This window comes from Patagioenas fasciata, chromosome 5 (assembly GCF_037038585.1).
Source record: "Patagioenas fasciata isolate bPatFas1 chromosome 5, bPatFas1.hap1, whole genome shotgun sequence".
NCBI lineage: Eukaryota > Metazoa > Chordata > Aves > Columbiformes > Columbidae > Patagioenas > Patagioenas fasciata.
Genome location: NC_092524.1, coordinates 26,239,866 through 26,361,761, shown reverse-complemented (window position 1 = coordinate 26,361,761; position 121,896 = coordinate 26,239,866). Strand labels below are relative to the sequence as shown.

Here is a 121,896-nt window from a genome sequence, read left to right as displayed (position 1 = left end):
CGCCTGAAAGAGCCCTGGTTTCCAGACGGTGTGGGCGGCGGGGAAGGTTCCCCTCAGCCCCCCGAGGAGCCACAGCCGCCGCCGGGGCCGTTCGTCGGGCGGGGAGGCGGGGGCGAGGAGGTAGGTTTCCCCGCAGCCAGAGCTGGCACCGGAGACGGGTTTTTCCAGCCTGGTTGCGGGGCCACGGCTCGCCCCGCCGCGCTCCTCGTCCATCCCTGCCCGGCCCGGCGGCGGGGAGCGCCGGGCAGCCCCGCTACCCTACCGGAGGGGAGCGGCGCGCCCCGGGCAGTGGGGCCTCTGGGCTTTGCACCTTGAGTAGCTCACGCAGGGACCCTCGGATCTGAGGGAGCAGCTAATGCGGCTCAACCTGACACACAGCTGCTCCTGGAGGGGGGCGAAATGCAGGCAGCGTGCATCCCCGCGCGGGGTGGGTCTCAGGAACACCATGGCAAAGCCTGTTTTTCTCACAGCGGTGCCACGAACTCTTCCATCACCGAAAGAGCCTACAGCGCACCGGACATAACCCCTCTGTGCAACGGACGCCGACGTGTAAAGGGGTGAACCTGGGCTGAGGTGGGCACCCCACGGGTGGCCGCACCTCGGTCACGGATGGGAGCAGGGGTGGCCCACCCCGGACCCCCGTCGAGGGCAGCCTTCTCTCAGCTCCGTGTTGGGCCGGCCGGCCGCAGTGGTGACGGTGGGGCCCATACATGCGTGCCCCACGCGTGGCACAGATGGCGGCCGTGGTGACCTAGCCTGTCACCGGCCCTGGAGGCTGCGGAGATTTCGCATCCTTTAAGGACTCACTAGCCAAATTTCGGGAAAACACTCGGTGCGGGGCGGCTGAGCACGGCAGAAGGGCGAACCGACGGGAGCCGGGCTACAAGCAGCGGCGGCAGCGCGGAGGCGGACACCTCTCCCCCGGCAGCTCGGGGGGACGGGGGTCTCGGAGTCCCCGGGCGGGCCCGGTAGCGAGGGCACGACGGCGCGGGCGGGCCGGTCCCTGCCCAGTGAGGTCGCTGCCCCGCCCGGCCCGGCTCCGCACGCCGGGCTGCGGCTGCCACCTGCAGGCCTCCGGGGGGAAGGCGCCTCCCGCCGCTCCCGAGCCTGTCCCGGGCTCCCTCCGCCGCCGGGGCCGCCGAGCTGGGCAGGAGCAGCTTTCGTCTGCCGGTGAAAGGTACCGGTGACTCCACTCCCGCCAGTGCCCCCGGATCTCCCCCTCGGACGGGGGGAAGACGGAGCACCCCTTTCTCCTTCCCCCGAGCATGAAAGGGTTTGACTGTACCCTGGAGCTGGGGGTACTGGGGAGTCGTCGTGACCGTCACTGCGTTGTCCCAGCGGCAAAGCCCGGCGAAGAAAGAAATACAGGAGAAAGACAGAAAGCTGCCACAAATCAGCAGTGAGGGGGGTCAACTCAGGGACCCCCTGGATGAGCCAGGAGGGGATTGTGTGGGCTCCAGTGCTGCAGGTGTGTAGGCATAAAACAGCACTACTGGGGAGTCACAGGGGCAAAGCTGGCATGCAGAGACAGGCAGGGCAAAAACTGGGCGCTGACAAACAGAAGTCAATGGAGACCAAGCCTGCAGCAGCAGAGGAGAGGGGGCCAGGCAGCACGACTGCAGCTCAGGAAACCTGATGCTCCCAGACTGGCACAGAGCTGTGAGGACCTTGCATCTCACGGATTCCCCAGGGAAGATACGGGAACAGTCTGTGGGATAGGACAGGTGTACTGGGATGGGACAATTCTTACCTGCTCCTAGTTGGATGGACCATTAATCCAAGTCCAAATATGCCTGGAGAGGAGTCAATAAGAATTTTGTCCTTGGCCACTTCTCATCTTTGCCTCAGCTGACCATTCATTAACTTACAGATACAGGGAATAAGGCACTGACAGGGCTGGAGTGGTTCAGGGTCAGTAACGGCTCTTTTCCTGGCACAGAGGAAGGCAGAAACACAGAAAGGGTGAGGAAGGTGGGAAGGATTGCCCCACAACCTGCTGCTCGCACCACTACCTGCTCCTCAGTCCCTTTGGCTACTAGCTGGGTGACAAGAGCACAGCTGTGAAAGGCAGCAGACAGCGAGGCTGGCTCTCAGCCCCCAGGTGCTCTTCCCTCTTCTTCCTCCCACGCCTCCCACCTTCCTCCAGCTGCTGGTGCTGCTCTTTTCTCCCACACAGCAGCCCTAAGACGCTGGAGGAGACAGTAAGGAACAGGGGAAGCACTCAGAGGCTGACAGCTGCCACTGCCTGGTTTCTTTCCAGAGCCCTATCTTCCTTCGACCTTCCCTGTCTCCTCCATTTGCTCAGAGCTCGCAGCAGTGCTCTGGCTGCACACTGTGGACAAGTGGGACGCAAAGAAATGTGGGTGCCTGGGAGTTAAAGCTGGTGACCACAGCCCTGAGAAACCACTCTGCTGTAAGGAAGGATCCTAGGAGGATTTAAAAAAAGAGTAAATCACATTGCTAGTCCCCCCAAAACCAAGCTGTACCAGCCAGGATCAATTTTGCTGGAGACCTTGGGAACAGTGCACAAAGCAAGGGTATGACATGGTAATCAAGGGTTGCTGGTGGCACTTCGAAGTGAAAAAGTCACAGAAACGAATTCATTTCCATCTTATCTGCCGTGCCCTGGTTGTTCATTCTACTAAACATCAACTTTTAAACTGATATTATGAATTCATCCACACTTCTCATTCCCCTCACAAACTTCCTAGTGCCACGCTGACAATATTAGAAAGTCTTGTTCTTCTTTTTCACTAGCTTGAAGGGTTGTATGTTGAACAGACAAATCACAGTAATCTCATACAGTAGGACATTCTATCCAGACTGAAAGAACTACAACTGCCACCCAGCCACTTCTCCCACCCCCCCCCCAAAAAAAGGGGGGCAGAAAAAAGTGCACTCAGGGCTAAGGCAATAAACAAAATGATGGAAAGAAAGCTCTGTCCCTGGATTTATGTAATGAGCAGGCTCTACTCCTCCACCTGGCACTGAGAAACAGTAAAACTACAGTCAGCACAGAAGTGGTTTGTCCTGGCTTCTTTTCTGAAGAGTTTCTAAGGAAAATCCCACCCAGGTGTTTTTTGATGTTTTTACTTTCTTCTTTTGCAGGTCCTCCAGTTGAAGAAAAAAGCTTTGCTTACACTAAAACATGCCCAATTGTTTGTTCCTCTGGTCAAAATGTCTTTGAAACATTTTAGGGGAAAGTGGTTCATAAGAAACACTCCATGTTTCAGAAACAGGATAAATATCCTGTTTATGAACAAGGACATGGGGCTCTTTGTCAGGATGCCAGCTCCAGTGCTGCATCGATCTGATCTGCTCCTGAGGAAATGCTGTTCTTCCCGACTCAGCTGCAGAAGCTGGAGAGGACTTCAGTCAGGTTGTAACCACCCAATTGTTTAAGAGCTCTTAGTGATGCTCCTGCTGAGGATGACTATTGCATACAGGTACGAGGGGTGTGTTGCTATAGAAATTTAAAGGAAGGCCCATGTAAACCTACAGCGATAAGAACACTTGCAGAGCTTTTGCAACCTGACGTGCTGACCAAGCTGCTCTAAAGAATTAAAATTGCCCTATGATGACAGTCAGGAATTAATTAATTAGGGCTTGGAAGATCATTCAATTTACCTCTCTCAGTTCACTGAAAAGGACCACAAGACACTATTGTAATCAACAGATAATGCACAAATTACGAAGGTTTTAGTTCCAGTTTTTATGATGGCAGTCTAATAGTTAATAGAATTGGCTCAGTGAATGAATTGGTGATTTACTTTATACCTGGCGGTCACAATTAACCACAGGTTTGCTTCTTATAGAGGTACATCCATGCGTTCATATGCTGGTATGCAAAGACACTGATGTGGTAGGGCAGGCAATGCCACCCAGTACAAAGTCTTTCAGAAAGCATTTGCTTGCGACCCCACTGAGTTTTCTTATGGCCAGATGCATGATCATCAAATGATCAGCAAACAAGTGTCCTGTTTCTGTAACCTGATAAGCTAGGGCATGTGTCATGTACCTTTTGTTATGTGAACGTGTGTGTCTCTCCACACTTAGAGACGTGCCATCTACTTGTGTAGAAAACTCTCAGATGGCTCCACATGACAAAACACAGATCCTGCTGCACCTGCAAGGCCCTGAGAAAGAGATCAAGAGTGCATGGGCCAGAAGATGAATCTGGTGTGTGGGTTGTAGACTGGTCACCCTGGTGTCAACACCTTAGTTACCTTAAAAACATCCTGATCTTTCTTTTCCAGCAGTATTTGCAATCCAGGTGGAGAAGTCAGAAAAAAAAGCAGATTGCAGATGCTGTACAGTCTCTTTATGAAAAAAAAATCACTTCTGAGTAAGTGTTCTATCTTCCCAACCAAATTAGTAGGTTAAAAGCCAAACTAAGTCTAGTCAGGCCTTGGTTTAGTCAAAAAGAGATGTCTTAGATAAGGGAGAACAACTGTTCACAGTCTCTTCTAATACAAGAGGTAGGAAACATCACATGAAACTAGCACGTTCAAAACAAACTGATACTCCTTCACCAGAAACTAAATTGAACTCTGGAACTCCCTGCCATGGGTGACTATGGGTGCTAGAATGTCTAGAATTTAGTAAATGGACTGCCAAAGCCATGGGAGGAAACTCCGCATTATTTCACAGCCGCATTCTGAGGAGGGACACTGGTGCAGCAGGGGTTGGTGGGGCAGGGCAGGACGCTCTCAGGCACCCTGCCCCAGGCTGTGGGACCTCGCTCCGCACTGGGACCTCTAGTCCCATCAACTGGGGGATATTTCTGTGGTTCTGCTTGTCTCCCAGCACCCGCACCTGCACTGTCTGGGGAGGCTGAGCAGCTCTCATCCTCCAAAGACAACGAGGACACACGGCAGGCACACCCCAACGTGCTACGTGTCAACAGCAGGTGCCCACTGTTCCGCAGTGTTTTTGCAGCATCAACTCGCAGCTTCTCAGATGCCCTTCTCCTCCTCCAATTTCTGTGGACCACCAGAAGAAACCATACACCCAAGCCACCTCTTTGTCCTTCTTACCTTGTCTGCTCCTGCAGCCAGAAACAACCTCATATGCTAGAAAAGCAGGACCCTCGGCTTCCTTGCTTTTGCTTCGTTCCTGATGCTTTTGCTCCCTCCTCTGAGGTCTCACCACTAAAGTCTGTTTCTTTTCCCAGTTTCTGGAGAACATGGTTTACTACCTTAGCTCCTAGCATGGCAGTTGGATAAAACTGACTTTCTCTAACCATTTATTTTGTTTGCGTTGCATCTGCCCACATGTTAGTGTCTCTTAGTGGTTTCTAAATACTACTGCTTCTTTACTCCTCAGCATGGGGACGACAAGATAGGGTGCAGCAAAAGGCATTCATAAGACAGTGGTAACTCATGCTATCATACTGTAATCTGTAACTCCTGTAGCTCTGGGAAATAATTTATTAAAAAAAAACCAAAACAAAACAGGAGAATTAGACAATTACAGAGAGAAGACAAGATTGGATCTATATCAAAAAACAAAACAGTCAAAAATTCAGGTTGAAAGTTTTGCGTTAAATTGTACTAGAACAATGACCACTGGATTTGGCAGAGTACCATCTTCTCCTCAGAGGAATGTGGATTGCTTGGATTTTTAAACAGTGGTGTTACTGTGGGAGGAGAGCAGCCAGAATGTTTGACTGAACAGCCACCTGATCCTTCACCATGGAATGAGCTCCACAGACAAAGCCTGTAAGCACCTAAAGTCTGCTCTGGGCTGATGTCCGGGGCTGTACACCCTTCATAGCAGGCTGGCTCTTTTGTGCAACACCTGGTATGCCATGGGTACAAATAAATAGAAATAGCACAACTCCGTTAGACTAGTAATAACCTGATTCTGAAGGACTGAACATGGAAGGAGCAGCCTGAAATTAGATTAAAGAGAAAAAACACAACAAATCGAAACACCTGTCTTAAGCCAATTCGTCTGAATTGAAAATACCACAAAGCTAACTCATGCTCACTGGTATTTGAAACTGTTCCTTCTGTGGCACTGTCATTGCACCTCCTCTGGGACCACTGAACTCAGTTACTGTTATTTTTGCTCTGGAACCCAGAAACAGATCATTAGGTTTAAAAGGTTAAAAAAAATCAAATACTTGCAGAAGTTTGAGGGACTGCTTTTTTTTAAGCAGTCAGCCATGTCAAAACACTGTTCCGAACCAGTCCTGAGCTTTTCAGTACTTAAAAATACGAAAAGCTTAAAGTACTCTACTTACAGAATACAGATTGTGTCACTCTTGTGCAGATTCCCTAAAATGAATTATAAAAATAAATTGCCTTTAAGCTCACTGCCTGTCCTTTCCTTGTAGTCATTTTTAGGATAACCTTCTGTTGGCTCTCACAGGTGACCAGCCATCAGACTTCAGCAAGACCACAAATTGATATGAAAACTTCATAAGCCTCAGTGTTCATAGACACTTTTTTTTTGTTTGAACCAATACTGGCACACTTGAGTACATTCAGCAAATTAAGAGAAAAAATAGTCAGCAAAAGCAACCCCACAAGTGACAAATCTTACTCTTTGAGGACATTTCTTTCAAGAGAGACTTGTTGACCCAAACATGGCCAGCTGGTCCTCTAAGAAATCAAGGCAACCTGCAGCACTCCAGAAGGACACCTCTAAGTGATGCTTGAGACAGAAGGAGCACCCTGATCCTGCCACACAACATCCAGTAGCTCTGGAGTAGAGCTCACATTTTTCTGAATGTCAAGGGAAGTTCTTCTAAAGCACTTTCACTCTTTCAGTGTTGATACAGAGACTATTAAGCTCTTTCTATTCCTCACTTCATAGGTCTCCACACAGTTGTTTTTAATTGGTGTTGCTACTATTTGTATTCTTTGGCACCACAACTGTTTCTCATACAAAGACATAAACAGCAATGATTTCAGATCCAAAAAACCCCATATGTTCTAAAAAGACATCAGACAATGTGTGGGAGGAAGAGACGTACAGCAAGGAGGGAAAATGCCTTGCCTAAAGTCATACAGGAGGACAACAATGAGGATCTGCTCATGAAGCAGATCTAAATGCAGGAGGTCCTAAATTGCTAGCCAGACAAGTTCATGGCAGCTACTGAAAATCACAGGAAGCAAAAATATCACATCACGATACTGCAACAGAGCTACTACAGCATCTTTGGCTATATCATACAGTTGCTAGGGAGAGGCTTTGGGGTTTTTGTTTGTTTTTAATCTTTTTCCTGTAAGAGGGAAGGAGGAAGGTTTAGAGTGCAGAAAGAAGGTTGTAAGCTCCATCAAAAGCTTTTCTGATTAATATTTTTAAGAAAAAGAAAACAACAATGCCCATCATAGGTGATACAAGGTGTCCACAGGTGGACATTAAGAACCTAGCCTACATTGTATTGTAAAAATGTGTTGCTTGAATGTGATGCTATGGTCACATTGGGTGCCGACACAGTATTCTTGGGTTTTCTTCTTTGTATGGCATCAGTGCAGTCCTGATCAGTACAAATATGCCATCAACAAGGAATCAAAACTCCCACTCCATAGATAGAAGTATCTGATTCTCTTCCTGCAGCTTTTCCCCTCAAAAGCCGCTCGTTGCCAGAAGCATGGTGCTACATGCAAACAAATGGAGACTTTGGCCCCCGCTCCCCATGCCTCTAGCCCCTATACTTCATTTCTGAGCATGCTCTGAAAACAGCTGACAAAACCCCCTTTTTTTGAGAGGATTTTGCCATTTGCCTATGGTGGTGTCATCCTTAAATCAGACTACTTTGGTGGTATGCCTAGCAGAGCCAGTCAATACGAAATGAATTACTAAGTCTCATCATTAGAAATCATATTGAAGTTCAGTTGGTCAAGAGTACCTCAAAAGTCAATGGAAAGAAACAGGCAGTTTAAAGAGGCAATTTGTCACGCTCTACAACAGGGAGGGTGGATCACCCTCTCAAGATAATAATCTTTTCCATTTACTGAAGATAGAGCCTAGTCAACTACCTTAGCTTATTTTAAAACAGCTCAAATGGAAGGAGATGGATGTTATCCTTCAATACCTAGCTCATCCTGCAGAGTCACACCTTTTCTCTGTAAAAATCAAAGGCTTCCCTTTCAACATACTGCCTAACTTATCTTCTGTTCCTAGGATCAGTATAATTACTTCTTCCACTAATATTTGAACACAACCAAACCACTCAAAACAACAATTCTTTGCATTTATACGAGCGGGCTGAAGGCACAGAGATAAGAGAGTCTTCCATTCAGCTCTTCCAAGGGCAGGAGCCAGCATTCCCCAGTAGATTCATCAATGGGTGAAATCTTCGAGACACACTATTGCTAGCATTAGGTCATGTTTATGCTCTCAAGCAGATCTTTTTGCTTCCCTCCTTCAGCTTATGCAGTATGCTTGGAGGAATCACCTAAAATTTCTAAAAATACAGTTAAGAGGGAAGCATGGGCTATTTTAAAATTATTTGTATGGCAGATACTGGATACAGCAGCCAAGTAGCAAATGAACAGCTGTACATACAAATTTTATGAGAGTAAGGCAGTACACATTCCCTTAAAGTACTTAACCAAGATTCAGAAAAAAATTACATTAAGTCAGACTACTGCAGTTTTCAAGAACCATTTACAAGTTGCAAGTTCTCTGGAAATGCAAATAGAGCAAGCAGAGCAATAGCCTGCTATCTCCTTGGTGGCAATATCACTTTATAGTATGGTCATGCAGACAAAAACTTAGTGTTCCTGCCTTTTGTATGATGTCTGCATACAGCGCACCTTGCTGTGATTCTTAAAAAAAATAAAGAAGTACTGCAGTAAGCAAGATGTAAACTGACATGAGTATTAATGGCTTTTTTAAAGTGCCCATCAGTGCTATCAATGAGCATAATCCTTGGTGATCCAGAAAAGGTCTATTTTAATTCCATAGTTTGTCAAAGCCAAAGATGACCATCTGTGCTCCACATATTGCTGCTTCAGATGCTTAAGGACCAGCCTTACTCTCCAGCATCTCCCATCATCAGAGACAGATGCAGTAGGAAAGACTTCAGCATGTGGCAATTACTTGATTTGACCATATGATAAATTAGGAAAGCTAGTAAGGTGGATCCTCTGTACCAAGACAAGTTTTTGCATATTACATTTTAAAACTAGCAAATGAAATGGAAGATTTACCAAATATATTTGACTCCCAAGTATTTATCAACAACTATAAAAGTAAAGCAGATCAATTAATGAAACTGAATAAAAGCAGCCTCTCTGTTCAATGCTTTTGTTCAAGGAAAAGCCTTTCCTCTTTTTAATAGCTCAAATGAAGCTTCTTTCCATTTACTTGTACGTGCCTTTCTGGGTTCCCCTCCTATACCCGTGTGAGGAATCTCTTCAATTCATTATCCCAGTCCATGATCCTAGTGGTAGTGTATCAGACCTTCTGGAAAGTGATCTTCCTCTTGGAGCCGATACAGATACAGCTACACCTGCCTCCAGTCAACAATATCCAGCCCTCAGGTACCTTGGGAAGGGAATAAAATTTGACATGCCCTTGATTCCGTTGACAAAAATTTAACGCATTCACCCATTTTCAATAAAAATGTACCCAACAGTAGCACTTGCTCATACCTCTGCCAGTCTTTCTAGATGAACAAAAATAACTTGCAATAAAACAGAGGTAAAATTTGCATTAGAACTGCTCATCATCAATTATACGTAAAAATATTCAGGGATCCTTTTATGAAGTAAAAAGTTACAGTACCAAAAAAATTACTTTGACATCAGTTTCCGCCACTGCCACACTTACTCTTAATTTGCATCACTGAAAGAGGAAAAAGATGGAAGAAAAAAAAAAGTAAGTTCATAAACAGTGCTAGTTCTTTAAAAAGAATCACTAAGCAGTGTGTTTAACACTAAAAGATGGAGGGTAGGTTACATGACAGACAGCTGATTTAGTTAACTTTCTCTTATTTCCTTCTGCCATGGAAAAGGAGTCAGGCACAGAGATGAAGGGAATTTTCCATGGATACACAGAAAATCGTTGTCTGATCAGGAGTGATAAAGGCTTTCCTGCCTCCCAGCTCCGTTTGCTCCTGAGGAAAGGCTGTAGCTCCCCAAGGCAACACTCTTGCAAACGGCGCATAACACACACACACACGTTAGAAGTTGTGGTTTGTTCATAATCAATTTATTTCAAATATGTGCCCTTGTTGATTCAACAATGATGTCTGGAGAATCATGCCCTCCACCAACCAAAGAGAGAACTGATTTGGAAATTTTCCACCTGACTTATTTGCTGATGATACCTTGACACTGCCTCTCTCGTCCTCCTCAGTAGCTGAAAGTATGGCTCAGAGTGAGCGCAAACTTGCACCTTATTCTGAAATGGCTACAAATACAGTGAACAAAGAATTAGTAAATCAACCATCCAGGGAGGTAGAGGGCTGTGAATTTACAGACAAGTATAAAACATCTTATTGGGATTTTTACCATTTATTTTTTCCACAAGTAAGATTAAAAACCACTTTGACTTTAGTGACCTGCGGTTCCCTTCTCCTTATCCCCCAACAGAAATAAACAATTCCAAAAATGCTTGATGTTCCTAATATTTTTAATAAACATTTAAAATCCTGTCCTTCCCTTCTAAAAAAGCAGGTGGTATGGTATGGAATGAACAAGACCGGACAAAGCATGAATTTTACATGGATGAATTTCTGATTATCTCTTCTTAGTATTTGATATGAATGTGTGCTTGGCATTTCTATTGACGGAGATTATAAGGCAGGAAGCAAGTTATTTTGGATGCTGATGCCAATCTGAGGATTAGGGAAAAACTAACAGTGCCGGGGTCCTGGTACAGGTGGTCATGGACTCATGGAAGTTTCTTGGTTTAATATTTACACAGATGTTTTAAAATTATGGTCTGTGACATATATTTTCCAAAGATGCTTCTGTATCTGAGGAAAAAAAAAAAGAACCCTTGGTCCAAATCCCATCTCTTCTTAAAAGTCTTGTTAAAAATTTTGATTCATCAATTTATCTTAGCACACTTAAAAGCAGAATAGAGAATAATGAGATTTAAAAAAAAAAGAGAAAGATGCTGATCTCTAAGGAGATCGTCGCTCTTTTTTCATAAGTAAATGACACTGAATGGTGCGGATTCGATTCTTTGCTGGGGCAAACTCCGGCTGAAGTTTTAGTGTTGACTCGTACCATTTCATTGCTTTTTCAAACTCTTCCTGTAAAGAAAGAAAGAAGATTGCAAATAATCAGATTCTAAAAACACTAAACACACTTTCTATGTCATTCCTGTCCTAAGCAGTTGAGGCGTATGGTATGCACTAAAGCTGAGGGGTTTTTTCCCCCCCTCTCTTCCCAAATAACTCTGATGCTTTCATGGGCTAATGACACAATTCTCTATAATCCATGGAAGGGAGTCAAATCACTGCTGAGCATTAATGACCAATGTTCTTGCCTTTTCCTTTAAATAGCAGATGTCAGCATTATTGCTGTAGAAGTAACTTTAAAAAGAGATTTCAGTCAGAATTTACATAGATCAAAGCTTTAAAATGTTGGACAATGCAAAACCATCAACTTCGCTGAAAAGTTAATCTTTTTAGAAACAACTTGAAACTATTTTAAAAAGATTACTCCAAGTAAAGAAAGCAAACCAAAACCAAACCAAACCAAACCCAAAACTTAAAGAGTATATAGTAGATAGACAATTTCAATTGACAAACTGGACTCCTGAATGGTAGCAAGAAGCATTCACGCTGAAATAACATCTACTTTTATACAGCTGAAATCCAATTACCTGTGCCACACTGCTTTTTTATTAACTAGGAATGTATGCCAACAACCAATAGTGTATTAGAAGAAAGACAAGAGGGGGAAAGACCCCAAACAGTCTAGGTTTTTCAGTCATTTTCACCACTCTTTTTGTTCTCTTAGGTTCATTTTCTCAGTAACTATTTGCACAACAGAGAGAATATTAATTTCTAGCCACATTATGAACACCAACTAGATCAATGTGAGTTGTAAAGTCTCGGTTTAAAAAAAAGGTGTATTTTAAATAAAATGCCATAATAGTTTGTTGGAGCACCGACAAAGAGCAATTAAAACAAGAATTAACTTTTTTCCATCTTTAGATGTAATCTTTTACATTTTCTGTGATCTGATATTATTTTGATGCTCCTTTAGATTCCTACATGAATAGCTTCTATAGCATCCATCCAAAGTTCTCAGTCCTTAACATGGCCAACTGCTTCCCTTTTGTAAGGCAACTTACTGAAAAGTGTTGCAAATAGTGGAATGTTGCCCTCTATAAAGCTATACTATTAATTAGCATGTTAGCTTCTACAACCTGCTGGTCAGAGTCGGCTCTCAAATACAGCAGGTTAAGGATGATGTAAATAAACTAACTTGTCTTTATGTTAGTATAATTTGATCCAGAAGATAGATTTTGTCCTGTTACTACAGGCATTTCTTGTAATAAATATAGGGTTTCATTGAGAAACCGCTCAGATCCAGGGAGAATGAAGTTATGCTGAAGCACTGTGCTACTTTAAAAAGATATTGGCGACCCAAGCATCGAACTTTTACTTAATTTCTTTCAAACAATTGTCCAAAATAATACCTTAACAGAACAAAGTTATGGCCTTCTTAAGTTTGTTTCTATTGTGCATTTCAACTCTTCTCAGCCCTGACAGCCATAATACATGATTATCTGCTCAACTTGTCTTGTTACCTCCATAATCCCCTCAACCACAGGAGCAAAACATTAAGGGCAAATCTATGACTAGTGAAGAAAACTGACAAGGATACAGAGTAACAAGTAATTGAAGATACTTTTGACACAGACATGTGATGTATCAACTATGTCTCATTTTAATGGTGCCTCTTTTACCTTTGAAATACGATGGCCCTGTTAAAGTTATGGAGGGAAGCCACAGGAACCAAACTGGGATTAATAAAAGCAATGAACACTTTGTGTTCAGAGTAAGCACCAAAAGCTAAATTGCAGATTGGACTATATAGACAGTATGAAGAACTGTGAGTTCAATCTGGGTGTTGATAATCCAGATACTGAGGTTAAACTTCCCTTGTGTTTGTTCACCACAACTGTGAACGGGTTTTAATTATTATGCTAAGCTTGGGTATTCAGCATAGAGACCCAATTTATAATTAAATTTCCCATATTATAAAAATATCCTGGATTTAGACAGGCAGCCAATCCAAATTATCAACTGTTTGCTATTGTCTTAACAAAGCTTTGCAGACAGCATTCTGAAGCCAGCTTATAAAAATGTTTGCCTTCAAGTACTTAATGAGTAATAGGAGTAAAATGAGTAATAAGAGCTTTGGCATTCAAATATATTATTTCTTGTTGATCCTACCCCAAATTCTTGAATTCTGCTCCTTCAAAATTCTATGTGAGAATTCTATTTTTATATACATATAAATACTGTACCAAAGACAGACATAACTGGGTGGCAGCATACTCACCATTGCTACGTAGACATTTGCCAGTGTGAAATGATTAACCACAAAGTGTGGTGCTATTTCCACTGCCATGGTAGCCACAATGATGGCATCATTCCAGAGTTTTGCGTTGTGGAAGATGTTTGCTAGGCTTATTAGTGGTACATCCTGGAAGAGAAGAGCAAGCAATAAACAGCAAGGTTTTTTCCATTGAAACTGTCTCAGGATCAGGAAACTAAACAGAAGACTCCACCACCTGGCCACTCTCACTTGGTTACTATTCACTTCACTATCTGTTGACTTTGAAAGTGATGAGCCGGACCTGTTTTACTATTACAGGGTACTTGGACTTGAGTTATAAACACCCCCCTCCTCCCCCCCATGCATCTGCTCACAGAAGTCACAAACACTACTGTTGCATAGACAAACAACTCAAAAATTAACTCACTTAAGTGTCTTAGTATGTACATTTATTTTTTAAATGCTCTTACACTAGTCTTCTCCCCAGAGATGCATTCTCAGACAAGACAAGCTGTTTTGTTTGACCACCCTTCTTGAGCTTTTGCATAAAAAGAGAAGGAATATGAACAAAAGGGGGCAGCAGGGAACTGAAAAAAGGATCTAACAATTAGTGCAACTGATACACTGTTTTTTACCCTGACTCTGCCACAAAATTCCTATATGATGCTGCCTAGCAGCTATAAATAAGATTTTCTCAGCTAGTCACTAATAGTATGATTTTATTCCCTGGATTTCCTTGTCTGACTGAGAAAACTGTTGAGCCCTGACAATCATAAGAGACTCTATGGGAGCTGGGCTTCACACCTTCAATGGACAAAATACTGTTTAGTAGCAAGTCTTAGGTGCCCCCAACAGGCCAAAAAAAATTCTGGATGTATTTGATCCCTGCCTCCTTGACCTCCACAAGGCAAGGAAGACCTTTGGTGGATAAGTCATTCATGTCTGCAGAGCAGATACTATCAAGTCAGAATCACAAAAGAAGCCCACAGGAAAATTAAGTTACCTTTTATTTACGTGAGAAAAGGCAAAAGAAAGCAGACAGAGTGCATAAGTGGAGGATAAAACAAAATACTATAAGTAGCCATTAATTCAGTGCTAACTCTGAGTTCAAGTTGCAGCTGTATCTTTACAAACAAGACTCACAGTTTTCTCTGGAGGCAGCTTCAGTATGGAAGACAAAAATAAGGCCCAAATCTGGAGTTAGCCAGTCCCAAGCAACATTATACCACATTTCTAGAAAACAGCACTACTACAACATACTCTTGCCAAATTGTAGTTTCCAATTCATACTCTGACCCTTATAAGTCACACAGCAAAAGGCTCAATTTCTGAGGAACCACTCCCAGTTACATAGAAAGACAGGAAAATAAGCAAGAGCCGTTTGTGTCAGATCCTGGTTCCAAGTTTGTTTTAAAAGGGTAAGTACAAAGAGGTGGAATTATAGGATACATAGGATGCGCAGTGGGGATGTGCCTTGTTTTGGAGTAAAGCAAACTGCATGGAGTCAGGCACTAGTGTCCAGCTGAGATTCACAGCCCAAACACTTCAGATTTAATCATTTAAGTTATTCCTTTAGATATCACCTCCTCCTCTCTTTAAAAGCACAACCGGAAGATATAATCCCCTCTTTAAAGCACAACCAGAAAATATACTCCCCACATCTTTCGTTAGAAGACTTGTCCAGCCAAAGGCTGATGAAGATTCAAAGTCCTACATAACAGGGGAAGTTAAGCCCACATTGCCCAGAGAGGTGATAAACCCACTGAAATGCAGGAAATTGCACTGAACCTCCTTTGCAGTTGTCTTTTTTTTTTTTTAGTTATTATTTTTTTTAAAAAGAGACAGTCCACACTAAAAGGTTTCACAGCTAGCTATTACAGATATTTGATACACTGTGCTGGCCTTAACAATAGACTGTGAAAGCTCTATTGTAACAAGCAAAACATTATTTCAGCTGAGTGGTGGGCACATGTGTGCACACCTTCATGTGATGGGGTGCATAGTGCAATGCTTGCCGTAAGCAGTCAATTGCCTTCTTTCCTTGGCCTTTCACCCTCCAGTACAGAGCTGCCATGCTAGAGAGGACCCATGAAGTCTGATTCTGGCAAAAGAAGAACACAAAAAACCGGTCATGTAAACACCTGTAGTGAACAGTCTTCTTGTCTTTCACTCTTGCAATTTACATGATATACTGAGGTAGAAGGTGTTACACTTAAAAATAGCATTAAACTATTTCAAAGCAGAAAAATAGTTTCTTATCTAACGCAATATATATATAATAGCCAGGTAAATGAGATTGCCAAATAAAACAAATTATAAATGCAACATAATTTTCTTAAGAAAGGAAAACCAGCTAAACAGCTTTAAACAGCAACAACAGTTTCAGCAGCCACAACAGCTTCTATAACCAGCTGTCTGATGCTGAGCATCTAGATGTGTATACACATTACACAACATACAGCAAATAATTTAGCTGTGTTAGCTGATTGGACTCATAGGCTCTCTGAAGTCACTGGAAAGAAAAAGGATGGTGTGGGATGCAGCTTTGAGCTGAAGCCTCACAAGCCTAGCTGATTAAGTTTGTTGCCTCTAGCCGGCTGACTCCCATGTCACGTGTTAGAATGGAAAATACTACGTGCTTGAATTCTGTGGACTCAGATACAGTAAATTAATGTTTACACTCACATAAGCAATTAGATAAGTAGCCATCTTGATTTGTTTGACTAGCTCTTGTGAATACTGAATGAGACTGGTAGATGGAAGAACTGCATTTTATTTCCGGCACAGCTAGCTTTACTGAGAATTCTGTTTCTGGTTTCATCACTACATTTTCAGTTTATTTGGATAAAGCCTTATGTCTGCATGGGGAGCTTAGTGTTTCAGAGAAAAAAAAAAAGTATACATTTAAAGTGAAAACAAACTAAGTCTTGTAACCTAAGTAACATCTTTCCGGGAATGACAAAAGTATATTCGTTTTAGTTTCAAAGCAAGTAAGTTCCTCAGACGGCCTTCTGTAGAAGGGACTATGGGCACCAAATTGTTTTGACTGAGCCCTCTTTTCTGTAGTAGTTTAGGATATCCTCCCCACTAATTGTAAACATACAACAACAATTCCTGCATCTTTACCTACTCTGTAGATCCTGGGAAAACTATGTCTCTAATAATTTCCTCCTAAGGCCCTCAGCTGAGGACCTTTGCAGTCTTACTCTAGTTAGGAAGCCTGGTTTTCCTGGGGGAGAACAGAAGTGCCGCCTTGCACATGGTACTGTACGCCTGCCTGAATGCATCCCACACTCCATCCCAACACTGCAGAAGACAAAAGGAAGCTCGTGCCTGTCAGCTGTCTGACTGCCGCATGCCAAAAGCGTGACTGGGTGTTGAGCCATGGCTTAACTCAACCTTCCGTTAGCTCCAAGTCAGTGTAGCACAAAAACAAAGAAGAGGGCTGAGAACTGCTGAAATAGTTCAATATATATATCAACAACCAGCAATACTCATCAGCTCACCACAGGGCTAGAAATATTGGGAAATTTGACAAGCTTGTTTTAGCAGAGAGATATGCAAGACACTTGATAGTGTAAACACAGGATATAGCTCAAAAAATACCTGTGAGGGCATTACAGATGGTGAATAGACACAAATTCCTAGTCCAAGTAGTGATCTGTTCCCTGACTGGGATTTCGGACAAATGTTTCGAGACCGGATTGACCACTACATTAGTCATGAACGGCAAGCCCAGACTTCTCATTTACACATACCTTTTCCAAAGCTTTGGCTATCCGAGTACCAACTTGTTCTAATGACTGTGGTGAGTACTGGTCTTTGCCAAGATTCTGTAGCACCTATGGAAGAAGAAGAACAAGTGCTTAGATGCTGGACCCTGGTAAGAGGTGTCCCTCTCTTGTTGGCTGATTTTTTTCCCCAGCCTTTTACAAATGCTGTAACCTGTTCCAACCTAAACATCACTGTCTATCTTGAGTTAATACTATCTGTATCATCATACAGTTTTATAACTCCATGGCACTGAACACTAAGAATGCTAGAATTTTATGTACACTTAGTTGGACTTTTCTTTCACTAATTAATCCATCAAGAGCTTTGTATGTATTACGAACACAAAGTGTTTTAGGATTTCCCTCAGGCCAGATCACAGATGGCTGGGAAAACAGTCTGATACAAAGTATCACTTTCAGCTTGCATTGTTCTTAAAGTTTCATCCAGGCATTTGCTCCCTGAAGGTCACTGCTGGAGGCAGGGCACTGAGCTAGATGTGCCTTGAATCTGTCATGGTATGCCCATTTTCATGCGACAGTCTTCAGCTCTGGCATACCTCTTTCAGTTGACTTTCTCCACTGTAATGCAAGCTGGCCCGACTAGAGACACCTTGCAGGTGGTCCAAAGTGTGCATGCTGGCTGGTAGATTTGGGTTACAAAGGGGCTCCATGGCTGGTTCTTGCAGCTGTGTGGCAAAGTCAATGTGTTCTGTAATGCTATAAAAGTCATAAAACCAAGTTGAATCAGTCAGGAGAAGAAAACAGAAGACATTACAAAGTTCTCTAGTGAGTGTAAACTGCCCAGAACATGGCAGAATCTCACTTCAGTAGCTCAAGAAGCAAGAGAAACCTGATCATCCATCTACACTTGCACTTTTCTTTGTAATTCTATTGATGAAATACCACATAATGTTTTCAAACTTCTTTGAAATCCTGGGCAGTTCTTTTATGCTTCAAAGAATGCTAAAATCTTCAGTTTATGCACACTGAAGGCCACGTAACTGTCTTGCTTTGTGTGAGTAGCTTCAAGTTCATACACAAGATACTTACTCAATGTTTTTAGCAGAAACAGCAAGCCACGTGCTGGCTACAGTCGCAAGCTCTACCCTACGGAGTTTCAGACATTCATCAGGACTTGGCCAGCCCAGGCTACGATAGTCACGCCTCTTTCCTTGATAAAGGGAAAAAAAAATAGAAGAGACTGTCTGAAAGCAGAAAGACATTGTACTTCAGTACAATGATTCACAGCATACTTTATACCAGTAGATAAATTCCTTACATTAGAAAAGTCACAGTCCTGCAGATTTCTTTAAGAACATTCCTGAGCCTAAATGGACTGAAGGGAACTTATGGGACACAACTGGATCCTATGCAAGGCAGATTAGGAAGTGGAGTGTTAAAACCTGCTTCATTACACCTTTTCAACAGCTACAGATGCAGAACCGTCACCACTCTTGTTTACAGCTAACATCTCTACTTAAATGTCCTTAAAGAAAGTTCATAAGTGAGTCATCATTTACATTCTACAGCTACAGTAAAAACTAACAAAAGTTGATTGCTCCAGCTTCTGACAATCCCAGGTGCAAAATACTGACATTTCTTTTCAATTAATATTGTTTAAGACAGACAGTAGCTTTTACTGCACTCTTACACTCAAGACAGCAACATTTCTGAAACTGTTATGTCTTTCCATTTTTCAGAGGAGTTAACTGAGGCAGGGAACTTGCTTTATGTTAACAAATAGATCACTGGGAGAAACAAGAACCTGATCTTCACATTTGAACCAAAGCCTACTAAAATCTTTCTGTTACATTTGGTGAATAATGCACCAAGACCTGGGAATCCAGCTTGTGTTAACTGTTAGAAAACATTTTCCTCTTCTACCAGAAACATCTGAACTCTTTGGAACATAAAAAAAATTCATTGCAGATGAAAACTTGCACAGTGGGTTGCCAAGCTGAACAACGTGCCAGTCTATCGCACCAGCTATGTAGGCAGTATCTCAGTATTTATTTCTAGTTACCTGAAATTTTGTCCATTTGGATGCAAACCCTGTTTGCCACCCAAGTTCTAGTAAAACACTTTACCATCATTTGGCAAAATAACAATGAAGTCTGCAACACCAGGCCTTTTGGAAAATACTCTGATTAAAGAAAAATTAACTTCGAGAAAAACTGGGAAATTTGATAGGGGAATGAACAGTTCTTATCACCACCGTGAGCAATCTGATTTTGAGTTATTTCCACGAATGGCAAAAATAGTGAGAGGTATGGAAACATGACACAGAGACTGTTCAGTAGGCACAGAGCTAGTTAAACACAGGACAGCTCATGTCATTTCCCAGTTCTACTCGCCAGTGACCTCCAATATGTTACTCAAACTTTTGGTGATTTAGTTCTTGCAAAATGGATGTCAGTAGACCCTGCCTCACAGGAGCCTTAGGAAGACAACTACTTCACAATTGAGGGACGCTATGTAATAAAGCCACAAAAATAGCCTGGGGTGAGAGAAGATACATTGAGGAAAGGAGGGGTGCGCGCTCACAAAAGACAATCTATTTTCGTGTAATCCCTCCCCTCTACTTAAATATTTCATTAAATAACTTATACTTGTCAGTTGCTAAAAAGAAGCTTGTTCGAGATTTAATGTAAAAGCCTTCAAAATCTGAAATCACTTTCTAGGTCACCCTATTGTCAAGGACTAAATGTGTTGGAGAACACATCTTTGCTTACACGTCAGCCCTATGACATTAAGATTTTAGCTCCAATGAAATCAAAGTAAGATAAAAAGTATGGGGGTCAGCTACTTTGGTTCTCTTCTTTGGTATCACTAGGTTCCAGCAGCTCTAAATTTACATCCTAAGTAGTCATGTGCTGATGATTTCTGTCCACCTGGATGCAGCAGTGGAATCAGCTTGCACCAAATTAATAGACCACTCTCCAGTTCCTGTTACTCAACTAGCAAAAACTCCACCTCTCTCTCCAAACCTCCTTATTTATCTTGGTGCAAAACTCTATTCTTCCATAGCTACAGTCTTCTGGAAGACAGTCTCTAAGTTTTCTCTTACAGTATCACCAAACCAATTACAACAGAACACTTAAATCTTTTTATTGATTTTATTTTTACTAGACTAATCTGTCTCCTTTTTGAGTTGTGTCTCTCATGTTTAGCCAGTAAGCAGTTAAAGCTCTCATTGTGCATTTGTGTCAGAAGGGGTGTCTCTCATCTGATAAACTACTCTGCCCATCCAGTTTTTAAGAAAAAGACCACTAAAACCCCCTCTCTCTTTTACTACTTCTACTCACAATATCTACACCTCTTCCATTCTCCACTCTTACCACTTCATTCCCAGAAGTTCTGGGAATTGAACAGAAAGTTTTCACTCAGCAGATAAATTTATGCTGCACTTCATGAAGATGATGCAGATAGAAGAGATTTCTAATTTTTCCACGTACTCATCTAGAAAGCATATTTCACTATGCAGTCTATAACACATATTTATGGTAATAAACCAATGTCTTATAAAAGCTGCAAAGGAAATAAACTGTAGTAACACAAAAGCTGCAAACAACTTGCTTTCTCTAGAAGCAGCAGGTTACCTGTTGGTCCAGGAGAAGGTATCTTTGGTCCACTGATCTCTAGAGCTGTTTGGTAAAAGTTTTCGTGTTCTCCTGTAGTCCCTTCTTCTCCATTTCTCCCAACTGGCTCCTGGAGATCCAAGCTTTCGGCTTTTGGTTTCTTTAAACGTTTGACCTGAAAAGTGATCTACCAAAAGAACAGCATTAACAAGGTTAACAGTAAGAAACACCCTGAATGTTATCAGCTCCAGTACACTACTTGTTTTAGCCCAAAGATTCAAAGACATTACAAATGAGATCTTTTTCTCTCTCCCTCCCTCCTCATCTCAACCCATTCTCTAAGCCTGCTCACTTTCACTGTATCACACCATGCAAACAAAGTACACAACTTCAACCTTCAACCTAGGAGAAAACTAATCCAACTGTTGGAGAACTGAAAATACTTACGTATTTTGTTTGTAACATGATGACAACAGATATTTCATTGTTTTCATGCTAACCAGAACTTTTGGTTAGAAACTTTTATCCTTTTTAACTGTAAGAAGTTTGAAGTCACTCAGCATCATTCAACACCTAAGCTCTTGCTGCTGATAGTCAAAACTTAGGATATCAGTTTTAGTGACACGGAGGCCTTTCCTTTAGAAGATGGATTGGAACTACTTGTTCATTTCACATAAGCCATGAACCAGCTCTTTTAAGGCCCACAGGGGGAAGTTCCTGTCTATATTCCAGTGTTAAAACCCCTGAATTGTCCTCAACTTTCCTCCACCATAGTAAGTTGGTACAAGACTTACGTAAACTCATCCAAACTTACCCATTCAGCTTCATCATCATCACCACAGTCCCCAAAACAGGAGTTGGCCAGTCCATCCTGAGATCCCTTCTTCAGGACCCGGATTCCCTGCAAGTCCATCCGACGACCTTTTACCTCCAGTGCCCCTTCAAAAGCTTCCTGAGGCCAAGAGTTTTCAAACTCATCCACCAAAGCCAGCATCTCTTCAGACAACTGATCATCTTCTAAGCTCTCCATTCCCTCTGAACCATTGCCTTCTGCAGTGACTGCATCTAAAAGGGAATACCATAAAAACTTTAAAAATGTTTTTCCTAGTGCTTCTGCAAATCATAATAAAAATATCTTTTTTTCTGTGACCTGACTTTTCTGCTTGCTTAAACCAAGTATCACTGACTAATCACTGTGTGCTGCAAATGGAGAGGGGGACTAGAGAATGCAGACTTCCACACTGCAAATAAGCATCAACTGTTGCTTCAAAAATCAACAATTCTAGACCACTTTCATCAGTTTCCTTTCCAAAACAGAATTCTGCCTGCTTGAGAGAGTAAACAGGTGGTGTCTTTTTCTACATATGTGCAATAAACATGGAATAAAGCTCTCTGTACCTTAACCATAGACACTGTTTTTCTTCCCTTCTGTCTGGCACAGCTGATACAGAATTTACTGAATCATAGAATGTCCTGAGTTGGAAGGCACCCACAAGGATCATTGAGTCCAACTCCTGTCCCTGCATGTGACAACCTCACAGTTCGCACCATGTGTCTGAGGGTGTTGTCCAGTCTCTTCTTGAACACTGTCAGGCTTGGGGCTGTGACACCTCCCTGCGGAGCCTGTTCCAGTGCTCCACCACCCTCTGGGGGAAGAATCTTTTCCTAATGTCCAACCTAAGCCTCCCCTGGCACATCTTCCTGACATTCCCTTGGGTTCTGTTGTTGGTCACCAGAGAGAAGAGATCAGCACCTGCCCCTCCGCCTCCCCTTATGCGGAAGCTGTAGACCACAATGAGGTCTCCATCAAGGTTCCTCTTCTACAAGCTGAGGTACAACCAACACATGCTTGTAGACTCTTGCAAGAATCTACATTCCTCAGCTTGGAAAATGTCTAAACTTCAATCTCTCTTTTTTGTTGTTTTCTTTTTGAAAGCATTTTGATGTTACACTTGGAGAAAAAGAACAGTGAACTGAATGAAACCGGTTTTAAGGGTTACTTGTCACTTTATAGACAGAGCAGGGGAAAACATGGCTTCTGGGAGGAAGCAAAACCTGAAAAATTTCTAAAGCAATTCATTTGCCAGCATTGATTTTGTAAGGTTGACTTACTGCCCAGTCTCAACGAGGAGGGATCCCTTGCTGAACTCTGAGCAGGGGCTTTTGGATCTTCTGCACCTCCCTCAGAATGTCGTTCTGTCATGGCTGCAACTGACTCATGGTGGTCATCGAAGTATTTCTCCTTATCATGACTGCCATCTGGATTTTTCTCATGACAGTGGCCTGAAAGAGAGGAATTTACTGATATACCATGTAAGACTGCTCTTCCTAGACACAAGTGCAGAAGCTGTAGTGTGGAAGCTACAGTCTTCTACTTTTCTACACACAGATTAACAGAATAATCCTATAAGATACTGAAGACTTCACTCAACGATTAAAAAACTGGTCTGCCCCTTGCCAAAGCAGATCACCTAAAATAGTTACAGTAAACTATGTTATTTGGTATAAACTGGGAACTACTAATGAAAGAAAATTCAGCTATCTTTTGAGGGAAGGTTGCACAGTACATAGGAAATGGCTGTGTGCTGGTAGCCACTCCAATCACCATTCCCAAGACATATTTTTAGTGACAATGCACCATATGTGGGGGTTGCCTGCCACATGAACTTCACTGAGACACCATAATGCTCACCACACTTATGTGCAAGAGAAAAAGGGCCAAGGCAGACTGACACAGGATTGCCAGGCTCTGACCTTCCATGCCAGCAACAGACAGTACGTAGGTTAAACCAGGTTATCAAACAGACAGACAAAAGCTGTGAGTATTAATCCGTGCTAAAAATCAGAAATTTATTCAGTTAAAAACATCCATAATTCTGTGGTCAGGTTTAGAGGTTCACATTCCATCAAATGCAGAGATTTAGGAATAACACTGGAAAAATCCAAATGCAGAGCTAGTAATGTGCAGATGAAAAAAAAAAAAAAGTGAAAATCAGCAACACTAGCCTTCGGGATCAGTCAGTGAGACACTGTTAAGCTTTCAGAAAGTTTAATGGGTAGCCACATGCAGCTTTGTAGCAATATTTTTGAGCTCAAATAATTTTAACTAAAGATGTGGGATTTTCTAACAATAATTACTTGCCAGTCTTTCAGGGCAAGAGGTGTTCGCAACAGTTGTTCCCTTGGCCAAACCCCCTGAGCTGCACAGGTAGAGACAGGGTTCTCCAGGCGTGCGAGAGGCTGGGAGCCGCGCTGAACCCCACTGCCCTGCCCTGGGCTGAGACATGGAGTGGGGCAGCGGCCGCTCATCGCAGGGGAACCCTGTCACCAGGGAGAAAAACACGTCTGTGTACCAAGCTACTGCTCTCAAAGTTCTCTCCTTCCTGTGCTTAAATGAAATGCAAGATTTGCAAGTATGTTCCCCATTCTACCCTCATGAATGCAAATTGTATTGCTCCATGCATACAGAAAGCATTATTTTTTTCAACCGGCAGCATAAAATATGAATAATGTGATTAAAGTAAATCAGTGACTCCTTTCTTCTCCACACAATGATCCTGTGTTACAAAGGAATTTTTTTAGGTCTCACTCTTTTATCAGGCCTGCCGGATGAGAGGATGGTTGTAACTCTCATATAAGGGTAACCACCACTTCTCAGCAAAGTGAAACTATAGCTATTTGCCACACGCTCTCAACTTCTGCATCTGTGAACATTCAGGCGGTATTTCTGGAGGAGAAACAGACCAGTATTTTCCAGGGGGTGGGGGCTGTCACCAAAATAAAATAAAACTATATTCATAAACTCCCTGTGAAAAGTATTTCTTACCCTACCTTTTCTGCTGTATAGAAAAGAAGTCAAGCAATGCTATTTTATGAGTAAATATATAAAACAGAAGCAGTTAGCTTCATAAACTCTTCTAACATGTCATACAGTTATACTATGCCTTTCCTACTTCTATCAGTCATTGACTCTTTCTCTAATCCCCTCCTCACCTCTCCCATGCTGCCAATAAAAAAAAAAAAAATTTGGCTTCATTAAAACAGAAATAATACAATCACTTCAATATATGGGGATCCTCATGTTTAATCTACGAGAAATGGTGTGCACAGAACCCTAAAGCTGAAACTAGTCCCTCTGCTTGACATCAAACCAGCTTGATTTTGATGCAAGTCAGGTGCTTCTCAGTAATGCAATGACCACAATTTCCTTTCCTGAAGTTCTGCTTATCATTACTATAAAGAGAAAAGGCAAAGTGGCTGTAAAACAGATGACTGTTTTAAATTGAAATAAAAATGCCAAAAAGAGAAAAAAAGTTGGAAATAGCAACCAGAAAGAAAAACAACATCAAATTCTTAAAATTCTGCTTAAGACCGACTCTGTTAATATTAATTTACAAACACTGACAGCTAAAAATAGACTGAATAAGAGTACTGGTTTTCTTGGGATCTGAGAACTGCTATATATAGAAACCTGAGTGGCCTAAATTTTTCAGATTGCTGCTTTCAGTTTTCTGACATCACAGAAGAAAAAAAGTGCTGGTTGAAAAACCAACTGAAGTTCAAGATCTCTGATGAGTGTAATATGAAGCTGATGGTACTGAAAGTCTGCAAGTCAGACCTCTACAGCTCGTATCAGCGGGATGCCTGAAGCCCGGCGGGGAAGAGCGTGAGCCCAGCAAGTCAACAACAGAACATGCAGAACATGAGTTGTACCACTGCAATACGTACAACACCCTCGTTGTGTGATGGACAAGAGCCACCCTACAAATGCTCGGCTATGTATTATTTATTAACATTTCATATATATTCTTGTCTAAATATGCACGTGAATTTCAGGTGTAAAGTCCTGACACAGCTACAAAACTTGGAAGTCTAAGACTACTTTGTAGTACTTTATCAATTCAGCTTACTCCATCCTGAGAACTTACTAGAAAAGTATCGCTTTCTTGCTCATTTATTTTGAGAGCAGCTGTTGCCACTTTTCCTATTGATTCTTCAGAACTAAGAAAGCAGAGAAGAAAGCAGATCAGAATCTGTCATACCTTATGTGTTATGAGACCTGGTTACCATGCTCTAGCAGTGAAACAAAAATGCTATAGAGATGACACAAAATAAGTGTCTGGGCCTTTATTTAGGCGATGGAAATAATACAAATAAAGAATCTGATTGTGCCAGGTTAATGTAGAAACTGGGAGGAAATAAAAAGGGAATAGTTCCTAAATTATAAAACAAATTAATTTGCTAAAAAAAGCAAAAACAAACTCTAAACTGAAGCATGGAAACCTTGGAGATTAAAAGCAGCACATGGTATTACATATTAAAGGTCTCTTTCTCATATAGTTCTAGTCTGTAAATTTTTGGGGCTAACATGAATGCACTTGTAGAGAGCTAGAACAGCACACATTTTAAATACAGAAAAGATTTGCTAGATCATCCATCCTATTGAATATTAACCACCTTTTTGATTTTCAGGACCCCTCTTGAATGCCCACCAAAGCTGTGGCACCTACTACAGTCAGTAGGGCTAAAAAAACCCCAATCCAAAAGTCAGACTTAAGTTCTTGGTTAGGAATTAGATGATTCCAAACTCTTAAGTTGAAAACCACTTAGTAGAAGGAATAAAAACCTTGACATCCAGAGTATTGACATTTGTAGCAAGGAAGGAGAAATAGTAGGACGGAGAAGTGACACAGTAACTGACATTGAAAACCTGCCCTACCTATAAAGGGATAGCAAATACTTATTCTGAAACATATTTCATATTGCCCCATCTCTCAGAAAAGTCACACTTGGAAACAATTATGAACTTCCCTTATTACATATAAGCCTTTCTGGTACTATGTGGGGTTTTTTGTTTAAAAGCAAACTTCTGTCAATTTAGGTGACTCCAGACCCTCAGAGTGGAAGCCACTGAGCATAAAGAGCAAGGAAAGAAATGTGGAAAGTAGGGAAAATAGGAAAGAAAAACAAACAATGCCAGCAGCGTATCACATGGAAGTGCTGTACCTTGAGAAAGGTCTTGAAAGTAATCAAACTTCGCCATTAAAGAGCACACTGATTTTTGTTAAAATCTAAATTAATTGCTACTGTAGCTGTTCATGTCTTGTGGTACATCTGGCAGAGCGAACAGGGCCTCATTAAATAGTTGCACCATCTCAAGACATTATTTGGTGCCATCAACAGCATTGGAAATAAAAAGTAAAATTATCTCCAGGCATCCTTGGTCAACACAGAGTTTTTACTGACTGTTTATTTTTTGTTTGATTGTCAGTGTAGAGTTTGTTAAATATAGTGTTCTTAAACTCCACCATCTATGTTCCAGACTAGGTTTAAAAAATTATTGGGTCCTAACTTCACATGACAAATTCATTTCCTTAAATTTCTGGTCCATATTTAGAAGATATGATGGCAGAATAATGATTCAAATCTAAAAGGCATTTAAAATTTTAGGTATTGATTTTTTTCCCTGCTTCCTTGCAACAAGCAGAGCTGGATTATCTCTTGAACTATTACTAGAGTCAAGTGACTATTGCTGTAGTCAGTGACTTACATTAGATTACACATAATGCAAGTTATCTGGAGATAAGTGTCACTTAAATGATGTGCCCCTTCATGGTTAAACAGTGCAAAGAGAGAATTGAACCTAATAATGATGTAAGTCAGCCTAATACTTGAGCTATCGAGTACAGAACAAACTGAAACCACACTAACAGGACTCAACAACTCCATACTTGCTTTTTGATGCATGCTCAAAACTAGTACTTCTCCCATTGAAATTTAGTAAACATAGTTCTCTTCTTCATATAACAGGAATGACATCTCACTGAGCTTAGTGGCAACAGGTTTTAATCTCTGTACATAGATGAATAGTTTCACCTGCAGACATTTCAGGAGCAGTGCATCAATACGCAGCCGCCTTTTTACTTTCGCTAGTCACTGCTTACACAGATGCAGAGAGACACGAGTCAGAGGGGGTGGTACGTTACCACTTTACACATGACAATGTGTAACAATGCTGCTCTTAGGTCATGTGAAAACTTTAGGGGTGGTCACTGCTTGGAGGACACTGCATATTAGACTGATATATATCCATTACAGAAATTAAACTGAAAACCAGCCTGTTGTCACCTATCGCTTTTACAGAACAAGTCATGTTCAGTGCTTCATGTCACAGGCACTATAATTTACCTGAGTTTGCAAAAATAATCTGCAATGAATGAACTCACCTAACAGAACCCTTTAGCACATCTAAAACTACTGGATCTCAGTCATCAAGATTTGGGATAAACTAGCCCCTGAAGAGCTGTCTTTCTGTATCCATGACTTCACTGCAATATTACTTTAACAAGCCAGGGCAGTATTATGTGGAAGCTCTGTTTGAGAGACCATCCTTCAGACAACACATAATATAGGAGCTTTGACTTTCACAGATGATGAACACACAGCACACCCAAATTACCTTTATGTTTCAAGGTGAACATGATTATTTCCTAAAGATCCTGTGAGCTATTAACAGCAACCATGTTATTGCAAATGTATATGAACAGATATTTGACTGCAGAACATTTGTTAAGGGAAAAAAAAATCCATGCTAGTTTTTTTGAGCTGAATTTTAAAAGCAATAGGATGAGCAATAACTAAAAAAGATATCTATCTTTAGCAGCTATTGCTCACCTTCTAATTAACATGGTTCTATTAAGTTGCTCTAAAATTAATGCATTCCTTTTCTTACTGTTTTCCTGAAAAAAATACATATTTACACTTCAAAATAAATCCCATGATTGAGCTTTGAAAGCAAAAACTGCAAACCACTTATGACTAAACAGGATTGTCATTAAAAACATTATAAAAAGGTCACAAGCCACAGTTGCAAGACAGTACTGTGCTCCAGAAGCAATACCAAGGAAAATTTGGTGCTTTCTACACACGTAAGCTTTAAAAAAAAATGAAACAAAACCAAAGAATTCTCAGTTCATTTTTAGTGAAAAATGACTGAAGTGACAAGTGGAGCAGGGAAGTGAAGGAAAAAGAAAAGTAAAAGTTCTTAATTACAATTACCTGGCTATGCCATACTGACTTGTGAATGTTTAATAGGTCTATACGTAACTGAAGAGAAATACACAAGTCTGCTATGTATTCACTGCACACCGTGGGACCCAGGAAAGAGACACAGGCAACCTACATCTGCAGGAGCACGAAACTGTGGGAATCCTTGTTGCAAACTGGAAAGTGGCAGCACAACAGTACCACCAGCCTCCGTCCAGCACCTGTCAGAGCTGTAACACACTGCAAAAAATCACTAAAAGCAATACATCTACTACCCACACATCCTCATAGCTATTATTTTGGAATAACCAAGAACAGATTGTATAAATTCCCTCTCTGGTCAAGTATTTCAAGTTAAGTATCAATACGGGTACTGGTAGAGAATGAGGACTGCAGCATCCAAAATCTAGACAAAGCTTTCCCTGTGTTGTCTCCGGACACAGAAACACTGTTTCTTTTTAGCTTTTTCCTTGAATAGAAACCCTCCTTCGCAAAACTGAAGTTACAGGACTAAAATAAACATTTTCAAAGGACAGGACATACTGTTAACTGAAAAATAAAAGCTAAGTATAGAGAACAAATAATGAAAAGCAAAATGAAGTATGTTAAAAGTTAATTTTCATAAATTCCTATCTCGTCTCTAAATTTATCTTTTAGACAAGCAGTCAGTGGCCCTTCAAAAGATGATAAAACGCATGTTCAAAAATTGAGTAGCCAAGAGGAGTGCGCTAAGTAACAAGCTTTGGTTTGATGCATAGCCAGCAACAGGATGATGATGATTCACGTGGTCAAAACTTAGACTCAAGCCCAAAAAATGAAGCATACCAAAGTTCTTTTTTATTATTTATTCCAACAACAGGGTTTTGATTAAGAGGATTATATAGTTAAACAACTGTTCTCAGTCACAGGGAGATAGTTTTAAAATCTGATTTGTAGCCAAAAGATGCCTCTAAATGGGCTTAGCTATAGATTTAAAGATTACCTATTTGTCTCATTACAGCAGTTCTGATTCAACCTTCCAAAACATACAAATGCCAACAACACATAATCAGATTTCTTGTTCATATCAAATGAGAGAAATACCTCACCATTGCATAACAGACCAGTTCCTGGTGAAAAGACACACAAATTCTCCTTGTGAAATATAAAGAAGTGATAAAGCATGGAAAAAAAAATAAAAGAGGAAGACAAGCCTATATAAATTAGAACACGATGCAGTTTAGTAAGGTACATACATGCAAAACATCTTGAAGAATTCAGTAGGCTACTTTATATCAGAGTAGAAAACATCAGCCCTCTGCCCCAACCCCCAAACAGTTCTTACATAGTTAAAAACAGGTAGGGGAAAATCAAAAAGGTTGACTACATAAAGCCTTCACTCTCCTCCTTCCTCACCACCTGCTACAACAGGAACTTTTTTTTTTTTTTTTATAACCCACGTCTAGAAGCAATAACTTGCTCTATGACACCTGAGAACAGGGCCCAAAACATAGAAACACCTAAACATCTACATTTAAACTCTCCAGTCCTGTCAGTGGATAAACGAGCAGCTCTGCAGAGAAGGATCTGGGAGTTCTGGTTGATGGCAATTTGAACATGAGTCAACAGTGCCCTGACAGCCAGGAGCACCAACTGTGTCCTGAGGTGCATCAAGCACACACTGCCAGCTGGGCGAGGGAGGTCCCACTCTGCTCTGCACTGGTGCGGTCTCACCTGGAGCTCTGTGTGCAGTTCTGGGCGCCACAGGATAAAAAGGGTATAAAGCTACTGGAAAGTATCCATAAGAGGGCTATGGAGCTCGTGAAGGGTTTGGAGGAGAAGCTGTATAAGGAGCATCTAAAGTCACTTGGTTTGTTCAACCTGGAGGAGACTGAGAGGAGACCTCATCACAGTCCACAGCTTTCTCACAAGGGGAGGAGGAGGGGCAGGTGTTGAACTCTTTAGTAACCAATAACAGAACCCGAGGGAATGTCAGGAAGATGTGCCAGGGGAGGTTCAGGCTGGACATTAGGAAAAGGTTCTTCACCCAGAGCGTGGTGGAGCACTGGAACAGGCTCCGCAGGGAGGTGTCACAGCCCCAGGCCTGACAGTGTTCAAGAAGAGACTGGACAACACCCTCAGACACATGGTGTGAACTGTGGGGTTGTCACATGCAGGGACAGGAGTTGGACTCGATGATCCTTGTGGGCCTTTCCCAACTCAGGATAAGACTAGAAAATGTATCTTTCAGGGGGTCGTGGTCCTACATACAGAGTAGAAAGGTAAGCAGCACTCCAGGCTGAATTTCAGCCTGTGCCTCAAGAACAGGTTGTTTTTTTTTTTTTTTAAAAAAAAAAACAGAAGGCAAGAAAAACAAGCACATATAAGTTCTGAAGACAAAGGCTTGTCCTTAGTGACTTCTCCTATGTACCACAGTTTTTAACTCTCAGATATAAAAATAGTTCCTTATTAATTCCTTAACAATATACACTCACCCACATTAGATCACAGTATAATGCATGCTATGAACATTGAGTGACTAACATTTAGTTCACTGCATACAACACATTTCTGAAATCTGTTTCTAATTAAGCCACAGAAATTCTTAGTTTAAGGATCACTAGCATAAACAAAGGTAACAGTGGCCTCCATTTGTTTTGCTCTCTTTCCAATCTTTCCTTCATCATAAGCCACATACCTCTTCTGATGCTAAACACTAAATATTTCGTGCCTACGAACTCAAGTTTAAAAGGGACTGTAAGTATAAGAGAAGTAGCGTAATGTAGTCAAAGTCTATAACAGCTAACTGACCCCATGATGAGTTACTGTTAGCTCTCCACTTCTCTCAACATATGGAGTGGACACTATAAAGCCAGGTAATGGTCTTATGTGTGTATCTTTTGACTACCACCCCGTCTGTAAGGTTTACACCATATGTTAGAGTCATGCAATATTCCACAGGGACCTGATTTCACATTTTTTATTTCAAGAAAATATTTTTGCTAGGCTGTATTTATGTTTACCTGTGTATCTCTTCACTAGGTTATACTACCCAACAAGAACAGATTAATAGTCAGACTTGATTCATGACAATTTATAGGTTTTTGTTTGGGACAGATATCCATGCAATCTTGCTCCTAACTGGAGATCAAAGCAGAGACGCTGACCCACTCATATAGTAAAACAATGTGTTAACTGGTTAGGTAGGAGTATGCTCGCTATTAATCTAAGATAGCTTTTAAGTGTTTAGCACTCTGAGAGGCCACATTCTACACAATTCCATGAAGAAGCACAGTTGCTGCTCTAAATAAAATTTAAAAATAATAAGAATAATAAAAAAATAGTATTCCTCCTAAAACGGTTGTTGAACATATGAAGTTGCTGGACCTTTATAAAAGGTCCAGCTCTAAGCAGTCCATATTATCCAGGTTCAGTAAGAACTTTTAGCAGCTATGTTTAAGAAAACACCACTGGCAAAAGCAGCTTCCTAAAAGAAGATGAAGACAGCAGCAGTATGCCTCATTTTCTCCACATTCCTATCACAAAAATTAATCAAAACCATTATAGATAAATGTTAATACGTCTGATAAATGAAGGTATCAGATTTTGAAAAATTTAGTTGGAAAGAGAACCTTTTCCCTGCCACTCTAACCCCTGAAAATCCTCCTCCTACATGAGTACGTAGTTAAGACGAAGTAACTGAAGGATCTAGATGAAGTATCAGGAATAATCACTTTCACTATAAACACAGACAAAAATGGAAAATGTCATATTATATTTAGTTTAATACTGTACTGCTTTTCCTTCATATTAAGTTTTGCATCAGTAAATTCTCACTGAACTTTCCTACAATTCTGGTCAAATATCTTCCAGATCATAGCACTAAAATTCTAGGAATGCCATAATTATTGCAGCAAAGGTGCATGATAGGAACTCCCTCTTCCCTTGCTGGACTATTGTTGCAGAAACAACAGCACAAAACTATTACATTCTCACATAAGATTCTCCACTATCTCCCAGTCAGAGGCCTGTCTGACATTTCCTGACACCCCCATCCCTTTGGGATGTCTGGCTCTAACAGGACAAAAAGCAGTCCTCATTCTCCCTATCTCCCACCTGCCTGCATTCAGGAAGAGGTTTTCATTCTACCCCAAGTACAATTTAACCTCCTCTTACTCCTTTAGCACTGCAGAGCCCAAATGCGGTGACCTAGATTCCACTTGTGCAGCACCAACAGATCTTTCAGCTGGACTGACACTGTATGATCTCCGTTGTCAGAGATGCTGAAGGGAAAAAGAATCCATATTGATTTTCAGATCCCAGGTGGAACTTGCAGGGTGAACAGTAGGCACGTGGGTGCATACGTGTGCATGTAGGGGCTAGAAATAAGCAACTGAGTATTTAACTTCAACTGATAACATTGATTCTAGAGTGGCTGTTTAAGACAGAACCCACTTTCTCTATGTTAGTAATAAGTGACAATGCAAACATTTGCAAAGATGTGTTTTGATTACTCTGATAAGCTGCTCATGTGCTTCACAGAATTCTGCTTGTTTAAAAATCCTACCTGAAATTGCTACAGGGAACTCAAACTGATTGCAGTTGTTAAGTTAGAGTCAGCTGCTTGAATAGTAATGTTCATTTAAGCAACTTATTCAATCTGTCCATAAACTTACTATCAGAGTTTCAAGCAGAGTTTCTCCTTTCAGGCCAACCGCCCCTCTTCAGGTCAATCTGCATAAATGTCTAAGCTTATTAACTTTGTAAGAACTTATCTGTTGGTGGACAAAGGAAAAATCTGTACACTTAAAAGATCAAATACCTTTTCCCCATGTTTTACTCTAAGAAGTAGATAAAATAAACTTTCTGTTTCACTTGCTACACGGTATTTGTACCACAAGAGGGCACAAAAGCCATACTTAAAAGCAGATCACTAAGCTACTGCTACATACCTTGCAGAACTAAGTCATAGAGAAGTATGCATTGCTTTCACAAACATACTCACTACATAAAAGCATTCTGTCGATGGCATGCATGCACATTTGTAATGTACTCACACTGCCTCTACTGCCAACAGAGCAGCACAAAGCTTTTTGTAAAAGTGCTATCCTGCCAAGTAATAAAAGACAGTGAGACTATAGAAACTTGAAGCTTGAAACAAGTTGAGCTTCATGTTTTGGATACCATCAGTTCATTACTAAATTTTGAATTTTGATGTTGTCTAAAAGAATGTGAAGGGCATGAGCTCATAATGAATTAGAACTGTCAGCCAGAGGCAGATGCTTACAGTCAGATAAAAATATTTTGGGTACAAATGACTTCTGTTTGTCCAAGCACCAATTCTGTTTTACACACATGATGAAAAGTCCTATGCAACAGCAATTAACAAACTAGCATGTTTCAGTGGCCACCTGATCATCACACTGAAAATACACTTCTAATATACTGTAACCTTTTTCATAAGGTTTGACAACATCTGAATGTTCACATCAGCCAATAAAGTGCCACATGAACAATTCCTTAGGTGTTAGTTGGATATTCCTCTATAGACCTTATCACATGACAAAAGCTACTTGCAATTTTATAAGTCATAAAGGTGTGTGAAACAAATCTTGGCAATGCACCACTTTAATGTCAAGGCAAAAATAATGCTGGCTTTCTCTACTGGCTTAATGAGCAGCATAAAGCCTAAGTATCTTATTTCTGTAGCTCTGAGAGTTGACCAGGTTTTCCACATTAAGTTCTTTTTACACTTGTTATGCAAGTCTCTTGGTCCTGTTATTTATGTGCTGGATATGGGCTGCTTAGGTATCTGTCAAGTAACATAAAGTTTCTGTTACTTAATATGTTTCAGGAGCCAAATTTGCCAGTAGCAGACCAGTTGATCATTCAGTAGCAACACCCTTAACACTAACAAGTCTCCTCTGAAAGGACCACAACAGAATTCTCCCACAACAATGAAATCTTCCAGCCATTTTCTCAGTTATTTGGGAACAGGGCAGTATGTGAGCTGTTGGTCTGTGGGAACAGCAGTTCCAGCTAAAGGGCCTTGGACAGATTATACAGAACTGTGTTTTTTATGAGTGTAAGAAGCGATAGCCCAGGCCAGTGAGAATGATATCTCAGGTCAGAAAACCACCCCCATATGTATGATGTGTGAATGTTGGGCCTGGGTGTGGGAATGAGTGGGTCAGAATGCTGCCCACAAGATATGCATGGGAACGTGACTGAAAAGAGTCACAACATGAGTGTGGTGTGTTTAGAATAACATTTTTTGAAAAAACTGTTCTAGCCTCTTGGTCCAGCCCTGTATCTGTAAACATATACATTGAGAACTGTTAATAAAAGAGAGCTCAGCTCTGCCTGACTCTGCTCTTGCTGCTAACAAGAACTCTGTGCCTGTGTGTCTCTGTGTCCTAGTGTGCGTCGTTTCTAGTCGCCGCATTGGTCCAAGTAATTAAGGCATATACAGCTCTGCAGGACTGTTGCTGTATAGTATCCGTATTAGTTGCAACTGACTGAACACCTGCAGTTGTGTAAAATACACGTCATACATGATACAGTTGTACCATATTTTGGACACTTCATATACCCCACTCCGTAACAAAAAACCCACCATAAACCTTTGCAGATTTAGAAATCCTTTTACAATGAAAACAAACATTTATGTGAACGACAATATAGGAGGTAAAGGTTAAATAGAAAAGTGTTGGTCTGAGGTTTTTAATTCCTCTTCTCACATGCATGAAGTGACCTGGGCTTGAAATATAATCTTCTATCTAGAACAGAGGTAAGTTAGAAAAAAAAAAAAGTACCATGCAGCAGTACAGACAGGAGCATTCAAACAAGCATTCAAGTCAGCATGAGTGTTTCACACTTGCAAAGTCCTGTGCTAACAGCAAATGGCCCAACATGCTTGAGAAAATTCCCATTTTACCTACTTGAAATATACACCAGACACATACTGTCATCAAAAGTCAGAGTACAAATTCAGATTTTTGATCCCATATTCCATCACATGTTAGCATATAACTCTCACTGGTCATTTGCTGGATTCTGCTGATGGCTCACAGCAGCAGAGCAAGGAACAATGTGTCCCAGTAGTTAGTTCAGATCTCATGAACAGAAGCTTTTGGCAGGTGAAGCAAAACCACAGCTATCACATGGACATCCCACCCAAAGCACAGGCAGTCCTACTGCTGTTACTTTCAGTAATACTGAATGAATGCTTACAAAAACAAGCTATTAAACCAGAGACAACATATGACATCCCAACTTCTTGCTAAGTTATTCAGCATAACGTACCCATCTCAAAGGAGATGGATATAAATAGTTATGACATGCCAACAAGTGCACAATAACAAGAGGACAAACTACATTTTAGTATCAGATGTCCCCAAGCAGCAACACATGATTTGAAAAGCTGTGAAAATCTCCTGAAGTAACAATTCAGTGATACTGGGATTGTCAAGCATACGTTTGATTCATGTATTTACAAATGTGTTGCATTAGCTCTGTACTTAAAGTCTCATTCAGAAAGGTGTGTGAAAGCATTGTTCCCTTTGCATCTTGTCATCAAAATGTTCTTTCCAGGCTGTCATGGAGCCAAACATGAGCAGCTTATGTTGCTCTATGAGTCCTGTAAGTCTACATGATAATAACGTTTTAACAAATGCTGTAGGTGCAGCAAGTAATGTTAAATATTAGCATCTAAATACAGTTTGCATTTTTTAGGTTCTACGTAGTGGTTGAATATTTGTATATCCTACTGCATTACATATGTAAGGTCAAAATTCAAACTTACAATCTCTTTTCAATCGTTTTCTTTGGACTGAAGGATGAACAGAAGACTCCCAAAAATTCAGGATACTTGTAAGTTCGAAGTGTGATTTCTGGGCATGCATTCTTGAAATAATTCTGGTTTTGGAGACTTAACGTCACTTTCATACAGCCTGTCAAGGTTCCTCTTGAGTTGTCAGTTGAAGTTTACAGTGGGAAAAAATATTTCCCCAAACCTTATGAAAATAAATTAGGCAAATCTATCTTCCCATTTTTGAACCCTAAGTTTTGAGTCAAACCACAAATCATTATCAAGGTTGAATTAACCAGTATGTTTATTTTACACTCTGCACAAGAACGTACAAGGAACATTTACACTATCTGTAAGGTTTATATTTCCATGTTTCTTGCGCTCAGAAAAAAGATGACCTAAAGGATATTATAAATAGAAATGAAAAAGAAAGAAATATTAAGACAGGAAGAGTCCCAGAAAAAGGCAAAAATGTAAATATAGAGTTAAATACTGAAATACTGAAATTTAATGAGCAAATTAACATGCTAAGGCATATTCATCTCTCTCTTAATTCAGCAGCTTCACAGATTCCTTAACAAACAAAACCAACCCAAATGTACCAGATAAACATATTGATGCTCACTTCATTAACCTGTGGCCAAGCTAGCAAAATAGGAAAAATAACACTCTTCTCATAAGCACTTTTGGCATGGGTTTCTCCTCATATCGAAGAAACACAAACTTCCTGAACAGCATATGCAGTAATAGCTGACCTCAAAATGAACATCCTAGATCAGGAATCAATGCAAACAGCAGCCAAGAATTAGACAATCTAGAGGAGTATATTTTTATGTATCATGACAAGTTTAAGAAAAAGCAAACAAAAAGAAAGATGTAAATGATCACTTTGGGGTTCAAATACAGCCATTGCTCGTTACCATCTCAGTTCTGTGAATATACTTTTAAATTACCTTCTGCTTAACTTCAAAATTGAGTGGTAATCAGTAAGGTATGACTGGAGCAACTTTAACCGTGTTAGTTACAGCCATTTTTAAAGATCTTAAAAAAACAAAAAACAAACATTGAATTTTTTTTCCAGAACAGTGAAAGTGTCTCTTGTGATGAAATGTGCAAGTCCCACTACTGTTTACAGTATCTGTAGGGATTTTTAAGAGAAAGGCAATCTGATGTTAAGAGATTCAACGAAAGGTACCAGACTTAATGGTATAGAAGTCAGTAAGAGACCCACGAGCTGGGCCACAGTACCACTTACCACATCACATTTGGCCAAACAGCATTCATTTCTCTGCACAACTGATGTACTGTCACTCAGAGTAAAAACACATATGGCCATAAAAGATAGTATTATTCTAATGGCAGAGTCCTGGAATTTCACCTACAACTGCATCATTCACATTGTGACAGGAGATATGGCGGCCTCTAGTCTATGTCTACACAGGGTAATTCTAGATGCTAAATCAGAGGAAGTTTCTCCATCTTTTTCCACTGGAGAGGGAATTAAAAAAAACAATTCAGATGAAGTCCTACCAATACTAAACATCAAAAGCATTTCTCTTATGTGAAGTTTTCATTTAAAACAAAGGAAATATTAGATGGAAAGATATCTTAGTAACAATGTGAAAGAGAAGGGATCACGAAGTATTCCATACGCAGTGTATTGGCCATATGTGAGTACAGACCAAATATCTGAAATATTCCAGTGTAATCCACTGAAATGAAATAATCCACCTTCAAAAGCTATTACTGTTTTTCAGACAAGTAGCCAACAAGGCAAAAAAATCATCCTGTCTCAAATTTTTTAAGTATTTTTTTGCGAGAGATTGGGTTAAAAGTCATGCTTCTCAAAGACTTTTGGAGGGTTAAAAGCAGTGACCACAGATCCACATAAACAAAATAACACGATATAGTCTGTTCTGTAAAGACTGAACAAGAGAAAAAGACATCCAAAGTACTGAGCCCACTGAAAAGATATGTATTAGAGCCAAACCGCTTTTCACCAAATTATTCAGCTTTAAGAAAACATATCCATCTGACTGTAAAATTTGAAGGGACGTAAAAAGGGGCTGTTGAGTAGTCTAGCAGTAGTAGCTTGCACGTCCATAAATACTGAATCCAGCATTCCTCATTTACCCGTAAGAGATATTGGTGAAGTTGTTAAGGTATTACTGACACACTCAGGAAGTATTTTGCACTCAGTGGCAGACCTCTTGGTATTTACGAAGTCACCCTCAAGTGCTTCTTAATGGACTATAACTTTTCCATTAAAAGCAGTGCCTCAACCTTGGTCCTTATAGGGAGAAAGTACTACAAAGCAAAAGGGACCATCCTTGGAAAAAAAGTAATCACGAATTTCAGGTGCAACACTCAAGGCAAACAGACACTATTTCACTTGTGGTCCATCTTTCAGCAGCTGCTTACCACTGCACACAGAAGAGGTGATGTTGTACAGAAAAGGATAAAATTGCAAACAGCGGATCATCTTCAGGCTGCTTTCACACTCCAAGCACTTGGTCGTCAAATCCAGTGCATGTCTGAAGGCCTGCAGGGCTCCACTGATGTTGTTCAGAGCCAGATATGCATTTCCAAGGCTCAAAAACGTCAGGGGCTGCAAAAAGAAAAACCACATACCCCAACATAAGCGTGTTCAGTGTTTAAAACTGATGCCAACTATGAAAAACTCCTGTCAATCCACACCCTCCCAATTTCGGCTGTAAAGAATTTAGAAAACTTCTTAAATAGGGACTGTCTATTCTTAGAATGGAGAACTAACAGCTTGATGCGTTGATGCTAAACAAAAGCTGTTTTGACGTAAGGTTGTGTTCAGGATTCCATCTTCCTATGATGAAAAACAGCTGCTAAATACACACAAGCGGATATGAAGCATTAAGTACTTACAACACATCATAAATGTAATGCTTACTGCAGAGTAGCAAAGAACCACACTGAAATGCTTGAAGGCATTTTAGAATGATTAGAAATCAGCAAAAACGTAAAAATATCCCTAGAGTTCTAGCAGGACAGATGCATTTCATTTGTCAGTACTCGAGTACAACTAGTTTACTGAAAACACTGATGTCACACTAGCTTAAGGGTATCCATTTAGGTTTACTTTCAATTATTTATAAAACTTAATATTTTTGTCCACTGCTTTTGGCTAACATCCTTGAAATATGCTTTTTTTTTTTTTTTTTTAAGTACAAATTATAAACACCTTTTTCACTGGGCAAAATTTAATTAGCATTTTAATACAGGCACAAAGTAAAGCACTGCATTTTGTTTGTTGACTGAAAAGTCTTTCACTTATGCCAAGTAATTTGCTGCAATTAACAGTATAACCCTAGGATAATGACTATAATATTGTAACTTAGCAGTCATTTCTCCACTGAAATAATTTTACATTCATTATCTGAAAATGTGGAGACTGATCAGTAGCTTAAGAGTTTTCAAGCTCATCTTAGCTTGTGTTATTAAACACCACTCAGAAAAAGGTGCAAGCTGAGCAACAGGAATTTTTTTAAAAGCTTTTGCTAATATAGCACATCCTTCACTCCCTGTAGCTATGGTTAATTTCAATTCCAGGAAGTATTATTCAAGTACAAATTCTCCTGCCAGATTTTTTGATACAATAGGTATTACAGGACTGAGAATGCCTGAAAAAATAGGAATAGGTAGGTCTCACTGATGTTTATGAAGAAAAGCTGTACTCACACAGCATGGTTCTAAGGATCCCTATGCTTCTCCCTGCTCCAAGGCTGTGCCTTCATGTGTTCTTCTTAAGGCACATCATTCTGTCACAGTTCTGTCTATAGTTCCTTTTTGCACTTTTATCTGCCAACCAAATGGGCTAAATTCCTTTCCAACGATTGCAAAATTGCTCCCAGATGCTATATTGAAAAAGTTTATTCTGTTTTTAGCTTTTTTACATGCTAAATGACTGGTGGCCTAGCAGGCTTAAGCTCTCTGTTTATCTAACTACAGAGGTAGAAGCACAGGAAAAAGTCACTTGAACTTCTCATTTAAGCATCTAGAATTTAAAATTACTTGCTGCACCAATCCCTCTGCCCCCTGCTTCCTTTTTAAATTGTTCTGGCCAGTCCAGTAGTTTAAGCAGCTTATACAGTAATTTTTTACCTTACGTAAGTGGCCACTTACAAAATATTTATACTGTTACTATTCAGAAATACAATATACTGTTTTCAATCTATGACTGGCAGTCATCAAAACAACTTGAACACAGCTTTCCCTCTAGGTATATAGATGAAATCTAGGGACAAATAAAACACTATAAAAAGTCAAGTGGCACAGAAAGATGTCTTAACAGCCAAAGATCTTAGTGACACATGTTCTACTTTAAGGGTTTTAAAAATCAAGATACAATGCTGACAGCATTATGGATCTCTATTTTAATTAAAATACTGCCAAAACACCAGTATTAGATTCCTTGGAGCCACTGCTGATAAGATAGGTTCCAGGAGGCAAAAATGCCTATCACCTATTTTAGAAGAATTTCTGCTTTAAATGTTTATATTCTCAGCAACCAGCATCAACTCCCAGTGCCATCAAGAATTTAAATGGAAATTAACATCTGTTGCAAATCACAAGCTGGAAGTTAAACTGCATGAACAGGTAAGTAATGACAAGTCAGTCATATGTAGTTAGAAAATAATGAAGGACATTCACCACTGAAGGAAAAAACATCTTACCTCAGAGGCATTGATGGCCAAAGCCTTCAGCAGGAGCCTGCTGGCATCCAAATGAAGACCATAATGAATCAGGAGGTTAGCAAGATTGACCAGAGGGATGTCCTGATATTCATGTGGAGCCAAATTAAATGCTTTTTGTAAACAGGTGATAGCAAAGGTGCTATTTCCAACTGCACGCCAGTACAATCCCGCTTCATTAAGCACAAGCCATAGAGGATCTTCCAGCTATGGAAGAGTCAGGGAAAAGGATGAAAACACCCACAAAGGGGTGTCTCAGGAAGACAGAATTACCTGCTCTTTCGTAAGAAAACAAACAAACCAACCCCACCCTTGCATATTACACTTTGTTAAGCAGATACAAATCACACTTTGCTGTGACTCCTCGTAGATCACTCAGTCTGCTCTACCTCACTCAAACTGATGTGACTTAACAGTCTGAACTGCAATTTAGTAGCAGCTGATGCTCGCACTCTACTCATATGACTCTGTTATATCATGACCACAAAATCCCTTAAAATACACAAGTGATAATCGATAACTTGCTTCAGGAAGCAACACTTTTGAGCCACTTCAGAGGCTTAAATTACATTAATACAGATCTATGTAGAAATGTTAGAATTTGAAGGTCAGGAAGCTTCTACATCGTAGTTAGATGTGCTTCCAGGTCCTGTATCCAACATCAAGATTTCCTGTCAATTGGAGGTTTCGGAATTTTTTTTCTTAGAATTAATTATCCACGTGTCTTATGAAAGTTGACAAGTGACATGCATTAGATACAGTTTAAGGATTATAAACCAGCAAGCAACAACTGAGGGCAGGTGGAAGAATGGAGGAAGCATCAAATACACTTTGAATGTTCCTTCCTTCTACTTCACCTATAATGGAAAAAACAAAACACTCATCCTAGAGGAGAAGTAACAAAATTTTGACAGGCAGACAGGGCTACGTACAACATCCACTTTCAGATGGAGAAGTTTGAAATGGTTTAGAAACACTTAAATTCTGTTTTTTAATATTTTCAGCATTCTATGTTACCCAATTCTACAAAGAGTTTAAAGTATAAAAGCAACAACTGAAATTAATGCCAAATCCAACCTACATGTCTGAAGCCCGAACACACGCACGAGTAGAAAACATGCAGCTAGGATGAGAGAAACAAAACAGACAAGGATCTTTACAGTAGTGCTGTATTAACCCAATACAACTGGCATTACAGTAATACTGTGTTGAAGAAGTTAATCAGTCCATAGATTTTCTTCCAGATTTTAGAAACAGCCTCACACAGGTTCTATCTATGGTTCAAGATGAACTGGAAGATATCAATAGGATATATTGCCTCTTGGTTTGGAGTACCTTACTCTCAACAATTACAGATTATGTATTTATCATCCCTGTTTTGCAATGCACATACATAATGTTACTTGCATGTTATTCATGCCAAACTCCTCACTGAGTTAAACTCCATACCCAGGTCTCAACCATCTTTGTCTAACTAAATCCTCAGCAACTTACTGGCACTTTTTCCCAGAACAAAGATACCAACTGTGGCACTTCTGCTCTAGAAAGTTTACCATTAACTGAACAGGCATGACATGAAAGTGTTTTTACATCAGCATCTAAATGACCGAAAAGTTCAGACTTTTAGCATGAACCCAACAGAATACTACAGTTAAAAACAAAATACCCCTGCACTGCAACAGTTGAGACGTTAGCCGTATATAGGACTGTTCTGAACACCACTGTAACAGGAATCAACTCCTACTGTTATTTTTTCTTTCTTCCGGGTAAGACAGATGCGCATATTAAATGCAGTGATTTTAGACTAAAAACAATACAGACATACATTGCCTTGACAAAACTTGTACATGAGAGTTAATTTGAGAAATATCAGCTTGACACGTCAAAAAGAGTCAACCCTATCTCAATGCTTTCTGCTATTCGACTCGTGATGACTCTCAAAGGTCCCATGCAAGACAGAGGTGGCATTCCACAGGGTATTATACAAATGTACATTCTTTGCCCCAGAGTGTTAATAGTCCCAACATAAGATTGAGAGGGGGTTGATTTCTTTGGAGGGGAATGCGGGGTAGTGGGGAGGAGAAGAAAGAGCAAAAGGCGAGCATGTAGATAGGTGTTGAAGATGGAGCAGTTCCAAGCTACTTCTCTTAGCTAAGAAAACAGCTGCCAGGATTAGCTATGTATTGCTCCAGGTCCCGCAGTCACAACAGGGAACTACAGGGCAGTTTGGTCCACACTAAGCTAAATTCAATGAATGTTTCTCTACATGTTTGTGCTTTATTTGTAAACATGGATTTTTAAGTTAGTTTCATCTCAGTTATGGGCAGCAAAAAAGCTTATTTCTTGCACATCACTTACTTATGTTTTTAGAATTATAGAAACAAGCCTCAAATAAGAATTCTGCATTTATCTCGTGCTACAGTTTTTAACATACCTTTTTTATGGCATGATCTAGAAATTCTCCTATCTTCGCCTGTGTAATAGTTTGATTGTTGATACGAGAATGCAAGACCTGGACAACAAAGATTTTAATTTTTTTTTTAAACAACTGAAAAAAAGTTACAGTATATATCTATATGGATCATTCAAGCCTCACTTCCCTAAATCTGCCCTTTACTAAAACGAGAGGAAAAAAAGAAGAAAAAAAGGAGAAAAATTGTTCTAAACAGGTGATGTGAACATGTAATGATTAAAGCAGCCAATCTCCAGAAAGCAACATGAAGGACTAATCTCAGCCCAAAGTTACCAACTTAGTAAAATACAGTAGTTATTGGAAACCCCAAGAAGATTAACCATGTCAAGTGACTTTTTTAAAACAAAGCAGTAATTTTAAATAGTAAATTAAATTTCCTATTCTGTGTGCTTCTGGTCAGCATTTGAAAGAAGTCAGACAACAAGTCTTATGCTGAATGACAAGTTTTCCCTTTCTCCAGCCCTATTAGAAAGCAATTGCTCCCTTTTTTAGTAATACTGATTGGCTTGTGATATTAAGTAATCTTTTAAATATCAGAACCTTTCCTGTTCTGAGTAAGATTTTTAAGGTAATAAAGAGTGAAACTTTAAGGCAAAAGAGAACCAATGAGAAAATGTCTCTTACTTGTCTTGCTTGATCATCTGGCATCTTGAATTTCAAATCTAGATTACTGTCTAGTTCCTTGACCAGTCTGTTTAGAGATTCGTTGTTACGAGCATCAGTAATGGAAGAACAGTCTGGTGCCTGGGTTTCTCCATGCCCGATCATATCTCTTGGGATACTCACTATTGGCTGTATTCTAGCAATAAGGAGAATCAAGACAAATTATTAGCATATGCTGCATGCCACTGATATATAAACATAAGATCAGCTACATATCAACCAACAAGTCTCATACTGTAGACTGACATAAGCTGCAAACCAGGAGCATCCAAGGACCATCCTTCCCTTGAAAAGGTATTAATAAATATGGTCTTTACTTTCCATTTTTAAGCATAGACTTTCTGTTAATAACAGACAATGCAGTAGAGATAAGACACAGAAGGCTCTCATATTATACTAATAAGGATTGTTCAGGACTAAATAGATAAGTGAAAAAGAAAATGCTGAAGTTTTTTAAACAAAAATTTCGTTTCAAAAACATCAAGAGGTAGCAAACTAATTTGAGAAGAACATTCTACACTGAACACTGTTTTTTTCAAAGGAAGTTTCAGAACATTTGTGTATGGGAACTTTGCTTTAACACATGCTCAGTACTAGCATTATACTGATTGGTAGAAGAAAGTTTTCTTACCATCACTATTACAATGTTAAGTGAGTATGATATTATGAAATTGCATTGATCTATGTAATGTAGCTATCGCAGCACAGACACATTTATTTTATGCTACGTAAGAACAGATATTACTGACTATTCCACAACTAAGCTGTTTTTTTACCTTTGTCCCAAAGGAATGAGCCAGGGCTTTCCATTTCTAATCCTTTTTTAGTATTTTCTGGTCTTCACAATTTTCTGTTACCGTAACTAAAGCTAATGGGATGCATGCAATGTACAACAGTTAATTGTAGTTATTAAATACCTACTCACCTCATTCTCGGTCCTTTTTTTTTTTTTAAACGATACTCTAAAGTCATTCAGACTTGTGCTTTAATTCTCATTCTCTTAGTATTACTGTAGATATTTCATGTGTTCACCTTGCACTAACAGTCAGGGAAGAATCACCATGAAATTCGATCTGACTGTTACAGTTACAGCAAAGATGACACTAAAGGAAAACACCTTCCTTCTGTGGAGCTGCCAGAGAAAGACGTCCGAACACATCTGTGCTGTTGATTACTAATTGCATCCATCCTCTCCAGAAAGAAAATGCTCATTAATACATTAGTGTGAAAATGTACAAATATAATTTTCATAAATCATCACTTGCCTGAACCCCCTATTTTCTGGAGGCAGGAAATAAGTTGGCAGTTCTTCTGGATCAGGAATTTTGGGGAAAGATTTCATGCACTCTGATCGCTGAGGCCAAAGAATATGCTGTTTGTCCTAAGAGGAAAAGTAAGTATTTTTTATTATTTTCTCAACATTTTAAATATTCTAATTAAGAAGCTGACAAGAGCATAAGGAGTAGCCTGGAGGAAAAAAAGAGCAGAGATCTTTAGAACTATTATTTTCCCATATTTTTTTGGATAACAGCAATTTCGTTTTCTATTTTTACTCATCTCTACTGCTTTATTTGCAGCAGATGTTTGCAAAAGTAGCTAAGAACAACCCCCCTCTGTGCTGTAGTAGAGTTTCAAATGATGGGAAACATCAGAGAAACAGAGATGTTTATATGTTGAAGAAATTCAGAATGCTACACTCTCCAGTGCTGCCATACATCAAAACTGAAGCCCAAATGCTAAAAAGTTTCCCATAAACAAGAACAAGATTCACTCTTCCACAATTCCTCTTTGAAAGGACAAAGCTTATCCTCTTCACTTACTTTGTTGGATTCTACGCTCCACACTGAAACGATAGAACGAGCAACAGGGGAAGACTGCAAAGACTGGCTGTAGTCACTTTGGTTTGCATGAAGATTCAAATTCACAGATGTCATACTAGAGGTTGAAGAGTCTTCACCAAACTAGAACCAACAGAAAATAAATATTTAATAAGGAAAAGAGATGGTATATTATTGGCTGAATTTCTTTACATTATTTTTTTCCCAACCATTTATGTGGTTAAGCCTCACTGATGAGCTGAAATTTGGGTAGCAGAAAAAAAAAAAGGAAATTTAAGCCTCTTGATCCACCCACACCATGGAAAAGTAATATTCAAGCTGTAAATAAGTCAGCAGTGAAAACGCAAGTGCAAATCACCAAAAAATGCTAAAAGGTACCAAGCAAACATTTCTAATAGACCACAAGCAAAGCCTACACATCTAGACCATGTAATCTAGTTCAAGTCAGATTCACTAAGACTCATGGCTTGCAAAATTATCTCGATAACCTGAATTTATAATTATTATAACAGTAAGAACATCCAAGAAAAAAACCCAGCATAATTAAAAATAATGATTCTTGTTTCTTGAACTAGTTAAGGGGATACTCCAGAACACATTCCACATTGCAAAATAAAAGGAACTGTAATCTTTATCTGTAGTTCTAACACAGCAGTGCTGTTGCTAGGTTATTTCGTTCTGGGTTTTCAGTATTAGCATATACCCTGCTTCCACGACTTCTCAATACTGCTGCATCGGATTTCCTTGGTGCAATAACTCACAATATACAATCCACAAATACCCACAAAACCAGGCTAACACCTTATTTTGGGCTGTAAAAGCACTCTCTAGATTCAACAACACTGAGCTCTGGGTTTCCATTTTCTAATTGCTTATAGCAGTTTTGTGCTGCTTCTGGTAAGAAAGAAGATTAAATCAGAAGGAGCATGCAAAAATTGTATAGCTCGAATCATATGACAGTGTAACAAACAAGAAGTTACGACTGACTTTAAGGCTGTAGAGATGACTGATACAATATTATTTTAAATGCACTTTTAAGCTGTTATATTAGAATATTCTTTCCACTAAAGAATAATTCTTATTCCATATACCACATGTACATTAGAAAACTAACTCCTTAAAAAACCTTTGTCTCTTCATTAACATTAGCCATCTAATGCTTTTTCTTGTCTTCTCTGAAGGAAACTAAATTGGAAAATTAGACATGTTATGCTCCTGTTAGCACACCTGAAATGTAGTACATTTATGCAAGAGAAAACTGTAATTCCTCAAGTGAGGATTTTTGTACTTCCTAGAAATACTTGGCTGCTCTATGCAAGTTGAAAAAGCAAAGGAGTCAATATAGAAGTGGCTGGTATCTCATAGGAAACAGAGACTTTGGAATAATATAATTTTAAAAAATTTGAATAATTCTAATAGTTCTCTTTGCCAAATTAAATTAAGTCTTATCCAATAAACCCTCTAAAGTTCTATAATCCACAGTCGATCACAGCTTGTATTACCAGAAAAAGAAACTAGCATTAAATATGCAGAGAGTAGCAGTCAATGGCACAGCATCTAGATGGACACCAGTAACAAGTGGTATCCCTCAGGGGTCTTTACCAGGACCAGTACTGTTTAATATCTTAATCAATTACATAGACAGTAGGATCGAGACTGGTGCAGCTGACACACCTGAGGGATGGAAGGCCATCCAGAGAGACCTCGACAAGCTTCAGAAGTGGACCCATATGAACCTCATCAGGTTCAACAAGGCCAAGTGCAACATCCTGCACCTGGGTTGGGGCAACCCCTGAAGTCAATACAGGCTGGGGTATGAAGGGATTGAGAGCAGCCCTGTGGAGAAGGTCTTGGGGATACTGGTGGATGAAAGATTGGACATGAGCCAGGAATGTACACCTGCAGCCCAGAGGCCAATTGTATCTTGGGCTGCATCAAAAGGAGTGTGGCCAGCAGGTTGGGGGAGGTGATTCTGCCCCTCTGCTCCACTCTGGTGAGACCCCACCTGGAGTTCTGTGTCCAGCTCCGGAGCCCTCAGTATAGGAAAGACACGGACCTGTTGGAGAGGGGCCAGAGGAGGCCACCAAAATGATCAGAGAGATGTAACACCTCTCCTATGGGGACAGGCTGAGAGAGTTGGGGTTGTTCAGCCTGGAGAAGAGAAAGCTCAGGGGAGACCTTATTGCAGCCTTTCAGTACTTAAAATGAGCCTTTAAGAAGGATAGGGACAGACTTTTTAGAAGGGTGTCGTACAAGACTTGAAACTAAAGGAAGGGAGATTCAGGCTAGACATGAGGAAAACATTTTTACAATGAGGGCAGCAGAACACTGGCACAGGTTGTCCAGTGATGTGGTAGATGCCTCATCCCTGGAGATGTTCAAGGCCAGGCTGGATGGGGCTCTGAGCAACCAGATCTAGTTGAAGATGTCCCTGCTCATTGCTGGGGGTTGGACTAGATGACTTTAAAATGTCCCTTCCAATCCAAGCTATTCTAGGATTTTATGATTCTACTTCACACTCTGGAAAACAGACCAAACGATTTCTCACTAAAAATGCCATACCTAAAATGTACCCCCTTTGTCAAGACTCAAAAAAATTGAACTGTTTTGCTAATAAGGCAAACGGGATGCAACTTAAAGCATTAATATGAATTCACAGACAAACCTGAACATATTCCACGTTTTCAAAAATGTCTCCACGGTGGTAACGAACAGGCTGGTCCCACTGGCAGTGCAAGCTATGCTGCTGGTTGCCCAGTCTACAAATCTGATGGTTCCCTGCAGAGCACAAACCGTTTTTTTCTACTATATAAGTGAGGTTTCTGAGGAAACTATGACAGCATACACTCAACACCTCCACCCCCAATCTGGTCAATCCTTCCTATTTATTTCATCAGATCAGAGGAAACTCTGTCTTTGAAAGACTCAAAAAACCCACCCCTCTTCAAGACTATATTGCAAATGCTTGTTTTAATAAGCAAAACACAATAGCCACTCAGGGCCATTTTAATATATAAAGAAGTTATGTACTGACTTTAATCTGAATATATGTAATGGCTATAATGAACATGAACTCTAAAAAGCTGTACCTAGTTGAGCTTCTTTTGCCATCTGTGTCTCGTGAATGATGTTCCTCAAGATTTGTTCCTCCTGGATGAGCTTGTACTTGTCTAAGACATCTTGTTGCCTAAGGTAATGGTCATGCTGCTTCTGATATTCCTTCAATTCATTTAATGTTCGCTGAAGTGATCTTGAAAATTCAACAGTAGGAAAGATTGACTTCAAATCAACTTTTCCTACAGTGATGCACATTTTCAACTTTGAGTTTCTCAAGGCATTCTTATGAATAATGTTAAGTATAAGAAGTATAGAAAGTTGAAAATCATTATTCTATTTGAAACGTAAATAATTGCTGAAACAGAACAACAGAAGTCAGATTGTATGAACTGCCACTAGAATGCTTCTTTAGTTACCTGTGCTGGGCTTCCAATTTTTGCTCAAGTTTTTGCTGACACAGGACAGCATGCTTCCTTTTTACAGCTTGCTCAAACCCTGGTTTGGCCTGTAGAGCATGATCATAACACAGAACTGAGTGGTTGTACTCTCCAAGCATCTGAAGAATGACCGAGATAGAGAATTAGCCATTGTTTGGTAATATTTAATATTAAAATTATACTATTTTAAAAGAAGTCATTAACTCAGATTTTAATCTGTGGTAACAAGCAGTCTGCTGTTTCTGAAACTCAAGCCACTATATCTGCTAAAGAGAGGCTGCCGGAGAATTTCCCTAGGATTTATTTCCAAGCGCAGATAAAAATATTTTCTGAAAGACAGACTTTTAATGTTTAAGATTGTCAAGATGTTTTCATCCAAGTGTGAAATGCACATGCAACACAAGATACATTGTAAAAAAGCATTACAAGTCAAGCCAGAAAGATTAAATATTTGGTTTTCTACAAGCCTTCAAAAATAAAGACAGTATTTACTGCGTATATATTTCCCAAAGTGTAATAGCTGGTAAAGAAGTCACTGTAATCCAGAGCTGCATGGACTACAATAGCTGCATCTGCGGAGAAGTGCGCCCGGTGCAGAATATTTGCCAAATTTACGAGTGCAATATCTTTATTTTGCCTGAAAGACAAAAATGAAAATAAAATTTAAAAAAAAGAAAATAAAAGAAAAAACAGACATTAGAATAATAGAATCATTTTGGAAAAGACCCTTAAGATCATTGAGTCCAACCATTAACGTAACTCTGGCACTAAATCGTGTCCCTAAGAACCTCATCTATAAGTCTTTTAAACACCTCCAGGGATGGTGACTCAACCACTTCCCTGGGCAGCCTGTTCCACTGTTTCACAACCCCTTCTGTGAAGAAATTTTTCCTAATATCCAACGTGAACCTTCCCAGATGCAACTTGAGGCTGTTCCCTCTTGTCCTATCATGTGCTACTTGGGAGAAGAGACCAACACCCTCCATGCTACAACCTCCTTTCAGGTAGTTGTAGAGAGTGAAAAGGAGGTCAGACTGTGTAAGAATATGTAAGCATACATCTATCCTTCAGTCACATATTAAATATGCAATATAGTAGGAAAATGTCTAAATGATATATATGCCTAGTAGAGCACGTAAAGAACAAGTGGATTATTCCCTATTATACAATCTTAAAAACTAAAACCTGTTTACTAATTAGGATAACTAGAAAAGCAATCTGAAAAGAAATCTTTATTAGCAATTCTTACCTTGAAGAAAAATGAAGGGCACGCATGGCACATTCTACTACTTGGTATGGCTCATTCTTTATTCGCCAGTAAAAAGAAGCCATATTATAGAGTACCCAGGAAGAAGAGTTCTGCAGTAGAAACAAATTAACTGTACTAAATACTAAGACATGTACTAAAAGGTTAATTAGGTTTTAATTACTATAGGATGGAAAGCTGAGCACCAAAGCTGCTCTAAGTTATCCTCTTTCTCTGGAAGGCTGCCATTTGGCAATAGCTGTGAATGTTCAGGAAGAATGAACTAGCATATGCATGTATTAAAGACACAGAACTTCTGCCCTTCAGACAGGTAAAAATTCAAAATGAGATGAAATTAAAAATCATAGCAGTTTAAGCATCAGCAGCATAGCTGGAGTTCAATGAGAGTTCCTATATTTTGCAAGAAGGCATTTAACAAAAGCATACACTTTTCAGTCTTACTGTTTCTTCTTTGTTCTCTAAGTACCTGCATTTTTGTTTAAAAGTTCTTATTGCCTTGACAGAGCAATGAATGTGGCTTGCCAGACCACACAAATATGAGTCATTAAAGATGACAGTATCCATTTACTGGCTTTGCTGATGCTCTCTCCTACCTCTGCTTGCCTAGCGGAAAATGTCTTTAGTCTGTCTTTTGTAAATGAAATGTAAACCAAATTGTACGTGCAAAACTAGTACTGAATCTGATTGCATGTAGCAGGCGTATCCAGTCTTGTGAGACCTTTCTAGCACTCTTTTTCTGTGTGCAGTAAGATTACAGTTTCATACCTTCATTAGCCCTTCATAAATACGATGACCTATTTCCTCTATACTTCTTCCCAGCCTCCGTGATAAGTATGTGAAGATTGGATCTTCTTTAGGTAACAAGGGTGCGGAAAGATTAATTCTTTCTTGGACACCCTAAAATGAAAAGTGAATATAGGTATTTGCTGACACTTTGAACTAAAAGCAAAGAAATATACACAAGAGCATGACTCCCGGGAAAATTTAGAGCTTGGTTACTTTACATTCCTACCATCCTTTTGTATCGAGATCTTAGGGACTTGACAGCATAATTTCACCTTTGGCACATGAATAATATATATATTATTATAGCTAGGCAAACACTAGAAGCAGCCAAAAGCTGCTTCTGCTTGGGAAAGCTACAGGAGAAATGTTCTTTTCTGGTAGCACTGTATATCTGGCAGATACTGATTTCACCAATGACCACTGAAGCGCTTACCTCATGTTTGTCAGGCTACATGCACACTATGAAAGTACCCTTACATCTATTCTTCTCTGCCTTCCTTCCCCAATAACAAACCTCCCAGTTTCAAAAGTACATCCAGATTCAGGAACAAAGCTAGAAAACTTGAGTTTTTGTTTTGTTTGTAAGAAAATCCTTATTTGTAGATGAAAAGTTATTTTAAAGACTTGTAATAAAATAAATGTCAAGATACAAGCACTAAAGCTGCATCAGCATTAGAAAATTTGGTCATATAATACTGTTGGCAAAACCAATTTTTGCACCACACTTCCACTGTAACCTTTCTAAAGCAGATGAATTTTGTACTAGTAAAGAATGGTTACCTTATCCTCTGGGTTGGGGCATGGCATTCAGATACCAATGAGACAGTCAAGTATGTTAGAAGTTATCGACAAGCCTGCAAACAATTTTCTGAACCTGAATCTTCACACAGTTTAATGATCCTGTTCAGCACTCTCTAATTTTCAACTGCAACAATTCACAAATTATAAGCATTTCCAATGAAAGCTACAATCTTACTAACGAAGAGCATGTTATGAAAACAAAACACACTATTTTCCTAAAACAAGGCAAACAATATGAAAAGAGAAACAGGATTTGTGTAACTGATGGAACCATCCTCCAATAAGCATGTACTTTAATCAGGGACCAACTGTGGTTTAAAAAAATAAGTCTGAAACAGTCTTGAAAGATTAAAACACCTTTCATCCTTGACTGAGAACTGCCAGTAAGTTTTCTATTCCTCCTCCTGATGGGAAAAAAACATACATGCATTTGCTCACTCACCCGCAAGTGCTGAAAAGCGTGAATGCTGTACGGAAGATCTAGAACTTTTGTACAGTCTGGCTGCTGCAGATCTGGAGGCACTGGTGACTTTGTGTCTATATAGTCTTCAGGGCTGAGGATATAACAACATAATACAGCAGACACCAGATTAAAATACTGTTAAAGTTCATAAGAGACAGTATTGTAGTTAATAGACACAGTATTCTGATTTGACTGTTAGAAAAATCCTCTGTTCGAGCACATTAGACCATTTCTGACATCTTACCAGATTTCAGTTGTATAAGGATGCACTGTAGGATAAAGTAAATAAATTTCTGTCTGCTTTAGAGAAAACATTAATATTTGGATAGCCTCCAAAATGTATCAGTGTCAACCTAGTGTACCTCTACAATGATTAATGATCTATCTGCCAGGCAAATGGCAACGCATGCAGATTAGAAGTCTCTTCAACTGAAACAAACAAACAAATCCCAAATATTAGGGAGAAGACCAAATGAAGGTACCTGAGGATAAAAATTGATCTTTTCCCACTTCAAATATTCATCTGATTAGGTTAAAAAAAATAAAACTGGAAAAACAAAACAGTCAGCCCTCGAGATGAATTACCAATGAAGCTGAATGTCAAGCAGACTGTCCACACATTCTTTATTTGCTAAACACAGCAATATGCCTATGTCCAGAAGGTTCAACAGCTTGGTAATCAACAGAATTTCATTCAAATTCAAGACAGTTTCTACTACAAGAAGTGTATCTAGCTCAAAATACCCAAAGCACACTCAAGTAAATTCGACCCCCTGCTACATGATGCACTTCAGTTTAATTCATGTCTGTTCATATCAGAACTGACTTACAATGGTAGAACTGACCGGGAGGCTGGGAACAGAATGGAGAAGTTTCAGGGTGGGGCTAACACAGACAGTTTGGGGAAGGCGGTAATTCTGTGCTGTACCCTTTCATAATTAGTGGCAGAGGTTGTTTCAATTTTCTTTCACACTAACACAAAATAAAACAATTGTCACATAAAGAACAGTTAGCGATAGTATTTTCCTTTTCAATTTCATTTAGAAGTTTTGTTGATTTTTTCCATTCTGTAAAAATCTTAAAATATAAAACATCTTATTACCGGATATCTTTGCTCTCTAAGGTGATGTATGTGCCATCGTATAGATCTAGGTCCCCCAAGGGCACCTTTGCTTTAATGCAGTCCGGATCCTCTTTATTATGCCTTTGTTCCAGCCCTGTGTCTCTGTCCTCATTTTCCTCTATATGAATCTTTTGAGCAACTAACTGTTTCTGTAGGAACAAAAAAAAAAGGAAACAGAAGAAGGTACACTGATGAAAGCAAATTCTATGGTTGCTAAGAGTTGAATAGTCCAACCTTCTCTTTAAAACAAAGTCAATTTCAAGAAAATCTAAACCACTTTCTTCGCATTTTGAGAACACTTCCCTATATAACATTTGTAGGACATTTTTAACTTACATGGAATACAAATAATTTCATTAGAGATACTATGACTTGAACAGGCCCTTATTTCTCCTGCTGTACCTAAAAAGAGTGCTAATAGCATTTCAAATTCATGGTAGGCCATTCAGGAAAAGAACAAATAGTTGTGAACAGTATGTCAGCTTTTCTATATTTGGACTCTTTTCTTCCACTTTAAGATCTCATAGAAATATCAGAGATTGCAAATAAAATGGTCACCTGATCCATACAGAGTGCTAAGTACAACTGAGGTGGCAGGCTAATGCAAGAATCAAGACTAATTTTTATAGATCAGCTTACAATGTGCTTTCATACTATAAAGCTCATAGGTATCGATTACTAACGATCTGTTCCAGCAAAGAAAACTGTAGTTATTTTTCATCTAGATCTGCAATTGAAAACCCATTAAATGTCATAAAGATTTGTATATGTGAATTGAGAAGAAAGTGTGCATTTTTAATTAAAACCACACACATTTGATAACACACTACTATGCAATTGTAGAGATACATACAGTGGTAGTAACTTGTACAAGATCTTACAATAGGTAACTTCAGCTTGAAGCCATTTGTATGCCACAAATTGTACATTAGTAATTTCTAAACCCAGAACCTGTGTTCTGAAAAGCTTACAACTGTTGTTCCATCCATAGCTAAAATGTCCATTACCATAAAAATGAGTATATCTTGATGAGAAAGGCTGTCTGAAAACAGTCGCATAAGGGTCTGTCCTTTTTTTACTCCCTACCACTTCTCCCATTCACCTAAAGCTACCTCTGATGCTCACCTAACTTCTCAGTTAACTAGTTATGCAAATCTGACAAAACCAAAGCTGGCACAAGAGAAAGAAGTGCCTAGCCAGAAGAAAGGCTGTGAACTGTTAGCTTGATCAGCCCACATCATATTTAAACTTTAGCTTAAGTTATCCATTCAAAATACATTAAAGCCCTTTTCATAAGGATGTTTTCAGACCCTTGTTCAATAATAAACGGGACTGAAGAAAAACAGAGGTGACTTGCTCCCTGATGTGTCCTAGAAAGAGCAATGGAAAGAACGGCCTGACAAACCCAGAGAGGAGTACAGGCAAAGTCATTGCCTACAGGGTGTACTCTAAATAGCAGCTATAACAAATTTAAGACAACACTTCCACAAAGTGTTCTGGAATATACAGGGTGTTTCAAAAAGATGGACCCAATTTGAAATCACTGTATCTCTGCAACCATGAACTACTCAGGAATATAACTCTGAAAAGCCATACAGCAGGTGGAAGGAACAAAGAGCATTTATAAAGAGCTTACTAAAACTTGATAACTCATTGAACAGTTAGGAAATTTTTGCCTAATTGTAGCCTGTTTGGTCCATCTTTTTGAAACACTCTGCAGTAGCCAGCTACAGAATCCAGTACCTAAATGACTTTCCTTAAAAATGTTAGGATTTATGGATAAAAATGGAATAAGGCAGCTGGAGACAAAATTATTGAGGTCCTTCATCCTTTCAGTGAAGCATAAATATGACAATAATGACTTTTCCCAAGCTAAATCTATCACTAAAAAGCTTCTAAAAAGAAAAAGTCTTTGTTTTCAGAAATTAGTTAGTACTTAATGCTATGCTTTACCTCCAGTTCTTTGAGGTAGTTAACTGTTGTTTCTTGTCTCATTAGTACTACCAAATCATGTGGGTTCCTCAAGTTCATTGGTGAATCCACCTGCAAGACATTTCAACAGTCCATAAGGTAAGAAATTCTCCTAATTAAAGCAATTTTAACAGGTAAGAAGTTATGTTTATTCAACTACAGTTTGTCTGTTCAGAGGTTTTCTGTCCACTTTTTAAATCTACTTCAAACAACACTGTGATTTGAGAATCCAATTCAAACCTTGCTTTAACTTTAAACCTATTTTAGTTTATTCAGGCACACAAATTCTAAGCACAATAGGCAAATAAATTTCTCACAAAAAAAATTACTAAGAGTACCTACTGCCGAAATACAAGATACCTTAAATTGCAATAGCAAAACCTATTTTCTTTTATGGCTTTATAATTCCCCCATCATGTCCCTCAATAGGCATAAAACACCTCAGCTTCAACTCGACTTCTCCATGCAATCAATTTAACATAACAGCCTAGCATTAAGATCTATTACTTTCTGGATTAAGTAAATGAACAAAATCAAGAGGTAAGCAGACAAAGACTGAAAACTGTTACAGAAGACTGTGCTACAGCTTCCACAGCCTATGCACAGGAGCTGGCAGCTCAGTGAAGAGTGACATTATGGCTAAGTCACAGGCAAGAGCAGTTAGACACCAGGCCTTTACTGGTTGCTAACTGGGCCCAGTAAACTATGGCACTTCACAGCTGAAGTACCCCAGTCTTGTCCTCATGCCAAATCAATTCTGCTGCCTGACTGGGTGGCAGAAAGTCACTACAGTCAAGAAGGTGGCATACGAGCAGCTGAGCTGACCCCAAGGCTCACCTGCAGGATTCGAGCCCTATTGCCTCCACCCTGTCGGTGCAATACTAGTTGGTTCTGCACGCCAGCTCTGGTGCACACCAGGCTCTCTTGTGAGCTGGCCCAAACTCAATACTTGAACAGGACATTAACCCCTATCAGTTGCTTTATCTGAAATAGTAAATTGGATTAGGTCACGGAGGATTCAATGAGTGTGAGAAAAGAAGCAAAGAAATAGACAGGAGTATGTGATGACAGGACAAGAGGAAGAGGAGTTACAAAGACAGCAAGATCTCCCATTTTTAATGTAACGATTGTTATGGTAGACAATCTACACCAAAATATTTCTGGATCTGCTCAGTTTGCATTGAATCTTTCAGGGTATGGAACTAGCTACTGCATACGGATGTAAGCAGTACCTGCGTGTTAGCTCTGGTACTTCTACGTGGACTGTGTACCCCCTGAAATCTGTCCAAACTGGGTGACTCTATAATTTACTGGAAAAGTCTGCAATATATACAAGTGCAGGAGAATCTCCTGAACTCCAGCTCTTCACTTTTAGTCAACTTGCCAAACAACCTGGACATGCTTCTGGAACTCTCTCTTAGTGCATGGAACTGCATCTCCAGTAGGACAAAAGCAATTTTCCTGGTCATTTTAATGTGTTCTGTCAACAGTTTAAGCCATGGGCCATGTTCTCCTAGCTGTGAGTCAGATAAGAAGCTCAAATCTACTTTCTTTGGACTACTGACTGTAAAGTCTAGAATCCTGGCAAGCCTCCTTACTGAGTAAGAATCCTATCCTCTAAGATGAAAACATTTGTTCCTTTTATTCCCCTCAAAAAAACCAAACCAAAACACAAATAAAAACAAATTAACAGTGTTTTGGGCTAAATTTGGCTAAGTATTCTTCTCAAAGTCAAAAGCTGATCTGCTTCTTTTAGAATGGAGCCACTTTGGTAAAAGGTTACCTACACAGTCCAAATGCTTAACACATAACTAATTTTCTGCCTTCCCAAATTAATTCTCTTACATCACCAGATGAATAGAAAATAGGTGCTTACATCTGTTAATTTTTACACTATGAATTTGGAGATGATGGATGTAATTGTTGCCATTAAATGATGACCAAGTATCCACAATGATCCAGAGAACCACAGGAAATACTGTACCAAAAAAACCCCACAATGTTAGTTGAAGTATTAAAAGTCTACAGCATTTTACTTACAGTCATATTTCTTATTTCCTCCTACGGGCCCCACCTCACTTTGAACTATCATAGTTGCACGCAAAATTAGTTACATAGTGAAGGTAGCACTTCATGCCTCGCTTGCTAAAGAAACTACCGTGGTATGTGCGAATGAGAGAATTATTTGCAAAGAAAATAAGGGAAAGTTTTACTGTGTTTAAAGCCCGTTCCAAAATAGCACTGTTCCTCTGACAACTAAAGGTTGCTTGCATGATACTACATTGTTACTAAGAGCAAAGTCAACTATCAGCTCCACTTTAAATGACAAACTGCATCTAGAGAGTGATTTTTTTGCAGAAAATTATGCAGTCACAACCATTTAGAAAGTCTTATTCTGAAAGATGAAGGATCTTGGCTTATAATTCATTCAGAAACAGAATGATGTTCAGGGACAGCTTCTGGTTTTAATTTTTGATAAAACAGACTCATGAGAGTTAGGCCTGAATTTAGTGTTCGGGAATGTGCAGTGGTATGTTACCAATGCAGTGCACGGGCTGACAGAAAAGCAAGGCAACAAGCACCAAATTCCTATAAACTATTATCCAGCAGCAGAAATGAAAATGACAACAACAATCCAACAGTAATGTTGCTGAATTAATTAATAAAGTTATGTCAATCTATCAGGAAATAATCTCAAGTTAAGTAGCATGCATGATATTTTTCTTTAGTCTTCAGATTTTCACTTCCAGATCTGACCTCAGTTCGTCATCAGCAAACAAAAAACTTTCAATAATAGCAAAACCCTTCAACCTAGTAGAAAGTGAGTATTATTTAATAACCTTAGCAGTCATTATATCTTTAAGACCAATGCAGCGCATTAAAAAAAAAAACTCTAAAACCCAAACTTTAGTAGTAAGTCCAACCTTATATTTATTTACATCTGATAATTTCTGACTCTGAAAGCTCAAGACTTCTGCTACAAGAAATTATGAGAGTAACAACTATCATTAGCTCTCAAAAATAAAAATCCAATTTAGGTGAATTAACTTCTGAAAAAGAATCTGAATGGAAAAATTAAGCAGCTACACTGGGCAATCATGCAAGGTTTGCAGAGGAAACTTGAAACAGCACATCCAATGTGTTCAGAGCACTTTTGGCAGCTTGTAAAAGTGAGCTGAATATACCATATCAGTTCTTATACTCTTCAGTTTATACATTTACAGCATAAAGGCATTATGAGGAAATAAAAAAGCATTCAGATCTACAAAAATCTGTCACAAAGGAAAACAGACTCTTAATTGAGAACCACAGGAGATAGTGTGATATCATGTTTGCAAATGAGGAAAATAATGCCAACCTGGCATTCAACAGGCATCAGTTTGGAGGATGACGGTGCTCAAACTTAAGAATTTCATAGAATTTGAAGTGCAATTTCCTGATCTGCTTAGACTGATCCTAAAAATCACCCTGTTGCCAAGTAGAAGAATCCTTCATTTACTTGCTACCTGTAATCTTACAGCTCCACTGAGAAACAGGCCAGCCAATTCAGCTGAAAAATAACACGAAATTAAACAATCAGTTTTCAGCCATATCAGTAGGCTAGTCTGAACTGGCCTCAGGCGAGCACTTCATCTTTCCCCTCTCCATAGCAACAGCCACATGTCTCTTGAACTACAACCTGTTCCTTTCAGATCCAGCCACCAATACTGTCAAGACTTCTGGTTCATTATCCACCTTTTTACAACATCCCTCCCCAGATCAAACACATTCTCTTTTACAGTGCCAGAGGTTTCTACAGCTGGAGAAAGACAAAACTGATCTCTTCAGGTGTGAAGAGCACCAATACTGCATTTGCCATCAAGGGCAGTAATGCCACCTCATGAAGAATTTTGCACAGTGAGAAGGTAGCAAAGACAGATATAAATTCTGCATAATCTACACAGCAGAGGTAACAGTAGCAGGAGCACGTGCTGAAATCGAGAACGCACACTTGGAGTCCTGCAGGGCTCGCCATCCGGGTGCTCATGCTTTGCCCCATCCTTGCTGCAGGTGCTGCCCATGCTTGACTGCCACTGAGCATCTTTCAGCTTTCCAGTGCAGGTACATCCCCAAAACCAGGAAATTATAACCTGAATAAAAACATCAGACATCCCAGAACCTTCCTGTGTGCTGCTGCCTAGAAAAATTTGAAGAGAACAACACATCTCAAAGATTTGGAAAAACCCTCAGAGCTTCATTCACCTGTCAAATAATTCTTTAGTCAGAATACAATAGTTAAAATGAAATGTATTTTACGGCTACCTGGAGACTGTCCTGGATTAAACCCCTTTCTTGCCACAAGAAAAATACTCTCAAGTATTAGAAGATGCTGGTTTCATTCAGTGTCACATCATGCTTGTGCTCTTACAGACGCTCGCCACATCTATTTAATAGTCACCCAGAGACTGATTTGGTTGTGGAAATACATGCAGTTTCAAGAAAGTATCTAAAACTAAACAAGAAGAGGTTGGTTCCAACAGAGAAGTTCTGCATAAAATATCAACTTATTTTTCTTTTATCTATGTCTATTGCCTTTGCACAGTTGAACTAAATCTTCATAGCACTAGAGAAAATGTTTCTTTAGACAGAAAAGAGTAGGCAACATGAATGGTACTGGATCATTTTGGGGAAAGAGCACATTATATACACAACTGCATATGGTATGTATTTACTAGTCATAGCCCCCCTGCTTTTACGACAGCTCACATATTTGCAAATGATTGTATATTGAAAGCCTCTTGCTCTGAAACAAAGGGCCTAAGTGGCCCCATCTTATTAAGCTTTACCAGACCTGCTGATGATACTGCCCTGGGACCACCGTGTATTTTTTTCTGGGCACTAATGAAAATGTGTGTGGTACAGCGTATTTAATATCAGGTTTTTAAACAATTAACTAGTAATGAAAACAGAATACAACTTTGTTCTGCAAACTGGCATAGGTCTGACTTCAAGAGTTAAAACCTTATCAGAGGGCAGGTGTTATACCAAAAACTGTCATGTTTTATTTCAACTCTGTAAAAGCTGCAATCAAACAGTCAGGTGTTCTCAGATGCTTCTTTTCACCTTAAGATTGAATCTACTGCCAGGCAGGACATGGTCTCACTTTAGTGCATTACACTCTCTCCCCTATCACACAGAAAGCTGCTATCCCCCCACCCAGCATTAAAAACCACTTCAGATGTGACGCTTCCTGTCACATTTAAGACAGAAGCTGAGAATATTACCATAAATTCAAACTGCAATACAAACGGTAGCTTAACTTTTATGCAATATAGGACAGTGGGATGCTATACTACAGATCCTTCAACCTTGCATGTAAAGCCTGTTGTGCCTCATCATCTGATTAGGTGACTCAGAAGAGCGAAAAACAGACGGATATTGTGATTTAGTTCATATTTTGCAAAATGTAAGCAACTCTGCCAGGATGAAACAGAACAGATGCTAACCTGCAGAGCACCTACAGCCTCCTGGTGAGGAGAGTGGAGACTCCTGCATAGAACAGATGCTTGCTGCAACTTACTAATTTTAAACTCAAAGCATTTAGGCTGATAGCAGAGCACCACATTCCTTTACTTTTTACCCCAAAGTGCTGAAACTGTGACACTCAAGATGAAGTACTTGAAATGCAAGAATCTGACTTCAGTTCGAACACAGTAAATAAGAAAAAAATAGTGCTTAAAAGCTTTTCTTGAAACTCCAATGGCTACTCCAGCTACACTACAGAAAGTCTGCCAGTAAGTGTTCTCTGTTCAACTTTGCCCAAAGGTGAAAGTTTCTTTATAAAGCACAGTTCAAATTTATTCACTGTCACAAAGTATGCCAAGAACCTGATTGAGCAAGAAACACACAGAATTTGTGTAACAACAAAGGCGCCATCAGAGTTAAATCAAACCCTGAAGTTTTAGTGAGTCTCCTGCATTGCTTGCATATATCAAAGTCTCTGAATAATGAGATGTGTAAGTTTTGCCAAATGTTCTGGTGTATTTTTTCCCTACAATGCAGTTACAGTGCACCAGGAAGTAGACTTTTAAGATGATGGTCAACAAATGCCTCAGTCAATTACTTTTAGGTAAGGCTTCTTTTAAAGTAATGTGGAAATCCCACTAACAGTGTTAACTGAGGCACAGGAACACCAAAATCAGAACAGCTGTTAGTGCCTCTGCATGCCCTGAAAGCTTTCTACTACATGTGGAAGGCAGATTATGACAGAAAGAAGCTGGAAACAATACTCCATCAAATGATAGCACAGAGCAAAATCGGTTCCTTATACTTGTCTTACAGAATTGTTCTACAGATAGTGGATCTTTTCTAACTGTACTTGCAAAATGAATACAATTCCCACTCAAATAGGTCAGAACTCGTTTCAGTCCAAAGTGGGAGTGAAGAATCTCAAAACTGATGCTCATCTTTTGGTATATTCTTGCTGTCTTGAGATACTCCAACATGATGCTACCATGGCATTTCTGAAAAAGCCACAAAAATTCTGTATAGGTTTCAGTGCAGGACAAGCTACAAAACTGGAAAATATATGCTTTGTCTTATTCAAATGATAAGCAGGGAGTGTCAGAAGATAGTTGTTCCAAGGAATGTCACTGAAGAATTCACACAGAAAAATGACACTAAATTGAGTTTTTACAACGAGTATTGAAGCACTTACAAGCTTACAGCTGCAGAATCTGTTAACAAATAGCATTAGGTGTTTGGATATTATTAAGATTAGTTGTGCTATAGAGAAAACAGAAATTATAAACATTTGTAGCACTTCAGACATAAGACCTAATGAAGTTTTGGTATTACTAAATAGGTTTGCTCAACTGAGATTGCTTCCAGAGAGCACACCAGACATTAATATTTTAGATAACAGATCTAAACACAAATAAAAAAAACCAATTTGTGTGGCAGGATGCAAACCCCACTCTGTCCCCCTCCCTCCTTCAGTATGGAAGGAGTAGGTACATCTCCCTCTCTCTCTGCTGTTTGAGGCTAACAGCTTCTTTTGTTTGGCCCCAGAGCACCCTGGCCAGGGCCATTAGGAGAAGGGAGTGCCCAGGTGCCAGTGAGCCCCTGGGCGCCTGTGGCCAGTGTGGGGGATGTTTGGAGGCTTCAGGGGCACCCCACAGCCAGTGTGGGGGTGCAGAGAAGCTTCTGGAATGCCTACAGTCAGGTCTGATCAGCCAATATAAAAAGAATTTTCGTCGAGACTCCACCCATTGTCACGGGTCTCTCGGAGCACAAGCAAGATGCTGCCGCCGAGAGCCCCCCTTCCCGGGATGGAGACTCCGCTTGCCTTGCCGCCACGTGTGTGAGTAAAACTTCTCACAGGATTGCGAGTATACTTACACTTTCCGTGCACATATGCATGTGTAACTTTCCGTGTTCAATATGAGCACGTGTAAAATTAATCCTCGCATAATCGTGGGTGCATTTTTCTCCCGTGCTTCCACATAAGCACGTGTAACTTTCCGTGCTTAATACAAGCACGTGTATTTTCCGTGCACATTTGCATGTGTAACTTTCCATGCTCAATACGAACACATGTATAAATTATTTCCTCGCACTATCGCGAGTGTATTTTCCTCCCATGCTTCCACATAAGCACGTGTAATATTCCGTGCGCATTTGCACGTGTATAACTTCTCCTCGCAGGATTGCAAGTGTATTATAAATTATTTCCTCGCAGAAGCGCGAGTGTACACTTTCCGTACTCACTACGAGTCCGTGTATCTCTTTAAAATAATCCCACACTGTGTTCAGGCAAGTGTGTATTTGTCCCGGACTCAGGGGCGGCTCTGGCATTGTTTTGGGTGAAGCCACGTGCATGCACACTGTGGACCTCCTGTTGTATTAGTTGCTGCCCCTTAATAATTTTCCTCAACTGATATCCGAACCTGTATTTTAGTCACTTTTGGAGCGCTAAGACCCTGTAATAAAAGTTGTTTTGGACCTTATTGTCCCTTACGCTAACCTCGGGGTGCCTCCACGGCATTTTTGGCGTAGTCAGCAGGATATCAGAGATGGAGGAATTATTTAGAGGGTTGAGTAATATTTGTGCAGCAACTTGGCGTCTCGCGGTGTGTTTCCTTCTGGCCGTTTGCTTTAATTTAGCGCGGGATGTGCGTAAACTTGACTTCCAAATCAAGGAAGAAGTTTTGCGGCAAAACAAATGCGCGGGATTTTTGAGCGAATTCCCCTCCGCCCCCCCCACTTCTCGACACTGAAAACAGTGTTGATGAAGAAGAAACAGAAAGAGAGGATGTGCGCCCTTTCATTGAAATGGAGACGTGTACGTGCTTTGTTTGTGCGGCCCCATGTGCCAAGGGTGATCGGATATTATTGAATGGTAGTTCGGACACTTCCTCACCCCCTGCTGAGGGATCTGGCACCGGTGGCGCTGTGACTGCTTCGTGGGAGCCTTGGTGGGTTCGCTATAGCTGGCCGCTCCCCTTCCCACTGGCCGGTCCCGATTGCCCATCGCAGTCGAGACCGCGACCTGTCCCTAGCCGCGGTATACAGACGGTCCCCTCCCCATACCGGCAACTCGGAGGGTCTGGCATAGCATAGCCTGACCTCGCGAGTGCCGGCGTCCCCCCCGGGATTGGCAGCGCGAAATGGGGCAGCCTGAAAGTGCCGCTAGTAATACATGTCCAGTACGGGCATGACCCAAAAAACGGAGGAGAACTTTCCCCTGTAAAGCTTCTACTGCCTGTCCGCGCACCTCCTCCTGGCTGGCCCCCCCGCCACTGTTCCTGGCATCCAAGTCCTGGTGGTGTGGGGCAGGGCAGCCCAGCCTCACGGGCACTGGCAGGCAACAATCTTTCCCGGGTTGGCTGCCTCCCTCTCCTCGCTGCGGGCAGGTGCAGCCCCCCACTCTTTCAAAGTGAAGAAAAAAAAGCCACGGGTTGGGACCAGCAACCCCGCCCCAGCTCAGTGCTCTCTCTGAGGTTCAGAGGCAGCTCACATTAGGACACGGCAATATGCCTCAACACTGCTGCTTACTAAAAGTAGCTGCTAACATTACTTGCTATCAAAAAATGAACCGGCACTCCACTGCAGCTAAATGGGGCATTATGGAGGCCATTAACGATTTTGATAAAGAGTCAATAACAGGCAACGACTAGATAAAGACCTGCCCCCAAAACAAAAGGTCCAAGAGATAGTTCCTGCTGAGAACCTTCTGAACTAGTTCAACATGTTAACTATAAAAGTCCGGTACCGAAGGGACCGAGATCTGTTTTTGTGTTTTCTTGCAGGGCGAAGGAAGATGACGGGGTGGAAGAGGATCCTGCTAACACCAGCAAGGGGTGGAAGAGGATCCAGATGGCTTGGAAACGAAATGACACCAACAATGACAGGGTGGAAGAGGATCCAGCTAACACCAGCAAGCCATTCAGAAGGAAAGCAGTCACAGGAATGGAAACACTAACGAACTGTGACTGATGTTTGGACTCAATAATTACCTTGGGCGATTGCTGATTGTTGTAATTACTTCAGTTCTATTGTTGATTGTTATTAATAACTGTTTTGCAGGGGTAAGTCAACACATGAGATATGGTGATCCACAGTGGACATTAAGGCTCACCGGCAGAAGTGTCCCCTTCTCACCTTGGAGGCAAGAGGTGACTGCTACACCATTTCAAAGTATCAGACCATGACTGTAGTCAAGGGGTGGATTGTGGCAGGATGCAAACTCCCCTCTCTCCCCCTCCTTCCTTCAGTATGGAAGGAGTAAGCACATCTCCCTCTCTCTCTGTTGTCTCAGGCTAACAGCTTCTTTTGTTTGGCCCCAGAGCACCCTGGCCAGGGCCATTAGGAGAAGGGAGTGCCCAGGTGCCAGTGAGCCCCTGGGCGCCTGTGGCCAGTGTGGGGGATGTTTGGAGGCTTCAGGGGCACCCCACAGCCAGTGTGGGGGTGCAGAGAAGCTTCTGGAATGCCTACAGTCAGGTCTGATCAGCCAATATAAAAAACAGGACTCTCGTCGAGACTCCGCCCATTGTCGTGGGTCTCTCTGAGCACGAGCAAGATGCTGCTGCCGAGAGCCCCCTCCCCGGGATGGAGACTCCGCTTGCCTTGCCGCCACGTGTGTGAGTAAAACTTCTCACAGGATTGCGAGTACACTTACACTTTCCGTGCACATATGCATGTGTAACTTCCCGTGTTCAATATGAGCACGTGTAAAATTAATCCTCGCATAATCGCGGGTGTATTTTTCTCCTGTGTTTCCACATAAGCACGTGTAACTTTCCGTGCACGTTTGCACGTGTACTTTCCGTGCTCAATATGAGCACAGGTATAAATTATTTCCTTGCACAATCGCGAGTGTATTTTCCTCCCATGCTTCCACATAAGCACGTGTAATATTCCATGCACATTTGCATGTGTATAACTTCTCGCAGGACTGCGAGTGTATTATAAACTAGTTCCTCACAGAAGCGCGAGTGTACACTTTCTGTACTCACTACGAGTCCGTGTATCTCTTTAAAACAATCCCACACTGTGTTCAGGCAAGTGTGTATTTGTCCCAGACTCAGGGGCGGCTCTGGCATTGTTTTGGGTGAAGCCACGTGCATGCACACTGTTGACCTCCTGTTGTATTAGTTGCTGCCCCTTAATAATTTTCCTCAACTGATATCCGAACCTGTATTTTAGTCACTTTTGGAGTGCTAAGACCCTGTAATAAAAGTTGTTTTGGACCTTATTGTCCCTTACGCTAACCTCGGGGTGCCTCCATGACAATTTGTAATACCGCTTGTCTGTAACGTGTTGTTAGCAATACTTAATGGTAAAAAACCAAATTTCTAATGTGTGTATTCTAGCTAAGGTTTATTTTCTACAGCAGCAAACCAGATGCCAGCCATAGACTCAGCTGAATCAAAACAAGAGGTGGAGAGATCACACACACATCTGCAATGAACAAGTATTTGTTCTCATTTAAGCAGACTGGTTCCTGCTGCCTGCTCACTGCCAACTCCTAAAAATATTACATCTTGTAATACTAAAACTACAAAAAAGGAAAAATACTAATTAGGCTCACAAGATACCTAAGAAAGGCTAACCCTGAGCAGTAATGTCTTCAGCAAATGAACAGCAGATAAGTCATTAGTCTTTTCTGGTTAAACTTCAAGGGAAATTACTTTATCTGGAGATGTATTTTTAGGACGCCCCTTTATAACACGGTTCTTATTTCCTAACTGATTAGTGACAGGTCAGAATTCAGTTTTAAATGCAAAAAACCCCAATAAAACAAAAACAAACAAACAGTTCAGCTACATGAAATTACAGTAGACTTGAGAGTCTTGATGGCTTTGTTCACTTGGGCTTTGTTGGGGCCCTCATACAAACGCGCTTGAGCCACTTCCAGGCTACCCTTTTGCTGGGAAGCTCACGATATAGGGAAGGCATGCCAGACAACAAGTACAGATTTCACCACAGAATAATCAGTTTTGAATAGTTTTTTCATATCATCTTCTCAGTTTGTCCTACCCTTGTTTTAAAAGTGACAGAGAACAGGATGACAGGCCAGGAAATCCAAGTGTGAGGATGCTGAGAGAACTGGGACCTGCCCTGTGCCCAGATGACAAAGGCTGTACAGAAACACTGAGGGTAGAGGAACAAGCAGGACATGCTACCTACACACGTTTGGAGCCATCGCTGGACCCTTCTGGACTTACAAACTGAACCACCTTGGTCTATATTACCAGGCTGGGCTTAATACACACATTTTTGTATTAAAATTTTACTGTCAGCAGTCAAAACCTGGCAAAAGGTTACCTGCTACACTGCAGGAGGCATAAGGGGCATGGGCACCGACAGCCCTTCGGACCAGCCTCTCAGCTCCTCCACCTCAGATGCAAATCTTTAACTGTTGAGCTGAGAATAGTTAAAGCCACTTCTCTACCACTACCCTAAAGAACACAACATTTGCATTTCTGACTGCACTCCACACTCAGGCTACCACAAGGCCTATTTTTATCAAATTTGGATCTAGCTGTGACCTTCACAGTGATGCAGAAAGAAAACACTGCACTCCCCTGCAAGCAAGCAGCGCTGGGAAAGTGTGGTTCTAGGTCAGCAGTACCCCATTGTTGACAAGGACATTAAGCATCTCAGCCATTCACTACACAGAAGTGTTCAGGTTCAAACTTCTCAAATGTACTTATGAAAAGGCAGAACATTCCAAATAAAGTTGTTCTTTTAAAAAATTCTTATTTTTTACACTAGAAGAAGGCCTAAATCCCACAGTCTTTTGGTGATGAGGAAAGAAGTTTTAAAACAGAGTAAGTTTCCCTTTTCTCGAAGATAAGCTGACATGCATCAAAATCATCATGCTTCAGCTGGTCACCATGGCGTTGGAGGACATCTAGGACATCTAATGAACTGTGGTAGACTCAAATCAACCTGCAACCTAGTTCTCTTTGCACACACTCATAAAAGGTACATTTATTGGCAACTGTTTTGGGGAAGGTATGCTACGTTAGACACATCAGTAAGAACTTTTTTTATTTTAGCATACAACAGACTTGGAAGGATAACAAATTCACTCAAGAAAGAGGTCATACAGCCAAGCAAACTAACCTTTAGAGAAAGAGCAAAGCAAATATCTACCTGTCATTTTCCAGATAGGACTGAGTGACTGCTTAATGTATTGCAGAAGATGCTTTGGAAAGCAGCAAGTAGCTTTTTATTTGGCTGCAATAGACTGTCAGCTTTCCTTGATTTTGGATGGCTGCATTTCCTCTAGTCTTGAGTCTATGGACCACTGTTCTCATCTCAACCTGCCAGCATCGCGTGCAGTCAGATGGCAGACATCAGTAACACGTTAACCAACTCTAATGCCACCCATTAATCATTTTGCCTTGCTGCAACTTGAGGTACACTCGCATTCAAATCCACAATCAAACGAGCACTGTTAGGTAAAGTCTCCCCTCTTTACTTGTACTAAGCCATAATTAAGTACAGTCCTGCACTGCACAAAATTCAGACGTCATGTTTATTGAGCAGCTAGTCTTCTTAGCCCCAAACAGGCTAATCAGTGTTGCCTGTGCAGTCTCTTCTCCAGGTCACCTTTAACAAACTTCAAAACACACAACAGCACGTCAAAAACAAAACAACTTTCTGCCAACTTGGATCCCTTGCCAGAAGTTCTCTGCTCCTGGCAACACTTCCCCAGTCCTGCTCTGGACCATCTGCCTGGGAAGTTTTTTTTAGCTACTTTTAGTTTAGTTACTCAGAACTAGCTTTTTCAGTGTTGATTCCCTACCAGCTTGCTCAGATTTAATTGCCTCTATCAAGGGATCTTTAGAAAGACTCTACCTGAGCTCAGATATGTCAGGTCTCTGAGATGACAGCAACTGGTTGCCCCACCAGTAAAGCCATGCATGACTACTGAAACTGCTCCCTGCATTGCATTTAATCTGTCATTTGTCTGAACTCTCTTTAGGCCAAGTTTCTATCTTCTCCTGAAGTACACTAGTATTTCTGTAGAGTGGCTAGCTTCCCTAGTGGCAGACAAGACTGTCTAAAATCAGTTATATATTAGCCTGAACTTTATACTGTGAGTTGTGAAATGAGATGGCTTATAAACATGTGCACTGAGCAGATACAATCTCATTAAAAGAGAGACAATTACTCAGTCCCTGGCTTTGCAGGAACAGACATCTGAAGGTGGACTCAGACCAAAAGAAGAACATGAACTGATCTAGAGAATGATGTATTTGACCTGAAAACAGGCTACCAGAGCAACAGATATAGCTTGATGGCTTTTCTTCTGATAGCTTACTGGACAACAAAATGTTACATGCACTGCTGGGAATTAATTTGTTTCATCATTCAAAAATGCTCACTAGAAATTGGAACAGCAGGGCCTACTTAGCAAGCACTCCCATTTACTGGATGAAATCTTGCTGATATACAGAAAATTGTTCAGTATGCCTTAATTTTGCCACCCCTGCCAAGTTGTTATATCACTAAGAACTCTAGCTCAAGTCTCAGTCAGGGTACTACTAGCTGTCTTATGCCACAGGAAAATTGATCTCACTTGAATGTAGTCTCATATTAAAGGCCTACACCCTTGCTGCACTATAATGAGAAATAGCTAGTACAGATTTTAGGGCAATAATATAAAATATTCCTACCCTTCTTCCCTCAAACAGATTCCAGCTATCATATTTTGCATATGGACTGTGATCTGTAACTTCTGCTTTCAGCTTTTCATCTACAGCGCACTCATACACTGAGAAGCTGAAACACCACACTGCAGAGCCTAAGAAGCTGCACAGCCTAAGAGTTTGAGATGAATGTGAACAAAAGCCCCACTGAAAATGCCCAAAGCAAAAATAGCTGCAGAGAAGGACGGAATGGCTAAACATACTGGTAAAATACAAGTTCTCAGGATAAATATCAACTTAATGAAGGATATTAAAGAAACAGCAAAGGGATGCTCTTCATGGAAATTTTAGGCTTATGTCCTGTTAATAAGTATTATAAGTAAGGTCTTGGTATTAGGAACATAGCTCAAATATTTTGGAACATTGTGGTTCTACCAATGAATTGATAAATCAATTACGAAGCATCCCATTGTCAACGAATCACAGAATACCTCAAGTTAGAAGGGACCTGTAAGGATCAACGAGTGCAACTCCCTGCTCCTTGCAGGACTACCTAAAACTAAATCCTATGGCTAAGGACATTGTCTAGATGCTCCTTGAACTCTGACAGGCTTGGTGCTACCCTGGGGAGCCTGTTCCAGTGACTGACCATGCTCTCAGTGAAGAACCTTTTCCTAATGTTTAATGTGAACTTCCCCTGACACAGTTTCATATCACTACCTTATGCCCTGCCACTGGTGACCACAGATCAGCACCTCCCTCTCCACTGCCCCCCTTGAGAAAGCTGTAGACTGCAATGAAGTCTCAGCCTTCTCTTCTCCAAGCTGAACAAACCAAGTGACCTCTGCTCCTCATAAGTCTTGTCCTCAAGACCTTTCACCATGCTGGTCACCCTCCTCTGGACACACTCCGACAGCTTGGTGTCCTTCTTATACTGGGGCACCCAAAACTGCACACAGTACCTGACACACCAGTGTAGTGCAGAGTGGGAAAATGACAATTCCTTCCTATTGCTGAACAAGAGAGATGATCTGCTGGTTTTCCCGCTAACTATTGAACCACAATTACATTTTGGCATTTAAAACATTCAAGTTCACTCTAGAAAATGCCCACTCTTCTCATTTCCCAAATTACAAATAAGTGGAAAAAATGAAATTCAGATGTGTTCTGCAGGGATGGCAATGGCAATAACCACAAATTTAAGTATCATTTTCACAAGAGCCAGGGAGATGACAGTAACAGATGCTGAATTACATATTATTACAAAAAAACTCACTTGATAATTAGCAGCACTACCTCCCAGCTACTGAAGAATCCAGCTCCTCATATTGCAAGTAATACCGTATTTATAATTTCAGTTTCCTTGCTGGAAATGGATGGATTAATTTTGACTGTGCAGGTAAAATATTATTTTGTCATCCCATCTATAGACCATTAGAACTTAATACATGGAACATGGGAATGTCCCTCTTTAGAAAGCATTGGTAACTCTAATAGAATAGCTTACTGCACAGCAACTTACAACAGAAGCTTCCACCTATACCATCAGTTAACTGGCACCATAAAAAGCCATTTCTTAAAATCAGTGTTGAATTCAGCTAACCAGAGTTTCAAGTCATTTCACCTAAGTACATTCTTTCAAGCCACAGCTGCTTTTCATGCAATAATCAAAATCAACACTTGAACCAAATTTGATAATATACAATTAATATACACACACTGACGCTTCCTGACCATTATCTTATACTTGCATCACTTCCTCACAACATAAAGTGGGAAAAGGAGGTGAGCTAGTACTGAGTGTTGTCATTCATTAATTTACCATTAACTAGGGTGAGAGAGTGCCTGGATCCATGCAGACAGCTGAAGTGTCTGGGAACCATAAAGCAAGCAGGGGCTACCCCTTGAGAAAGCCAGTTCCACCTGTCTGAGGTGCCTTCTGACAGGAGACCTGACTGAAAATTCCCACAAAAGGAAGGCGATAATAACAGCCACTCATCTCTCCACACTCCTGCTTCCTACAGTGATTAACTCTTCCACTCCAGAGGGAAACTTATCTGGCAGTTCTGCTTAAGAGCAAAGCAGATCTGACACGAAAGTGGATTTATGGTGCTGCTATCCTTCCAACAAAGAGGCAGCAAAGCAAGTAAGAAAAGGCCCAAGCATGAAATAAGTTATCGACTCCTTCAGCCGCTCAGTGAACATGAAGCGTAGACCTGTATCAATACACAACGCTCTGACTAAACCCACACAATTCCTGTGGAACAGGGCGCGCGTACGCTTCTGCAACAAGAAAACACACCACCGTTTCCTTCATACTTCCCGAAGGAATGAAAAGCAGCCGGGGCGGGTGCAGGGGGCTGGGCAGTACCGCAAACTCCCGCACCCTCCGGCTGCGCCAGCCGCGGGCGCTCCGGGGCGGCCCGGCCGCACGGCAAAGGCACCACCGGCGCTGGGCGGGCTCCGGGTTCCGCGGGGAGGTCAGAGCCGCTGCGGGCCGGGGTCGCGGTCCCACTGCTCACGCAGCCGCAGCAGGACCCCGGCCCGCGCTGACTCAGCAGCTTTCGGCTAGGCTGCAGGTGAACTCGAGCCGCCGCTGCTCGGAACCCGGTTCCAGTTAAAGCTGATGTTCGGCTCGCTAAGACACACAGACCGCTCCTCCCCGCCTCACCCCCGGGCTCGGGTGACTTCAAGCCCCGTTTCGCGAGCGACGCCAGCTCGCCGCAGGAGACCCTCAGCAGCGCCCGCCGCCCGGCTGTGCCGGCTTTCGGTCGGGCAGGGCTCCGCGCCGGGCCAACCGGCTCCACGCCACACAGCTTGGGGCGGGCAGGGGCTGCGGGCAAACGGCGAAGCGGGCTCTCCCTGCCGCCGCACCCGCCGGGGCAGGCGGCGGTGGGCAGTTCCCGGCGCCCGCCGGGCCCCTCACCTGCTGCTGGATCTTCCCATCCTCGGTGACCACCCAGTGGGTGGTGGCAGAGGCGGGCCGCGTCCCCGAGGCAAGCAGCGAGCACAGGCCCAGGGCCCAGCCAGACAAGACCCACGCCCGACACAGCCCGCCCCGCCCGGACGCTCCTGCCGCCGCCATCTTCCCCAATCCCGGCCTGCCCGCACAACCCGGAACCGGAATCGCCATCGCCGCCATTTTGGGAGGGGAGGACCGAGCGGGCGGTGGCTTCCTCTGCGGGGCGGTGTGGCCTGTTCGGGGGTCGGGGCAGGGACAGGCCCTGGGGCAGCGCCGCGTTTCCTGCCGGCAAACCGGGTGGCCCCGGGTCGCTACCTCAGGCGGCGCCGGGAGTCTGACGGCCGGAGCTGCGCGCCCGCCCCGCCCTGCGGCAGCAGCCAGGGCAGCCCCAAGGCGAAGGATCGCGGCGGCAGCGCCCGCCCCAGAAGCCGCGGTGGGGCTGTGTTGCTGCACCGACCCCGCTGAGGAGGCCGAGGCCGGTTAACGGAGCTTTTTAGACTTCCAGCAGCCACCGGTAGCGGCAGAGCCGCTGTTCGGAGCTCAGGGCTGGCTTCAAACGCAACAAGCAACACGGGACACGGAGCCGAATGCTTTCAGTAAAAAAAAAAAAAAAACAAAGGAAAAAAATCTGTGTGGTGCACCCTGAAGCGTTTGCGAAGTTCACTGAGGAGCTGCTCGAAGGTAGCTCTGGGAAACAAGTAACTCGTTTTTCCTTCTAATGCTTTGCAGTGACAGAGAAAAATCTAAACTTGTCCTTTCCCAGTTAAGGGTAAATTCCAATTCTGCAGCCTCTGTCCCCAGTCCTCAGTGGGATCCAAAAGCTGCCAAAGCCAAACTTTGGTGTTTTTGACCTAAATTTGTGAGCAAGCTGCAGACAGGTCGTGTGGGACACCAGACTTCGCAGAGCCTGTTAAACACGAAAATTTGCTGATAACTCAAACTGAGGAAGTAGTAAGTAATAAGACAAAATGTTTTAAAATGTTGTCACAGTGGTTAAACTAATGCCAGCGATTCAGTTTCTCGCAGGAGAGATAACATATTCCCATAGGTATGATAGTTCCTTACTGCTGCCAGCTTTCCCATATTACAGATTACACCAAAAAAACCAGGATGCTAGTCCAAGCCACTCTGATGTAAGATACGAAAATTTTATTGTGCTTTCAACATTTAGGAGGTGGAATAAGACAATGAATGATTCATTTTCACATGATTATTCCCATAGAAGATGTATGACATGCAGCTTTTGCTGAAAATTTAAATTCCTAGCCAAAATTTTGCATTTTTAAATTGAATTACAAGTCAAAACAGCTAGTGCAGTCTTACTAAAAATCTACTCCTTATTGGCAAACAGCTCAATACATCTATAGCAATCTAAGGAGTAAGTCACTAAACCAAAAAATACCTCAGTACCTTTTTACTAAGTCAACACAAGATGTTGCAGAGTAACTGTGAAACAATGAGCCAAACAAAATTACAAAATGAATTTATTCCAAAAGTGTAAGGGAACATTTACAATTCAACAAGATGGCGAACAGCTGTCTCCACAAGAACTCACTGCATTAAAATTAAATATGAAACTGGGGTGGGAGGGGGGTGAAATCTAACTACTTCTGAGGCCACGAGAACTTTGCGCATCACCTCTGAAAATCAGGACTCCTGTAAAGAAAACTCACTCAAAATTCAGTGAGAAAATGAGCTGCTAGTACCTAGTTATTAGTCTAAATAGAAACTCTATTTAGGCTTTGAGATCACATTTTTAAATCCTTTCAAAACACAAATTATAGCCAGAAGTGCAAAATGTCTTCCCACACCCCCCCCCCCCCCAGTGGAAGCTTATTACCCATCTAGTGCCTACTTCCAGAGTGACATTCTGATCTCACGAATTTGTCCTTGGAAGCTCGTTGCCAAGGTTGCTGGTTTTAGTGACAAATCTGAGTTTAGCAGCTGGCATGTAATCAGAAATGCAAAGTCAGCTCACATGTCCTGGAATGCCCAAAGTTTGCTGCCTACTGCTCCAGAGTTAAGCAAAACCAGACTTCTAATTTAGCATCGACAAAGTCTCTAAATTTGACACAGTTTCAGTATTCCAGCCTTCTGATTGTAGTGATAAATATCAAAGAGTGTTAATGAAGACACCTGAATCAGATTCACAAGCAAATACAAATGGAACTAGCTGGGGAAACAACACTTTCAGGCATATGTCTATGGATATCAAATGGCTGGACAAAAAAAAGGAGGATAAGAAATAGTCTTCATTCTTCTAAAGGCTAAGCTATCTTACATCAACACACCCTTGAACTTTTCCTCTTTCCAAACTTCTTTCTACTACCTGCTCCTTCCTTTACAATGTTGAATGACCTGAGAAGTAAAAATTTGGAGTGGTGAAAATAAAAAAAAAAAAAGTATTGTGCTCTTACACTGTCTTTTCTGGGTGTACACCAGTAAATATGAATCCCAAGTTGCTGCAGAAAAAAATAGCATTGAATTATTAATTTTCCACCTGAATTGAGCTATGTAGCTGGAATTTCTCAATGTTACCCAAAATACAATCTTATTTATATATTTTTAAATGCAACTGTATTGGTAAAAAAAACCCAAAACTGATGACCCACCCTCAACCCCCCAAAAACCACAAACCAGAAAATAACCAACCTTCAAGTGCTAACTAACCCAGAAATCTGCAAAACATAGAAAAGAGCCAGGTGGTACTATGGTCCAGCTCGAGCCTATGAAGCTTAATCACTGAATCAGTCTTTACCCATTCCTGGAATAATTCTAGTCATTTATTGATTTGTTTTTCCTGTTCATTTACTGAAATTTCACGGCATAACTATATGCACATATTAATATTAAACATTAAAAATTCATTTGCAAAACAGCACTTTTGCATTACAATGCACGGAGAAGAGTAAGATGTGCAAACCAGAAAACATCACATTCTCCACATCTCTAAGTAAAAGGATTGCTTCATGCTACAAGCAAAATAAATTCCCATGTTGCAAACTTAAAAAAACCACCACGTGTCTCATTCAATTCCATCAAAAAAGTAAATCAAAGCTAATTTAACAATGGTACTCTTCTCCACATATTGCAAAATATGGTTACAGATGAGGAAAGGATTACTTCAGCTGCTAAGCTTATCTGACATGTATCTCTGTCATCATGCCTTTCCTGTCCAATACTTAATACATAAACTCAACTATATAGTTTCAGTTATGCAGTAGCTGATTTTTAGGTTAATATACAAACTGTCAAGATGTAGCTTTTGGTAAAACATTTCTGCTCTTTTCCAATCTTGAATAAATCCTGAAGACACTTCAAAAATAAGAACCCAAACCTGCTGACTGTAAGCATCCAAAAATACAGCTGTAGTTTCACTATGGACAAGTTGTAGTCCGTTAGAAAAGTAGATCATACATACAAAGGTATAAAGAACATTTAAGTCAGTCTTAGTGGAAGGCAGTCCTTGAAGGAAACAATACTCCAAACTTGCAGAGTAGCACTTTCACTTTAGCCCTTCAGGGCCATGGAAATGGTGGTCTACTCAGTAGATTCTTCCTCGGCTACGATTGCCACGTCCTCCCCAGCCTCTTCCTCGTCCACCCCGGAAACCACCTCTTTGCTCTGAAATAAAAGTCAAAACTTTTCATAAGGACTTTACACTGTACACAGATTAAAATTAAACAGCAGTAACTAGAGAAACTGAAGGCTGACTTTAAGTCTCTGAGGTTAATCCTGCTTATGTACCATGAGAACTCCAAGTTACGCTTTGATGACAACAGATCCCACTAATTGTAAAAGAAGGTCAGGAGAACTAGCCTCTCTAGGCTTAATAATATGATACATAACTACCCCATTATTTTAGAACTATATTTGGGCCAACTCATTATCACAGAATTGAAAACTGGTTTGTAAAGAACTTTATTAGGCTACCTAGCTCATTCTTCTGTCCAGTAACACTGTGTCAATCTTGAGGTGTTTGTCTGACTGCTCCTAGTGATTTTACAAATTGATGGAAAACCACAACTTCGTCAGTATGCCTGTCCTTTTCCATCCTTAACGTTATCACCTGCAACTTAAGTTTCTTTTTTGCTGGGCTGGTATCTTAACTATACCAAATTAAAAATCTTAGATGGATCCCAGTTGGATCTTACACAGGTTGCTGCCATTGTTGGGCCTATTCATCCAGTCTGCAACTGCTCTCATGTTCTGCCCAAAAGTGTGATTTGCAGAGAGACAGAATCACTGCGACTGGGGGCATGGAGACACAACTGTGTATGGACAGTGAACCTGGCAATTCCCAGTTGTTCTGGATCAGATCTGCAACATCAGCAGTAGCTGTAACAGCAATTCAGCACAGGTCCAGTTGTGTGACAGGTGGTGGCCCAGCTCTGCCACTTGCAAAAACTGGTCTGTCCAATGGGAAATCTGGGGTGCGAGTCTGTATTCCATAATAGAGAACACAATAATACAATTACTAACTCTATGTATTAAAACACTACTAAAACTACCTTGCAAATGACATATAGTTATAGGCTGGTAACAGTAAAACACTGTAACAGATCAGCAGCTAGAAAGAGACCATTACACAAAAAAAATTGGTGACAGTACAATTTGATCTTCATAGAATGTGATAGTAAATTTGCTTAATTTGTTTGTTCCCCCCACCCTAAAGCACAACTGTAAATAGACAAAGTTTTTCCAAGCTGCCTAACTTACCATAAGAAAAACTACCCAGGTTACTGCTGTATTTTCCACTGGGAGGATTATATATTTGCCTGGCATCCCTTTTTGGTCCTGCCGAAGCTTTCTTTGGGGGTGAACTTGAGGTTGTATCTTCACTTGCTCTTTTTTGACTGACAGAAGAAAACAAAACCAGATTATTACACCCTTGTAGTGACAAGTACAGAACAGCAGTTCAGCCTCAAAGATCAACCACTGTAAGCCAGTAGCAACTAATGAAGATGCCCTAAAAAACACTTCAAAAGAGGAAATAAGCTAGTCTCCAGTTGATGTGGTCTACTGTATCCCTAAAGCCAGACTAAGATTATCACTCCACAGCCTTAATTTATTCCAGGATGGGCATTATTTTTTATTATGAAACTTTTAGCTCACGTGTCTTGTATATAATACATACACAGCTTGGGATCTTTATTTTGTAATCGGCAGAAACTAACAGTTTTCTTTTAAATGAAAAACTCTTACCTTGCATCTGCCTTCTGTACAGGTTTCCAGGACAGTGTAACTGTGCTTTTATAAGAAGGAGGAATGTGGAAGAGATCCTATGGAGACAAAATTAGACAGTTTACTCAACAGTTAAATTCATGTTGATTGCACTTCAGAATTTTAGCTACCTACTCAGACTCCAGAATAACAGTTACTTTCCAACAATTTTAAACCATTTTTGAAGTCACATGGCAGAGGGATAAGGTGTCAGTAGCTAACCGCCTTATCTGGCTGCCTCAGCTAATACACTTTACAAGGAAATTTGAATAAGGAAGAAACTTTTTACAATGAGGGTGGTGAAACACTGGCACAGGTTGCCAAGAGACATTCAAGTCCAGGCGGGATGAGACTCTGAGCAACCTGATCTAGTTGAAGATGTTCCTCCTCATTGCAGAGGAGTTGGATTAGGTGACCTTTGAAGGTTCATTCCAACCCAGACTGTTCTACAATTCTATTCTATGATTCTAAATGAGATTTGTATTAACAAAATAGTGTCTTAGACTGACATGATATGCTTTCTTTCTTTCCCTATGTAAATCAAGCATCTTACACTGGACTACAATGGCTCCTGCAGGGAGACATCTGACATCCCTGCTATGATGGTAAAAGACAGGCTTCTCAATACTGTTGCCAAAGTTTCCCATTTGAAGAAAGTTTTTTAGTGACTGAAGGGGAGAGAGCGGAAGGGAGGGGAGAGAGGAAAAGGTGGTTAGAAGGAATCAGAATGGTTTCAAGCACTCTGGATGGCAGTGTCTTTCTGCAGCTCATCTCTCCTAGACTCTTTGGAGAAAATTATTATGTATAGCAGCTTGCTTTGCCTCCTCCCTCCTTTCCAACTTCTTGCACCTCTTCAAACTATTCCTTATCCTTCCCTGCTACTGGAAGAAAGGGAAACGATAAGGACAGAGGCTTGGACAGAATCCAGAGACTCCTAAAGCAAGTTCTTCTGCTCCTGCAGGCAACTAGGAGCTGCAAAAAAGGGCCTTAACACCCCACCCCAACAGCAGCAGCAGCAAAGGCTAAGCTGCATAAATGGCAGATCCATGTCTCTTCAGAAACAGTAACGTGGACAGCAACGCTGAGCTGACTAACACTGACAAACATAATAACACAATATAACTCAGTTCAGATTGATATAGTTTTTTTTTCTGTATAGGTTACTCTACCCTATGAATTTCCTCCTTCATAATGTCAGGACTTACCTTGATTAAAACATTAATGTTATTGGTTATTTTCAAGGCAACCACTTTAATCTTGTTCTGTAAAAAAAGAAACACCACTGAAAACCTATTCTACTAGCTTTAAATTATGCCAACTGCATTTGATGAAGTCGTGAACATTAAAATCACTGCTCTTCCTAGTGAATTGCTATAGCTGTAATAATAGTGAAAGGTGTGTACACTTCTGAGTTTTCGTTATAACTAGTTTTAGGCTTTTTGCAGTTTTACACTATCTAGCTGCTTTTAACGTTCCAGTGTACTTCCCACTAAAATTTCCCCCCCAATATATGAACATTTTCCCTTTCAAAAACGCAGAGCACACTTAAGCTAAATACACATAGATGCAGAGAGTAGCTAACAGTAGAACTAAAAGATCATCTTAGCTTGCAAAATGCAGCATCCGGTAAGATGCACTTGCAACAGATGTTAACAGTATTATTCCCTTAATCTATCTGCACACTTACAACAGACTGCAGCCCACTAACATAGGCCAATGGCTATTTTGGTAGGCTCAATTAGAAAAATTAGAATTCCTGAACAATATTCACCTCCTCTGTTTTCAAGGCATCTCCTGTTTTTCCTTGAAGTGCTAGACGAAGCTGTCGAATATACACCTGCAACCCTCGAGCAAAATACTGTAACCTGAAAAATTTAAAAGCATAGTCCCATAAAATAAAAGCATAAGCAAAGGCAAGTAGTAATCTCAATTTTTCCCCTCTAGGTAAAATGCTCAAAGTAAGTCTTCTGCCAATCTGAATTGTGCTTCTTTAGCATCCAGACAATAATAATTCACATTTTCTAAGACAACTGTAACACCTGCCTCTAAATGATTACCTGATTTTAAAGTCTTTCAATTTCTCTGCATTCAGCTTGGCTGTGAGGAAGTCTGGAAGTTTACGGCCCAGCTGATGGAAGCTGTACAATAAACACTCCACATAACTGAACTGCAACTTGGGCTCTTCATTGCCAGCATTTTCTCCATTCTCTGCTTCCTCTGGAGGAAGGGGCATATATTCCTAATGAACAGAAAGGTAAAACCAAGGTGTGAGACACATTTACAGAGAATGACCATTCTTTTGCAGTGTTTGAACTGGAGGGTTTATTTATGCTGACAATTTAAGAAATATCCCCCCATTCCCATACTAACATGATGAACTGCTGCATGAAGTCCTGGTACAGGTGGTTTGCCTAGACATACATGATGTATCACCTCTGAGGAAATAATACAGTAGCACTGCTACCACAGCAAGCACCAATGCTTCTGAAACAGTGCTGAATTTGCCTAAAATTATCAGTGCAGATATAGCCTTTCATGACATCAATATAAGCCTCTCATGACTATAAAATTTAAAAAGAACAAAACCACATGAGTTTACTGGATTAAAAGCATTGTGCAGGTTAACAAATCTACAAAGCCTTTGAATTGCAAAATGATGTTTGACCTTATATCATGGACAAACCTATCTTTGAAATAGCCACTTAACAAAAAGGAGAAATAGATAATTTTTTTTTTTAAATCATCAAAACAAACTAAGAATTTTACATGAGTAAAAACTGAATCAGTCTTACCAGTAATTTATCAAACAGCTTCTTCAAATTTGATTCAAGTTTTTCCATATCGCCACAAAATGAACTCATTTCAGCAAGAAGCTTCAAAACCTACAAGGATAGCCAGGTTTTTGTGTGTTAACTGAAAAGTACAAAGGCTTAACTTTCAACCTAGAAGCGTATCACTGTGGCTGGGACACTGGAGCTCAGCTATCACAATAAAACCCCTCCCAAGCATCAGCAAAGAATATATGGAGGATGTCTACAGCACAGCTCACCTTCAAAGTGAGATTCTCAGAGATCTAACTGAAGCTGCAGCGCTGATTAACATAAATAAAATTATAGACATTAAGCCACTCCCTTAGGAGGCTAAATTAGCACAAACCATGCAGCAATCATTTCAGTAAATGCTATGTGCTTAAAAAAATTGACAGTAATATAAAAATGATTACACTGATCTACTTATTCTAGCCTTGCCTTGAAAGCTCAGGACAAATGGCACACACTTTAAAAAGCAATGCTCAGTCATGCGTCAACGCAGCAAACTTGTTTTTTCCTAGTGTAGCTAGTTTTCCTACAAACCAAGAACAAGAAAACCACTTAGGAAAGTTTGTGATTTTAAAAATAGCTGTCTTCATCTAAGATGCTGTTGTTTTATGACTTGAAAGACGTTTTAGCTTGGGCTTACCTCTAACTGGATATCAAGACCCTCCACGGGGGTAGTCAAAGAACTGAGGTTTGGCAGCACATGTTCACAGAAGTAAGTAACAAATTTTGTGGAATGAACATTTTTCTGCAAAAAACACCACGAATCATTCAGGCTACAAGTCTGAAGAAGTGTTATCCCCCTATCACTCTGACACCCTTATAAATGCCTACGATACAGCTATAGCTTTAAGCACAAACCATGCAAGGTTTATTAAACTTCCCTCTAACTCCTAAAACACAGAGAACCTTTCAGGTAACTTAAACTCAGGGGTTGTCTGCAACAGAGGCTGAAAAGCAAGCACTGCAGTTGCCTGGCATCAGACTTGAAATAATCAAACTCATACATGTATGAACCTACTGTGAGAATCTTGTCATAATTCACTGTGCCATCTTCAATTTGAAAGAATATGTTGAAAAGCAGAGAATAACACAAAAGCTCTTTGTATTCAGAGGCTTTAAGGATGTTTTCCAACATTTTAATACATTGGAAGCTGAAGGTGGAGAGGTACTCATATGCTGTCATTCTAACTTAACTACTGAGAACACCAAAGAGAAGCTACAGCCATTAACTTGTCACAATATTCCTCATGCAAAGCAAATAAATACATACTGAGAAGAGTGGCACTGCCTGTCGAGTACACTGTAGAAGTCTGTCCACACAGTCTGGATCAGATGGATTGAACATTTGTTCCAGGTCAGCTTGTTCGGCTACCAGTTCCACCAGTTGTTGCCTTCCACTCACTGTCTGTAAGCTTTTTAATCCTGACAATATTTTCATGAACAGAACAAATTCCTCGCCTGTCACATCTTCCAGCACCTTAATAGAACACCAGAAAATGTATTTCTATGGTGGTAGTTAGCAAACCTCCCAGTCAAACCTACCTGATTTGAAAAGGTAAAATATGCAAATATTTAGCATTTAAATTTAGTCACTAGCTGTTTAAAAACACCAGTTTAAAGGAACACATGAAAACATGCACTGTGTGCACCTCCAATTTAAAGTAGCTGCCATCAAGCTGTGCATAGGAAACTTTATTTTTATTGAACTCTAACCTTATGAAGAAATTTATCTAACAAAATGGTATGCTTCAGGCAGAATAAATTTTAAATCAATATCTACTCATTATTGAGAAGCAGAATAAATATTAAATGAAAAGCTATTCATTATTGATTAATACTTTTTATAACTTTCTCAGCTTGGGGAATGCACAGGAATCCCATAAAATTCAACAAAGACAAATAGAAAGTCCTGCACCTGGGATGAACTAACTTAACTTCCCTGCATCAGCACACGGTGGGGACTGACCAGCTGGGGAACTGCTCTGCTGCAAAGATCCAGAGGGTTTTGGGAAACAGCAGGCTACACCTAAGTATCTGCAGCATTCCTTGGGTGATGTAGTGTCCTGGGCTATGACAAGTATAGCCAGTAGACTGAGGGAAGAAAAGGGATCGAGGTTTCTCCTTTGCTATGCCCTCAATAGACCAAACCTGGAATACTGCACCGAGTATCAGGCCCTCCTGTATGAGGAAGTTGCTGAGAGGCTTTAGAAAGCCCAGCCAACAAGGTGATCAGTGTCTAGAGCACATGACCTGTGAGGAGAACCTAAGAAAACTGGGATTTTTTCAGCCTTAAGGAAAAAAGTCATAAGGGGATGATGAGGCGATCTAACACTAATCTTCCAATACTCAAGAGCAAGTCGTGAAGAGTAGAAGCCAGGTTCTTTACTGAGATGGACAGGGTGAGAATAGGAAAATGATACAAAACTGAAATGGGAGGTTCCAACTGGATAAAGAAAACAAACAAACAAATCCAAACCAAAAACCAACAACATAACCTCACAACACACTGATGACAAACATTGGAGCTGGTAGCCCAGACAGTATGAGAAATCTCCATCCTTAGAAGTTTTCAAAACCCAACTGGACAAAACACAGAAAAACCTGATCTGAATTCAGGTGACCATGATTCACTAAGGTGATCAATCTCCCAAAGTCCCTTTCCAATGTGAATAATTCTATGATTCTAGTAAAATTCACTCTTACAGGATGAGAAGAGCCTAGCATTATTTTAGCACAAAAAAAGTGCTGCAAAGTTTGGATTATAACAGAACAGGATAACTAGAAGATCACATTTGTACAATGTTTAACTCCACATGTGGTTTAAACAAACAGACCTCCAAAGCAAAGCCAGTGATAAGGGATGGTTTAATTATACTTAAATTTGTACTGAAATAAGACGCTCACCTTCTTTGATTCAGTCAATATGAACTCTTCTACCTCCTTTGTCATCACCTCTTCCGGCAGGGTTTTCAGTTTTGTAGAGAGGAACTTGATGGCTCTCTCTCTCACAATATCCTCTCCCTGAAGAATTTGACTGAATAACCCTCCCAAAGTCCCTGAACAGAAAATAAATCACGTAATGCAGATTATTTTAGAAGTTAAGAGCTGAACCATCTACGCAGAAGAAAGAAGTTTCCTCCTGTAAGAATCCATGACACATCTTAAAATAACTGCTATGCTAAGTTTTAAGAAAAAACACATTTTTCACATAGCTTGACATAAGAACCCACTTTCTTGTATTGGTCTGTATAATTCAGATACACAATTATTGAAAAGTTCAGTATCGTTTGTAAAACCAAAGAGTGCGCCTCTAACTTTTACATTGTAACAGGAAGATACAAAATTGAGTCCTGTTCTCACCTTACTAGAGACTGGGAAACATTAATAAAAGACATTTATAGAAAAAATGTGTCCTTTACCTTTAGCATCCATCTTAAATATACTGAGCAAAGCATTGTTCACCAAATTGAATTCTGCAGAATCATCTGAAGAGAGAAAAAAACCTGATATGCATATCCTTGAAATGCAAACATAAAAGCAGAAAAACAAAGATTTCTCACACCACACAAGAAGCATACTATCCTCAGCACTTAATTATAAACATAACTTGTATTTTTGACAACTACTAGACTGAGGAAGTAGAAAGCCACAATTATGAAAGCTGGAAGTAAAAAAAAAAAAAAGCTACCTGCCACTTCAGTCTCCCTGCCAAAAATATAACATTATAAACTCAATAGGACCGAAAAATTGAAGGGAATTTATTAATCAATATATTTAGTAATTTTAAGGAACAGTTGAATAAACAAGCTGACGTTTACTAAATTAAGATAGAATAAACAGTTATTTCTTCTTAAACTCTCCAGTAATCTATGGTATTTCTAGGAAGGAGAAACAATTTTCCTCTTGAACGAAATGGAGAAATGTGTAAGTCTCAAAAAAAAAAAGTATCTTATGAGAAGCCTAGAGACTTAATCATGCGTTTTTAATACAAATTTGAATATCTAATATTTAGCACTATATAACTTACTGAAATTAAAAAAATACATACTGTATATTAAATTATGAATCAAATATTTTGTATCAAAAATGCATTGTATGGAAGAAAATGCCTTCAGGATTTTTTGAGTTCCTAAGTACTTGTATTAGAAATCCAATAACTCTTTCAGAAGGCAATTTGCTGCAGTCCATAACCGGAGGGTGGGTTTTTTTTTGTTCCACCTCCCCGCCCTTTTTCTACAGATGTTTTCAGAGAACTTGAAAGAAATGTTATATTCAAAAGACAGATTTTCAGTTTAGATTAGGGTAATTAGCAACCTTTCATGAGAAGCAGCAACATAACTGTACAGCAAATATAAAGGGAATGGGGGGAAGAGCAGAAATAGGACATGAATGGCACCAGGACAGACAGCTTTGTAACCAATTATGGATCAGCAGAAAACATTTTACAGAACAACACTATAATACATCTTCAAGCGTGCCACAGGAAAGCAGCCAGGAAACTACCAGCGTCTCCTACCTGACTGTAGAAGCTGAGTCAGGATGTCTGCTACCCGAGGAAGATTATCTCCAGTGGCAAACTGAGGCAATTCCTTGATTGCTTGTCGCCGGATCTGTCAAAATTGTCAGTATTTTGAAACAAAAAATTTCAAAAATTAAAGAAATTAAATAAAAAAAATCAGGCAATTCAACTAAGAAAGTTTGGCAGAAATATCAGCCAAATTTGAGAAAGTGACCACATATCCTTTTAACATGAATACTGTATTCAGAAAGCGATGTTCAAGTCTCAGAATTTAATAGCAGTCCAAACTTCATATTTACTATAAAGCTATTATGAAATATCTATGAAGAAAATAATATATTTTTCTTAGATCTAAGCAGCACTGAAGAAAAAACAAATTTGAACAGCATCTCTGTTCACAAAATCACTATTTTGATCAACAAAATAAAGGGTTGGAATATGTACTATGGAGTCTTATTTGCTAACAGTAAGGATAATTTTATAGTTGGACATACTGCAGAGATAAACTCTAGGTTTTGTTCCCAGCACTCACAAAAATCCTTGAATGATCTCCCCAAATCATTTAAGATCTGATAATCAAAGATGCTTCAAAGGTACAGCTTCTATCAATACCACAGAAGCAGCACGAAGCATCTCAAGACTTCTGCAAGAATACTACATTGTGAATCGCATTCTCATGGTTCTCAGGTGCAAACAAAATTTTCTTGCCTCCCAGAAGGCTTCATTAGAATCAAATACCACATTGTATTTTTTGAAAAGAAAAAACACGTAATAGATATTAAAATAAACCATATGTAAGTTTATTTACACAGAGTTATTCCTTTGATCAATGATGGGAGTGAAGAAGACAAATGTGAACTGATATATCTTCCCATACCGTCACACAACAGATTCTTCTATTGCAGGTCTTTTCCAAAGACCAACCCTCCCCACCCAAAAGACACAGCCTATTAAAAACAAAATTAAAAAAAAAAAAAAACAAACAACGTATCAACTTGCTACACCATTCTTATTCTTACCGAAACGTCTTCATCCTCACAGAGGTCCAACTGGGCATTGATAGCCGAGTCAGCTAGCTCTGGAAAATGCTTGAAGAACTTAGGAATAAACTGGGCTGCAAGTCTCTTCTCCTTGGCACCTCCTTTCACGCCATCCAAGATCGCCTGGTATGCATCCTTATGCTGAAAGAGGAAAACCAGAATACATAAACAGAAAAATCCTGGAGTATTCTCAAGACAAGGAAAGGATTTTTTTCTATCCCACTCACTTCAGCTACTTAACTATATACGAGCTTCATACAAAGAAATAAATTTAGCTCGTAGACCAATATAACCATCCCACTTCACTAAAATTTGCCTCTATTGACTGGTTTTTACTGTTATTCAGGTTCCTCTGTCTGTTCAAGTGCTTACTGTTCAAACTGCCAGCCTGAAGGCTAACAGCTCTTGCATACCACTTGAGATTAGATTAGTGCAGACTCAAGGAATTATATGATCTCCTTTACTTGACTTGGGCAGTTTTTCAAGGCAATTCTGGCTTTTGTTTGCTTGTTTATTGTCTCTCAAGTAGAGTCTACCTGTCCCAACAACTGTGCCACTGGAATGGACCATAAATGATTTTTAATGTATATTGTGCTAAAGCATCTTTGGCACCTATTAAAGCAGTTAACTTAATGTGAGATTAAGCATAGTTCTTCAAAGATCTGTTAACAGAAACTAGATCTAAAAAAAAATCTCCAGGTGAAATACAGAAATAAAGACTTCAGCAACAGAGTTGCTGAATATTCTCTAGCTGCTCCAACTAGAATCAAACAGGTGTTTCTGACTGTGTGCCTGCAGGAGTGAAACTTTAGAATAAAAGGAAGTCTTTGCTGTGGTTAGCTACGTGTTTGCAAAGTAAAAGTCAGCATTGTTAGTATGCTAGCAGAAATCAGAACCGTATATGATTAACTTTCCTCATGGTTGTGGAAAGAGTGTTTTAGACAACTTATCCTACTTTGAACAGCAAAGGACACTTTGCTTTATTTACATTAAATTTCCCAGAGCCACATGTTATCATCGCCCCAACTCCACACAGAAGTTCACCCATAACAAACAGAGATACTAATTTACAAAGCAGTACATTGCACTAATTTCCTCTAACATAAGCTGTATTTTAACATTCACTACCAACGCTCCTTAAACACTCCCTACACCTTGTTGATAACTTCATGCTGCCGGATTCTGAACTGGATTGGGATACTGGTCTGGAAGAAGAATAACCAAGGAAAAAAAATGGTTGTTTTTCAGCCATTTCATATCCCCATCTGGTTTGGTCTGCAGCTGTGCCAACACAGAGCACTCAATAGCAAAGGCAGGAGTGAGCCAACAAAAACTAATAGTGAAATAAACATTATTATAGTCACAGGTTTTCAGACTGCACATTAAGAACAACTTTTTTTGGTGGAACAAATTACTTAATACATATTAAAAAAGCATTCATACAGCAATGAAAGAGAGTAGTTTGTATTCCATGGATTTGTATTACTGCATACTAACTAATCCCTCATTTACGCAAAATACAGTTCAGGCAGTTTATTTTACCCTATACCTGGCATCACCAAAAGCTCAAGGAAAAAAAGCAGGCAACTGCAGCAGCAGTGTGAGCCTTCAGTTTTGCACATTTCCTCCCAGTCTGTAACACAAGAATGTCCTAAGCCAGAGGTATAGTCCAGATAGTTATTAAAAATAACTGTTGAGTGACCAATCAGTCATTGATTTATCTAGATTAAGTCTTGAACCAGTACATCCTCTGTAATGTCCTATGAGAAGTTTTGCAATGTGTTATGAAGAAAATCTTGTCTTCCTCTTTATTTTAAGCCTATTTCCTAATAGCTTTTTTCAAGTTCTCACCTTAAATTCACTCACAAGGTAGACTCATAATATCTGAGCCTCTTTCTCAACTGAAACACTTTTACAAGTTCAATACTTCCAGGCTTTTAAATTACCCCTCTTCACGTCACACTTCTGGTTGTTCCCTTACGCTTCTCCTCATGTTCAAAGTCTCTTTTTTTAAGACAGGGTGACTTTTTGTAAGTGAGAGATCATATTCATAAGGTTGGTAAGAGATAATAAAGTAATAAGTGGGATAAAACTGATGAATCAGGAACAATTACTCATAGCTTCTCGGAATGCAAAAATTGGAGACATCAAATAAGATTATGAAATGCCAAGTTCAGAAGAGATCACTCCTTCACAAAGGCTAATGAAGTAATGGAACATTTTGTCACGAAACGTTTGTATGCCAGAAATATAATCAGTTTAAAAAAAGTATCACGAAAGTACACTGAAGAACAATCTAGTGAGATATACTAATTACAAAGACAGTATCTCTGACTCTGGAAGCTCACAAGCTATAGAGAAGCAAAGCTGGAAAAGTGTATTGGAATCATAACTCTGTAGTTACCCTTGGAGGTTTTTAGACATCTGCTATTGATTCCTGTCCCAGGCTTCATTTCTGAACTATGCTGGAATCTGTTCTACCAAAGATGGTAATTCCTGTTTTGCAAAAGCTACTAACAATAGTAAAAACTATGATGGACCACTAATTTGGAAGATGACACAGTAATAGAGTCTGGTTTATTCTGTATCTCTCCATATAGTTCCCAAGACTTTAGTCGCATTTTTTGCTTGGCTCTGAGATGATGTTTTTGCTGAACTGTCTACAAGGATGCTTTGTTTCGCTAGAGCATAATTACACAAGCAAAGTGAATAGACTCGAATTAAAAAGAAAAAAAAAGAATTAAAAAACAACACCCATCATATTATTTGTTCTCTTAAAGAACTTTCCAAATAACCTTGTATAGTAGTACCTAGTTTAAAATCCACTGCTAGGTATATGCAAAGCTACTTTATTACTCATGTGTGTAATCACAAAAAAAAATGAAAAAATCTGTTGCTTTTTCAGGTAGCCATTCAGTAAAATGAGAGCCCAATGCAATTCAAAGACTAGTTTTAATTAACCATAATATTTTATACTGGCAATATACTACGTCATCCTCTCCTTTTAAATAATCAGTAATGATATAAACAAACGGCACATCTTGCCAGGATTCTACAGGTAAAAACCTCCTTTAGCCATGAGGATCGAATTTCCATTTTTGCCCTAAGTAAATAAAATAAAAAAAAAAAAAAAAAGGGGGGATGGTGGAAGGGCTACGGGCAATTATCGAACCATAATAGACTTCACCTTCCCCCAACAAGCTTTTTAGCAAGACAGCCTGCCAAAAGCTCTCCAGAACTGCAGTGCAGTGGATCAGATGTGGATGACTAGTGGTGTAATCTTTAAGGCCTGAATTCGCCAGGTGAAACTCCCGGCGCCCAATGCAAAAAAACAGTCTGACTCTAGCTAATAACTAGTTAATATCTGCGACGCCACATTTTAAAGGAGAGCAGCCGACAGGACGGGAAGAGGATGCTGCAAAAGCGGCCAGAGCTACTTCCGTCCTTGCAGAACTGCAGCCGCGAATTCATCTCTATCCGCCTCTTCCCTCCCCCTGCCCGGTTCGTGAAGAAACCCACACCGAGAACAGCCCCGGGGGCTAGCTACTTGTCCGGCAGGGCGAGCAGCCCCTCCGGCGGCACCCCTTCCCGCTCGCCCCGTCTCAGCCGGCCCAGGCCAGAACTCCCCGCGGCGGCGACGCCACTGCGCTACTCAAGCCCGAGGCCTCGTGAGGCCTTGCAGGCCGCAGCCACGCCGCACCTGGCCTGCCGTCTCAGTGGCGTCCGCCAGGATCCCGTAGTTCCGGTAGAGCTCCTCCACGGTGGGCATGGTGCGGCGGGGAAGAGGCAGAAACTGCCGCTGAAACCGAGGCCGCCACTGACGCCGCCGCCGCGCAGGCCGCCGCTACCGCTCAGGCCGCCGCCGTCAGCACCAACGAGGCGGAAGTCCCAGAGCAGCTGTTTGCCGGCCCCTGCGCAGCGCCCCCAGGCGGCTGGCGGTGGAGCTGAGGGCCGGGTTAAAGTGGCAGGGCGGGGGGGAACTCCCCGCAACGTGCTGTACATGTTTTACGCCCGCGGAGCTGAAGTGATATTAAACTGGTATTCAGTGTAAACGGGAGTGCCCCGGCTTCTGCGTGGCTCCTCGTGTCTGGGTTTTAGTCATCGTAGCACAAAGCACAAGGCACTTTCACAAGTGCTGCAGTTACAAGGATTTCACCATGAGCCGGGATTTGTGCACCTGGCGCTTGGCAGCGGCGCCTCCTGCTGCTGGGGGAGCGGGACGCGGTTGCTCAGGGGTGCGCCATGGTCTTCACCTTTTGAGGCCTTTTTTTTTTTTTTTTTTTTTTTTTGTTCCCCCCTTCTCCTGGGCTTTCTTTCACACTCCTCCTTTTCCTGATTGCTCTCTTCCCCCAGTTACTCGTTTCTGTATCCCATTTTGTGTCTCATATACAAATAATGTGAAAGATGCACAGAAGTGCCTGTCATACACTGAGCTCCTGGTGCAAGAAAGTGACTGGTTTAATGTGATTTGGTGACTTTCATATTTTCCTGAAGAGGAAAATACTCTCTAATTCCAGCATATAGAAGCTGAAATATCTGCAACTAATGCAGTAGGTTCAAATGACCTAAATTGTGGCAAAAGTTAAAAGGCTGCAAGAGTGTCTTCCCCTAATCTCAACATGCTTTAGCATCCTGCTGATTTCACAGGCACTTAAAATGAAAGAGGATTCCCCTCACGTCAGCTTGAGGCCAAGCTAAGCAAAACACTTGACCTTTTCTTCATATCCTTTCCAGTAGGATGAAGGGTGATTTCGGAGGCATTCAAAGCCCCGGTCTCTCTCCAGAACTGGCGCAGGCAGAACGCACACAGCAGGGTCATACTGGGGCATCAATCATTTACCTTCCTTTCATTTTTCCTCTGCTGTCAGTGTTTCAGCAAGTGGCTGCAGTGACCACATCAGTCACCTTTCGTCCCCTGTTTGAACTGAGGCCCAGTGCCTTTACCTGTCTGCAGATGGAATGATGTGGTTCCTGCACACTTTGCAGGGTCTGACGGTGCGAGAGTTTGTGGCTGCTCTCAGATCCAGGAGAGCACTAACCACGGCCTGACCCTTGGTGTGCTTGTGACCATCGCATATACCTAATCTTCTTAAAAGAATATATTCGTTAATAAAATGTAACACAAGACAAAAAATATTTTTAATGCATCAAAAGGGCTATGTGCATGACTAGCTTACCTGAACCTTTCATTTTCCAGGAAGGGTAAGCTTCCTCTGGCAGCCTGGCGAATATTAAGAGATGTCAATCTCTTGCCCTCCAGCATCATCCAGGCAGCATTGCATCTGAATGCAGATTTTAAAACGCTCTGTGATCATCTTTATCAGCACTGCCATGGCAAGCTTCTACAGCTTGTAAGAAAGGAGGAAAGATGAACCTCCCATTTAATTAGGTTTTAGCCCCCTTGAAATGTTTACATAGATGGAGTACCCCATTATCTCCTTTTCTTGCTCGCTTCCTCAACAGCACACTATTAAAGTGTGATTACATTCTATAGCAAACATTGATAGTCAGATAAATATGTGGCATTGAGACATTATATATTAGAGCTGTGGAGGAAAAAAGAGAAGAAATAGGCACGAAGGAAAAAGGGTGTGAGAGGGGTTGTGTGCCTTCTGGGAAAGGCTGGTGCTCTATGGTGGAGCAGGACAGGTGCTTAACATACTGGAGAGTGCTGGGAAGGGGAGTGGAACTCAACTCTTGGATGTTGACTGCACCACAGGGAGATTAATGGGTGGGGTGGGATGGTAAGCAATTCCCAAATACTATAATATTATATATGTTGTTATACCTAAGTATATATGTATTAATCGCATTTATATACATTGTATCATAACATACATTATGTGTCTTGGAGTCATACTTTCTAACTTTCTCTGGTATTAATGAGGTCACCCCTCAGTCTCCTCCAAGCTAAAGAGACCCAGCTCCCTCAGCCTTTCCACATAAGGGAGACGCTTCACTCCCTTAATCATCTTTGTTACCCTGCGCTGGACTCTCTCAAGGAGTTCTCTGTCCTCCTTGGAGTGTAATCTGACTATCTTGCAGAATGTCTCCCTGGCAAGGCTGGCTGCTGCTTTTTCCCTGAACCCTGCAGCCCGGACCTCGCAGACCTCGCTTCCCCCGCGCCAGCAGGCGTCGCTGTGCGCCCGCAGAAGCAGAGCGGCGCCCCCCGGGCGGCTCGCGCCGGCGCCGGCAGGTTCCCGCCCCGCGGAGCCGGTGTCTGACACAGCGCTATCTGTTCCCGTAAACGGAACAATGCCCAGCCCTTATCAGATGATTTCCGTGCAGTACGGAGAACCGCGCTGCACTGCTGTCGGAAAGAACGTTACACCTAGGCTGTTCCACATGACATCTCCAAATTCAGCCGGAAAATTAGAAATTATATTAGAGAAATAAAGCTGGTTTTTTTTTTTTTTTCAAATTATTATTTTATTTTTTTTTTTAGGTTGCTGCCTCTAAACATATAACAGCAGTCTGATTGTACTCATCTTACTGTTTACCCTGCAACTATGCGTAGGAATTTTAGAGTACCCTTTCAAATGGTTTTTGAACCTGTGATCAATTCTCACTCTGTTCTATAGCTCAGAAGGCTACTACAGCCCTGACAAAGCATTTGTGCCTTGCATGTTAACTACAGTTAATTGGCACTGTTATTGGGAGCCCAGCATGCTGTGTGCCTTTCCACACAGGCAAAGTTGTGTAAAGACTGAAAACTCAGCCCTTGCCAGAGTCAATTTGATTCTCTTGTATGTCTGGAACATTCACATAGCAATAGAGAAGAAACATCTTCAAGGGTAGAAAAATGTGACTGTGAAATATAATATTTGGCAAGAAGACTTAAAATGGGAGTAGCGTCTACAAATTGTTCGGCTAAAAGAGCATCTAGGGAAGGGGGACAGATGACTGGTTTATACTGAGTTTATTCTGCTTTTGTGGAAAAGTTCCACAAGTTTAAAATGCAAATTAATGGTACAGCTAATGAGTACTCCATCTTCCTCTTGGAAAGATACAAAATGATTGGGATGTTAATTTTCTTCAGGCTGAAGTTCAGATGCTACTAGCGTGGTCATCATTAACTTGCAATGCCATGATCCCTTCTACCTCCTGGGAAACCAAAACATGAGCCAACTGCTTCTCTGGGCTCACTCAGGGCAGGTTTTCTCTCTGAATTCTGACTCCAAGCATCTGCATTACCATGCTGCCAGTTCAGGGTCAGTGTACGGGAGCAGGACAGCAGGAGCACAGCTGTGCCTGGTGTTTACTTTTGGCCAGTTTCTAAACTTGTGGCAAGGAGGAGCTTCAGAAGCCCTTGAGAAGACAGACAGGGAGAAGGATGTTTAGAAAGTTGCAATGAAATGGGTAAGGTGAGGAAAGGATATGGAAACTGAAACAATTTATAGGAAACCCCCTTGAAGGGCAATGAAACGCCAGCAGCTCTAGGACCTACAGTCATGCTGACAAGGAAGAGGTCTTAGTCATCCAAGCACAAGAGCTAGAGATGTAAGTGGGAGTTTGCTTGCAATGCTGAAGTGCTCCCTTACAAGTGCCAGGGAGGAAACCCCTTTCTGTACATGTCTTTCGTTTAATCGTTGCCATTCATGTGATTATAAATCAGTGCCATTAACTACTGTGATTCACTACGGGATTTTATGTCATGCCATTCTAGCTTGTATGTCGCTAAAGGTATGACTGTGTTTGCTTTTCTTAGTTGTTGAAAAACCCTTTTACTTCTACACAATCATTAAAATACAAAGTTACTGTTTTCAAACATGTTTCAGACATGAACATAATTGGAAAGTGGTAGTAGTATTTTTAGGAAACTTTCTAAAGCAAAGTTCCATGAAAAATATTTTCCAAGCATTGGAATGTGGCTAGACATGAAACTTCTAACATTATTTCATATGAATATTTGTGACAGTTGTGGCATATTTCATGAAATATTCCCTGCCACTCTGATCAAGTATTTCCACAACTTGAATAAGAAATAACTCCGGAATCACACAAATCAGACCATATAAAATAATTGTCTAATATTTTGTGAAATATTTCAGATAACATAAAATATTTGTGCTACCATCCATGAAGTATGCACTCTGAACACCTTGTTAAAGTCTTGAAATTCTTAGCAATATTCATAGAATGTTTCACAAAGAAAGCATCACAGCCACAAGTTTAATCAAATGTAAGTATAAAATCACCAAAAGCAGGACCATAAGGCACTCTTCAGTACACATCCCAAGCAACTGTCACTTTGGAGAAGGAATTGTGCACTGCTACCTCCCAGCATTCACAGAGAATCTCCACCTTACAAGTTGTTCTCACAAGCATTGGACAAAACTTGATGCTTCCAACAACAGCAGGTAGTACCATGGCATTTCCACTTACTAAAAGGCAGTAACATTTCCCCTTGTGACACTCCTATGCTTTCTAATATTATTCTTTAGCTACAAATAATTAAACAACTTCTTTCTAGCATGCGTGTTATCAAGTAAAAGATTTAATCACACATAAAGGATGAGCAGTCTTTCCAAAATTACAGGGAGAATACCAAGAACATTAATGTCTGTTATGTTGATAGGAACAAACCAGAAGTTTTGTTGAATATGAGTTTGAGAGTCCCTGGCATTATCAGAGTCAGGACTGTTCCTAGGCCATCTGCATTCATATTAGCAAGTCTGCCATTGCGCTCATCCAGGTATTGCAGCCCTGGGCAATGGCACCTGTTTCCACTAACATCCTTTGTCACCTCGTGCAGGAGAAAGAGGGAATAGACATCCAACATTTCTTTTTTCAGACTCCCAACCATGTGTATACAAAGCCCTCAACAAGCTCTGAATATTGGCCAACCTTGTAACGTCTGCTGACACTACCCTTTTAATGCCACTGCCCACCTCCAGCACAGAAGTCCCATCTGTCTGCACCACACTGAGCTGGAGCAAACAAGGATGACACACATACCCGCAGGAGCTCTGGTGCTTGGGCAGGCGGCAGTGACTCTGAGCTGAACCCTGCACAGACATCCAAAGATTTTGTCTGTCTTACCCGGAAACTCAGTAGATGCTGATGGTTGTCCCAGGACTGTCCCCACCACTTGCCTCTTGGTTGATAAATTCAGAACCATCATTTCAGCCACAGATGCTGACCCAGCTCCCATGCTGAGCAGCCTGACATCCTGTGCCTTCCAGGGATCCTGAGGCTGCTGCTGGTGAGACAGCTGTTGCCACTGCTTCCAAAACCATGTGAGAGCTGCTCTGCAGCACAGTGGCAGATTGGCAGTGCTAAAGCCACATGGCAGCAAGCTGTGAAAACTCCACAGCTTTTGTGTATTTGCAGTGGCATTTGCAATGGCATGGAGCACTGTTTTCATCTGTGCTGGCTGATGAGTGTGAAAATGACACTGGCTAGGCAGAAGGAGCTAGACAGTGACAAAAGGGAGAAGAATGATGAAGTTACGAGGTTTGTTTCCGTTGGTTTTGGCATTGTTCTCCAGAAAAATCCTAGCAATGGGGGTGGAATACTTGGAATACTTGGAATATAAGTTCAAAGTAGCAGTTAACAATAAAAGGTCCCTGCCAGCTGGATAAAATACTGTGGGCTGTAGCAGCCTGTGTAAACATGGCTATGGAAACCACAGTCTGCAGCACTCACTGTGCCCCAAATCATAGTTTGAAATGGGATCTCTGAGTAGCTGATCTCTTTCTGTTTGGAACTTGGCTAGATTTAAATTGAATAGTATCCCTCTAAGCCACCTTAAGGAGAAAAAGAATCTAAAGTAGATTCAGGTCTTTATCGCGTTGGAAAGAGTTTGACGGTAATTTCTATCTCAAATTATCCTGAAAAAGAAGCAAAATACTGTTTTTCTTTCTCCAATTTCTTGAACTAGAGAAATCAGACTGCCAAAGAGGTTTTTTTCTAGCATAGCTCTGAGACTTTTGTTGCTATGGGGATGTCAATTAATGGGACGGTTTGTTACATTCTTAACTTAGCTGTGACAGCTAAACTTTTCCATGTGGACGAGGTCTTACTAATCTGAAAACTCATAAAAATAGGAACTTGGCTTTCTGTTTAATCATTTGTCTTCTGAAGATCCCATTGTATTCCTTAGCGCTTTTCTCCTTTGTACCATACTGCATTAAGTAAATTAATGTACAGGTTTGTATCGCATGCATACAAATTAGAAGATGTAATAAACTATGTGGGTTTTGTTAATGCACACAGGTATAAGCAATCTGAACTTTATTGGCATAGCTGGCTGTTTGAAGATGCGTGTTGTAAGGTGCAGGTTGTTCTTGTGCTTTGTATGATTTGCAAAGACACTCAGGTATAACATAATGCACCCATATGTGCATATACAAAATGTCTGACATCTTGTGTGTGCCAAATATATAGGCATGTGTGTAGTGCATGTGTGAGTACATGATTACGTATTTTGTCAACTAAGTACAAAATGTTTCGTACTTTGTATACTCATTTGTCACAAATGCACAGAAGCGTGTAGAAATCCATGAAAATATTTTAGAGTATTTGATGTGATGCTTACATGCAACTTAAAGCCAAGAAAGCACCTTTGTGAGCACATCTAACTATATTGCACTAGCAATTCTACCTTTCTCATTAAAAATATTTAAAAATTATTTAAATACAAAATAGGCTTCTTCTATGCCTACCAGGAAAGTTAGGGTTGGTAAAAGACTGCAAAAAGCCCTGGAGAGGAACGGATGTTACAGCATTTTCCTAGTTGTTTTGCACTGGAGCTCTGCAGCTGTCTCCTCTACCCCAAGAATCTGTGTGCCTTGGAGCACATGAATATTCTGTGCTGAGTAGAAACCCTTGCTGTCTGCCAGCAAAATGTTGACAGTGCCCTTTGTTGACTTCCCCAGGGAGTTCATGCAAATCACTTTGAAATACAACAACCCATAGGATCCCTAAGTGCTTCTAAACAAGACCAAATTAGAAAAAGGCTTCACATTGAAAACATAATTTTCAATTAGTGTCTATTCAGTGGGAATGGGAATGGGGAGGGGGAGAGCTGGCATGTGAGATAAGCTGGATTTGTTAACATGCTTTAAAAATGCTTTCTGGCTAGCATGCCTTTTTTCCCTTGCAAATGTTCACCTTGCTGTAATTTGGTGACTTTTCCACAGTTGCAATCTGCTTTGCCCTTGTACTTCAGATAGCAATGAACTGCTCAGCAGGAGGTAGACTTGAGAAAACCATCAGCAGACTACATTTATGTGTCATGTACACAGGTGAGCATTGCTGCACAGGTTGAAGGCTGGGAAAGAAATAAGTGATTTCACTCCTCAGCCCATCCTGTTAATATCAACCAGCGCCTTTCTGAGAGCACTGAACAGGGAAACTGGTGACTGAATGGTCAGAGACCCAAGTGACATTTCCTCCAGAACAGCAGAATGTGTCTTTGGTATAACTGATGTGGGATGTGGTTTTCCCATGGGCAGACAGTGCACTGGAGACCCTTCACTACCTGAATGCATTTGATCAGTATTCCTTTCTCCTAACAGAGGAAGAGGAGCAAGTTAGTTGCTGCTGCAGCTATAACTACTAGAAGGAGTGGCATGAAGTACATAATAATTAGCTACTGTTTCTTTTACCCCTTATTCTTTTATTCTTTCTGCTCTCCAAGATATGGCAGTATTGAGTGTTTTTCCTGGTTTTATGAATGAGGGTCTTTCTCTCCCTCCTTTGGTTTTCTTACTTAAGTTACTTTAGCTTGAACATCTTTTAGACGACCTCCTTGCCTTATTTCATTTTTTCTTTCCCTTCTCACCTTATTTGTTTTGTTACTTGTTGTTGTTCATGTTCAAAGTTATCTCTTCCCTGCCTTTAATCTCAAGAAATACCAGCCTTGCCACCTCTTGGCAGGGCTGTGCCATGATATGGAGCAGCCCATCCCTGTATCCCTTTGTACTTGCTGTGTAAATTGTCTGCCCTCTCTGCTGCATTTTAAGGTACAATGCTTGAGATGCTCTTTCACATCTGTCTGTGTATCCCTGGGACCACAGGAACTCACTGGACCAACTGCTCAGTCCTTGCTTACCTCACCACAGCCTGCCCCTGAGATCAGGCAACTGTCTCAGGTCCATAGCACTTCTTTCTTCATCTTAATCTTCTGTTCTGGCGTTAGAGAGTGAGACATTGATGTCATTTGTAATGATTAGGAGAATCATCACAGCACTTATTGGAATAAGTTGTCTAAAAATTCCTTTATTAAAGTGAAGGCCAGCTAGCATCTCGTATTTCCAAGGTTTTTCTGTCAAGACGTGGAAGTTATAGGACACTTACTAGTTACACCCGCTGTGGTGAGTGTGAAGATTTTGTGGCACTGTTATGAACACTCTACGTGGTTGAGTTTCCCTGCTTTCTTGAAGGGAAAAAAAAACCCAATTAAAATATGGACATAAGCAAATAGCAGGGAAATGCAGAGAATATATAATGCTTATCAGGAAGTGAAAGGACTTTTTTGAGACACTTGATGAAAACACTTTGGTGAAGAAAAGGGGATGCCTTGATGGAAGTGAGAATAAAAGAACCTTACAATGAAAAGTTTTAAAGAAAGTACTTTCTAAAACTTTAAAAAACTTTTTAAGAAGGACAGATAGACATGTTTTAAGGATTTCTTAAAGAAATGTGTGTATTTAATAGGCTTGCCTGCTGAGAAAGCCTTTCCTAAGTTTGTTGTGTGCATTTGCATTTGGGTATTCTTTCTGCAGCCAGTTTGACAAAAACCATGTTATTTTTCTTTAGAAATACTTCCCTGTGTGCTTTTCACCTCTAAATTTCTTGACCTCCCTTAAAAGCATGCACTTTCTCTGCATAACTGATTTGGGTCAAGTTTGTGTGGGCCATGGAAGCAAGCAAGGGAACTGTTACCTACCTGTCCAATTCCTTCATATGAGAAAATACACTAAAATTTAACTTTCAGAAGTAGACAGGAATGTTGCAGAAAGGTTAATCTACTTGAGTATAAATATTGAGAAATTGTTGCCATACACATAGAGAAATACCAGCATTTGAGCAAAGTATAAGAGGAATTTCCTTGTAAGTCAGGCTGTTACTGGAACATTCCAGATAAATTTAGCATTAAACTTCACTTTTCTTACCTCTTTTATTCCCCTAGATTTTCAGTTCCATCATTTTCCTTGGCATATCTGCCCTGTTAAAGCTGCTGAAACCAGGCTAGAAGCTGTTCACTTACCACTTCCCCCCAATGCTTTATCTCTTAATTTGCTTCTCACATGCCTTCTTCGTTTCTCTCATCTCTTTTCCAGAGCTCAGAGGCCAGAGGAGCTCATTAGGTACACCTTCTTGTTATCTTTTACATCTCTGACAGAATGATACCTGAACTCCATAAACTGGCCATTTTCCTCTCTCCCTCAACATCTCCTCTGTAACATATTCCAAACAAGCACCAACTCCTTAACGTACTGCCTCTTTCGCCTCAGGATCCTTTAGAAAATCCCAAGTAACTGGTTTTCTAGTATAATCATATCCTTTCATAATGGAAATCTGCAATTACAATACAACCTTACACATACTATGGAGAACTGATTATAATGCACAGTAAAAGTGCAGTATTCACTTCAGAGCAATGGTACACACATCGTGTTATCTCATGACAGTTTGGAAGAGGCACAGTGGGTTGGCCTCAACTCCCGCTTGGTCTTTTTCAAAAGGTGTGAACCAATGACTAGTGAAGATATCTGAGGGTGAGCAAAGTTTCTGGCAACATTTGTGGACTGGCTAAACTTTTCCCCTCAACAGCTCACTCCTCTTTCCACTCTGAGTTTGTGACAACAGGGAGCCACTGAAACATCTTATCAGCTTTTACCTCCTGCTGACCAAAATAGCCATTTCTTAGTCCAGGCTAAACAAGCTTGATGAGAAGATCCTCTGCAGCTGTGGATCTCTTCCTTGGTTGTTTGATGTGGCACTGAGAATCACATCTTGTAGGGAGCAAGCATAGAGCATCCCTTGTTAGCTTAGGAAACAGTCGTCTTCTTCCGGTATGGATTCAAATGTCTTTATTATTTACTGCTTATACTTTGGCTAATAATACAGTCGGGAACATGAACTACTCTGAGGCAGACACCTGTGCATCCCATATTAAGATACAGACAGAAATAGTAGCCATTGGCAAGGAAACAGCAAAAGGTTAAATGGCTTAATATGCACTCTACAGAAGTTTACAATACAGACTGTTTTCTCATTAGTCTTACTGGTCCCAGTGAACCATTCCAGCTAATCCCTTTCTCTTGCCATTGAATTTGGCCCTTCCATCAGCCAACTCAGCTAGCAAGGGGTTATTTATATGTAGCTTGCAAAGGAGCAAGACAAAATTTAATGTCGGAATCACAAATAGAACAGAGACTTCCACGTTTCTGGGAAACACCTGTGGTTTTCTCAGAACTCTCTGTATCATAGATTAATGCCTCTGATATCCCGTGCAAAATGGGAATTAAGCTGGTGTCTTCTCTCTTCTGGATTTGTTTAGCCTTTCCTGGAGTCAACCAGCAACCTACTCAAATGTCATTTTGAATATACCTTAAGAGATATATAAAAGTGAATTTTCAAGCAGCCTTGGTTATTCAAGAACCAGGAGCCCTTTTTGACCATGCTGGTGCTTGAATCAGATCTCAGTTCTCATAGTCCCTCTCTGTATGTGAGAAGAATGCAAATCCCTTGCATTACAGACAGACATGCAACCCTTTCCCACCTGGATGCCAGAGAAGTCTAGAGTCAGAAATGAACTAAATCAAACTTTTTAGTTCATACCTATTAAAAGCCTGTATAACTTCAATTGCATTTTTAATTGTAAACAGGCTGTGGGTTTTTCTGTGCTCTTCTGAACAGCTGCAATGTTCTCCCCTGTGTTTGCTGCATTTCATTGGCAAGTCAAATGGTTTATGAAAGGGATTATATGACATTGTTGCCTGCGATAGCAGAGGACTGGACTCAATGACCTAGGCAGTCCCTGCCAATCCTATGTCCCTATTTCCTTGTGATTCCTGTAGAGAATGTAAATTATATTAGGATTGCTAGCATGAAAACCACAATACTAATCTGTTTTATTGTTGCTTTATCCATTTTGAGCTGACATATCCATATCACAGTGCTTGATTTTCTGTTGTCTTGCTGCTTATCCTGTCATTTAAACTAACCCGTAAAGGGTGTCAGAACTCAACTGAATCAGGATGGAAAAGCCTCAAGTTCATTTTGTACAGATGCAAAATGATTACCTGGCAGGGGGAGATCAGTCCCCCATGTATATTTTGATACACCAAAGCTCCAAAACCATTTTTGGGCCATTGGTCTGTGAAGTGTCCTCTTTCAGTGATTTAACACTTCAAAGTATTGACACCCCTGTGTAAACCAGAGGATTAGGATGTTACAGGAAGAGGATTATGAATGCAGGAGAACTTTCATGCAATGAAGAGCTTCTTTGCAAGAGAATTACCATTGTAAATAAACATATAGTTCTGAGACCAAACAAACTAATGAAGTCTGGTTTCCTATGGCTTTGTGTATCATGGTTGGATTTTCTAGTATCTGGTAACGCATAGACTGCAGATGAGGCATTTCTGACAGCTTTCTTCATGTGTATTATCTAATGTTGAGTCAGGATGGTCATATCTCAGAAATCCTAATTTTCTCAGATGGGATAAATACCAGGTAAGAGCAAAATTTACTTTTCAGCATTGCCACTGGGGCACGCTAACTATGAGAAAGAAGCTGTAATCCTTCCTCCCATCTTTCCATTTATATGCCCTGGTACTGTGCATGAACATTTGATTCAGGAAGAAATGTGCTGCTATGTAGCCCATCTGTATCACGGGCCACAACTGTAATATAATAGTTCTGCAGCTGTTTAGCTGGGAGAAGCTAATAATTTAGAGACAGGACTGCATGTACTTTTAATGAGATGCTGGCTGCTCTTAGAGGTGCTTTTATAAAGCACTACCTGCTTTCTGTCACTCTGGAACCCATCACAGAATAATATCTTTTTTTAAATTTTTTTTTTTTTTTTTGGATGAAGGTGTAATAAAGCACCCGTGACCCACTCAAGCACATGAATCTTCACCCTGTCTCTTAATAACTCTTCAGGTCTTTCATTGTATTAAGGCCCCAAAGCGGGCAATTTGTTGGCCTCTGTGGAGTAGGGAAAATTAGATTTCTTGACACTGCATGACTATTTTATTGTAACAAATACGTTGAAGATTGAGGTCTTTAGTTAATATCTGAAAAAGAAATTGAAGGATCTACTATTTAAGCCCTTGTGCCATTTCAAGGAGAGGGTGAGAGCTACAATGAACTGGAGAAAAAATAAATAAAGCAGTTTCCTGAAAGCCTTCCTCCTTCATACTCATTTTATGTCCAAACACTACAGGAAGCAGGATGGTTTTTTTGGTGGAGGACACATCCCAGGACCACCACACCAATGATGGTGTCATTTGGGTCAGCATCACCTTTTGTCTTTCCTCAATCACTTTCTCTGGAGGCTCCCAAAACAACTGAACAATGACAATTTGGTCTTTTGTGCTCTGGAAATCCATGCATAAATGTTGTGTCTCCTTTTTTTACCTGTTAAAGTGAAGCATTGCAAGGTGACAGAGCAAGGTGACAGCAAGGAAGTAAACAGCTTCTGAAAACAATGTTCCTGTACCCTCTCTGCTTCCATCTGTGGTGTGAATGCAGTTTGCCAGTTATTTGTATTTGGAACTGTAGAAAAAATCTACCCTATTTTTCCTGGAGAACCTGAAAGCTGGACTGGCAACTTTCACAGTTTCAAATGGACAGGCTGGGAGGTGTTACACTTCTGACACATGTAACCTTTCTCCCAGGCTAGGTGGCTGTTACTGGTGTAGGTGTCTTACAGATGTGACACACATGGCTCAAACACAGAGAAAACTGAGATTAAATACCTCCCAACAGAAACTTCAACAGGCGATACTCCCCTCGTAATCATTGAGTTTGCATATAAAATAAAAGCATAAAGGGAGAAAGAACATATCTAGTCTTTGGTAAAATATAACAAAATGGGTCAAGAACACATGAATAAGTACAATACAAACTCTTCAGTCTCTTTGGCAGCTGTTTTCCATTCAGCCTTCCAACTTGTCGGCATAAATGCTCACCTCTCAAGAGGTCCTTTTATACCTTTTTTCACCTTCCTGCTGCTGTGTCCACTTATAGCTTAACATCAGATATTATAATGTAAGGTCCGGGGACGCACCTGGGCTAGTTCACCTTGAGCTCAGAGGAAGAATGCTTCCTGACTTTTATGAGGAAATATTTTGATATAACCAATGTGTGATTTCTTGCTGGTCTCACCACTAGGGCCCTAAAGGTGCTCACCATTTCATTACTACCTCTAGTTTTGGAGCTGTTACTATGTAGGCTATACCTACCAACTGTCTTGCTGTGCTGTGTGTAGTAGCACTAGCATCTAGCCAGCTTTTGCACATCACAGTCCAAAGGTGGTGACAAGTTATACCGCCGTTGCTGCTACTGTTACCACCACCTCAGTGTTAATGAATTCAGCTATCATTGATTCGCTGAACTGGATGAATCCACCTCGTCATCACTGACTTTAGAAGTGTCTCCATACCAGTTTGAGAGATATTCCCTTTACCCTCATTCATAGTAGCTTCAGCTCCCATGACTGTTGGATGGTACTGTGAAAAGTGGTGGTGGGGACAAGATTCTTACAGGCTTTTCTTTTTTATATGTATCTTTCATTTTTAAATTAGGCTAATTAGACATAACAGCTATAGTGCTTCTGGTTTTGGTGCCTGCTGTGTGGGCTTTAGTGAGGGTCAATGCACAAAACAGCACTGGACAGTTCAGACAGAATTCATTCAATCTCATTCCTAACAGACATGACCCCTCAAGGAGCTGTTTCAACTTGGCCACATTTAAGGCAGAATCAATCAAAAACGTTCGTGCTACCAGATTGGGTGATGTTTAAAAGGGCTATGGTTCAGACAGACAAACTTAATTCAGTTAAGCTGTTCCAAGGACTCACTCACCCTTTGGAAAGTAGGCCTGTAGCTCCAACATGGACAGTGCAGTAAAATGGTACAACAGCTGCTACTTGTGTTTTTTTCAAAATGTGTTTCAGAAAGGTTTGAAGAGGAGCACGATACTCAGCTGTCTTGAAGTAGCAGCCTTTGGTAATTAGGTTCAGACTGGCTGAACAACTCTGATGAATTTCTGAAGCACTGAACTGACGGACCAGGAGCAGATTCTCTTTTGGCATGCTATACAAGCCTGTGCTCAGAGCGGCTCCAAGAACCATGTAAATGCAAATGAAGCCGGAAGATGAGCTTATGGAAAAAATACCTAGTTTGTCTCACATTCTCCTTGCTTTGATTTCTGCTACCAATTAAAAGATGAAAAACTTTTACAGCACATATAAGACCAATTAGATCTTGTAATGAAATCCTCAAGTGCTACCGAGGTGGAACTTACAATAATTAGTTTTGATACATAAATAAATTTTCCAGATGCAATTTGTTCTTTTAAGCTCATGTTCCTCTTTTAGTCCATAGTGTTTTATTATTTCACTGGTGTGTGAGAAGTATCTTCCAATGTTTCTGTTCCCTTGGTTCTTACATCCTCTATGCTAATGCATTAAAAAGAACTTGAATTAATGACAAATCTAGTAAGTAATTATTCTAGTGGCAATGCTATGAGTTGGAATTTTAACTTTAGGAACAGGTGAAAAACATTCATAGCCACTTAGTTCCACACCTTCGACCATTCAGGGAAGGGCAAAGAAACTACTGATCATCAAGGCACTGAAGGCATGACAAAAATTTTGCAAGTGAACAGTCAGAAGCCACAGCTGGCTATGGTGCTATGCCTGGAGTTATAAGTGTTGTGAGCTGCTAATAATTTCACAGGCTGCAGTAAGAACGCTCCACTTGGTGAGATTATTTGTATAAAAACAAAATAACTGTCCCATATCCCCCTTTATGGAAAAGATGTAATGAAATTATGAAGGTAGAGCTTAAACCATGCATATTAAGTAGAACTTTTTCACTTGCTACTTCACTGCACTCCTTTAAGACTTATTTCTGTTAAAAAAAGTGAGATACTGTCTCATAGTTTACACTGGAACAACACACAGAAAATATGGTCTTTCGCCTAAGAAATGGCACAAGAAGTTAAGATCATGCAAGCCCCCTTTTCCATGCTACACATCTGAGTTGATGTAGATGGTCACTCAAGGTGAGATTTTGGGGCATTAGCATGTCCTTTCAGAGGAGTAAAACTTTGTGCTGGCAGTTTAGGTAATTTAGGTGCTTAAATACCTGTTTTGAAGGAACAATAAGAAAGTTAGACATCTATGTGATCTAAACTGTAAGCATAAAATTGCATCTCCTGAACTGCTTCTCATTCACAACAAGGAAATAATACTTCTGTACCTTATAGCTGTGTTTTGAAACTGAATCCATGAATATTTATCACAAACATATGGAAATACAGATAAAAGATGATTTAGTCACTCTCAAACAGTAATGTTTTAGGATGTATGTACCATAGTACTGGGAACTGAGCGACTGTATACAAGAGATAGGGAGACACTAATTATCATTGCTGATGTCCTTGCTTATCATCAACAGCCATGGACATTCAAAGGGCAGAACTCTCAGCGTCTTGCAGGATTCAAGGCATAGTACTGCAGATGCTACCAGGTCTGCCTTTTCTAAAAAGCTCTATGCTAAGGCTTCTGCATTTCCACCTCAAAAGATGCTTCTCTGGACTCCAGTCTTGGCTGCCTTATCAGTGTACTTTCTCATGCTGTCTTCTTTCTTTCTCCTGATTGACACTTTGGGCAAGTGATCTTAGCTCTGTCAAAGTAATTTAATGCTGCATCCTTGCTGCATGTCTCAGGTTTCATCTTTGCTGTCATAAAGGGAAACTCAGGTAAGGCTTGGGCATGTACATTTCAGACCTAAGTCAGGGCAGACAACAGAAGAGGGCAAGGCCAGGCTTATCACCCCACAACACAGCCTGTGGCCACAAGAAACCTTTCTGAGAAGGAATCTATCAACCTGCAGGGGGCCAGGAGTGGTAGAGGTGGTACAACAATGTGGCTTTTATTCCATGATAGCATCTGTTGATTAAAACACCTTTCTGCCCCAAATACCACAGAAGTCCATACAAGGGACTGCTCACTTCGTTTGTTCCCTAAATATGTTTAAAGTTAATACAGGAGGGCCAAACCACTTCTGAACCAGAGATAATGTTTGTGTCAATGGGAACATTTTCAGCATTCCAAACTGTGAATCCAGCCTGATGTATGCTTCCTACTTTAGCACTCTTGCTAAAAATTGCGTAGTTTTAATCTCTCTGACCACATCAGGATTGTATTGATTCCCGGAGCTGTCGGTGGGGCTGAACGCAGCTGGCTTCATTCCATCTAGTCTGAAATGCTTAAGTCAGGTACTTCCACTGGGGATCAAGATATACCAAGATATCTATAATCAAGAGAAAGAAAGAGAGGCACCTCCAGAGGATAACTCAGATTTAGCTAGTGAGATGCAGTTTTGTAGGAACATCCTTTGGATTAACAAAACATGACAGCTAACTGAAGTAACACCTGTAGTCCAGAAGCCATACAGATGCATTAACATGGCTTTGTATCCCAAATTTACAATTAAAGCACATCTCTGAAATGTGGTGGGTTTGAATGATATATATTGTTTATGCACTGCTTCCAAAGTGCAGCTGGAGCCAAGCCAATTTACAATGTTGTTTTGGTACCTTGCAAATAACTGTCAGTGAATTCCCAGCCCAGAAAATAGCTAATAGCTACCTGATTACGAAAGTCTGCTTTTCTCACAGGCAGCAGACAACAGGCGTTTTTCATCCCAGGACTGTTTAGGCAGTGGAGATATTAGCCATTCAATGGGATGTTCCTTTGTGTAATTCGGAATAAATTAGTGAAAACAAAAGAAAAAACTTGCTTATGATCACTCTCAGCAATCATGACCATAATTAAATGCCTTTTATAAAATGAATAAATGAAAATCTCATTTCTGAGAGGGTAAAATACATATCCAAGTACCAAAGAAACCGAATCCTGTAAAAAACCCATGTGCTAAGGACATGTTATGGGCTGCCATTTATAGGATAAACAAGTTTGGATATCTTAAGAATTGTGGGGAATCTGTGTATTCACTGCATGCTATCCTTAATGAGTCTTTTTCATTCAACCAAAAAAAGGCGAAATGTCTTTTCCAAAACCACCGTCAGGAGCCAGACTCTCTTTAGCAGCACAGCAATCCAAGGCGTCTGGTCTCAGTACCTGTTAGAAAGTCTGCAAAAGAGACCCAACTTGTGCGTGAAGCCCCAGAGCTCAGAAGCATCCCAGTAGCATCCACACAGCCCACGCATGCAGCTCTGGCTGCCAGCAGGGACACGGGGACGTGGACTGGGACCCCAGATCTGACAAGCCAAAGCAGGGCATTCCTCAGCATGGAAGAGGAGATACATCAGCAGTGGGCATTTCCAATGTTCTCAAGGAGAAAAAAGGAATTGGATGATAATGTCCCAGAGCAGATTTTTTTTTATTCCACTTTTTAAAAGTGCTCAGTCCTGTAGTGACACACAGCTTCTCTGTTTATCCCTCTCTAGCCAGGTCGCTGGAGAATGATAAGATGGGTGACAGAAAGCATCAAGAACAACAGAGTGTTCAGTCTTTGTGTGATGGCAGCATCCAGTCTCAATCAGCAATGGCAAAAGTCCCAGCTCACACTTGATTGCCCCACGTCCTTGGCAGGGTGTTGTGGACACTGCACTGGAGAGGAGCTGGGTATCGCACTTTCAGTCAACAGCAGTGTGCTGGAGTGCCTCATCCTCTTGGTCAAATAATGACAGAATTAAAACAGGAGTGGAGGTGCTAATAGGCACACAAAATTATACTTCATTCTTTGCAAACACAGAGCTCTTCCTTCTCCCTCATCACCAACCTGCAAACATGCTTTTAATTGAAGAGTCTAAACCATCATATAAAATAGCTTGCCACATTCTTCTCTGCCTACCACCTCCTTATGAGGAAAAAATAGAAAGTACTGAAGGAGTATATGAATTGAATTGTATTGAAAATTTACTCAGTCAATCTTTCGGGACCAATTCTTGTCTCTCAGAACTGATTTCACTGCACTATTTGTCTTGGTAATATAACCAGAAGTGCTTTTTTCCTTCTGGGAATTGAAATGCCTCTTGCTGTAAACCCCTGAAAACACAGGGCCTGCATTACCTACTGGGCAAATTCTTAGCAAATTCTATTCTCCACCATGGCCTACTTTAAGGTACTCTCTGTTCTTAACAGAAAAGACAGATGTCAGGCCCATTAAATCATTCCTTCAGACATGCTCAATCCAGTGTATGCCAGAACTAACATACCCCACTGTCCAGCAGCAGAAAGAGATAAGGTTGTGACAAGCCACAAATTAGTAGCCTTTGCACAGAGTTTGATCACCAGAGCCAGTTGAATGTTGCTGATATTTTATTTGTTCCTGCAGAAAAACTGATTTACTCATAGCCAAAGTCCCTAGTAAGAATTGTAGTTCTGAAACTGTGAGTTTTGGTTGCTGTGAACAAAGAACCAGGAGCAGGATGGCAACTTCTGGCTTGCCGTCAAATTTCAGTGTGATGTCTCCGCCAGACTGAACTCAGCTCTGCGGACTCAGAGAGCAATAATCTGAAGTTTACATTCTAATATCTGAGCAGTGTGGGCCTCTTGCATCTTGGGGCTACTCTCATGGCCTGTTGTAAATCATACTTGTAGCAACTGCTTTGCCAGTTCAAGAATGCAGAAGGGAGGTGAGATCAGCTTATAGCACTCAGGAATTTTCCTGTATGAGAAGAATAACTTTTTACTGACGAATACACCCCCGGTGTGGCAAAGAGAGATTTAGTGGAGAGGGGAGAAAGGGGCAAGGGCGAGGAAGTCAGATCAAAGAAGCACTATAGAGGAATCTGACCTGTGTGGACCTGAGGATTCAAGTGTTTGAGACACCAGCAAGAATGAGGGATTAAGACAAAGAGGGCCTGGTGTCAAGACAGATTACACTTTTCAGTTAGCTTTCAGCTACCAGTATTTTGCAAAGACATATCTTCTGACATATTTGTATTGATCTTTGAAGTACAAGAAAACCCTTATGACAACAACCAGACTATCTTCCTGTCTTAAATATTCACCCCAAGGGGTCTGTTCCCAGACATCTTTGGTATAATTCTTTGCTTTTTCCTGATACTTCTTTCAAGTCTTATTCTAGAAGATTGATTTGTCTGTAGTGTGCATGGGAAATCCTCACATGTCCACTCTACACAAGCCTCTAGTCCAAGTAATTTCTCACCTGCCACTACTGTGATCTATGGGAACAATATATATTGATTAGTAGCTGGACATGAAACTGTGCAAGGCTGAAGGACACTTCTTTTATTGAGAACCAATTCCCTGCTTGCTCCATTTGCCTGTTATGAGCTCCAGAAGCAAAGATTAATGACAGCCGTTCCACTTGTTTAAACAGTTGATGTCTCAGGCCTGGATCCCACCTGGGGCTCCCTTCTGGACAATAACAACAGACCATTACTAAACTAAGCAGAAAACCACAATAAAAAATAGCAAAGTTTTAGCTGCCAAGTTGGCAAAGAAAGTAATTTTTTCAGAAGCAGAAAACCCATTGAAGGACAAAAAATGAGAACCACTATAGGTAACAACAGAATTTTTATTATAGTCCATTACTATTGTTTTTTTCATAGATGCAGATTGCAAAATGCAGATATTGCTGGGGTGAGATGCAGCTGTTGGATATGAAGAGGCACAATTGCCATAACTGTATGATGGATGTTCACAGTGAATGAAATGTAGAAAATGACTGGGTCAATGATAATATATGTGCAGATCCAGAGGAAGAAACTGGAAGAATGTAACAACTAAGAAGAATAGGAAAAAGAGGCATATAGAGCTATTTTGGGCACCTACAGCAAGAGTTTTTGTCACAGAGAATAAAAAGGAGACAACAGGCCAGCAGAGCTGAGCCATGGATTAAAACTAGTGCATTGAAGAGAGATAACCGAGAAGCAAGCCTGGCATTTCCTGCTCCACACCTAAGACCTGGATGAAGATATATATGGCCCAAAGAAAGGGTACAGGTTGCTTTGCTGCTTCTCTAGCACCAAGAGAAGAAAGATAGCAATAATAATGAAAGATGGAGAGACTGTATTGCTGCTGCATGTGCTATAGTTATTCTTTGGTTAGTGGACTTTAGGTTCTAAGAGTCTTGCTCTGTTGTTTTTTACCAATACAAAATTAATTTATTGGAAAAAAGTGGTCAAGAATAAAAGCTAATTAAAAGGATTACTTGAAACACTCCTACAAGTTAATACTAAGAGTTCATTGCTTTCTATTTCTTTAAAAGCTTCACAGTCAGGTTTATTGGGTTGTTACTGTGACAGGTTTTTTTAATGCAAAATTTCACACTTAACTCTCAGGTGCAATCAGAAAAATAAGAAATAAGCATCATGCAGCCAGCAAGCCTTCCAATTATATTTTCTTGCCTTGTTCCACATGAAAAATCCCAGTCGAACCTTGAGTTATTATGCAACCCATTGAACCAATGAATGTTACATCTTGTAGCTGCCATTAATTTACAGAGATGAGGGTGTTTGGAGAGTGTTATCTGACTGCCATTTGTGTGCCTAAGAAACAAAAAAGGAAAGGAAATACTGCACCCTCCACTCCTGCTATCACCACTTTGTCTCCATCTGTCATCCACGTAGGCTCTGAGTGATGAAATTGTGAGTGACTACTGCTGAATCAGGAGAATCACAGTGCGGTATCAGCAATGAATTAATCTTCTAAGCTTCATGTTAGTTAAAAGATTTTTATAGGTCATTGGTAAAAACCCAGCTGTCACTTTCAGAGAACTTGTGAGCACCAGAGCAGAGGACCTAGGTCTTAGATCCCAGTTCCTGCACTCTGGGGCTTTGAGGAGGAGGAATGAAGCAAATGTGACTTCTCAGCAGTCAACTTATTTGCCTCCTTTGTCTTGTTTTGAGCTAAGGAAAGCTGCTGGACCTCACCAATGAGGTGAGAAGGCCAGGCTGGTTTGGCATAGCCCCTCTGATGTGTTTGAAATGAAAAACAGAAGAGTCTGGAGGGGGCTTATTCTGTGAGGCACTTAGGCCTTGGCGAGCTGCAGAGCAGCCCAGGAGAGCTGTTGCTGGCGTGAATGAAGCAGGTGCTCTTGTCTGCTCAGCTGATAGCACTACTCTTCAGTGATGGCCCAAAATGGCAGTATTATCTCCAGTATTGGTGATTTGATCAAGGCTGCCATTGTCTAGACTGCTTGGGAGAAAAATAAAGGTGGGGACTTCTCCCTGTAAATTTTGTAGTTTTTATTTATATATATCAAATACAACTCTTGCTTTTGTGCTTACTTAATACTGTTTCTCTGTGTACCCCGATGCATCAAAGAGGTCATCTTGTAAAAATCAAATAATGAATCCTCAAAGGCTGAAATTTTAAGACATCAGCTAAAGGGTTTTAAGGAGAGAAGATGGTGGCAAGTTGCATAAAATCCACATGTATTCCACTCAGAAACAGCTTCAGAGCAATTTCAGGTAAAGCAATCCTGCTCCTCTAGTTGGGACTATATGAAACAAAGCTCCACTGATCCCTCATGAACTGCCTTGCCAAATCTAGTCTGACTCTTCAAAGAGCTCCTGAAACAATGGAAACTCAGCCTCCAATGTAAGTCTTTTACCCACCCCCCTCCTCTGCAAACACCCCATAAATGTCAGAGTGGTTTTACTGACCTGAATAAACACTTCAGTCAGGCAAAGACCATCCCAGATACTTCCAATAGGGTGCCATTAGGATTCACTTTATGTTTCCACAACCCCTGTCAGCTGGCAGGACCTCTAAGGTTTTACATTCTACAGGTACATTTCACTCTGGTGGTATTTAGGCAAGTGACTGGGGCTGGGGTAAGCATTGGGGCGGACAGGACATTGTCTTCCCTTTTTCCGTGTCTGGGAAGGGCTCAGCACTCAGCAGGCAGCTCTCATACAGTCAGGTGGCATAATGACTGGAAAAAAGCAAGGTGAGTGGGAGAAGATGCAGAGATATTGTTCTGCTTCCTACTCTACCAGCTAGCAGAGCTTGGTAGTTGCGTGGGTGAGGATTTTAGAAGCAGGCTTAATTCCTTGCATGCCAGAATGCTTTTACTACTTAATTTGAGTCCTGAGGGGCAAGTTTATCTCTAGCATGAGTCAATGGATTTTCACAAGAGCAGAATAAGCCCTACTGTCTTTTATAGGAGGAATAAGAATGTTTTTAGCAGCTAGGCAAAAAAAAAAAAAAAAGGATCTTATGCTAGCTCTGAAATCAAGGAAGCACTCAGTAATTGCTTCTGAGTTTCTGAGTGGCAGATACAAGTGTCTTTCCCCTGTTTTCTCCAACTCCAACAGCTTCCTACTCAGAGGATGCTCCAGGTATGCAACTACCATATGTCACAGCAATCCTCTCATGGTAGACAAGGGGGTGTGTCATGGGGGAGTGATTTTTAGGTTCTGCTTGCTGTAGAACAATGTTTAGATTTCTTAAAGAGAAGTGCAACTTCAAAGAGTTCGGTGTCGGGTTCACTCTATTATTTACTGCGTGGGGGAAATAAGCGAAGCCGAGTGCTGCTTGCCTTCTCTCCAGGTGCCTGTATCCATTCATGATGCAAACTTTCAGGTGTCTTCCCTCCCTCATAACTGTTTGCTCCAGAGGTTGTGTCTTGGAGCTCCGGAGGCAAACTCTCAGGCGAGACCTATGTCCATCGCGGTGCAAACATTCAGGCGTCTTCTCTCTCTGATAACTGTTCACTATGGAGCTTATTTTTAAAGGTCCAGTGGCAAACTTTCATGCGAGGCCCTTAATTGCAAGCAAAGCAGACTTTCAGGAAACAAAATTATCAGAAAATAAAACATTTAATGGAGTAGAATAGCAGAAGGGCTGGCTCAAGCCGGGTACCTGCTCAGAGGTCCGTCCAACCCTAGAAAACTACCAAGTTTTATATATTTACAGACCATTCACACCAGGAGTCAGTCCAATAGCAATATTTCACCACCAGGTCCTTTGCTCCCCAGTGGACCCTTTTTCCCTGACTACACATTGGCCTTTGTTTTGTTCAGTTGTAGACATTGTTTTTGGTTCATATCCTTGAAGGTGCCATTTTGTCTGGATAAATCCTCTCTTCTCAGCAAAGTGCAAAAATAGCCCTTGCTTTGCAGATGTCTGTGATGTCTCTGTGTTAGCCTTGGATCATTGTTTTCCCAGTCAGTTCCATTCTTCTCAGCAAAATGCAAGCTAGACTTCATCTTGCAAGCGTTTTGTGTAGTCTGCAGTTGCCCTTGGTAAAATTTTAGCAAAACTAATCTGCCAAGTAACATGAATCAGAGAGTACACTAAAAATCATGCAACCTTATATTTCTAAATAATCCGTTACATTCAGTATACATCTACTTAACCTAAACGACTAATATTGAACTTGAATTTGGCTCATCTACTGACCTCTGAGGAGTAAAACCATTGCCATATAGCTCACTTATTTAGCAGGGAGAGCTCAATTAGGCTCATCTAGGCTGTCTTATTTATAGAATGAAGTGGTCGACTCGTAGTCAAATTGCATACAGTAGGAAAAGTATGCATGAGGCTCCTTGCACCCACAAGCCACCGGCGTTCAGTTGCCGTTCTGCTTCCCTGTGGGTCTGGAAAGAGTTCCTGGCATGGCTGCACCTCAGGCCCTTCCCTCCTCTGGAGCCTGGACCAAACTGCTGCTGGTTTGGCTGGGGAGGTCGAGTGCATCCGCCACAGGGTGGCAGAGCAGGACGTACACACTGACAGGGTGGCGAGTGTGCTATGGGACATCTGGCTGGGGAGCATTGCGGATCCTGTGCAACTGCAAATTCTCTCAGATATTTTAGAGTGGAGTGAGGTATCCAGTGTATCCTGGCCATGTTCCTTCCCTTGCTGGAAACATAACCTTGTAGCATTTATTAGTTGCTCAGTTCCTGGTGCTTGCTTTCAAAGCCTCCACAGGAGAACTTTGGTTTGTTAGTTTGTTTCTAGCATTGCCTTCTAATTTTGCATTTCCTACCATACTTGCACAGATTAGCAGAAGTAAGGTTGAGCAAAAGGTAAGAAAAAAGGTTGCTGGCTCATATTTATTTGTGAAATAGGAAGTCTGACCTCAGCTGGAGAGCAATATCCTGTTAGGGATAATGTATGAACATAGTAGCTTCAGAAACCTCAGATTATTTTTATTTTTCTGTCCAAAGAACAGGAATCCCATGATGCAGGTAGAAACTCTCTGAAGACGCTGGACCACCAAGAATTATCCTACGCATATACAATGAAGAAATTTTGTCCAGTGCTAAATAAAGCTGGATTCTGCTCTCAATTACAGGAGCAAAAACTGGAATAGGCAGTTCTGGCCCTCAGCTCTCCCTCCTTTATGTGCACAGGAACCTTATACTGAGCATATGCATTAGTTTGTATCTCTCTTATCATCTTTCTTTCAGCATGTAAAATACCAGCTTCAAAGTAGAACTTGGATGTAGCAGTCAAGAAGCAGATGGATTCAAAGGACACATAGAACTCAAAGGCTGATTTAATCTATATAGAACTCAGCATACAAATGCTACCAAACTTGGTGAATGTCCTTTCCAAGTTTATTTCAAAGGCTTCTGATACTCTGCAGAAAGCTGGCTTTGGCCATGCCTCTGTCTTTACATTGTCTTCCCTTTTGACATCCTCCACTGTTTCACAGGAACTTTTCTCTGCCTAAGACGTCCTTGCATTTTTGAACAGCACACAGACAAGACACCAACAATTACCACTTCATCTTTCAGAAGCAGAGTGAAACTTACTTTCCAAGCAACTGCACTTAGCCAGACAGGATGAGGGTTTGATAGTCCCGAGCAGTGGAGTTTCCTGGGGAGCAAATTTCTGTGTTAAAAAGCACTGACTCTTCAGAAACCTGGAAAGAAAGCTTTCCCAGAGTCTTTCCCTTGCTGCATCTCATCTTTCAGGGAACTCCAGCTATTTTTTTTTTCTTTTCTTTTCTTTTCTTTTGGAGAATAAGTGCTTTGGAGGAAGCATCTGCTTCTTAACATTTTGATCTAGTTTAAGTCAACTCCTTGATCACAACACACGGATGATACCATGCTTGGTGTATGCTCATTTTGGATTGTTTTCAAAGACTTCTAATATTTTGAGAGAATAATGTTTTAGCCATATTTTCTTTCTTATTATTTTTATTTATACTTTAGTTCTGTTTTTTCTCTACCACTCCAAAATGCCATGTTTGAATCTCCTTTGCGTTGTCCCTCTCTGTAATAGTGCCCTGAAGACTGCTTTTGTCAAATCGCATATTCATCTTGGTTTTATTCTTAACTTCTCTGGAAATTTCGAACCTCAGCATCTCTGACACTGTTTAAATGACTTTATTAAAGCCATTCCTATATGGAAATGTGCTAAATGATTTATCGCCGTAACATTATGCAGCTGCAGCAGTTCTTCCCTTCCCCCAGACAACATCGCCAGCCAATAATCCCAAGAGGGTGACAGACAGCCAAAATAATAATCCCAGATCCTGGGGAATGTTAATGGATGAAATTTTATGAGCATGTGCCTCATGAGGAATGCTGTTGAGACTTTGGGATCTACCTGTATTTTAATTAATATGATTGTCCTACATTCTCTTCTGGGAGAAGGGCAGAAGAAAGCAATTTTAATGAGATCCCATAGGTTTTTTCAGGTAAGTGATAATATCCAAACCCAAAATTCAATGAATTAAGTCAAGGGAATCATAAGAAAATATCTGGTTAATGGACCTGGTTTTGTGTAACAGGGAGCACAGTTATAGCTGAATATATTTGGAGAAACTGTGTTAGAGCCCCAAAGTTAGAACACTTTTTTTTTGGATTGAAAGGCACTCTGGCAATAGTGGGAAAAGGGAAAGAAGTATCAATATGACATTAGGAAATGCATGTGAATGGGAAGGTAAGACAGTTTTCAATCACAAAGCCAAGAAGATAGGAAGTCATGGAAGGAGAACGGTGATGCATCTTGAATGAACTTGTACTAAACTCTGAAGATGAGGAAAATAGTAGTGAAGTTGATGTAAAGAAGAAGAATTAAGGTGGAAGAAAAGCACCATCTGTTTTTTCATATATCCGTTTATTTGAAACATATTTTCACACAGTTTTTGGTTTATGTTTTCCTCTAATTTTCTAAGGTGAAATATTTTTCAACAGAAATTGGAACAGAATGATATTATTTTAAAAATATACTCTTTTAGCTGATAAAAAGAACTTTTTTGTAAATATTGTCACTGCAAACAATATGGACATATTTTTCTAGGGGAGAAAAAGGGTTTTAAATGTAGAGATAATTAAACCTTCTGAAGAAGTGAAGAAGTGAAGCCTTAGCTGCACAAGGGAAGACAGGAATTGGAGCACTAAGGATGGGACTTTGGACTGGATATTCAGCATATGTATATGGTCTCCTTGCTGACTGGATTAGGAAATCTGAAGTCCTTATTCTTCAGCGGCAAGATGGCAAAGGTGGCTTTGTTGCAGTGCTAATAGACGTAAACTTATTCTGTAGTTCTCTTGGACAAACTTTTGATTTTGAACCAAATGTCTGTCTGTGCATGCATTTGTTACCGAAAGAGCTAACCCACCTGACCAAGAGTATTGATACACCTAAAGACAGACCACAGCAGTTTCAGTTTGCAATGTCAAATTCAAAACTTACATGCATAAATTATTATTTCCAAACAGTTGCTTGCTGATGTGGCTAATTGTTTGGCTTATTGAGTTCTTGTGGTCTAACAGCAAAGCACAGTAATCAGAAGCAGGAGATTGGAGGCAAAGAAATAAACTATTCGAATCTGTCATTTGGGTCTACATGAAGAATCAAGATTGTAATTAATGTATTAGTTTGTTTGGTCTCTTTCAAAAACTGTTGTATTTTAATTTATAAGCTTCTGTATAAAATATGTGATAGATTTTGAAGTAATCTTTGCTTTACTTTTTATTGCTGTTTATTACATCTGAACAGAGCAAAAAATGTCCATGAATGATCCTAGTTCAGAGAAAATCTCATGTGTGTTAGTCTAAAGAAAGAAAATTAGCTTAAACACAGGAGTGAGACTTGACAAAGTTGTGGCTGGAAAACAAGGTGTTGCCATTGTCCACCTGCTGAGAGACTCTTGCAATAGGTGAAAATAGGTTTTGTCTTAGTCCTCTCAGTCTTGGGTAAACTTACTGCTTTTGAAGTGTCTCTATTCACCTTAGAAATGGAAAGGCAATGGCTGCAAAACGCAAGGTGTTCAGAGCATTGGGAGTGAAGATGAGGGTCTGTTGCTCCCGAGACCAACCAAGGAACATGGAGGTCTCCATCAGCATCTTCTTCCCTTTCCATTTACTTCTCTTCCTAATATTTAACCACAGTTTTAGGATTTTACAAAAATTAAATGGTTGGGCATGATGTTTCTGGAGCAAATTGTGTTTGACTTGAAGATTCACGGTGACACCAATTCAAGCCCATAACATATGATTTGTATTCTTATGAAGCTTTTTTCACAAATGGCATAAAGCGTTTGAAAGGTCAAAATCTTCAGAACTTAAATCTTGCTGCTCATTCCTTACTTTACTTCTGAATAGACTGATTTTTTAATTTCCCCTTTCTGACCTTTATTCTTCCATCTGCTTCTATGATTTGTACAGTTTAGTAAACTGCCTCTGTCTGGGCTGCTTCTGTTCTGAAAGCATTTTGTTTGGGGCTGATGTGTTGCCTAAACTATTCCCCGTTCTTTGATGATATTAACAAACCGAGTTGCCTCACTGGATTGACTTTTCCCCTCATTTATTTCAGAGAGCCTTTTGGATTGAAATCTTCAAACCCATCACAACTGCCATTGTAAATCAAACTGACAGCCAATTACAAAATGGACTATGTATTTGAACAAGCCCAGCTTTGAAAGCCCAGCCATCTCTAATATACTTAAAGACATGAAAATACTCTTCGTTTGCAGGACACAGGAGCGCCCACTGCATGTGAACAGCTGGTGCTGGGGTGTGGTGTAAAACATAATTAGAACTCTAAGAGAACTCAGAGGAGTTTAGTCAAAATGATAAAAAAACCCCATTATCTGGGTCCCAAGGAATAAACCTTACTTGGTGGGGGTGCTGTTTTTCATGAAGATTTATTGTATTTGATGCATTAAGACTTTCACTTCTGACAGATAGCAGCCAGGTTCTGACATACCAACCTGAATTTCAAAACCAGCAGGGCACATATTGCCAATACAAAGGCATTGGCATACATGGAAAGCTTGAATCCATGAAGAAATGCACAATAATGCATCTTGCACCATTTTTAGTTTTAGTGGAAAAATATTTCAGTGAGGCAGTTTGTGATATGGGTGTATGTGTCTGTGAGTAAATTCCAGATAGCACTTGGCACCGTTTTATTTCTCTCCATTTGGCAAATCATCTGGTGTTCTCCCTTCTGTTGCATATCCCAGAATAAAATAGGAGTTGTCTTCAAGTGTACAAAAAGAGTGAGCTTAGGCTGCACAATGACCCTGTTTTTAATGCATCAGAAATGAAGGTAGCTCTGTTTGATTTACTGTTCTGTAAATGTCATAAAAAATCTGCTGAGTTAGGGAAACAGCACTAGCTGGGTATTGCTGCAGAGAGCATGCCATGGTATTCAGTATGGGCTTTCCTCAGGACAGCTGCTCCAATGGGGTGGTGTGTATTTCTTTGTATAACCTTGCACTGAAAAAGGTCTGACAAAAGCAATGAAAACAGCTCTTACTTCTGGGAGGATGCAGTCAGTCCAGCCCAGGCACGGTGGAACACATGAAATGTACACTCTGTGCGAGTGTCTCTGTCAGTCTTCCAGTTTATGGTGCCAGTAAATCTGCTGTCTTGATTTGAACAATAATAAGACTAATACAGAAATCTAAAGACAGAATGAAGTTATGAGGTGATGGAAGAAGCAGGGGATTTATTTTTTAAAAATGTGACTGTTGAAGCAGTTGAGGAATATCTTATTGCTTTGAGAAATAACACATATTCTGTGACTCATGGGTCTGGACCAGAAATAAAGACAAAATCACAGCTCACATGCTGTGTTTGTGTTACAAGCCATCCGCTTTCCCTTGCCTGCAGGAATTTTAACCGCACAAGGCAAAGCACAGGCAATGATGTTGTGAAGAGTGTACTGGGACTAGTCAGGAACAGGCCTGTCCCCATCTGCTTCTTTGGCCCCTGCTGCCTTGTAGGAACATCATGTCTCTGCATTGATTTAGTCTGGGGCAGAAAAAAAAGGAAAGACAATCACAACGTCAAAACTTGATTAACTGCAGTAGCTGCAGATAGTGAAATGGCCAAGTTGCCTCTCTTGTTTCTGCATTAGCATTTTGGCGTTGTCTTCAGGCGATCAGTTTGAGTATGTTATGTTGGAATGGACTTAAGAGAGCACAGTTGTACTGTCTCATTTTATTTAATCTCTCTTGCTTCTCCCTTCCTGCTCCATCTTGCTCCTAGCCCATTACTTTCCTCCCATTCTTTCATTAAGTTGGTAAATGGCCTCCTTCATGGGCCAGAATAAGGGGACATTTCATGGGGTAAGTAGTTCCTTTCCTACATGAATCTTGTTTCATGTGGCAGCCAAACCCACTCTGTCTTCCTATTATAACTTTAAGCAGAACTTACAGAACGTCTTCTGCTACTTGATTGTTTTAAGGGGACCTAATTCTTTAACTGTGCCAGAGCTAGACAGAAACACTAAAGGGATGGGCTGAGGATTGCCCATGTGCAATATGTATGCGTTTGTTCCTGCATACTTCAACTGTTTCTTCTCCTAGCAAGCATGACACTGGGAAACAGAGCGTTTCTGCTTCCACCTTCCTGGCAGCTGGCTGAGGTGAGAATGACCCATTTTCTGCTACTGGAGTCACAAGAGGCACGATAACAAACTGTCACTGCCAGCTACCCAGCATAACCCACCTATCATGTGTAATTCTTCCTCTCTCACTCAGCTGTAACTTGGATTTAGGACATATGTACTGCTGTGTGAATGAAAGGAAGACTCAGTCGTCTTGGACCAACAGTGGTTATTCCAAATATGCCACAGATAGAAGTTGTACATCACATCTTTTATTCTGACAAGATTGAGCTGGGTGTTATCACAGAGAGTGCAGTCTGGCTATCAGAGTCTATCCTGAGGGCAGGTGTCTGCTCTGTGTTTTGACTCTGTCACCAGCTCACCTAAAACCTCAGTGAGTTGTGGCAGGGCTAGGAAGAGCACCCATAAATCCTCCCATAGGAGGAGCCAAAGTCTCCTGCTCCTGCTATTGGAGCAAATGCTGCAAAGAGCAGTAGTGTTCTAGATCTATCTCTGGTGTTGAAATATTTCTAGTGAAGAATGTCTGTCACTCCATAAGCTATGCAATGTGCTTTAAGCAGCTGCAAGGACTTATTGACTCTTCTTTTAATATTTTCTTTTTTTAAAAAAAAAGAACCCCAAACCGTTAGATCTGCAAACAAAGCCCTCGGCCCTATGTGCTGTGAGCTGCTTACATGCTTGTTATGAGACACACACAAAAACCAGCAACTATCCAAGTAGATCAGAAGGCACAGTTTTTGAAGGAACTGTGCACAGAAGGAACTTGAAATATTTCTTTCACTGTTTGACATCCCAGAAAGAGAGAATGCTGATAAACTCGAATGAGACCAGACAGTAAAGGGATAGAGAAAATGACTTATTTATGAAGAAGGAAGTAAATATATACAGATTCATTCTGCAGTTTTTC

At 40.7% G+C, this 121,896-nt stretch overlaps 2 protein-coding genes across 3 annotated transcripts; both read right to left on the bottom strand.

Moving 5' to 3' along the window:
* Positions 1 to 10,148: 10,148 nt before the first annotated feature.
* On the bottom strand, positions 10,149 to 73,574 carry TTC17 (tetratricopeptide repeat domain 17). Its single transcript, XM_065838830.2, has 25 exons — positions 73,344 to 73,574; positions 56,256 to 56,345; positions 54,282 to 54,451; positions 53,159 to 53,270; positions 51,895 to 52,026; positions 51,112 to 51,221; positions 50,355 to 50,499; positions 49,842 to 49,981; positions 49,458 to 49,618; positions 49,034 to 49,146; positions 46,351 to 46,491; positions 45,796 to 45,911; positions 44,492 to 44,666; positions 43,829 to 43,906; positions 41,377 to 41,601; positions 39,092 to 39,278; positions 22,948 to 23,118; positions 21,650 to 21,900; positions 20,857 to 21,022; positions 18,308 to 18,428; positions 17,815 to 17,974; positions 17,243 to 17,326; positions 15,466 to 15,585; positions 13,488 to 13,631; positions 10,149 to 11,221 (listed from the first exon to the last, which is right to left on the bottom strand). The coding sequence occupies exons 1-25, from the start codon at positions 73,557 to 73,559 to the stop codon at positions 11,090 to 11,092; spliced, it is 3,660 nt and encodes a 1,219-aa protein (XP_065694902.1). The 5' UTR covers positions 73,560 to 73,574; the 3' UTR covers positions 10,149 to 11,089.
* Positions 73,575 to 74,846: 1,272 nt separating this feature from the next.
* API5 (apoptosis inhibitor 5) lies at positions 74,847 to 90,871 on the bottom strand. 2 transcript variants are annotated; one of them, XM_065838650.2, is made up of 14 exons: positions 90,681 to 90,870; positions 86,960 to 87,121; positions 85,938 to 86,031; positions 84,841 to 84,906; positions 84,326 to 84,477; positions 82,692 to 82,898; positions 82,062 to 82,166; positions 81,395 to 81,484; positions 80,660 to 80,841; positions 80,374 to 80,467; positions 79,808 to 79,864; positions 78,585 to 78,661; positions 78,099 to 78,235; positions 74,847 to 77,003 (listed from the first exon to the last, which is right to left on the bottom strand). In XM_065838650.2, the coding sequence occupies exons 1-14, from the start codon at positions 90,747 to 90,749 to the stop codon at positions 76,924 to 76,926; spliced, it is 1,572 nt and encodes a 523-aa protein (XP_065694722.1). In that variant the 5' UTR covers positions 90,750 to 90,870; the 3' UTR covers positions 74,847 to 76,923. The 2 variants fall into 2 exon arrangements, with proteins under 2 accessions (XP_065694722.1, XP_065694723.1); XM_065838651.2 differs by lacking the exon at positions 74,847 to 77,003 and adding an exon at positions 77,039 to 77,820 and having other exon boundaries at positions 90,681 to 90,871.
* Positions 90,872 to 121,896: the final 31,025 nt, after the last annotated feature.

What these genes read in the sequence shown, in the direction of transcription:
- TTC17 (XM_065838830.2), bottom strand. Translation starts at nt 73,559, where the DNA reads ATGGCGGCGATGGCGATTCCGGTTCCGGGTTGTGCGGGCAGGCCGGGA. An exon ending in TTTATGAAGGGCTAATGAAG is followed by an intron (nt 51,222 to 51,894) that starts GTATGAAACTGT and finishes TTTCTACTGCAG; the next exon opens with AACTCTTCTTCCTGGGTACT. An exon ending in TAGCCAAAGCTTTGGAAAAG is followed by an intron (nt 15,586 to 17,242) that starts GTATGTGTAAAT and finishes TTCTTTTGCCAG; the next exon opens with AATCAGACTTCATGGGTCCT.
- API5 (XM_065838651.2), bottom strand. Translation starts at nt 90,749, where the DNA reads ATGCCCACCGTGGAGGAGCTCTACCGGAACTACGGGATCCTGGCGGAC. An exon ending in GTCTTGATATCCAGTTAGAG is followed by an intron (nt 81,485 to 82,061) that starts GTAAGCCCAAGC and finishes CTATCCTTGTAG; the next exon opens with GTTTTGAAGCTTCTTGCTGA. An exon ending in ATGCCTTGAAAACAGAGGAG is followed by an intron (nt 79,865 to 80,373) that starts GTGAATATTGTT and finishes CTTTTTTTACAG; the next exon opens with AACAAGATTAAAGTGGTTGC.